We start from the raw sequence: 144,179 nt of genomic DNA on the forward strand, positions 1-144,179 counted from the left end.
AGGGCACATCTCATGTCAAGTGTCTGCTGTCCTTCAGTGCCTGTTTCAGTCACTGACCTGTCAATTCGTAGCAGAAGCAAGCCTGTCTCACAGCGCACTGTACCCTCCATCAGGAGACCAAGAAGTGGAAGGGCAAGGGCACAGAGCTTGGATGTCCCTGCCAAACCCAGAACCACCATAACTGCCGAAACAAGGTTGCTCTCCACAGGAACAAGGCAATCAGGAAAAGTCCATGAATTTAAATCAAAATTAGAGCTATTTCTCACAGTGACAGGACAACTGAAAAGGCAGATGGCTAAATACCAGCTCTTTCAACAGCTTTTGGGGACTGGCTTCTGTTTTGGGCAGTGGATGGTTAAACTCCTGCTGAATCTCCTGCAAAGAGTGACTCTGATGCTCAGTTGTAGTTTTCTGGTTAGAGCACCAATATTTCTCCAGGCTAGAGTATTAGAAAATGTGGAGAAACCGGTTTACCACAGCGAGTCAGAAGTGACTGAGGCTTCACATGCTTGAAGGAGCAGAGACTGCAGGTTTTCACAAAGCTCTTGGGCTGCTGTTCCCTTCTGCTCTGATTTGAGTACTCCCCCCAGTATAGCACAGAGAATAATCCCCCACTGGCTGGTGGTTTTGTCACCTCTGCAGCAGCTCAGGTGTCCCCCTGAAGTGACAGGTTCTTCATAGTCTCCCAGAAGAAGTGACAACAGCTGGAACCAGTCAAATTAGCTGCTCCTTCCATTGCGCTACTGGCCAGAAGCCCTGTGGAAAGAGCAAAGGCACAAGCTTGTCCCAAGAGTAGGACAATAGCCAGGATGCCCAGGGAGGGACACACTGAGAAATGGAAGTGGTGCCTCTGAAGGGCACTTTTTCTTCCTCCCCACCTTTCTGATGCCTGAAGGCCAGACCCTGTTGCTGGGACTCCCCTCCCTTTTAGCAGTGTAGGAGGCAGTAACATGCAGAAACATAAAGGAGACCTCCTCCATTCTTACACATGCAGCCAGCCCCTCACTAACTGTCCCAGTTCTTTTGCAACATCACCCACCAACAGGGAGAATCTAGCAGGAAGGTAGCTAATGGGAAAAAAAAAAAAAAAAAAAATCTTATCGCTCATAGCAGCGGGTGCAGAACTGAAGTTCCCATTGAGAAGTGGGCTCACAGCACTGACTTGTCACCTCTTGATGTCAGTAGGAAAGATGACTACATTGCTAGTTGAAAGCAAACTCCCACTTACTCCAGTGTTTGTCACACTGGCCAAGTTTTTAACCCCATGGGGCTGGGTGCTCTAAAATGCTTGTGTTAAGGACTTTCAAGAACTCCCCTATAGGAAAAGCACTGCAGTCCCCTTGAAACTTGCAGAGGGTAGTGGAGAATAATAGGCTGTTGTTATCTAAGCCTACTCACTACTTTGAAATCCCACATAGACACCTATATATTTCTTAAGTCTTTCCCAGCATATACTCAAAGGCAAGAGGGGACAATAGGAGAGGAAGAAAATAGACCCTTCAGTGTTCTCTAACATACAAAGCACACATCACCTCTCTGGGCTGGCAACTTACTTCATGAAGTTCAGCTATAGTATGTGGAAAGGAGCAAGTACTAGACTGAGATTTAAAACCTACCAGAGATTGGGGTTCTGCCTTCCTGGAAGACAGACAGTCCAGGCAGAGGATATAATTCTCTCTCAGACCTACCTGGGAAATTGCTTACCAGTCCAGTAAAAAGCCAAGCCTCCTCTCCCCCACAAAAAAACCCAACACACACATATTTTCCTCATAATGCAGGAAGAACAAGATGGATACTTTTCAAAATGTTTTTTAATTAAAACCAAAAAAAGGAGCACACACCAGAGCTTGACATGGGCTAGCCAAACTGCTGGTCATCAGGACGTTGAACTGGCGTGAGGAAGGCTGTGTTTCTGCATAACTCAGGAGCACTGTCACGGACACTGGGACTCCCGGCAAAGTATCTGCATGTCAGGCTACTCCTGCTTTGTGCTGAGCAGATCTCTTTCATGTGGTGATGAGAAACTTCATCCTGGAGCCCAGACTCTTTTTCCAACGGATAGAAGTCCTGGAGACTGGGGAAAAGACCATTTCAATGAATCTGCATTTTCCAAGCACCGCTGGAGAAGATTCCTGGTTGGTTCTCCTGCCTCCCTTGGCAGGTTACACAGATTTAAACAGAGACTCATCTTTGGCAACAGCCACGCTGGTAGGACCCAGTTCTGCTTCCACTGAAGTCAATACATGTCCTTCCCTGGACCATAACTGCAGCTGCACCGGGGCTCACGATCACTAGCCAATTGTGCTTTAATGTTAAATCCTCATCCACTCCATCTAGCCAGCAATTTCTGAGAGCTTCTTCAGGCTCATGTAAGTGTGTACCAGTAAATTCAGGTAAATGTGAACATCTTGGCTACAGCAATGTGGTGAAGTTTTCAAATATGGCCAAGAGATGGAGGAGCCAGTTTCATTTTAAGACATGACTTGGGCACTAGATCAGGTATTAAAAACCTCCCTGACATCTAATAAAGCAGTTTCCAAAGCTGCTGGTGTGTTGCTCCACCAGCCTGGTTTCTTTACCAGAAAGGCTGGGCTGAAAAAGTGACACATTTTTCATACACAATTTTTATCTGTTAGAATTTACTAGATATGTGCCTCATTTGTCTGTCAAATATTTAAAAAATACTTCAACCTGCTCTAATAATCACATTTTAAAACATGCATCAAGTTTGGATCAGAACAGCTTCTCTGGGATAATCAGTAAGCCCAAATTGCTGATTTAAGGCCTAAACGTCAGTCACTGGCCAGCCAGCCACAAAAAGCCACTCTATCCTTGAACTCTTGGAATTATTTTTGGCTCAGACTAACCCTTGTTACCATACATCTTATCCTACACACAAAAGGAAAGTGTATGTGTTTTTCAAGGCTACTGCTGCACCACAAGTTTACATACAAACACAACTTTTGCAAACATGAGACCAAAGTAAGATCTCATATGTCCCAGGGTAAGTCAGAAAGTCCACAGGAGTCAAGGGAATGGTAACTGCCATAAAGGATCAGGCCTAATACATGCATTACAGAAGCAAGGTAGCTCCTTTGCTCGAGATCTGGCTGATTCACTTTGCACATACCACTGCTTTAGCATTACATCCTTATCTAATGGTAAACCTGTTTCAACAACATGCAATACATATTAATGCAATATGCACTGCAACACACAATACGCATCCAAAGAAATATGCCAATGCAAAAATCTGACTTCTCACACAAAGCAGGGCTAACAAGGAAGAGCCTTTTACAAAAGACAATCAAGAAATCACCTGAAACCATGAGACCCAAGGGGCCTCAAGCAATCTGCAATACTAAGACCTAATAACAGATGCTAATTCATGAAAGAAACACAAACAGTGGGACTGAGGTAATGGCAGAGATTTCATTAGTGCAATTAACATTTATAATGGTATGTTCTTTAATAGAATTTAAATAAGGCTTTGAATAATTACACACACTAAAACTAACATTCCATAACCTTATTCCACATGGAAAAGCAGCAGAAACAACCCTCTGGACTGTACAAGGTCCAATTATGAACAATTACATTCAAAAAGTAGATCAAAACAGAAACAACTCTTTCCCCCAAAAGCTGCATCATCATCTTTAAAGTCAACTTTCTCCCCTAGTGTGAGAAGTATGAAGAACAGATGAACTGGGCTTCAGCCCAGTAGATTTGGCCTCGTCAAATTGCCAGTAGTGCTTTCCAACCCGGAGTCTCTCCTCAGTTCTTTAGGGTGATGGAAGCTCATGGAAAAAGAAGTGAATTTCCAAAGCAACGGAAGGTGAGTTGTCCCTTCCCCAGGCCAAACAATGTACATAAATTATGGAAGCTTGGGAAAAAAAAAAAAAAATCTACATTACACTGTGGCATGTGTGTTTACGGTGCATGTTCTCCTTTAGAAACTACTCACAGGCAATGGGGCTGGGTGGATGAAAAAAATCAAAGCAGCATATGCAATAGTATTGTACTGTTTCAAAATCTGCACCGTCCTGCAGAACCAGGAATTATAATTTATTCAGATTGTTCTCAACAGATCCAATCTACGCTGGATATGTAAAAAACAAGAGACTAAGTCATCAAGGAAAACCAAACAAAAAAACCCTGCACACTGCAAGAGTTTTTAAAAACAAAAGAAAAAAAAAATCCCAAGAAACATTGACGAAAGCTCAGAAAAATTTATCATCAATTCTGAAGTGGGGCCTTGTGACATCGTCTGGGTTAATGAAGACAGAGATGGACTTCCCGGGGTTCTCAGTCACTAGCTGTTGCAACTTTTTGGCTAACCGGTCATCAGGCTGGTTGGTGTCCCCTCCATCTGACTGCGGGGAGGGGATGCTGGTGGTGCTGCCCCGCCGCTGGAGCTCCAGTGTTAGTCGGTTGGCTGCTTTGACATGTTCGATGGCAGTTCGAAGGTGTTCCGCAGGGTCCGAGCGGACTGAGGACAGCTTCCGCGCGTGCAGCATGACGGTTTCTTCAGAGAGGTGCTCCAGCATATTGCACTGGGGGATGAAATAGTTAGGGCACATCTTATTAACCAAGCAGTGCTGGAGATCATCAATGAGACCCAGGAGAAAATGGGCTGCGTAATCCTCCTGTGCCAAGTAGTTGGCTGGTAGCCTGTCACAAGCCCACAGCATCATGCTCCGCAAGTGATATGGACTAATGGCTTTAGGGCGGGATAGCAATTTGATGATGATAGCTTTGCAGGCCTGATAGGCTTGCATGAGGCTGCTGGAGATACACTTTTTCAGCTGCACTTCACTTCTGGCAAATGACAGCCTCCATTCATTGTCCTTCTTCCCCTTATAGGAACATGCAGGCACTAAGTAAAACCCACTTATGACTTCCTCTTCTGTGATCTTCCCATCCCAGAAGTGGTTCTCCATCAGCCAGCTCTGGGCCACAGCTGGCCAACCTTTGAAGGACACCACAGGGACAATGTCGTACAGCATGCGGCTGCTGCCCACTCCCAAAATGATGGATATGATAGTTCCATTCTTTTCTACCTTCTCCACCTTTGGCATCCCTCGCTGAGGCTTTTTCTGGATCTCAGAGAGGACGATGCTAATGGAGTCATAGAACCAGTCTGCGACTTTTGTTGGAGAGAAGAAATAATTGGTAGCTCCATTGATATGGTCCACGATCGTGCAGCAGTCCTTCCATTTGCTGATAGTTCCTTCATCAAACAGACGGAGGCTCAGCCAGGAGTGGCACAAAGCCGAGTGGCGCATGTCCAGCGTGACTGGTTGGTTGCGGTCATGTAGCTTCAGTGCAGGCACAAGCAGGGTGAAGTCCATGTCATAGTCTGTGCCTCGTGCATAAACATTCAGCTCATCGAGATCAATGTCCACCACACCTTCCCGCACACCACCTGAAAGCAGCAGGTACTCGTTGGCTACGGGCAGCTTCTGGTCAAGTTTCTGAACCATGCCTGCAAAAGAGAGGAAGAGAAGTCCTTTCAAGAGAAGGCAAACGGATCTGGGATACAGGATTTAGCCAGAATAAAAACCCATCCCACACCCAGCAGGAAAAAAAAGCAGCCAGAGGTATCTATCAATGTTTGTGTCATCAGGCCCAGCACTCTGCCAACCTTTAGTCCCACCTGGCTCAGGGCAGGGCCTTCCCTGCATTCCTGGGAATGGGTGAAGTCCATCCTAAACATCATACTAACATCCTAAACATCCGGGGAGCAACGGAAAAAAGCAGAAGCCTCTGGTAAAACACAGCCAAGCTACTTTCAGGACTAAATTTAACTTCTTAAACACCTTCTAAACCAGTTTTTCACCATATTGTTGTGCATTTACTTGGTATTCAAATGCTTCCCCGACACGTCAAAGAGAAAATACAATATTAATTGACTCACTGGTCCTAGTTTCTCTCTGGTATAAGAAAAAAGCTGGGCTGGCATCAGGGGGTTGGTTTATGCATGAGTGAATGCATAACTACGAATGTTAGTTCAAGAAGGTCTGATTTTACAATTTGTTTTACATTTACCGATGAACAAGACAACATGAACGAAGGCAATACGTCCTCCTCTTATGGGGGAATGGAGACAGGTTAAACTATCAGGCAATTATAGAAGCCAACTCTGAAATTTGTTTTTCAAGCTGTAATGATGGTATCATGCCATTAAATATCTGATCAGCTCCCCAGAGCACAGAGATGAAAACACATTTCTATTTTCACTACCAAAATCAGACGCTTCCCTTCACCATGCACTGCCTGTACCAGTTGTGCAAAGACAGTTTTTCACTGTGTATTCTATCTATACCTCTATACTCTGTTCACAGAGAGTGAACAGTAGACCGAGAAGAGACTCCACACAGCAGCTGAGATATTAGCACCTCGTTCAGTGTTCAAATTAGGCTTAAAATTGAGCTCTGCGCTTCATCTGCTCTGTAGTCTACTTCTCCTATCTGGGCTGTTTCACTCCCGGTGTTCATCTTGCGGTTAAACGCTCTCGATTCCTTCCCAGCCTCAGTTCAGACAACACACCTAGGTCATGAGGGAACTAAGGCCAGGGACTCTGGATGGAGACGCTGAAACTCTTATAAGCACTGCAAAAGGGATATGTCATTATTTCTTACAAGCACAAACATACTAGGGTTTTTTGGCACACATTACTTTAGCTTTCAAAAGGCACTATAGTTTGTTTATGTCAAGAGTGGCCAAATGGAGACCTTCCATTACAAGGAAGCCAGTCTTAGAGAGAAATAAGTGGGAATAACTAGCCAGAGGCATGACGAGGTGAGCCAGAAAGCTGACAATCACACTGTCAGCCCAGGAACCACAGACAGACACATTAGGATGTTTTTTTTTACTGAAACACTAACTCAAATGATCAGCATTAGAGCCTTAGCACCCATCCTGGCATAGCCCCAGGTACTGCAGAACCTTTCCTGAGTTAATGCATCCCCATGGGTTCACAGATACTGCCTGAACTGAACGGGTGTCCCTAGCACAGCTCAGCAGCAGCAGACCAAGAGGCTGAGGGGCTCTGCAGTGCTTTCGGAGAGACTCACCTGTCCTTCCTGCATGCTAGGACAGGGGCTAGAAAACGCAATCTGCATGCACACAGGTAAGCCATGACTGGAGCAAAATCTAAAGCTATGCTGACACTGATTCCTTGGAATAGCCAAGGACACTGCAGAAGAGGCCTATGTATGAAGGGGAATGTGTCTTGGGGCAATCTTCAGGGTAACTGTGCAATGCCCCATATGAAATTCCTTGTTAAATACACTTTACCTGTTTCGTTCCTTCCAAGAGCAGTAGATCCAGCCTATTTTGCTGCACTGAACTGGGATGATTTTCCTGCCAGGCAGGCAAGGACATAACCCTTTTCATTTCATGCAGTTCCAGAGGCTGCAAGAGAAGGAATTAGCTCTGGAGGAGTGCTAAGAAACTCTTCCTGCTAAATCCTGAGCTAATCCCATTCTGCGATCTTGCCACATGCTGCCCTATTCATCCTTAAAGGGTAATAACCAAGAAAAGCTTCCATCAACCTCAGAAACATTGTCTGAGGCTTAGATACACAGTGATTTACGTTATCCTGATCTATGGCAAAACCACTGCACAGGCTTCTCTATCCCTGAGGCCAAGTAAGCGGCAGTCATTCCTCCATCTTACCCAGAAGAAGGGGATTTCTAACGGGTACCTAAACTGATGTGACTTCTGGAGACACTACTGAGACACTGCTCCCAAATCCTGTCCTTGAACCGGTGCAAGCAGCCTTGGTGCTTTACACCCCAGTTTTAAGTTGAGTTCAGGACCCATGAAGTAGGGTCTGGGTCAATCACATCATAGGGACAGGGACTAGTTGCTTTTTTCTGAGCATACAAGTCAGTACTGACCTTTACTGTGGGGTAGCACAGCTTTTCCGGATAGGTAGGATCCTGATGGCACATCTTTCCTCTATACTGACCCCAAATTTTCCACTCAGGACTGTGATCTGCAGCATCTGCCATGCAGACTTGCAGATGTGCCTGAGAGAGGCAAACAGAACGTAACTATCCTACAGAAGAAACTGCTTCAATCTATAGAATTCAATAAAGTCTGTATTTTTCTAAATATTTTTAAACTTGAAGGATGAAAAATGTCCTGTGAAGCTCTGCTGTGCACCCCTTGCACCAAAATGTCTATCCTATGGTACAGCCAGAGCCTTTGACTGAAAAAGAATATCATATGATTTTTCTAAAAGGCAGAGACACTCCACTATGGCATCTACTGTGGGATGAGTTGCTCTCCTTGGCCTGAAGAGGTCCTCTGTGCTTATGGGGGAGTAGACAGTCTGACCCTATTCAGTCAACAGCAAGTGAGACTAAAGCCCTGCTTTCTAAATGCCCCAAGGTCATCTGCCTGGAAGAAACAGTGAACATGTATGATCAAACTCCAAAGTCAGACGAGAGCAGGAGCCACTCCTGCAGTTAGTTCTATACCATCTTACAGCACTCTTGCCTTCTCTAACACAAAGCAAAACGTGCACTGGACAAAGCCAGCACAACCCGCTCTACTGCCAGAGGGGTTACAAAATGCCAGCTAGCAAAGAGGAGGCTTCTGCTCCTGGTGGGTAGGAAACATTTCAGGAAAACCCATCCTGTAGAGTCAGAGGCACAGCTCTTCAAGCACTGTCAGGTAGGTACTCCCACAAAAGAGATGCTTCCCTATAGCAGAGAAAGAAGATGACATCACCAATTCCAAGCATCCTTGCAACAAGAAATGCTTTCTGCCCACAGACCACTCTTTATGCTTATAAAAGGTTTTGTGTGCTCACCATTAAGCCTAATTTGCAAGGCTGACTCCTGAAAGAGAAAGGTGTCCTACACTGCCAGCGTCACCTGGCTTTCGCCCTCCAGAACTCTAGACCTACCAGCAGAGGAGGAATATTGAAAAAAATAATCAGGCAATGGCTACAAGAAATGATCCAATATATCATCAATATCTCTCTACCTGGCTGACTGCAGAGCTTAAATCCAAACCCTTGAGCTCTGCCTGGCCTAGAATTTCCCCTTCAAGGCCTGGACCAGCAACATCTGCAGCCCTGCCACAGAGCTAGAGGAGGAATTTTTGCTAACAGATCATAGCAGCATTGCTGATCCAATTTAAGCTGTGGAGCAGGGGGTAGAGATGAGGTCCCCCTGAGGAAAATATATTTAGAATAGGCATAGAGTGTTCTATAAATAGTTGAGATGGCCAAATTCAGGATTCACTAAGGCTTTAGGGCTTTGCAATGTGTTCAAACTGCCCCCCTTTTTCATAGATCTGTTTGAAATGTGAAGGGATTTCAAGGAATCCCATTAGCCAACATTGTATGGAACACACTACTCTGGCACAAGGCTTTCATCCCAAGTTTCAACAGCCCAAATGCAAGCTGAGAGAACCACGTGTATGTACAACAGAAGCAGGCACTCCAGCTCAGCAAGCATGTAAGTGCAAATACAAAGAAGAAAAATATCAAGATTGGTACTTGACCCAAGTACTTGAGATAGCATCAGTGGGCCATTTGAGTTCTTTTCTTTCCATCTCAGTACCAGGACCACCTGGGAGGAGCAGGGAATAGGGGTTACTGATAACCTCATGAAATTTGTAGAAGCCCTGTGGAGTTGTCTGTAAAGACTGAACCAAGAACTTGTAGGGTCAAACACACAAAAAAAACTTATTATAGCTGAAGAACCAGCTCTCATGGCATCAAAGTAGCTTCATTGATATTTAAGAAGTCTCTTGCTGCTACCAGGCAAAACACATAATTTGCAGTCATCTCATGAGTGACACGTTCTTTTGAAAGATTGCTTGGCAAAGCTGGTATTTTTCTAAGTAAGAGATTGGTGTTTGGTTACCACTTCTATCTAAAACACCTTAAAGGAGTTCTGTTTTCCTAGCTGTGTAACTAATTTAAGACCTTCACAAGCTGTGTTCAGAGTAACACAGGTGAGCAAATGTGTTCTACAGACAAAATTTCATTTCATTGTTATTCCTTCAGTGGCAGGAAAATAGGATTTATTTCTACTCCAAGCACTGTGATAAAAGGAGAATAAAGACAGAGAAAAGAGGGTTTACTTTTATATAACAGCTGCATTTGGGATACATCCTTGAATTAACTGGGACTCTGATGCACATGACACAAAGACTATTCTTCCCATTAAAAAAAAGCAATGCAAAAATGCTCTCCGCCCATTACAGAATTTCAGATGAACTGATTTCATGACCGTTGTGGTGTGTGCTGGGATCTGATATTATTTCATGACCAGCTTTGTGTATATAAGGAGGAACACACAGATTTGTCTAAAAAAAATGACCACAGGAAAAATTTACACAAAAACTTATTTCTAACATAGGTATTTCCTAATGTTGGGTTCCTCCTTGAAGCTTTCCTTCCCAATGCCTTAGATACATAACCATTGCCACCAAAAGGAAATGTAAGCAAGGAAAGATGATGTTCTATTAGTCTAACCTGACCTCATCAAACTGAATGGGGTGATGTTCAGGGCAGTCATTGAATAAAGGGACATTTCTGATGCACAGAGGTCAAAAGAGTGGTGGGGTGCTCAGAAAGGCTCCACAAAGGAGGATTTGCAGATCCTTGTACTCAGCAGAAGTATCATATCACGGGAGTTCTGGGAGTCAAGCCAGATTCAGGCACTAGCTCTGCACTACTCCTGTTCTCCAACTTAGACCCCAGTATCTGCAGTAGCCTTGCTCACGTTCCACATCAGCCTGCTGAGGAGACAGTCCACAGAGTGCACAGCCTTGATTTTCTTCCTTGACCCCTGTAAACTGCTGCAACCATGAGTTACTCTAACATCCCTGTCTTAGAAGTCTTTCTGTGCCAGAAGGGTTTGCAAGCTGGCTCAGAAAGCTAATGTGGTCCTTCATGGATCATCTTCAGCTTCTTAAGATCCCAAATGTATTCGATACATCACCTGCACAGGAGGGAACCGAGAGGCTACAAAACCATAAAGATACCATTGCCAGGCTGCCGAAGACCTTTAGGGGCATGATGATTCCTAGACACATATAAGTAATATACACAAGCTTATCTGTGGGGTATTCAGCCAGGAGCTTGCCCCTTTTCTCCAGAAGGAAAAGACGCCAGGCTAATGGCAAGGGGCTGTCTGTAGCCCGCAGGCAGCTGTGCAGTCCAATTCAGCAAGTGACAGTGAAGTTTGCTGTTCCTCATGACTGAGCTTCTCTGCTCACCTATTGACTTTGCCATTTAATCTGATTTGAGAAGAAGCACAAGTCTGTGTAACATCAGCTGTTAAAAATAGCTGCAGCACAGAATAAACATGCCTGGTACCTGCCATTCAGCCCCACACCGGAGTTCAGAAGATGCCAGAGGACCCTCTCCAACCCCGCTCAAAGACACAAACCACCATGGGTTCAGCCTAGGGACTGAGTGCTCTCTGCGAAGGATCAGAAGAACTGGGGCACTCAGATCTTTTACAGACTTCAACATGTGCACGTGGACAGAAGGGAGGGAAAGGAGAACTGGACAAAATTAGAAGTGTCCTTCTCACAGCTCCTCTCCCTCACATACCAGGAGAAAGCCTACAGAATTAAAATTGAGATTTTCCCTAGAGAAATCTAACACCTGAGCTGGCATTCTCATTGATATCTTCTTCCCCCTGTTCCTTCTTACTTTTCAGGTAACTTAATCTCCACAAAACAAGAGGTTTGGATGCTCATTTCCTCAATCAATAGCAATGATGTGGTGTTCTGGCACTGATCATCGGCTGACCTTGCATTTAAAGTGTGCCCTCTCCAAATCAAAGTCTCCTGTTACTTGCAGCCAGTCTTGCACAGACCTGTCTTAAACAACATTTTTTAGTAACCATATTGAAGGAAAGTGATCATCATGCTGCTGCCATAGCATCCCAGCACCTGGGAAGAAATATAGGAACATACCCCTCATAAAAGAAATCAGAAAGTCCCCACTGACATCAATAGGGCTGTATGTTTAATTCCTCCATAGACCCATCTGAGGCCTTGAGGCAAGTGAACTCCCACAGAGCTCTCCAGAGGGGTTCCAGGAAGCAATCACATCTCTGAGGAAACCAGAAATGCTGGGAATTGCTTTTGATACAACAGATCTGATTTGCCCTCATCAGTTCAGCACTTTCAGCAAGAAGCAGCACAGAGCCCTGGTCGGGAAGCTTGCCCTATGGTACTGCATGCCCCAGCTCCAAGCATGTGTTCTGGGATATGCAGGAATGCGTCACTGGGAAACAAACCCCACTTTGCAAGGATGCAGAGCCTGAACCCAGGACCTAAAACAAGCTGAGCCCATCCAGGTTTGCAGGGAGCTGGCACACCTGCTGTCCAAGGCAGGAATAGTGCCCATTCATCTCACCAGGGTGACCCAAACCCACTATGCTGGGTGTATGCGCCCCTCATGCTCCCTGGCAGCCTGGAAAGAAGACATATAAAAGGGATTTTCCTTACATAGGTGATCTGTTCTCCAGGGAATAGCTGAGATCACTCACATACACCACTGCTTTCCTCCTTTCTACTGCTTAATCCTTCCATAGGACTCAGCAGAGTCAGGGCTCTTGATTTTTCCTCCCAGGTCTACCCAGTTTGACGCATAACCTCAGGCATGCCTTTTTTTCTTTTGTATAACATCATTACCCTCCTGTAAGCCCCAAAAGCTAAGGAAGTTTGACCTCCTGCATGCTCAGAAAGTGCTTGGAATTGCTCAGATGGTACTAAGCACACACCAGATGTTACTAGCAGAGAATCAATTTGTAAACTCATGATAAATCTCAGGATCCTCCACTTTGGCCAGGCAATTCTTATCCTTGACTGCTGTAAGAAATATGTGAAAACCTAGGCTAGTCAAAAAAACAAAAAGTTTTTGTCATCTTTTGTAAAGACACTAAGCAGGCACTCTGCAGTTTCTTGATGGTTCTGCTGCAAACAGCAGATCCTGCAGAAGAGGAATGTTGTTCAAAGGAAAGATCCCTGCAGAGGTCTCCCAGCTATGCCCGAGTGACGTGTGTTGAATTTCAGGGGCTTCTTTAAGACAGGATGGGAGGCCAGCTCTGATGCAGCTGGGTTGCACTGATTCTTCTGTTTCCCTTGGTAATTGCAAATCTATTTATGAGCAGAACAAGTTTTTGTTACGCAGAAGAACTGAAAGAGTCAGCTCTTTAGGAGCGTCTTTAGTTACAAAGCACATTTTGAGAGGACTGTTGGCGGAAGCAGGCAGGGGGTGGGAAGGGAGTGGGGAGACTGAACTGATACCAGTTTAGTCAAATATGGGAGGCGAGTGAAGGAAGTTGCTCTTTGCAGACTGATACACCAGTGTCCTACTGATTCTGCTCTTTTTAGAAATCTTGTGACAGGGTGACAGAACACACTGCAGAGAGCCAGCACTCCCTCGTAAAAGAAATCATCTTCTTTCTCCAAAGGCTTCTTTAAAAACAATCTTAAAAGTAGTGTCCCAGTTTTTTTCCAGTTCTCATGTGCCCTGGTGGATGGCACCCAGCTAGCTGAAATCGTCTCTGCCAATGGAGAGGGGTATTTCATTGTGCAAGGGGAAAAAGCAAAAAAAAAGAAAAGAAAAAGCCCAGATTCAAAGGGTGTGCCTGTACAGAAAAGGGTGGTACTGTCACAAACACCCAAACCCACGCTGGCACCAAAACCAGCAGTGGTATTACTGTAGTGACCTGCTTGGCTAAAATACTCAGGTCTCAGAGACCACAACAGCAGGGCTAGACAGCTTCCAGACCTGGAACCAGCACTGTCAGAGGGAGCCCCTGCATTGCTGTGCACCTCTGCACTGGGTAGTGATGAGTTTAACAGTCACCCTCCAAACTGATGTTGGGTTTCTAGCCTGCCAGTCTGCTTATCCAATGGACTTACTCCAGAGTCATATTAGCCAAACTAAGATAAGAGTGTCTGAAAGCTTACAAATAATTTGAAGTGCAAGTCAGAGGGCAAATCAAAGACATGCTTTAGGGTCTGAAGAATATGGGTGATGAGGTCTGAGAGCAGCTGACAAGCAGAACAGAAGGAAGAAGGGACAGAAAGGTTACAGAAAGAACAACTTGCTGCTACACGCCATTTAACACTGTCCATGAGATGTCCATATTTTTAAGCATGCGTAACATACAAAATTCACTTTGGAAATGGCACAAGATGCCATTTATCCTGGAATTGCAATCCCATAGATAAAATCTGCCAGGGGACAGATTGCTCTATCAGTTCCACCCTCTGGGACTGAGAGTACAGGTTTGTCAAGGGCTACACAGGGTCTAGATGTGCCATCTCTGCTCACACCCTTACTGAGCACTGCTAAGTATTCAGAAAAATGTTACACTGGGGGATACTCACCAGGACTCCTCTCTTGAATTTGCTTACCAAGTGACAACAGTGGGCACAAACGAGGCTGAGCTTCTTAAGTGCAAACATGTAGCTCCTTCCAGGAGAGGCTGTTCTGCACTTGTTTTCCCAGTCCCTTCATGGTTACTGGGCTCTTTACAAGAGCATAACAACCTCAGTGAGGTACATAACATGTCCATCTATGCTAGCATCCAGCCTCAGGCAACTGCTGCTGAGTGCTTTCAGGGGAAGAGCATAACAGCAAAGAAAGTACAACATAATAACTTTCCCCTTTTCCCTTCAATCAGTCTCTGGCTTTGGGATTTCCCAAACCAGAGGCAGTATTTGCAGCTTTGTCTTTAACAGCACTAATGGACTTATCTGCTGGGAATGTCTCTCATTGCTTTATAAATCATTTATATTTTTGGTATAGTCAGTGCCTTGTAGCACTGTATTTCACAAAGTACATGTTATATCAAGAAATTTCCTTTTGCTAGCTTGCTAGGAAATGAAGAAACTCACTTAACCATGGCACCTTCCACAGATTACTCAAGATTTTACATGGCTTAGTCAGGCATCTTTCTTTCATGTTGAAAAGGACAACTTATTTAAACTTCATATACCAAACTGACCTTCTCAGCACTTGCATGGGCCCTAGTATTGCTATGTTCTGTGTGAAATGAGGTGGTAAACACTGCATGTCACGTGGAAAGGTGACTTAGGTGTGGACATCTTTTCACAGCCCTCTGGGAAATACCTCAGCAGCCCTGCTTCCTAAAGTACCCCCACGCTACTGCTGGTTTGTTCAATGTAATGGAGTCCTCCTCCCCAGAATTTAATTTCACCTTAAGGATATTCCCTTGAAGAAGCCAACACCAATCCCACCACTTAACAAATGGCATTGATGACACTGGAAAAGCTTAGTGGAAGTAGGATAGGGGAAGGTTTTGGAGGCTGCACAGGAGAAAAAACTCCCCATCCTCCCTCAAGCTTTCATCCCAATCTGACTAGTCAGCACCAGGTGTCGCTCGCAGAAGACACGTGGCAGCTCTCCAGCGATGAGCAAAGCCGTTCCCTTCCAGACCCAAGAACACATTCTCCTCTTGCTCCAAGTCAGCCAGAGGGGCATGTGTACATATCGGGCAGAACTCAACTCCAAGGTTTGGGCTCCTCTGGGGTGGTCTTCTGTCCTCAGTTACTGTCTGGTATCTGATTACGTTTCCTGAAATGACTAAGTTGCTACACCACTTTATGTTCAGGTGCCGGCCAGAGGGCTATGCCCAGAGGAATGCCACCACACCCTCACATCCTGTAAATAACCCAAGAGCCTCCACCATAAATGCACTTTGAGCTGTTCTGCCAAGTTTCCTGCTTGCATTTATCCAACGTGCTAGAAATTCTCTCCCCCAGCTGCTTAACTAACTTGTTTTCTACAAACGTAAGTCGCAGCCAGAGCAAAACACAGCACTATTCCTTATGAACTGGGCCTGAACCAACACTGCCCATTCTCAGTGCCTGCCCATTCTGTAATAACAGCTCTACCTCGCTGCAGAGCAGCAGGAGATTTGTCCTTGGCTTAAAAATTGTTCACTAAATCATCCAGCAAGGCTAAAACTCACATGTGCAGTATACATGGCAACAACCAGCCGAGGGCTGATGGATAACCACAGCTGTAATTCAAAGTAATATTCTTCATTTTCCCTTAAAATCTGTCAAACTTGGCTCCTGGGGTCAATGACATGATTAGAATGGCATCCCCTTCAACCTCTTAATCTACCAATGTCTACATCTATTTAGCTTTACACCATGGGACAGGACAGAAAAATGAGGAATGAAGGATGATTCTAGGAAGACAGCCAGGCCCCGGAAGAGCAACAGACACAGGGGAAATCCATTCTCTGAGTTCAGAAGGAAAGAAGGTGTCTTCAGAAACCTTTCTGAGGCATCTAGTGGAGGAGATGACACGAAGCAAACCCTCTCTTCAGCCCCCATAATTCACTGGACTCTATCCATACAGCCCTGGCCTGGCCCTTTTGACAGATCCTGTATCTAAACACTGGGGGAAGTCAAGACAGAAAGGCTAAATACAGTTAAGACACCCAATGCCAGAACCACAGTATCATTTTTCTCTGTCGTTGCAGATGAGCATGGATTGGACTAGCAAGATGGGGCAAGGAATGCAGATCCTTGGTCAAAAGGTGCAGAAACCAAAAAGGCTTAAATGGCACAACTGGGTCTGAGATCACGAAACTAAGAGCAGGCTTTCCTTCAGTACTAACCAATTCCCCACCTATCACCAAGAATACTGCCAAAGCCATGTGGAGCCAGATCTAGTCACCTACATGAAATACACTTGTTAAGGCCCCACATACATCAGCAGCTGTATGAAAAGTACCAGCTGGCTTTGACATTCATGCAGAATTCCTCTTCGTCCATATCACCAGAGGAAGATGTTACAGGCCAGATTTTCTGCTAGCAGAAAACAGAGCAGCTCCCCTGAAGTGAATGGGAACACTTGGCAGAAATTCAAGGCCATTCCTCATCCCTTTCCATGGGAGACCAACAGAGGAAAACCTAAGTCCTCCAAAGCTGTCTGTCCATGTCCCATTGCTCCTACCCTCCTGCCACAGCTTCATCTTGCAGAGGTCATATTTCACAATGCACAAAAGTCAGAAGAAGTTTCTAACAGGAACTGTCAGTCCCTAAATTCACAGATTTTATAGTCATTTATGTGCAGCTGAGCAGTGTCATCCGTTAAAGAGCATAGCAGGAAGCACTGTGCAGATTCGATCTCCATCGAGCGCCAAGCCCACAGCCCCAGCAGCTGGGAAGGATCTCTTATCCCTGCAGCACCGGCAGTGGCCAGGAAGAATAGGAGCTGGAACAGAGTAAAACAGAAAGGGAAAAGCAACTACTGCTACAGCATAGTAGAACCTGGGCCACCATGCGTGAAGGCACACAGTAAAATGCCACTGTCACTCTAGCACAGGACTCCAAAGGTGAAATGCACCGTGATCCTAAGAAAGCAACAGTAAGAATTCATGTAGCCAGGTGGCCCTGCAAGATTCAGGTACTGCAGCTGCCCTCCTTCCCATGTAAGGTGTGAATTGGCTGGTGGGAAGGAGCTGGTGGAGCTCTGAGGCAGGGGCTGGTGGTGTTCACAGCTAGCTGATGCCCTATAAGCATTTGCAGCAAGATGAGGGTTGTATTTTTGGAGCAGTTCTCTGTTAGCAGGAACGGGCCTTTGAAATGCTAGCAACAGTTCAGGAATGAAGCACTCATGGCCCTTTGCACAGGACACTCGTCCCATCTTGCCTGCTCTGCTCACTCAGGAGAAATTCCAGGAGACCAGCCCCACATCTGTTGCAAAGCCTTTTTGTGCTTACCTGGCATCAGAGCCTCACACACTCACTTATTTAAAGCAGGCCTGGTGATCTCTCAGCTCATCAGGATGATAGCTACGTTGTGAGGTGAAGAAGAGAAAGCAAAACTGTTGCTGATCAAATATAAAATTCACAAAGTATGTTCCAGGAAGCCATTATCTCAAACAGTCTAGTCCCAAAGTCCCTTCTCATCTAAAAATCTAGTGGGATATGGACATAAGCAAGACTTAGGTTCAGAGAACTGTCAGAAACTTATACAAAAGACCTCATGGAGTAGGATCTCAAAGTCCTCTTGTAACAGAAAGCTGATGACAATCTAAATACATTCCTCAAATCTCATCTCCTATCAGGGCTGCTTCATCCTGGTGACTCTGAAAAGCTCAGGGGAGCAGGATCCCATTCACCAATCCCCCCAAGTTTTAGGAGGCAATGTCCCCAACCCAAACATCCATGAAATAAGAGACAGGCCCTGAAATCATAGCAATATCTTCAAATTTCATTTTCTCTAAGCATTTTTGCAAGCAAGATAGAGGAAAGGCAACTACCTCTGAAAATTCAAACCCCAAAATATAGTAAATTCAGTCAGTTCACTCAGTTTTCCCCTGAATATGTGAGAACTGTAAATACTCTGTTTATACTCTGCTTTATTTAATAGAGAATCTGACATCACTCCAGTAATAAGCCTTAAGAAAAACCACAGTATACTGGTAGTTGTTGTCCTAGCAGGTCTGTTGCATTTTAAGTTTCTCTCAAAAATTAAACTACCTTCTTTATCGTCTTACACAGTGCATAATCTTTAATCCTACAAATTCCCTAATACATCTGTAGCAATAATGAAAAATGTTAAAAAGCTTTGTTCACAAGCGCTGATGAAGTTAGTCTTAGAAGAGGCAAGTAGATGGAGAACACAGACCCTTCAAATGCACTCAGTAATTAGAAATCTCACCTGTATTTTGTAGATGTTGCTGTGAAAACACTTTGTAAAATTTCGCTGTGGATGCTCAGCTCCTGCAGGGCTTGCTATCCCTTGCATGAAAACACTTCCCAGCACAACAGGAATGGATATTGTCTGAATGCAGCCCTGTCACACCGAAAACAACAACTAATATTGTCCTCATTAGTTTCCCACTGACAGCTGTCCCCCCACCCTGAGATTAATGGACAAACAAAGAAGATTACAGACCTCCTATATTTGCTAACACAGTCTATAGAATTAATTGCACAAAGTAGAAGTGGGAATATGAGGGTGCGAACTGGCCCTTTAACAAGGATGTTCATCCCTGAAGTCAAAGTTGATGTACAGCTCATGCCCAGAGGACATCTGAGCACAATCCTACTTATTTGTCCCTTACTGCACTTGGGGAAGGGGCTGGCAGAGGTAGAGATAGAGAAACACTGATTTGTAGCTGAAGCGAATCAGCAACAAAGCGTAAGTCGCATATGGAGCGGCACTGCTTTTCTGGCTGGGGTTGTTCTACTTGTGCCCACGTAGACCTTGTATGACTGGCTGGGCCCAGACCTGAGGCTTCAGCAAGCTCTTCTACCCGAATACATGCTGCTCTGCTCCCCCTGGGTCACAAAACAACCCACCAGGAGGACGGCTGCCATCAGGCAAAAAGATCTCTCAGATTTGTTTCCCCACTGGGGATGGAAGATGTCATGGTGAATGAGGTTTGGGGTGCTTCCAAGCTAAGATCAGGCATAAGGCAGCCCTTATGCACAGGCATAGCCCAGAGGAGGGCAAAAGTATGTCCATTCCCAAAGAGGCAACATTTGCTTGGGCTCTGATGTGTCACTGGCATTCTCTGCCTAGAGATAGGGGTACCGCTAGGAAGACCCTGTAAAATAAAATTTGTTGCTAAATCATAACTTCCTGCCCCAAACTATATTCTGAGTACTCAGAAATTAAGCAAGAAATATTACACAGAACTCTGAATTTGAGGAAAAAGCACCATTTTACCCCCTCCCAGAAATATGGCTTATGAAATTCATGATGCTACTAAAACATCTCTTTGCTTTCCTGAGTTTAGGATGTTCTACTTTGCTGCTGTTTCTTTTGATCACAATATTGAGCTTCAAATCTTATTTCAAACTTTACTGCCAGCTAGCTAGTCACTGTAACAAGAAGAGAGGAAACATTCTCCCTTGCTATGGGCATGGTCATCGTCCTTTCATATATGAGATCCCCACAGAAGTTGTGAAAAACTCCAGCAAAACCGGTACGTGCAATAATCTCTTCTGACAGCAGATGGCAGGAATGCATCAGTGTGTCTGGGCTGCAGAGCTCAGCAGGCCTATGGGATTCGGGAGCAAAAAGAAAAAGAACCGTTCAAAACAAAAGGCGATAAGAGTTTTCACACTGCGGTATGGGCAAGGGAAGAAGCCACACACAGGCGTACAAACATCCTTCCCCACCACCTGATGGGGTTTACAGTGAAGAGGAAGTCAGCTCTGACACAGTTATTGCTGTAAGAGGAAAGAGACTTCCAGTACCAGGCTATCTTCCATCAAATCAGATTTAGTACATAATTTTAATCCAGTGTATGTCAGAAGTCCTCTGATAGCATACAACATACAGGGTGGGAGCAAGATGCAAGTTTAAGAGGGGATAAGACAAAAGATAGACCCCAAACCTGTCTACAAATCCTATTTAATGCCAGATTTCCAGCTTGTGACAACTGAAGCGAAAGGCCAGCATTTTGTCCAAGCCATTTGTACAGGGCTCCTTTTGTGTAATTTCTCTTTGAGCATTTATGTCACTTTGCACAGCAGCATAACTGAGCAGTGTGTATCATGGCTTCAAAGCAGAACAATTGCTGTTTATAGAAGCACTGCTAAGAATTCATTGCTAATGCATTTTAATAAGTTATGAAAAGGGCAGTGTTATGAATGAATCATTGCAGGTAAATTTAGTTCAAAATCTAGATTTTCTATTTCTTCGTTAAAAAGCAAGCAAACTCACGGCAAGCACACACCTGCACGCAGGCAGAGGAGCAGCAATGGAAGCAGCTGCTTCCGTTTAAGGACAGAGCCCTCCAGTGATTCAAACTAAAAGTGAAGGTGAAATCAATGCCTAACTAATCAGTTTTCCTTATTTATTTACATCCTCAGAACAGAGTGAATACACTAAAAGTAATCTAGGAGCATTCAAAATTAAATGCAAAGGGGGCCATCTGGGAATGCACATACATTCATGCTATATATCTGAAGAGCAGGACTAGGATTTTGGAGCTGTTTCAGTGCAGTAGGTGGAGAGGCTACCTGGAGATGGGGGAGGGGAAGAAATCATTAAGAAAAAGAAAAAAAAACAGTGTTCCTATAAAGTGGTATTTGCATGTTTCTGAAAATTTCTGAAAAAAAAAAATATAAAATGGACCTAAATAGCAGAGACATTTGAAAGCCAAAACTAGCTTCTTACTGAAAGAAATTTTATTTCTGTTTTGTCAGTGTGACTCTTCAGAGATTCAAGATACAGACTCTGCTGTGAGCAATGTGTTGTAGAATAGGTAGGAGGTTACAGCATGACTCCACCGGTAGTACTGAGATCCATCAAACTGTCCACGTGTCAGGTGAGCTATGGGCAGGCGAAGGAACAAGTCCAGAGTGGTTAGTGGGTACACTTAGTGAGGCCTTAGATGTGTGTGTTCGAACACAGTCATGAACATCTGGCAATGCATAACACACCTGGGATGAGGGAGCTTCAAAGGAACAACACCAAGTTTTGTTTGAGTTCTGAGTTTACAGAAATAGCAAACTAGTTACCGCAAGCAATGTGTCAGTAACACTGCCACCGCACGCACTACAGCACTGTGCCAAGCAACAGCAATCAGCTCTCAGGTGACGCTGGGTATCTCCTACAAACACTTATGAAGCTGCATTTACATGGCTATTGTCACACCCACACCTTAGCTGTAAGCCAGCAGAAACCTTAATGGGTGACACAAACACATATTTCTCTTTAGCAGATGTACCCCAGAATACTCCCCACACTGGAAACATTGCTCAGAGGCTCTCATGGGAGATACTGCTGGGATACCTCTCTTGCTGGCTCAAGATAAACATATCCAGAAGCAACCCACCAGCAAGCCCATTTCAAGTTCCAGAACTGGTTTCCAGGTATTGGAACGTAATCCCTGGACAGCACTCCATATGGCATAGGCATGCTGATGCTCCAGGACAGGATGCAGGGTGTCCTGTCGCGTTCTTGATCATCCCAACCCATCCTCAGTCAGGAGTCTGGAAATCAAGGAGGTGGATGGGTAACTCTGAATCTCCATACCCATTTTCCCATTCCATCCCACTTAAAAGTAAAGGGGTGGTGTGTAGGGCTTGTCTACCCAGCCCCAGCAGTCAGACAGTGTGAGGGGCAAGGGAGGCTGGGTGGAGGGGTAGCTTGCAGACCACAGGAGGAAATCCTCTCCTTTGGGGAAGTAAGGGTAGCAGGGATGATAAAGGTCCTGAGGCCAGGCACTCTTCTGCAAAATCGAAGGGGAACCAAAAGAAGTAAAGTGGCAAACAGAGCCCTCACACGGCCACAAAGCTTGCAGATTCCCCAAGGAATATTAGCTGAATACAGTGGAGAATGGTGTGGGTTTAAGCAAATTTGTGGCAGTTCAGAAGACACATATGGGTTTTAAGAATTGAACAGCAACACTCGCTAGATCCCTGACTTTGTTGCTCACTCTACCAAGGGTAAGATGAACTGGGCACGCAGCAGAGAGGAGCCAGAGACTCTGCAATTCAGCGTCATGCTTTTGAAAGCCCAGAGTATTTCAGCTCAGAGGCCTGAGACCAAAGTTTGTGTAACAGAAGAAACAAATGCGGAAACAAGTGAAGCAAAGACTGCTTAAGGCAGGAGGCAATGCAGGAATTGGGCCTCAGAGGAGTCTGTGTTGCTAAAGAGCAATCAACTGATTGCATGAAGGACAAATGCTGGGAGATGGCTGACTCTCTCACCTGCTTGAGATGCTCAGCATGTAAACAGCCCTGGTTCAGTGAGCCCACAAACCACAGCTGCATTTCCCACACCAATGGCTTAAATGACAGCAGCCTCTCTCACTTCTCCTTCTGCTCAGCTGAGATGACCTGAATATGTGGCAATCACACAAACCTTGCATCCCTTGCAAGTCAAAGCACTCCTTCCTGCTTCTCCCAACATGCCAGCTAGATCAGAGGCTGCTCTGCCAACCCTTGTGTTAAAAACCTGTAACAGGAGTTCATGTATGGACTTGGCCCATGGAAACACAGAAGGAACATGGGGTTTGCTGCTACCTTTGCCCCCAGGCTACAAATTGCCACTGCCTTTCTAGACTTCCTTTCCCTGCTCAGAAACAAAGCTGGGATTCTCCCAGCGTCATCTACTGGCTCCAGAAGATGGAGCTTTAATGAGATCATAAAATTTAATATCACTCTTGATTAAAAACAGAAACAAAAAATTGCAATTATGAGCTGGCACCATTGTAAGGCACTCAACTGGTATTTTGCCCCCTGCACTGGAGAACAGGAGGGGCATGCCACAACTGCTAGAGACTTGCACCAGCTCAGGTGTAAACCACCCTGGCCCCCGACTGCTCAGGGCAGAGTTGGTGTGTGGTAGTGGAGAGCCAGCCCCTCTGCTGCTGTGGCAGTGGCATGGCATGCCAGCAGCCTCCAGGGTAACAGGGGAAGACATTTTTTACCTCTTCTCTGCTGTTCCAAATGTCAGCCTCCACACACCATCCCATTGACTGCCCTGTGGTCACTCATGAGCACCCTGCAAGGTCACACACACATGCCATCCAGGCAAGGGCTGGGACAGACACCCACACACTGTGGGCTGCATGCATGCTCCTCCTCTGTTACACTGTCTTTTAAAAGCTGTTAAATTGAAGGGGGGAGAAGAAGAATCAATTGATAGATGAGTTGCAATCGCTTGTGAGTCTCTTAAGAGCCTGGCTTTCAGCTATTTTCAGCAAATTAGCGTGGGGCTCTTACACACTTTCTTCTGCTCTCTGCGAGGTGAAAGCAGGACCACCGCCAGCTCCATGACTCACACAAACACAGGGAAGCAAACATAAAACAAGCCGCCTGCTTGCTCTTTCCCAGGGCTTATTCACACCCTTCGTAACTATTTGATCTGCCTGCTCCAGCGCATCCCAAGTTGCAGAATGAGAACAAACAGGGCTGGGGCTGGTCTTAGCTCTTGCATAGAATTGCTGGCAGAGTTTGAGCCAGATCTCAAACTTCCCAGTGAAGAGAGAGAGGAAAATGGAGACCTGTCTGCACTTTTGAGACAGTAGCTATCAATAGCCCCTGACAGCTGGGCAGTAATGACTGTTATGTTTTGTTACAAACCATTTTTGGCTATGACACAGAAGAAGATCCATTCTCATCCATCAATACCATGTATCAACCTAACAGACACCTACAGACCTGTGCCTCCCAAAGCCTCCAAATTCTGAGCCACGAACAAGTGTTTGTATTGCATTCAGGTCTTGGCACTAAGCAAAGATGTGCTGGAGGTGCCTGACAAGTGTTCGATACTCAGCATTTGGCCATACTGCCAATTCTTACTTGTCTTCGGTGTCCATCTTTTTGCTGTAGACCCCAGTTTCTGAAGTCCTAAAATGGGGCAAAAGTCTCAGCTTAAATTTTTTAAAAGAAATGAGCAATTCCTATCTATCACAGCTGCAAATAACCAAAAATACCCTGAAGAGATGAAGCTCAGAACGACTTAAAAAGCTGAAGAAAACAGAACAGAAATAAAAATACACCAAGAGTTTTTATTTTTAGAGTCCAGCTCATAGCTTCTGAGTGCCTAAAGGCTAGCAAACCAGCTCACTGATCTTCCCTCTGAGGTTCCCTTTGGATGGCTGCTTCAGATCTTTCTACAAATTTACCAGGTAAAACAATGGCCAAGTAAAATCCACTGGGCCTCATATAGGGAGGTGGAGAAGTGGCACTGCTAAGAAAAGGATAGAAGGATCTGATGTATTGTTCCCTGGAACAGTGATGTCTTGGGAAAACATTTCAGAAATGGATCTGTCTGCAAACCTAGGAATGGCAAGGGCAGGGCAGGTTCTTCCCAGGGCAGAGAGCTCCCTTCTCTGGAGGGCATGGATGCAGTCATCCCAACACCTAATGGTCCTAATCACTGTGATCTTCTGGGTGCCCACTTTCACACCAGAAACTCTGCTGGATTTTCTAATGTCCCTTCACACATCATCCACCCAGCCAAACTCTCTGCAGACTCAAAGTCAAATAGCAGCAATATACACCTGTACTAGAGGCATTAGAAATGCCACAGAGCAGGAGCGAAAGTCTGTATTACTGGGACCACTGTTTGCCTGTCAGGTCCTGCAGTGCAGCACAATTTGGATGCCTCTGCCAGGGACAATAGCAAGTGGTTTCCAGGATCCTGGAGAGCCCTCACTTGTTCACCAGCTTTACTGCTGGGCTTCTCACTTGCTTCCCTGCTCAGCATGAATTGACCATTCCTTCCAGAGTGCCCCTCTTGATTCACTGGGGCTTCTGGGAGGAAGCATTCAGACAGGGCAGAGTACTGTGAGTTGGTGCAAAGGGGGACAAAAATGTAAGTTGAGTTCAGCAGTTATTCTAAGGCAACACACACCAGCATGTCCAAATGCCAGCTTCAAAAGCACACTGCCTTCCCTTGCAGCTACTGTCATAGGTCTTACAAGCCCACTCCACATAGAACAAGGCTCTGTCCAGGGATTCTGCACCCCTCCAGGCTCCTCCACCTTCAGCTGAATGTCCCAGAACACCCTCTGGGACACTGACCAAAGCAATGAGACAAGTCCATCAGCACCCCACTTCACCGAGCTCTCAAGGCTGGCAGATTTCTGCTGATATCCACAGCACAGCAGCAGAAAACCTCTGCAATGCCATGCTCTAACACCAACAGCTGCAGCCTTCATTGCTGCTTGAGGATTATCCTCCTCTGACCTCCCTCCAGCTCCTCTCTGTGATCTGCCCACCCCACTCCACAGGCTGGCATAAAGCCAGGCTCCCCCGCCTCCAATCTCCGTTACTCCATCTGCCCAAGTCCCAGCCTTTTTCAGCACTCAGCTGATGCATCAGGGAGACAGTTGCTCAGCCCCAGAGCCCAGAGCCTTCCACCATTCAGACCCTCTCACAAAAGGCCCCCAGGGGCTCACAGCCTGTGGCTAAACAAAGTTTTGAAAAACAGTGTTCCTTGAGACCACTTATTTTTCTTTCCCCCCTATCTACGTGCACACAGGGAGCCTCACTGCCTCGCTATTTCTGGATGTGGGCAGACCCTCCTCTGCTTTTGCTATTGAAGATGTCTGACATAGCAGACAGGCCAGCTCCTGGCATTTGGTTACCTTCCAGGCTCTCTAGCTTCCATCCACTGATAACAGATCCCTGCCAAGAAACTTAGTTGTCAAGGAGACCTCTTTCAAACAACAGTTTGGTAGAAACTATGTTATCTAGGGTAGCACATCTCCAAGGTAGAGCACTCAGGTTAACTGCCTGCTAACTCCACTTCAGTTAAAATACAGACTCAGAGACAGAAGAGAAAGCCAAAAATGGAGTTGGCAGCACAACCAAGCCGCAGAGTCTGTAATTTCACATACATACAGGATGCTTTGGAGGCAATGCAGAGGTCACCAAGGAGGGCTGTGCTCCTCCTAGAGCCATGGCTCAGCCTCCCCCTCACTCTCCCACACTAACTTTACAATCTAAATTCAACCTAAAATGCAAAGAAACAGATCCTAACCTTTCACTAACACTGACTGTGTCTCCTCTGGGAACTGCATATTTCAGGTGGCAATATTTAACCTAGAAACAGATGAAAGCAAAAGCATCTACATGGAAGGAGCACAAGACCAGACACGTGGGTCTGGATCGGTGCTCAGCAGAGGGCTGGCAGGCGCTTCCTAATGAAAGATGTAGCTGAAGGGCATGTAAAGAGTTTCACTCTATCGATACAATTCTCTAGCTCCTGCTGCATGTTTCCTCCCAGTCCTAGTAGAGGACAGATCTCTAGGGCAATAAAAGCTGCTTTTTTATTTGCCCCTGTCTTCAGCAATAACAGCTTTTATTTTCTGTTTCCTTCTTCAGAGACTGGGTTAACTGGGAGGGAGAAATTTGCCACTTCCATCCTTCTTATGCTACAAATAAAACTACCTCACAGAAGCATTACTAGTTACCAGAAACCTCACCAACAGTGAAAAAGCAGCCAGAAAATAGCAGCCAGAAACAAAGAGTGCATGTGGATAATCAGGGAGAGTTACCCTGCATGTAATCTTCAAAACCAGCCAGAAATAAAGCAGTTGCAGGAAAGCAAGATATTTGCAAAACTACCAGGTGTCAGCTGATCTATTTCTAATTGCCAAAAATGACAGCTCCTGACAGCATAAAGCTAATGTTTCATCTCTTGAGAGGAGTTTTAAAGGTAGGAGACATTTCCTGGCATGGGAAAAAAGCTGAGCTGGGAATTCAGGTTATAAGGTACACAGCAGAGTGGGAGCCATTTTAAACTCTGCAAGCACTTACTACAACGCATAGCTTTATTTGGTGCAGCCTCTTCCATATAAAACACATAAAAATAGCAACTGGTGAGACATGAAAATCAGAGATAGTGAGCCTGTGCCAGAGACATTTAAAGGGAATGATGATCTGATGTTACAGCTTCAAGCAGTGATTTAAGACTCCATAACTAATTATTTGCTCTATACTAGCCATGAATGTGGGGGGAAGTACCAAGGTTTATAGATCCATCCTGAAGATAAAGCAAGCCTGAAAATTCTCTGGACGTAAAGGAACAAAATTCAGCAAAGAACGCAGAATGTGAAGTTGAGAGTGTCATTCTCATACCAACTTTTTGCTCAGTCTCATACGATCACAAAGATCTAGACTGTTAAGCTTCTTGCGGAGTTTGTCTTGTAGATTAAATTCAGCTCTTGTTTATCGCATGGCAAGGTCTTCTCTGAAGAACCTTCTACTAAAGGAGAAGAAAGTATTAGCAGGTAAATTGGTAAATCCTTTTTACTAGATATATTTACTGAAATCCGTGGGCTGAATTCAGCCTACAGAGTCAAACCAAAGACACGATTCCTTTTTCTCTTAGGAAAGACTGGTCACTACATCTTCACACTTTCCTTCCAGTAATGTGCGTTTAGGATTTCTGCCAAATTGTATAAACTCTACAAATTATCACACTGGGAGCCACTGTATGCCCTCAGCACTATGGTGAATGCATGGTGATTTCCTTAACCCAAGTGGAATGTTTGTATCCTGAGAAAATTGGTTTACAGCCCAGCACCAAAAGACCATTTGCTCCATTGGTGGGCCACTGGAGGCCCTGGAATTAGTGCTGAGTGGAGGCAAAAAGTAACCTTAGAGTGGAGAAAGCAATTCCAGAAACATGACTCCAGCAAAATGGTGGGTCTTAGAAAAAAATTCTAAACAAAAGGTAAGAATTGTCCCCCCTCTGTGTCTGTTAAATATCAAATAAATCCACAGAGCAGTACAGAAGACAGAAATCCATTATGACCAAGATTTAAACATTCTGAAATTTGACTTCCTTTTGATTTGAAAGAAAGGCCATAAAACCTCTGAAATTATTCACAAGAGGAAGAATCTAAAAATATTTCAGATCGCTAGGTACAGGAGCAGCAAATAGAAAATACGCAAAACATTTAAAAAAACTTCAACTACTCTGTTCCAGAAAAGAAACATCAAATCTTGTTATTTTTCCTTTACAAAGGAAAATTGAGGCAAAGAAGTTCTGTCAGTTACTCCCTTCAGCTGGAAAAGGGTCAAAGGTTTTTGCAACATCTCTGCTTATCAGGTGTTTTCATCAGCTCCACTTATAGCCTTTGCCTTCCAGAACAGGATGCTCTCTTGACTGAAAGGCCAAACTGTTGGCCATGAGTAGTAGAGGCAAGCTTTTCCCTCTAGTAAACCACTGGAAGACATATGTGTAGCTTCCTCTTCCCTCCCTTTTACACACTGGAGAGGTCGTGCCCGTGTAGATGGACAGGAGTGGGATCCCATCCAGCAATACCGGAAACCCACAGCCAGGCTTGGCTGCCCCAACACACACAGGACAAAGGCGAACAAGCTGGAACCCAGCCTGGAGCACTCTGCCAAATCTGTTTGCCAGGGGGAAATCCCAAAAGACTATGGCCTGGAGCCAAGGATGTGGGGAGAGAGAATTAAAGAAGTCCATCTGAAGTTGACCAAATTTCCTTTCCCTCCAATTGCTATGCAGTGTCCTCAGGACTGATAGGAAGTAGCTGCAGGTCGTTCTGGGAAACAGGTATCAGGACAAGGAGTGGATCCCCTTTGGAAAAAAAAAAAAAAAAAAACAAAACAGGAGAATGGAGCAGAAATATTTGTGAGGGTGTCTTTAACCTCAATACGAGCCATCCTTGCTTTCATGCTGGAATGACCACACAAACCACTGTTTCCACATGAACAAACACGTCAGTGTCTTGTGCACTTAAGTGACATATGAGCGACCGAATTTTCTACAGAGCACTAAAGGACCCAGGCAATCTGAGTAATTTTTAATCCTGGAAGGTGCAACAAAACCACAGAGTTTGGTATCCACAGCTCATACCAGGGCTCAAACCCTCTCTGCTCAAAAAAACCCCTAGAGATAGTCAAACAGAAATAAATGAGACAGGGAGACCAACTAAAACAAATTAGTAGACTCCAGCCAGAAGGCAGAATCATCCTAGCCATTACTGGTGTGCTGAGTTTCAGCTGAAGATGAAGGCTGCAGACTTTGACTGTAGGGGAAAATCAGCTTCAGGGCTTCCAACGAGCCAATCCCAAACCACATAGTTTGGTTTATTTAACAAACAAAACACACTACAACTAGCCTTTTCTATTAGCAGTCTTGACTGGGGATTTTCAGGGTTAGTTTTTTTTTTTTTACTATTTGTGGTTTCTTAAAAAATTCCAGGGGATGCACTGACTTTCTTAGTGAATTTATAGCCTCCAGTAAGCTTGTTTCTCCCAGCCACCTTTTATAAGCCCTGGAGGAGTTGAATAGTCTTCTTTCAAGTTAATTGAGCAAATTGGGCTGAATGAGTAAAATGACAATCAGCAAAACATCAGCATGTTCTCAGGGCTCAAAGATCCAGAAGGATGGGAGCAGAAATGAAGAGCTGAAAAGGATGAGGTGTATGCATTCTCAGCACTCAACAGATCACTTTCATGAGATACCCCTGGCCTTTCTTTACATGGTCCATGCTCATCTATGTGTGCAGGCAGATACCAATCCCCTTCCTCAGGATGCAGAGCAAGTTGTAATCCCAAAATAACTCCACTGACATCCAAGAGATTTCTCAAAGAGTAAAGTACAATTCAGTGAGAGCAAGGACACTGAACATAGCCTATAGCAAGCCTGTAGCTCTCCTTCCCTGGATCAATTTATTAATTTCGTCTGTGCTGGTGATTATAAAGAGGAGGAAGGGGATGGGGAGACAGAGACAAGGCCCTTGTGTGCAATGAAATTAAATGCACAGCAGCAGCCATCATTAATGATGCATTATGGAGTAACAAAGGGAGCCTGGTTGATTGACAGTCCCTAACAAGTTGTGTATAATAAACACTTCTCTCCAGACAGAACGTTTCTGATTATGGGATATGTTCCCCCTCATGTTACTGACGGTTCCATTGTGATAGACGCACCCCACTTGAAAGGGGAGAGACACCCAAAACAAAAGGAGGATTGACTGGGAGATGCTTGACTGAAGGAGCCACGAGGCCACCTTGCTGAGGTCTGTACAGAGCAAAACGCACAAGGCTGAGGAATCATCCAGGAAAATAAATGGCTGCAAAACAAGTGTGAGAATCGGGGGCAAATATCATCCAGCAATACCAAAATAAACCCTTCAAATGCCACTACATATGGTCTGGATTTAGCTTCCTCAGAACAGGATCTGAACCATATTTTTATGATCTTCTCTAAATGGAGGAGTATTAGTGCAGATCCTTGGTTCCTCACATCCTGCATCAGCTTCTATGTATAGCACAGAAGCTGCCTAGGACAGCCTGCTCAGGGATACAGGCAGCCCCTCATACCCACATGCTAAGAGGAACATCCCAACAGAGGAGACAGGCTCGCTTCCTTCTCTCAACACCAGCCTGGCTCAGGGGCTGACAGACCAGATCTGGAGCCTCAGCACTTAACCAGGACTGTCCACTCTGAAATGGTTATAAATCCATTCAGCTCATGGTGACATTCCTGACCACCAGGATCTCACTTGCCCTCAACAGCCTGAGTCCTCTTTCCTGACAACTCTTAGGGCAACCACTGTTACCTCCTTCCCACATCCCTCTAGCAGAACTCTCCTACCCTCCCCATTTGGCCCCTATGATTAGAGGCTGCATAGAGCTCATGAGGGTCCATGGGTGCCAGAGATGCCCCTGCTGTCTGGGTTCAAGCCACAGCCCCTGAAGCAAGGTTTCAGCTGCACAGACAGAGCCCCTTAGTGGCACAGTCCAAGCAGAAGGCTGTAGGGTCCTCGCAGAACTAGGATAGATACGAGGCCACTCGAGCTATGCAGGACTGCTCCAGTTCAGACTTCCTGAACTCTCTCCCACCAGCAGAGAGAATAACTCCAGCAGAAACAGGCTCATCTAGCAGTTCCTACGCAGGTTCCTCAGTTACTAGTATTAAGGCTATAGCTAAGCTTAGCGAGAGAAATTATATTTCCTAGAGGGGACAGAATTCCCTTATAGGGAGGGGTAACGTCCCTATGGGTTTTAAACATCTCTCACTCCTCAGGACTGAATCCAAAATGAAATGGAATCAAAGTACACAAGCTCAAGAGAAGCAGAAGGAGCATTCCTAACCCAGAGGTGTTCACATTCAGGAAGGTACCTGAGCAAGCACCCCAATCAAGCCTATTTCCAGGCACTGCTACAAGCCAGAGGTTAGGCCCTGTAGCATGTGATGAGGAAGTTTGCTGGCAGACATTAACAGAGGGTGTAAACTCTGAGTTTCCCAGAGAGCAATTAATATGGAAAGGCAGGAAATTTGCAGCTCTATAATTAATGCCAGCAAGAAGTCAGAACAGAGAGTGACATCACCACAGCTAATTACAACCAAGGGGAAGGGTAGGACTAATCGTTATCCTGACCTTGTGATCCATATCTGACTTACTCCAATTGTGCTCCTGGCCAGACTTCCCAGGAAGAGCATGTTTCTCATGCTCAGAGGCATGTTTCTGGCTCTGTTTATGCCAAGCACGTGTGAGGACAGACCCGCACATATTTCACATGGCTGTTAAAAAATGGTGAGTAGTTAGGAGTGAGTCTGGGGACAGATCACAGGGCTGCCCATGGGTGCTGCAGTAGGAGACCCAGCCCCTTAAGGCTTCTGCTATAAGATCCTGTAAGGCACTGAGAAGCAGCCAGGCCTGACCATCAGAGGCCTTGAAGCTGCTATTTCCGCATCCACACAGAGGTTGGATGGCAGGGCTCTACAGGTCATTGCCATTGCTGGGTACATGGGTCTCTCAGAGCAACAAAAGCCATAAAAAGCAGGGATTGCTTAAGGAAGATCTGCTCTCATCTGCCAGCAAGGCCTGGGAAGACACTATTGACACATCTTGTTCTGATCCCAGCATACTGGGATAAGGCCCTGAAAGAAGCTCTGCTTCACCATAGGAAAAAGTCAAAGGTGGGTCCCCGTCTGAAAAACAATTGTTATAGAGCTGCACAAGGTCGCTAAGACTTCAGGGTACCAAATTTTCAGCCAAGGGCTTCAGCTGCCTCACTCAGCCATTGGAGCTGATCCTCCCAATCTGTTCAACCCTCTGACTCAGTGGCATTTGGCTCTCCCACTGCCATACGAAAGGATACAGGAAGGTTGACAAGTCGTCTGCAGAAATGCAACACTACAGCAAAAAAATCCGTCTGAAACAGGAACCAAAACAAGGCTGCCAGCATGCTGTAGCTTGTGCCCTCCATCACCCTGAAGAGACATGCATCCACTCTGCCACATAAAGGAAATGATTTGCAAAGTTGTTTCAGAGAAATGGCAGATCAGTAGTGGGAGCTGTCAGTTCCAAGGAAAACTAAACAAGTTAAAAGTTAAATAGCATTTACAGACAAAAAAAGAAAAGCTATATCCAGAGCAAAGGAAAGGGGAAGTTGCATGGTCTTGGTTTTATTAAGAAGATTGTTCTTTACAGAAAAATGTGACATTAGTATCTGCAACCACTATTTTGGCACTGCACAAGAGCAACAGGCTCAATGTAGAAGCAGAGAAGACAGCCAGTTTCTGACCAACTCTTCAGGATGAATCCAGTGCAGCAAGTTAAACCTGACAGCATAAAGAAAGAAAACCCACTTTATAGGATTCTCAATATAGGAGGTGTTAGTAACGCCCAAGAATTATTTTTAAACTCTTTTCTAAATCTCTGTGTATATGCAGCACTCCTATCAAAAATATTTAAATATTATATTGAAACAATGTCAGAGACCCCACATAGCTGTAAGTCAGTGAAAACTTCTTAGTAGCATTTAGATATGCTTCAATAAAACTACAAAGATTAAAAACATGATGGAAATCTACAGAATGGCTTCAAAGTAAGACATCAATCACTTTATGCAGAAAACCACGCTAACAGACCCGTAATATCTAACAGTTTGCCTGCAAAGGTTCGTTACAAATTCCTTTTAAAACCTTTCTGACATCCTCCTCCCCTTTCCCTATCCTAGTTTTCAGAAAGACTGTAGGAATCCCCTGGATTAAGGGGGAACTCAAAGTCCAGTAGCATGCAATATTCAATCAGCCCTAAAGCTATTACAGCGCAGTGCTCCCATGCAGAGATAAGCGACGGTTTAGAAAAAATATCTGAGCAGTTCCAAACATCAAGATGATTTCACACCCCGATGGAAAGTATGCAGGCTAATATTGCAGCAGTCTTTATGGCATTCAGCATACAGTCATGCTAAAATCCACAGAAGAATACAGCTACATTCCTTCATAGGATTAGAAGACTGATCCATATACCACTGAAACCAATAAGATTTTTTCCATTAAGTGGGAACTGGATTGGAGCCTATAAAAGATTTACCCTGTGAGCTTTCATGAGACTTGAAGGTGCAGAGCAGCTATATAGTCAATGCTGATACACAAGCATGCTAGCCATTTGTAACACAAACTGCAGTATGTGCGTATTTTCTTTCCTACTAGACGGGAAGAACTGATTACAGAATGGGGTAAGCAATGAGGTTACATAGCTAGGCATTGCAAATAATAAATAAACATGAACAAATAAATGAACTCGTGACTAGCTAGGGAATAAAGCTAAGGTAAAACCAATAGCACCTCTTTTGCATATGCCAGAAAGGCTATGCATGCAGCTTTTGAGAACAGAATCACATTTGAATGTGATGTTTTGAGAAGGGAGTTCAGATGAAACATACAAGTAGTCCTAAAGGAATGCAACAGTTCTTCTTAATGAAAGAGCTTTAAATTGCAAATTTTTGTAGTGCATAGACTAGCATTGTATTATCTCTGAGCACACAGGCTCCCTAAAGTCACAGAAACAGAGTAAGGTAACCTAACACATATGTATGGCCTTAAAAATCAACCCAGCCATCTGTCTCTGTCTCACCTGCTCTTGGAGGTGAAGAGGCTGACCCAGCGTGAGCTTGAAAGTCCCACTCAAAGCCCCATGATGGGTGCTGAGGTGACAAGAGTAGAGCAAGGGCTAGGGAAAAGAGAGGTGCATGCCTCAAAGAAAACTGGAATAGAAACCCAGCAACATTAGTGTGCTGTGTGAAGGGTTTGGCAGGAGGAAAAAAGCCGGCACTGAACATTGTCAGGAGGCCTTTGCCTAGTGGTCCAGGCCAAAAGGTATCTAACCCCAGCAGGTAACAGGTCACAAACCAGCACTTCCAACATGTGAAGTCACTCCACCCTGAAGTTTTGCAGTGTGGATACCAAAGCCTGAACCCCCTGTTAAGAAGAAGCTATTTCGACAGAAATCCAAAGCATCTAGTGAATGGCTGATGATATTCCTATCTACTAAGAAATATCAGATAAACTTGATGAAAAGCAATTAGCAGAGGGGATACTGGGTAGAGGAGGGTAAGGTAGAAAAACATGTAAGCAATAGAACCCACAAACTAAGAGCTGTTCATGTTTGGTCATAACATTTATTCCAGCAAGAGAAGCTTTGTGAATTATATGTTTTGGATTAAAATCCTTAAGAAAGCCTGTGCTCCACAGTCTGCTACAGAGCACATCCCTGGCTGGTCCCAGAGAGAAGGACCTGTGGTGTACAAGCCACCCATTCAGACACTAGTCCAACACTAAGCAGGATCACCTTCCCAACAGGAAAACTCTTGAGTTTCATGTCCAGACCCCTTGAAAGAAAAGGGCTGAAAAAGGTCATAAATAATATACTTCGTATTCCACTGCTATGAGTGAGGGTAGTATAAGATGCCAGAAAACATGCATTTATCTCTTTAACATTTATGTCTTTAACATATTTTGAAATTCTTGTAGTCGAAGTGTCAGAGACAAGGGCTCAGCAAATGAAGGAGGAATGAGAAGGTATCAGGCTGCAAAATACAATGGCGGGCACATCAGAGATGCTCACACAGGTGAAAAAAGCAAAACAGCTGATCTGTCTGCACAACTGAACTGCTGTGCCATTTATTTTTAAACACCCTCATTGCTCATGATACTTGCGTCTGCCTTTCCTCTCTCACCCACACTGGAGCAGCTGCCCTACTTGTGTGAAAATGGAACTTCTGAGCTCCAGCACTCATTAGGACGATGCCTCACGCAAGCAGGCTCCAACTGGGATGCCAGCGTGACAAGCCTCTGTGCAAAAGGCAAAAATGACAGGGGTGGGAGAGACATTGTGACAAAGCAACAGTCAGTGTTCAACAACAGTAGAAAAACAATCCTGGGTCAGTTCATCTACCACAGACTGTCTGACAGTGACAAGGAGTGGAAACTTCAGGGAAAAGCGTAAAAAGGCTGAGTAGCCTACAGCAATACCTGCTCTGATATACCTTCCCTGGCTTCCAACAGTGTGTGGCTTAGAGGTTTCTGCATGAAGACCTGTAAATGCTAAATAGCCACTGACAGACAAGTTCTCTATGAATCTGCACAACTCCTTTTAAGCCCATTTGTATTTTGGCATTTATGTGTCATGGGGCCACAAGCTCCATGCTGTAGCTACGGGTTATGGGCAATGCTGGCATTTCAATGCCCACTTGTTAAGTTTACTGGTGCCTGTAATTCTTCTGCAGCATGGAAGATGACCATCACCCGTTCCACCTCACTCACTGCCATTCCCACTGGGGAAAAAGGAGGTTAGCACAAAGAGAAGACTCCTCTTAAAACACAGTATCAAATGCTATGGGTCAGGAGTTCATTATTTTAAGCTGCTTCTTCGGCTGCTCTATGACTCCTTTAGAAGGAAGAGAGAGATTATATTCTGGCCCAGGCCTAATGATCAAAAAACCCCATCTTCTCTACCAGCCAATGACAGGTCTGGGCAGAGTTCTTCTGTAAATAGTATCAGCATATCAGTCCAGACAAATCCCACTGCATAAGAGAGAATTAGGCAAAGAGAGGAAGGCACCAGGGCACACACATCCCTTCTAGCGCTGCTGACTAACAAATCCTGCTCCCAGTGAAAGAACTGACAAACTTAGTCTGAATGGTTTGTGCACTGCTAAATTAAAGCTGATATAGGGGAGATTAGTAAAAAGTTCTGTAATAGAAGAATGTTGTCAGGATGAAAGGGAAGATATGGGCATTTGTTAGCAAAACCCACTTTCTCTGTCCATCCCACCCTGCAGATAGCTATGCATCAGTCAGACTAGAGCTACAACCACCTCAGAACAGAAGTAACTGCCTACTGAGTCCACCCCACTGCCTGTAAAACCAGCTGTCTGGTTGTTTCAGAAGAAGATGAAAGACCCTGAGGGTTTTTCCTAACTGTACCATCCCAAAACACCAGAAAAGGATTATTCCTTGCAGGCTGCAGGGTCGCACTCACCAGAGCCTTCCTCCGTCCTGGATCCCCAGCAGTGTGACAGCAGCACTGAGCATCAACATCATACAAAGCAGAGCCTGACAGCTCTGTGGTTTCCTACACAGTGGCTGGGACCTTATGCTTTGTGGAAGACAGCAGCTGCTCACATTTCTGAGGAACCATCTGACATGGGTCTCACTGGGAATCTGGATGCAAGCTCCCAAAGGTGGGCTCTGCTCCTAACTAGAGAGAAATCTGTGAGCAATAGTCTGCACCCTAATAGGACATTCATAGCACTTCTATTTTTCTCCTTCTTTGTTGAAGCTGATTCATAGATTCAAGGTCCATTTTTCAGGGTCCATTTCCCTGGCTCCTGACTAAAGTCTACTTGCGCCGTAGCAATTTCCTTAAAACAGTTCAGGCCAAGCAGAGGGAAGCAATTCCAGAAACAAGTCTAGACTCAGCACAACTCTCAAGTTAGAAATAACTCATCCTCTGCACAGAGCTAGCCAAATAGCAAGCAGGGTGCTGAGATGACCCTCTGCCCATCGTACCCTGGTTAGTGTGAACAGAAAAATTCACATCTGAGAGCACAGTGAGCCTTAATGAATGGTTCCAGACCCCTACCTTCAACCTGCGGAACTACGGCAGGGCCGGGGAGTGGCTCCATGGACACTATTGCAACCCTCTCTTTGCTCTTCCTAACAGCGTTGCAGGGGTCTGCACCAAACTCTGTCTTGAAAGGCAGGGTGAAGAGAGAGCAGTGTTGCACAGAGATTTCATTTCCATGAAGCCTATACCATCATGGGTTATTACAAGCAATTTTTCCATCCAGGACATTTCAGACCCAAGGCTAGCACTTCAAGAAAAGGACAAAGGAGAACAATACTTCGCAGGTTCTGTTTTCCAGTCTTTCCTAAGTGTCCTCTAAGTCCCAGCACACAGTAGAGTCCATACTTACTAGTGTTGCATACAGATCTTAACCACTGACTCAGTACTGGCTAGGGATTGATAGGGAAAAGAAAGAATAAGGCTGGCTTGTTCCAAGACAAACACTCAGTACAGGTGGTACTTCTGGTGTTCCTGTCAAGTTAGAAGACTCCCACATGATCTGCTAACCAAATCCATGGTGGCTCTTCTTCTGCCTCTAGGATAGAATATAGTATGTTGTACAATCATGTTGCACAATGTTTTTGTTGCCAGAAAAGCTGCTTTCGTGAAGTAAATCAAAGAATTTATTCAAGCTGTCTTGCAGTGTAAAAACTTCTTTTTCATGAAGGTTATTGGACAGTATTATAACCTCTGCTAGGCAGTGTTGTAACCTCTTCTAAATACAGTTGTAAGGTCTATGCCTATCTAGTGCCCTGACAGATGAGTAAAATTGGCTAAGTTTTGCATTTTCGTGATCACATTTTCTCCAGAGAAGCAATGTGTTTCAAGGACAAGGAGAGCTCCTGATTTTAGCATATATAATTGAACTTTTCCCAGACACCCCATTAAAGTCTATCAGCCTGAACTCCTACCCACTGGGTAGACAGAGAGCATCCCTTTTTATCTAACCCATGTTCTTTGTTCTACTCTATTTTCTATCTCTGTTAAAACTAAAACTAACCCAGCTTAGGGAATGTGCTGCAACCTATTACTAAGAGATCTGCTACTCCCCTTTAACCACCTTAATGCATTTATTATAAAGGAACTTACTTTGACCTTCATATCCTTCCTTCCTGCTTGTCTCTGCTGATAGCTTTGCACTGAAACTAAGCAAACATACTGCTACAGTAGCCATCTGCATAATCAGATCAGCTTGTGGTACTATCACGTATTTAATGACAGACCAGCTCCATCCCCGACCTCACGAGGTTTCCTCGCAGCATCATTCTCTCACTCAGCTGCTCATTTCACCCACAAACTAGTACACACATGTCGTTTTTGAGGGCTGCCTCCCATCAGTGACATCCTTGGCTTTGTGTTCCTCTCCCTTGATGAGCTCTTGCACATATAACATACTTTTGTGCTGGCATCGAGCAGTCTTCTGTTGTTTAGAGGCACTTGTTGCCTCCTCTGGATCTTAGCGCTGTATGAGTGCTGGGGTTTCCCTCCTATTCCTCTTGCTAAGGGTGAATCTGCGGCCAAAGGCTCTTCCCAGCACCTCAAGACGCTCCATGCCATAAGAGAGAGAACGGGGATAAAAACATTGGGTTAAGAAACACAGGGTTCTTTCTGGTGATTTTTTTTCAATCCTGCACACAGACAGTCCCTGAGGTGTGGGACAATTGTGCTTACTAGGGACACTGCATTTAACACCTTAGCACTATTGCTTAATATTTCAAGTGATTAATTTTGGAACAAACGCCTATTTAGCTCATAGAATTAATTCAGTACGAGCCTCTACTCTTGCCTACTGCTTTACCAGCCTCACTTGCCTCTCTTCCATCAGCGTTTGGTGCTCACACTCTTTTTCCAGGCCTCTGCAGCAGCTTAGCCCTGCTAGCTTGCTCAACTTCATAGGTCACACTACACGTGCTGTTACATTGTGGTGCTATCTCTTCCCTTCACATTATGTCATCCACTACAGTTTTGGGAGGTGTCTGGGAGCTCCTGTACTCCTTTCTCATCTCTATAACATAATATATCTGTCCCTACGGATAACAGCCACAAAATAAAGAAGCCCATCACTTTAAATCACATCATCATGCTCCAGTGTCACCTACAATAACAAAGCCCCTATTTCTCCTCCACTGTGTAGGTTCATCAACCTTGCACCTTGGGACAGAAATTGAAAGGCCAGAGAGATTTTTGACTGTTTCTATAAGGATGTACGAGAATTTTTTCAGGGACTGTGTATTTGCAGCTCTCAGCTGTGCTGAGAGCCACAATTGCTAGGCAGGTATTCACAAAGAAAACATCAGCCATTTCAACTTCTCTCTCATCTTGAATGCCTCTACTCAGCTCAGCCTTGGTTTCCATCCCGCTCACTAATACAGAGATACCTCTGTGTCCATCACACCCCTAAGAGACTTCTCTTGTCCAACCCAGTCAGCTCTGCAAATACCAACCAGCAGGCTCCTGGCTCACAGTTTTCACATCATTGAACAAAGCCATCTTTCTCTCTAGCAGCTGCCTCCTTGTTACCTTTGGTTAAGGCAGAACCATTCCCACTCTGAACAAACATCCCTGGTTTATAGACTTTATACCACCTCCCAGATGGCCATTTCTCTGACAGCTCCTCCCTAGCTAAGGGAGAATGTAATGAAAGAATACACAGGAGACTTGAAATCCACAATTTAAGAATGGCCCCCATCAACCCTACCAGTGCCAGTGGGTGCCACAATCATTGGTTTATGCCTTATGACACTTCTAAGGGCCTGGGAAAACTCTTAAGGGACCATCTGACCCTGCATTCTGTGGCTGAGCTCATAAAAGGGTTGTTGGCCTCATTTTATTAGTTTGAGATCAATGTATCACCCCCTCGGCATTTTTTAACATGTTGGTTACTACACAGCTTTTGTTTCCAGATATGATACTTAGAGGGAAACCTAATATTCATGCATGCACCTGCTGAAACAACAGGAGGACTCTGAAGCAGTAGATGTGTGCAACCTGATCTCTTACTTACATCAACCATTCCAGGCTGAACATAGAGCACAACACACCCAGCCAGGAGCAGGGCCACTTAAACCCTTTAAAGCAGTCTTTGCTGTGACTAAGCAGCACAATGAGATTAGGCAGGAGGAGTGGGGGGATGGGGACGACCCCACAGCCCTGTGCTTATGGCCACAAGATTTTAAGCACTACACGTAACAAGAGCAAAGTGCGGATGAGAGGTGGGGCATGATCTGAGTCCAGGCGACAAGTTCATTTTGTTTTTTTTTTTTTGCGCAGGAATCCAGTTTAGTTTGCTGCAACCCAGATTGCAGTCATATACTGGCAGAGAAGGGCTCATCCAGGAGAGGAGAATGCAGCATCTAGGTCAGTACATCAGAGGCACCTACCCTGAGGCAGAGGGGAGATCGTGGCTACTACAGAGATTTGCCTCCTCTTTGAAAGGGGCACAAAGGGATTCTGAGTCTCCTGGATTTAAATCCTGGCAGAGGTCAGTGCCAGCTTCTTTTCAATATCCTCTAAGAAGGTCAACATGACAAAAGCTCACCCCCTCAGTACTCAACAATCAGTGATTAGCAACCACTTGAACAGCAGCATTAGGTTCTCCTCCTCTCCCTCAGTTTTATTACCCAGCAAGTCTGTGAGTGGGTTCAAAGGAACAGATGTCTTCATTGTGCCTTCCCCCTCCTTTTGCTCACAGGAAGAGGTGGAGCAGAGAGGAATTAATTTTCACCAAATTATGTTTTTAGCCTACTGTATCATCTCCACTATTCAATGGTCACAGAGCTAAGGAGGGAACTGCAAACTTCTGATACTGCAGCAACTTACTCAGAGTGCAAGTGACTAAAAAGTTTTACACTTTAAATACACAAAACAGCCTCTTTATCTGATTAGCACCCATGCTTCCATTTAAAATCTTCATGGTAAAAGTAAATAAAAGATTGGTAAATATATTTTACTTCACATTTGCATCCACCTGGGTTTGGGTTTGTGTTTACTGGGTGGTTTTTAACCTACCAAGGCACACCTCAGTCTGCAATATGCAGCATTTTACTGTTTAGAACCAAAGAATGCATGCAGTTCTGAGTGAAATTTAAGGGTCCACAAAGTACTCTATCATTAAAGAGAATTTGGTAGCAACACAAAAGCACCATTAACCCAGCCTATACTGCAAGCTCTTCTGTCAGCATCGCCAAAAAGTGCAAGAGATGCAATGCATGATTAGGAAAGTGTTTCCATTGAAACCCTGCAGTATGAGCCCAGTTCTGCCACCTTTTGCTCAGATACAGGCAAAGGTAGGAAAAAGCCTTCCTGGCAAAAACTACAAGCATTTTGACAAGGTTTTGCTGTCAGAGCCTGCCCTTACTAACCTGAAAGGACATCAACCCTCCTGCTTTGAAAGCACCAGCCCCTGTATATTGAGCTGCACAAAAATCTTCAGTGGCTGGGTACAGAACAGAAGACGCAACATCAAACACAAAAGAAACCAGAGAAGCATAGCTGAGATCCCAATTGTCTTATTTAATAGTTACATAGAAAAAAGCAAGCCAGACAGTGCAAACGGTTTCCTCTCCCCAAGCAGCTGGACTCTACAGGCACAGAGCATGGGGAGCACCACCCACTGTTTAAAAGACCACCATCTCCCATGGAACACCAAGGTTACATCCAATACCATGCAGTAGCCCAAGCATGCCACACTTGACCCCTCTCAAATTACCAGGAGATGTACCCAGGCACTGAGCAGAGACTGCTTTTTTTGGCTGCTCTGCTCACTGGCACAGGAGGTCTGGTTTATAGACTACGTTCCAGAAACAAGCAACAATAGAGAGGTATCCTGATATCTAAAGGAAGGCAGGTAGGGCTGCTGAACCATAGAGAGAGCTCCCAGAGGACAGATACTGAGAGGAACTATTGTGCCAAGGTGCGAACAGTTTTCCCATGGGAACAGAATGACAACCCTGGGTTTCTCATCTCCACCCCCTCCTGACTCAGCAGTCACAGAAACAAACCACAGCTTTTCCTATAGTTAGCTCTCTTTATTAAGGCAGAATGTAGTACAGATTTCAACAGAAGACTCTGACAGAGTTGAAGATTTCCTGGGAACGTGGAGGGGAGACAATCCCCAACACCATCACCACCTGCAGACACTTCTTCCCTTTGATGCATCCATGAGTGAGGCTACCAGCACCCTGGGTTCTGGCTGCTGGAGGCAGCTGGTACCCCGCAATCATTCTGCATTAATAGGATTTCTGGCAGTCAGAGATGCAACACTGTAGACACCACATTCTCCAGTGTCAAGACTTGCTACACTGTATCCACCATAAATGCCCTCTGTGAAGCAAAAACCATGTCTGGTTCAGCTTTTTTATCAATTGAGATTAACACTTCTCTAGCATGGGTTACAAAATAGCCAGTTTATGCTCTTTGGGCTGGATTCCCCACATGTCAACAGCAGCATACTTCACTTGGACTTCATCCATGTATAAAAGTTTAACCTGATTTTGGGTTAAAGTGTTGCGATTTACAACATCATCAGTAAAGTCCAAAGAGCCGTGCTGTTAAGACACGTTGACTGAATTTGATCAAGCACTAATGCTCATTCTCTGCACTTAGTCTACATATAAGCAAGTCTTAAACAAACAAAGGTGCATTTACAGTGCTAGACTTTCAGGCAGCTGCCCAGTCCCATCACTAGCATGAGTCTGTGTATACATCTAGCCTCAAAAAAAACTTATTCCAGTGGCCTTCTGGGAGATTGCCAAGTGTGACTGCAAAGAAAATAGGTGAGCTAATCACATTCCTATTTGTGAAAACAGAATTTCAGCAGAAGGCGGAAGGAAATACATTTGGCCAAGAAGACTCCAGTGATCTCTGTGCTGACAGTATTAGGCAATAAAGGAACACTTGGAGTGAGAGCAGTGGTGTGTAATTTGGGCACACACTGCATCTAAGTACCTCCACATGTTAACCAGCCCTATTGCAATTGCATTTCTGTATTCCTTTCATGGTCCTGGGCTGGCAGCACCCAGTTCTAGTCTCACATCTCCAGTGATGCCTGGTCTCATGGCACAAGACCTCTGTGTGCACCCCCCATCCCATCACTCTGTTAGATCTTTGCTAAATCAAAGGCAACGGTACCTGACATGGCTGCAGTTACAGACAGATGGCAGAACCAGCCCAGCATTTTTATCAGGTTATTCCTTTTCTTAACCAAACAGCCAGCTGAGAGTTCTGGAAGATGTTTTGGCATCAGTTTTAGCTGAATCATCTAGTAATATAAGCCACATCTGTTCCACACACATGATCCAGAAAGCACCTTTTCTTTAGCAGTTTCACAGGAGGAGAAGGTAAAATTGATAGCAGCTTGGCTTGAGGCCTTCAGTGCGCAGCAGACTAAGGGAATCAGCTTTTCTAGTCCAGACTGCAAATGGGAAATCAAGCCAATTTATTATCCATTACTCATTAAACCAGCTCAATTATTGCTAGGGCGAGTGAGCAAACCCCTACCAAGCTCCTCAAAAGGGGAACTTCCAGAAACAAGTAAGACAAATCCTGAAAGATGATCAGCAGGGATTTTTGCTGAAATGCATAGAGGAGCAAACAAAAAAACAAGTAACTGCAAACAGTCCAGTCAACGGTTAAAACAACCCAATGAAAACTAAAGTTAACAGAGTAGCACAAGGCACAGGACTACTTAAGATGCTTCTGCTACTTATATCCTAAAGACATCTTCAAAGCAAAGATCGCAGTTTTTCATTAATCTTTGCACAGACTTGAGTACTATAGGGCTCTGTCCCCAACCAAGAATTCCTAGAATTACTAGCAACAGAAACCAAAAGTCTCTGTCTTCACATGAAATGCTAGTTTAAGTATTACTGTCAACCATTAATCTGACATTTGTGGGATGGCTTTGCTGGATATGTATCAGGTGAAACAGGACTGCTGTTTCATTCCCTGCCAAGACCTTACCAGATAGTGTGGGTGCCTCTTCAGCTGCAGCACCAGGAGCCACATGAAGATGTCTGTCAGCAGAACATTCTTCTGGGGCAGAAATCTTGGGTAGTAAAGCCAGCTATCACGTTGCCTCTTTTTTGAAGCCTGACATTTGGTTATCTGTCATGTACAACCTCACCTGCAGTAATCATAAAGTGTAGGCATCTCCTGACATCCAGAAGAAAAGACTAAGAGATGGAGGAGCCCAAGCTCCTTGCAGAATGCTCAGTACCACCAGGCACAGTACACCATTTCAGATCAGTGACTGAGCTTTCAGTTCAAAAGGCAGATTAAAACTCCTTGCTGCATTAGGACAGAAAGAAAAACAAAGAAAAAAGAGAGAGATTTAATAGCTTTGCTCAGTCACACTCCTCCTTAAAGAAAAGCTGCAAAGAGTTAAGTAGAGACTGACCATAACTTAAGACTTGTCCTCATCAACTTTGGCTGCATGTTTTCAATACCAGTGAAGACAAGAGTTAGAAGAAAAAGAAAGTCAAAACAGATGGATAAGCAGATTTTACAATGATCCAAGCCAAGCACTGCAGTCTTATCCTGTCCTTGAAAAGGGAAGTGAGAGATCTTTTCACAGAGAACACTAGAAGTACAAAAGTGGTAAGTCTAGGAGCATTTTAGGTTGCAAAGGCCACATTATGACCTGAAAAAAATTACTCCTCCTTCCTTTTCTCTTGGGCACTAAAAACAACTAAGCAAAATTACAAAAAAGAGTCAAATCTTCCATTTGTTTATATGTTCCCTCCTCAACCACCATTTCAATACTTCCTAGATCTAGTCTTCCCTCATGGCAAGCTAGCACAAAGAAGGGGTTTTTTCTTAGTTATATAGTGCTAAGGCATAGAGAAAACTGAGCCAGTCTGGACAGGAAACAAAATGTGCTGTAAACTGTTGCGGACAGAGTGATCAAAATGACTTCAAGAATGGTCTTTAAAACAAAACGGAGGCAGGGAGGGAAAGAGCAAATACCTTTCTAGGAAATTAACAGGACATACCATAACTGGTTTCAGAGTTAAGCTGCAAATGAGAACCTATAGTATCATTTTCAAGCTCAGTTCAGGGCAGAAAAGTTTCACATTAAGAAGACCGTGGTGGCTTGGCCAGGCCCATCTGTCTTCTCAACTCTTCACTGTCATGTGCAGAGACTTCAGTTGGTCTCACTACATGGAAAAATGCACTTTACAAAAGTACAAACCTGTCAAGAAATGCAGGGACCATTGTTCCATTTAGTATGGATCTTGCCTAGGAAGAACCTTGTATAAATCAAGATGCTGGGGACAGAAAAAGGTTAATCAAATATTGAAGAAACACTGTACATTACACTGATTTATAAGAGGAAAAAGTCCAATCCCATCCTCAAAAGCTACAGTGGAAAGAACTGCATCAGAACATGTGTGAAAGGAGACAAACACTCTTCTGTTACAAATTGGAGCTAAACCTAAAGCACTGGAAAACCCTGAATTCACTCCTTGTTTCCAAAAAAATCTTCCTCTTTTGAATGTCTACTCTTGTTAGTTCAAGATTCTTTATATCATGGGAGGGGCTAGAAACTAATTTTATTTTTTCTTGAAAAAGTAAAAATAAAAATAAACATCCCCAAAAGCCTCCAAGCTTACCCTCTCTCCAGGAATTAGAAATTTGTACAAAGCATCCTTGACCTGACAAAATCACAGTTTAGAAGTATGCTACACAGCAGCAAATAAAGATGGACAAAAAAGAGTCTATATGTGCATTATATGCCTTATGATACAGCACCACGTACATACCATGAATCACAATCAGCCAAATGTTTTCATAACTTGGCTTGTATATTTGTATCCAACCAGTACACACCAATTAGCCATCCTTTTCAAATAGCTAAATACAATAGTTATTTATGGCTAGAGACATTTTGTTTCAAAATAGCTCAACGCAAAATTTGCAACATTGAAGCAAATCAAGAAGAGACTAGCATGCAAGTAATCCTGCTGGCCTAGGAGGTCAGCATTCCTGAATTATTATCATTTTATTATTGGAAATAAAACAGCTTTGCTTTTACAGAAAACAGTCATCATGCAGTTTGGACAGAGAACTATCACACCTCCAGATGGATGGAAAAAAAGAGGGATGGAGGATGGGAGAGAGGGTGAAGCTGGAGCCCAAACCCAACCCCGCCTATGAAATGGGAACAACTGGTGCGTTTTCACCCCAGGCTGAGGCTGGCAGGGTAAATACGCATCTCCTTGGTCTGTGCAGACAGATGCCACCAGGGAAGATGAAGCTCTCCCTGTGTGGCAGAACATGATTGCGGTGTGTCAGTGTGCTGGATCTTTCAAGTATAAATGTACTTCAGGTATTCACAGCACTTCACTACCAAAACAGACTAGTCTGGATTAGCACTGTGTGTATAGGAGCATTTAGGTGTGCTTCTGGCAATTTACAGGTAAGGAAAGTATGGGTGCTGGGAAAAATAGGTCATAAAAACACAAGACTATTTAAATATAAAATAAAATGCAGCAAAGTGCACTCTGTGGCCACACTATGTCCCTTTTGGAATCATGAGATACTTCCTGACAGATCGCTGGTAAGCACAGCCTATTTCTCCCTCCCTTAGACAGCTAACAGGATTCAGCCCTTCCCACGACTTAAAATTCAATACTGTAAGAGACTGTCGACTCCTCTGTACATCGGAAGCAATGGGGGAAGCGAACAAAGCTGCTTTACTTTCCTCTAATCTTTCTCCCTTGTGTGCCTGTGCCAGATGGCGCCGAGCTGCAGGTTGGGGGGAGATAATAAACCCAGAGGAAAAAATTATAATATTAGGTTATAAAACAGCTGATCTTCAAATATGACGTCAGCTCCTGTTTAATTGATGGGACAGGTCCAGACAGACAGACGCATGCACACTGGGATGTCCATACTCAGCACCTTCATTTCTAATACGGGAAGAAGCCATACGGCAGCACTATTAAAATGGTCTGTTCAAACTTTACAGGTGTGAGAATAAGCAGAGAAAAAGCCAGTCTCCATTTGTCTTGAGACAGACAGACCCACCTGCGGAAAGCATTCTTGCTGAAAGTGGTTTTGCTTAAACCCCTGGTCCAGTATCACCAGTCTCTACTGATGATAGCCTGTCTCCCCCACTGTAAGTGAAGTGAAATAACCCAAGTTAGAGAGCACAGATCTTCCAGAAGAGGAAAAATAGCAAATGCAAGACAGTTTTAAGCATCTGACTACTCTGGTCCAGAGCTTTGCTTCTAGCTGTCATCATTGCAAACACTGCTATGAACAGTAGTTTTAAACACTATGTTGAGGACTGGGGTTATGCTTTTTCCATAAAGCACAAGCTCTGGTAAACTGCCACAGCATCCTGTAAAATTTTGCAGCCTTTTTTTGATCTGCTGATCTCAAACATTTCTCACCAGCTTAGTGCTGGATGACTATTTTTTATGATGTCCAGCTTTGGGATAAAGAAAGCAAAACACACTGAATAGTACTCCTGTTGATGAAAAGGAAGGCTTTGTGCTAGGCTACTGTGGGGAAGATGGAGCAGTGTGAAATGCATTGGCCTGAGAGTGGGAAGCCCTGGGTGGCTCTCTGCCTCCCCTGCAAACACATGCAACACAGAAGTAGGCATCTCTCTCATTGGCAAGGAAGTCATCCCCTGCCCACCTGCCACAGCTGTCCTTGCAAGGAGCTGAAAAGGGCTTTAAGACTATTAAGCGGTTTGAGAAACATTAGATTCTGTTTTAGCACTTCTAGTGCTCTCCAGGCAAAGGTGACAGACAGCCTCAGCTAGAAGCGTGCACATCTCCTGTCATACCCAAGGAAGCAGGCCGCATTGTACACTGAGTCACAGGACTTTATGGCTGTTTTGCCAGTCTCGAGGGAAATCTATACAGAGGCTCCCAGCAGCAAGGGACAAAGCCACACTGAGTGACAACACCGAACAGCTCAGTATTTATTAGACATGTACAAGAGTAAAATAGCTTGCTGTAAGCAGCTCAGTGCTGAAACACTGAATTTCAGTTTTCTTGCTGCTTCAAAGATGCTTCAATCGGGGAGCAACAAAGCCAAGAGCAGAGCCACTCAATCACTGTGTCCCAGTGGAGTCTCTGCACCCAGACACCAACAAAAACATCTCTCATTCACATCACAGCCGTACCAGGTCTGCCTGGCTCTGCTCTTTAGAGCTGGACAGATGCCTGGACATTAGCCAGCATACAGGTCCCTCACCAAACTACTGCTTCCTTGTCCTGTGAACAGCACTGTAACTTCTTGTTGTCCTTCTCAGAAAACCAGAGGTTGCTGTCAGAGGAAATGCCTTCCTAAGAACTCAGAAATTTTGCACAGAGCTTGGAACTGGGACAGCAGTGATTTAACATCTACCATTAAAAGCAGTTTAAAATGTAATGGTCAAAACATAATAAATCCTATCCAGACATTTTCAGCTTGCAAGCCAGGCCATCAGCAGGGCAGAAATAGATTTGCTGCAAGGCGACCAGGAACGATTTTAAGTGTATTTTGTATGGAACACAAACCCTGGGTTGTCTCAAATCACAGCTTTGTGCAGCACCTAGATGAGAAGACCCAGGGTCAGGAAATGAGATACTCAGGCAACCAGTATTAGCCAGTTAAAATAGATGGGACCAAGAAATGAGGAATAAGGCAGAACAATGCTGAACTGTAGTGCAGAACTGGAGCATTATCCTCCTTGGTGCAGAACAGAATAGCAACAGCCCTAAAAATAACCTTGCAGTTTCCTCCAGAATCATACTGGGTTCTCGTTTGAGTCCAGGTTGCTTCTTATGCTGCACTTAGCATCTCAAATAGCTTGAATCACTGCCTAGTTATCAAGTACGGCACTGAACGCCTGCATGTGTAGGAGCTCTGTGCTAACAGAGTTTGGATGGGACTCCAAGATGCACTGTTGGGATCTTTCAGAGATGCCAGTCACATGGTTGTTCTGTCACGCTGAGGACACAAATTGCTTTGCCTTCCTTTGTCAGCAGGTTTTCAAAGCAAATAGGAGGACCTTTTACTATCCACCAGAAGCAAAGATGGGACTGAGGAGTGCATTCCTTCACCCTTTGTTACCATACCTGCTACAAAAGAAACCCACAGACTCAAGCTGCTTTGCTGTGTGAGACATACACACAGCAAATACACACAGGAGACAGAGCTGTGGACAAAGCCAAGCAGGTGGTGGGTTCTGTATGACCAGCTTAGTTCCTATCTTCCTCCCATGTAGGTTCAACAGCAGACCTTCCACATCCTCCAACAGGAACAATTCAAGTAGCTGGAGGCTAAAGATGGGGTTGCTTCAGCATGGAGGGGACATCAAAAGAGAGAGGTTTGCATCAGTGATACCAGCTCCATCCTCCCACAGACTTTCTCTTCTTATCTCCCTATATAAATTGCCCCTGTAAATTGGGGCAATACACCACTAACTACAGCCTCTTCGATATCCCAGTCACTAAAGTTTTAATGCCCTAAAAACAAATGGATTGGGAGAGGGAAAGGTGAAGGGAGAGGGGTGAAGCTGTGTTGTGCCAGGGAAGGGAAGAGGCCTCTCTCCAGCTCTTTGATGTTGGCTCCTGCTGTTCGAATGGAACCTTACCCAGGAAAATAAATCTTTTGTTAAAGAATGCACAAACAACCACAATGAGGCTTTATCGTGGCAATACCAACCCCTCTGAAACTTCTAAAGCTCTTGATTGAACAGAGGGTGAGCAGCAGCAACCCCACACCGTGCTGAAGTCTGCATTCCTAAAATTCCCCAGCACATGCAGGCATGCTCAGAGAAGGCAGCTTAGTGGCTCAGGGGTTATTAGCTGAGAGTTCAGGTTCAGATGTGCCACAGGACGGAGGTCAGGGCATGGATACAACTCCTTGTCTCTCCTGGACTTTCATTTGAAAATCTTCAAGTGTTCTCAGCATAGCACTCTCAGTGTCCTCTCTCTGCCCACTACTGCACAAAGCAGTTTTTGCTTGTGTTACTTCAGTCATTACAGTCTGAGTAAGTGCTGTAAGGTCTCTGGGGCCGGAGTGCAGGAGATCCACACTGCAGCAGTCTCCTGGGAGGTCTCATAAAAACAGGACCAAGCAGCTTCCACCCTACCCCCCTGATAACCACTACATCAGCGTGAGGGAGGAGGATAGTGTTAATACAGCAGGAATCAACAAGCCTGCTTGTTTCTTATTCCAATGCGAAAACAAAGGTGGGGTTTCTTCAGCTAGACAGTACAGTCAAGCCTTGCAAGGAAGGCAGGAAAAAAACATGGGTATTTTTGATTTTGGTTTGGACTGAGTCCCTTGAAACAGGATGGGCATAGGTGTATTTTATAAAGAAAAGTGAAAAATTGGAAATGCAGAAGAAAAATACTTACAAGTGATCTGCACCTGTCTGGTAACACTGCTCCTCTGGAGACAAAGGGAACTGGGAGGAGGGGACAAAAGAGGGGGGAAAAAATCTAATGCTTTAAGCTTATTTTATCCTAATTTCAGAACAGGAAGGAGTCACTAAACCTTTCCAAGTTTTAGATCAGAAGAGAAATGGAAGCAAACAATTGATTTTTGAGTATATTTAGAAAAAATATGGCACATTAACACTAAAAAAGCTGAGTTGAAAGGTAGCAGGGAAGTCTGGACATAAACCAACAAAATATAAAAATGAAAGAAGGTCCCTAAATTCCCTATGCTTCTAGCATAAGAACTTATATAGCAATTGGAGAAAATGAACTGCGAAGGTAGAGATTTAATTCCTATTATTTGGTTGAAGTTCTCTGACAAATCAGTTTGCTAGTCAAACACACAATCCTTTCTTTTAAGCTATGCATTTGCAGTGTTTAATGGGAACATTTTCAGCCTTAGAATCTGAGCTGTATTTGGCAGCTACAGTGCTAATAACAAACTGTTAAAATATCTTGCTCCTTCAACTGACCAGATCCCTTAAAATGTCTTGTGGCAGAAGCTGATGTGCTGTTTGACCAGGAAATTAGTTGTCTTGGAGACATCTTCACATACAACGGCAGCTCAGTCAGTCACTTTGAGTGACACTACCTAGCAATCTGCACATTAACTTCAAACAGCAAATGAGGATATCAAAGCCACAGAAAGAGAAATCATCACCTGCAAGAAATATGCTTCTCTTCTGCCATGCGCTGTTAGCTGAAGGGAAGGCCATAGCAAGATGAGAGTTTTGATCTCAAAATGCGCTACTATCCACTTGTGTAATTAGGTCATTAAGAAGCTAATGGTGTTCCTGTCCACACAACCATTTATATGAAAATTATAATCTATGCTGTTCTTTCACAATCAGTTTCGGGTCAAACCTGCAGGTATCACTTCTAAAAAAGAAAGTTACCATGAAGTTAGACAATGAGGCAATCGAGAAGTGCCACCACCTAGTTATAATTAACCCTCACTGATTAGAAAGAGGTTTATAACTACAAAGCACGTGGGCAGTTCTACAGCACCAGGCATGAGTTTACAAAGCACGTGGGCAGTTCTACAGCACCAGGCATGAGTTTACAAAGACTACCAAACAGTTATTTCCAAGGTAAATTGCTAAACCCAGGTTATGTGACCTGACAGAAAAAAAAGATGCTTATCTTCTAGTTACCTTAGTAGAATGCTAAAAAGGGATGTTATTCTCACAAATAAAAAGTAGAACCAATCCCACCCAGCTCAAAGGTACAGAGATATATCAAACTCCCTCTCACCAGCTCTATAAGCATACACAAAATGCCAAGGCAGAAAGTGAGTCAAATACCAGACAAACTAGACTCATGCCAATGCATGCATTACTCCATGTTTGGGATTCAGGATTATGAACAACTGGACATAATGTCTTTAACTGCCCTCAAAACACATATCTGACCTGGCAATTGGCCTTCTGTTGGGCTTTCACCTGCCGCAGAAGCTATACTGGTGCTCTAGCAGGTGCTGGATCTAGTGAAACAAGGACCAAAGCCATCCACCAAGCATCCTCAGTTCTCTTCAGTACATGGTCTGGTGATCCAGCATAGTCAGAACAGACAGATGTTTATTCCGCTCCTGAGCCTTGAGGTCCACTGGAGATGGTATTCTCTCAAGGCCTCATGCAAGCATAGAAAGATGCACTTAATGCATCAACATATTTGTTAATAACTTCGGAAATTACAAATCTGTTAACTGTGGGTCTGCATATTTGTGGCACAGAACGTATAGGCGAACCTCCTGCATAATTTTCTTAGTATTACCACATGTAACTTGGGAGTAGCCCAATTCCTGTGTGAACAAGGGTACGTACATGCAAAGATGTAAAAACTTCAGGAAGAAAGACACTGTCTCTGTATAGAACATTCATGCCAACAGCTCCAGTTAAGGGGAAAAAGAAAAGCCTTGTCCCAGATGTAATGAAAGGTTCCCCTGGGCAGCAAGAAGAGTAGCTTTGCTCACAGAATATTTGCATCTCAGCTGAATTAGTTAATGTGTGTTGAACACACTGAAAATTGTGAAGTGGTATATAAACGCTAAGGACTGTTATTTATTATTGTCTTGGTGCACAACAGCGGAAACTAGTGCCATTTACAGGCACGAATTAAGAACAACAGGAGGTCTATCGACATGCTGTGGGTCTGGGGATTTTGTTCATTTGTCTCTCCCACTCCTGTCTCCCTCAGACAGGAATCTCTTCCTACAATACTTGTCGAGCAGGACTGCCCACTTGGCCCAGTGAAGCCTGTCACAGTGGAAGAGTTCTGTCAGGAAGGCATGAGACCTCCACCTGCAACCCTAGGTTATATCACTTCTCAACCGCACTCTCCTACACTCTAAAGCACTGTCATCATTGCCTCTGAACAGCAAGTGTTTTCCACCTAGATTATTTAGGGCAAAGAAAGACAGAAAATATAATAAAATAAAGGCACATGCACGTTTCACGGTAAAGAAAGGGTTAGTTTAAAAAAGCTGAGAACTCAGAGTGACATACACTAGCACAATAGTGATTTATATACACAAGTGATGTCTTACAAGACTGGTCTCAGCATAAGAGCAGATTTTTAGACACCAGTTTCTTTACCTGCATTATTAAGAAGCAGCTTAGATAAAAAAATTATTCTAAACCTCCTGTCTGCAGCTTGGGTGAAGGACTGAGAGGGACTGTCTAGTTTTTAAAGTAACTTGGGAGTGCCCTATGTTTCCACAATTTAGGTTTAAGATCAAAATAAGTGTTTTTTGACTTTGATTTTCCAGCCTAACTTGTAACTTAATTCTGCAGCTCTGATAATGTGCAAATAGTTTTGCTAAGTGCTTACATAGCACATATGAATCCCTCCCCAAGATAACTAACTACACAGCCATAGTAATTATTTGCTATTACAAGCCTGTGTCAAAGGGGTTATTTTCAGTATAACATTGCTGTCTCAACTGCATGCTTGGCACACTCACAAAATTCACAGGATATTGGGTAAAAACTGGGGTGATAGGGTGAAGCTTTTACAGACAACTTAACACATAAACCAAGCCTCTGACAGATGCTCAGTCAAATTGTAATAGCTCCTTTTTCTCAGTAATGCACTTAGATGTGCACTACAGCTTGCACACTGGAAAAAAAAAAAAAAAAAACAAAAAAAAAACAACAGGCATTTAATTCAGAAGGTGCAGTTTGGTCAGAGACATGCTGCACTTGCAGAGAGACTTGCATTCCTCTTATTTTCCTCAAGTTACTGATTGCTTAGCATATAGTTGCCCTACTGTCCATGAAATACAGACATTTCAGCAACTCAAGCTTTGAGGGCCTAATATCAAGGGGCCAATATCAGCACCTGATCTGCCATTCAGCACACTACACAACTTTCAAAAGGCAAATTTCAGAGACAGAAGGCAACAGAGCCCCTGAAGTGTTGTTACAGTGACATTCCCTCCTCTATTTGCAGAGCTGCAAATTGTTTTATGAATACCATTCAACCAAAAGTTTAAAGTAAACAGCAATTCACTGTCCATGATGGAACAGAAGCAAGCTCTGCTGGTCATATTGCAAGGACTAAACACTGGGGAGTAGTTGTATGGTGTTCCTGTGTACAGGTCTGCATCCACATCCAGGCTTCAGAATCATATATAACAAAGAGCAGTGGGTTTAGGCACCTCTGAATCAATATAACTACACCACTGTGAATGCTGGCAAAGGAAGAAGTGTGTTTAGAAGGAGATTAGGGTATTTCCCCCTTCCTCCCGAAACAAGCATTATTCCATTTGAATGTAGTCAGTTAGCTCCTTTGTGCTCAACCCCAGATTCCTCAGTGTACCAGGCAACCCTGTACAATCACATTCAAGAGTAGCAAGGTACAAAACAAGTTTACATGAATTGGTCACAAAGTACCTACAAGAGCTTGCAAGCTCCTGTAAAATGCCCTCTAGAACAGGTTCCTGTCGCACTGAGCTAGGGACAGAGATTAGAGTTATCAGCTTTGACACTCAGCGGGAATGTGTCACAAAGGATTAAATCATTATATCATGAAGTGTCAGCAAATGCAGCTTTCCTGCTGTTCTATCACTAAGTTATACATTAATTAGTGAGGTACAAAACAAACATGAAATATCTCCAAGCATCTGCCTATGGATCAGGCCCAGCCAGAGCTATTAGCACAGGATTCATTTCCAAGAGGAGTCACCCAAAGCACCAGCAGCTCTTCAAGAGATCTATTAAAATGCAGAGAGCAGAAGTGCTGAAGGGAAAAGCACAGAAGCTAATTGCAATGTTTGTCTTAGCATTTTTGATAGCTCTTTAATACAACTCCTTCCTTACAACCTCAGCACCTGATTTTCTAAACAAGGTCATACATGCACCACTGAATAAAAACATCCTTACTTGAGAGAGGTGTGGAGCAGTGTCAAAAGATCCTACAAGAACAAGAGAGTTGAGAGAAGACATTTTAGAACAGAAAAAGCACACTGCCTTACAGACTACGCAGTAAAGCAAGAACTGACTTTGTTATTTCTAGATGCAACTGCAAGTGTTCCCTAGCTGCTCAGCAGTTCTGGACCAAATCATTTATGAACTCTCACTCTGTCAGTGGGTGGAAGAAATTTCGCATGGTCTGACTGCAAGTCACAGTAGAAAAGATCTAAACAGACCAATGACAACCCACACATAAACCTCTACTTTTCATGTAAATCATGACCTTAGAAAGGTGTCATCAGACAAAATAAAATTATTCTCTGACAATTCCTTAAGGTTATCACAGCAGGATTTCTAGCTTTGGCCATGTCTTACATTTTTCCCTTGCTTTCTGTCCCGAACTGCTGCCTTCTACTGCTTGGCATTGCCTGACACTGCCAAATTAGATCAGCATGCAGACTGTGGCCAGGATGCATTCTTTAAACTAATTTGTCCCAATTTTGCCTTGGGATCCCTTCAGTATAAAATAAGATTACTTGCTAGAACTGCCTAACTGGGTCAGGTTGTAATCTCTCTCTCAGAGGCTGAGCTGTACTTGATCTCGAAGCCACTAGATCAACACCCAATAACAGAGCAACTATTTGCCTTCACTGTTTAAATACATTTTGAGGTTAGACTCTCAAAAACAGACTTCCTTTTCCAGCTTCAGTCTCAGAAGATTGCATGGTTAAGCCATCCTATCATGAAGAACAGCAACACCACGACGTTTCAGTATTCCAGTACCACCCCACCTTTCACAGATTGCTGAAGCACAGATGAGGAAGGCTTCTGGTAGTGCCAAGGTCCCACTACATCGCATTATATTCAGAAACTTGCACAGGTCTGTGTAAATTTGGGGGCAGCTCAGAATGGAACATAGGTCTAGGGTATCCTGACTCAGTGTTTTACCTAGAGAGTGGTTTTCTTAGGGTGAAATGGATGCCACCCACCTCCCGTTCTACAAGCTGAAGACACCCAGTGCTGTGCAAACTTCTGCCAACAGCCCTAAACACGTGTGGGTGGAAGTACCTACCACTGCTGTTTCAAAGACATGGATATTATGAACCTTAAAGTAATTAATCACCCCCCACTCAGTGGTATGCAAATTGTACTTTCGACACCAGCATGCTCATAACAAAATGCATTAACAATCTTCTAATTAAATGCTTTAAATTAGATTAGAATCATACTGTCTGACAGGCGAAATATAATGCATTAACAGGATTGTTGTAACTTCCTTAGCATCAAGTGTTTATTAAAAGCTCAGAAGTCAAATATGTTGGGGAGAAGGGAATCTGTCTTCCTCAAACTGAATACTACTGCACAGGTTGATTCTCTTACAACCAGAAAGTCACTGAAATGGTGCTTTGAAAGGACTGCAGAAAGTTTATTTAATGCAGAAGTACATGATTCAGGGACCTATCGGGTTGGCTGAAGTACTTAGGGTGCAAATTAATCCACTCAGTCTGGGACAGTTGCTATTTGCAGTAAAAGGGAATGCAACGGAATGGTAGAAATGAAAGCAAACAGTGGAGTTCTCTTTAGTAAAGAGAGCAAAATCCATAGAGCATCTGTCAATTGGAACATCAGCTGCTGCTGAAAGGCTTGTTTTGAATGTCTCATCAGCTGCCTTCCAGTTGCATTAGCAAAAAAGGAAGACAACTCTCATATTTTTGTTAGTCAGACAGTAAGACAGGTTCGTGCTAACAGAAATCATAAACCTTCACTGGACATAAAATCCATAGTTGGGGTGGGAAATCTATGAAGTATGGCTGCAAGTTCCAATAAAGCTACAGTTCAGTCTCCTGAATTCACATCACAATACTAGTGATGAGAACAAGACTTGGGCAAATAACTTGAGGCATACACCTAAAGGTCATTTTTCAGCTCTCTCACCCTTGCTCCCACACAGGCACGCTCCTCTTTTCTCAATAAGGGATGTTCTGTGAGTATAACATCCAAAGCTGCCTTCTGCTTTAGATCCCATGACAGCTCTTCTGCTTTTCCAAGTCAAAAAGCAGGGCAGATACCCTTCTTTGCTTCCCCAGAACTCCATCTACTCTACTGCTTGTTTCATACCCCAAAGACAGGCAAATTAAAGAAAGTCTAAACGTAATATAAGAAGTTGTACAAATGACTGAACTGTTACTTTCAGGGAATTTTATCTCCTTGTTCAGAGGACAGAAGGCAAAACTACCGATGAGCAGAATTAATGGTTTTCTTTTAGGATACGAAACTTAACCCATCCCTGATGTAATTTGCTAAGGGAAAAACTGGCTCAGGAAGTATGTCACCCTACATAATGCATTCAATTCTTAAGCCTTTATTTTCATAGGAAATAAGCTACAGCTCTTGCTTCTCAAGCTAGTTTAATACACTAGCATCACCCAGCCATAGGTAATGGACTCAAGGGCGGGTTGTTTTTCTTAAACTCAGAGTAGAGAGGTCTATGCCAGAGCCTCCACCTGGAGCTGCCAGCACAGAGTCTCACAGAGACACATGCCTGGAGGTGCAGTTGTCATCTGAATCACTGTTCAGTGTCATGCTGAAGCAGCCCTCTCAACTGAAGTCCCCTTGACTGGAAGTGAGAGCTAATCTCTTGGCCTTAACCACATTTCTTCCTGGCACTTTCTCACCTTACTGATCTTGCAGACGACAAACAGCTAGGATCTGACCTGGACAGAGAAGGGAACACAGGGAAGGGTTTCAGAAATGTGCCTGCAAAAATCATCTTTGCAACAAAAGGACTGAGACATGCACAGGGGCAAGAGTGTACATGTCAAGGCCCAATAAAAGATTCAAATTTTTAGCTGTACAGGGGATGGTTAAAGCCAGCAGGAACCTGGAATTTTTCAAACAAAAATTAAGAAAAGCAATCCCAACTATTCAAAAAACCTGCACAGCTTGGAGATTCCCTTTGAGAAGCACAAGCAGGACTATTACACCCTGAGTCTCCTCTAGACTAGACTCTACCCGTGGGCTGCTCTGGGTCTCTGAGTACACATTCGTCTTATAAATTACCAAAGCTGTAATAAAACAAGTCCTCCAGGCTTCCTGAGCAATGTTGTATTTGTCTTTAATTTAGTTTCACCTATAAAAATAGCCAGCTGCCTAAAAGAAAGTTGAACAACTGGTTTCTGACTAGAATTGCTCCAAATGTTTTAGCATTCATGCAACGTCATGTGGAAAAAAAAAAAGGAAAAGTCAAAACCCCAAAAATTCACGTATCCTGGTTACCATCCTCCACTATAATTATAAAATTGCCTTTAAAACATAATTGCATAATTGGGCTTGGCAAGTATTCACCCAAATCTTTTACAAATATTTCCACAGACTGAAGGAACAGGCGGTGGGCAGTCTGACAAGCCTGCCATGAGAATTTGTGCCCTTAGGACATGTTCCTAGCTATTACACTAAATACTTTGCATCACAGCCTAATGTTTCAAAACAGTAGTTGAGCAAGTGAAGTACCAGCATCTCAAACAGAGAGAAAGATTTTCAAGCTATTTTCACTGCACACATAGATGGAGCAGCAATCCATTTGAACAAAGAGACAGAGAAGGCTACCATTCCTTTTTAACGAGTTACACAGAAAGAATCCCCAGTTAGATGAAATTGTTTGACTTCTGGTAGCTATAACCAAATAGAAGCTATCAATGCCTTGCTAGGGTTGCTTCACCTGCCTAGCACCCTGTCCCTTAAGAAAAAAACAACACAAAACCCCCCACAGCCTCAAAGGCAAATACAGAAACATGTGGCCTGCAGGGAGAGAAGACCCAACAGAAACCAGAAATGAAATCTGCAATACAGTAAGGTTGTTTTTAACAGCTGTGCATTATGCATTCAGCAGCACAGGGAATGCCAGCAGGGAGCCTTTATTAACATAGGCCTCAGAGTACAGTGTGCTCCTATCATGATTGGCCTCTCTTGAGAAAAGGCGAACACACACAAAAGACTTAACCCTAGAGAGATCACTCCAATCCTGTTGCTATTTCATCAGCTCAGCACCATAACAGAAACCAGAGAATCTCCATGATGTATCACAGACAAACAGGTAACACTTCCAACTATGCCCAAAATCTAATCTACAATAGATGGTTTCATCAGCAAGTTATTCCAGGTAGGGAAAGGGAGAAAAAATGCTGCACAAACCCACACAACAGTCACACTACCAATGTTGTTCTGCTACATAGACCTCAGATACTGGCATATTCTCTTGTAGAAGATGCTAATAAAAGCAAGCTGTTGTCAGGACACCTGTGTTCTCAGCACAGCAATCTGCACCTCCACTGCACGTATTTTAGGGGTCCATCAGTTCAAGAAACAGCTGGAAGCCTTGCTACAGATGTAGGGGCCCAGCAGGGTAACTCACTCCATTTGGGAAGCTGGTATTGGCAGCAGAAATGTTTTGCTGATGCCAGCTCTGCCCCCACTATGAGCCTTACCTCTATCACAAATACTTGCTAGCACACCCAGCTCAACACCAGGCAGGCACCAGAGAAAAGGGAAATGCTCTCAGAATAGGCTCACCGCCTCTCCTGTATCAGGTGCTGATACAAGCTCTCTAGAGATCTTGTCAACAGTTCTAAGTTGCGGCTGGCCACAGATCCTCAAAGAGTGGCCCGTCCTGGTGGGCAGCTCCTGCAGAAGTGAGATGCAACCACTGAAGTGACAAAAAGATACACTAGAGGCCTTAAAACAAACAAACAAAAAAGGCCAGTAGCACCAATTCAAGTCAGTCCTTCCCTTGATTTGGGGTGGGGAGAGGGCAATGAGAGGAAAGAAAATGGCATAAAATGTCCTGTGCATCCCTATTCTGACTGCACAGAGAAGAAAAAGTCTTATGATAGCAAAGGGAAACAAAATACCAACCTGAAGAGCTTGAAAACTGCTCTAGATGACTGAATGCCAATGTGTGCCTGGAGTGGAGGATACAGCTCTGTATAGTCTGTATTTATTCATACCTCCTTGATCTTTTCTCTTCTCTCGTTAAGAAGTAAAACACAAGAGTCAGTATCCCTAATAACATGAGCTGGTTTGAAGCAGCAATAGCACTAGAAATTTCAAGGGGTTATTTAATATGCAATGTTCTAGTTCCCAAGAGCATAATATATGGCTTTTTTAAGCCTAGCACATCTGTGCATTGCAACACTTTTTTACTTAGGTGCTGAACAGAAAGAGACAGGTAGTGTTTATTAAAGAGGCTTCCTGAAAGTACTTGTACTGCAGGAACAATACTCTCTAGGTCAGGTACCCCTAAAACATTTTTAATATGAGTGCTATGCAGCCCTCATCACAATAGCGGCAAGTGCTTTAAAAATAAAAATATCATTGACTATAATATCAGCACTTGATAAAAATACTCCTTTATCACTCTTTAAGCACAAAAATACCCCAAAATCGAGTCACAGGGAGAGTAATTAGCTCCTTTCCCGGCCGGCAGTCAGATTTGGTCTCTCAGTCACTCCCAGCCAGCCCACTGCCCAGAACACAAGACCGTCTTTTCTCCACTCTTTTTCTTGATTAATCCAGCCTTCCCCTCCTTTGAGGCTCTGTTACACCCATGTCAAAGAGACAAGGAATTATCAGGCACAGCTCAGTGTGAGTACAGGAAGCTACCCAGGAAAGGCACCAAAAGACACCTGTTGTTTCAGTGTAGGGTGTTAGCAAGACTATATGGTCTTGGTGACTAGGAATGGGATGCCCATGAATTGCCCACAATCAAAAAATACTCACTTCCCTCAGCAGATAGGTAGGTGATTTGCAGTCCTGTTTTAATGCTTGGGGCACAGGTTTTGGACAAAGGCATGCCGAGCAGTACCTCCCCCTAATTTTATCATAGCCCAACTCTTGGGATCTCCCATAGTTCAGTCGCTAATAGCCAGGGCAAGACAACACAGATGAAGAAGAGTTAATATAAATAGAAAGCAAAGATCTGACCTAGAGGGCAAGCCATGCAGAGTACAAACATCTGAGAATCTGCACAAAGTCTCCTCGCCTATCATTCATCCACCAATTACACACCGATGTAATTAAATCAGGAAAGCTACGTTTAATTTTCCTATCATCACCCGATGAGATAAGAGCAGTACGTATGGGAGGGATCAGGCACAGTGGAAAGAGCTATTTATTAATAAGTTAAATCCTTTTAGATTTAAGAGCCTCTCTGGCTAAGAAGGATCTGATCCACAAACACAACTTCTAGGTCTAATGCAGACAAATCAGAGACTCCATCTCCATTTCTGTCCTGAGCTTGATCCTTAAGTATCTTTTATTCAGAAACAAGTCTCACTGAAAATTGCCAGATATAACTTAAACAGAAATATAGCTTTTGTTTAAACCCCTTCTTTAGTCTCTACATTTAAAACTGAAGAACACCTATCTCCCAACCATTATATTAACAAAGACAACCACATTAATTTACATTATTTCTAAACAGCCTAAGGCTCCCTGTTTTCATGCACAGCAAGGCATTAGGGTGCATTTGCAGAAATACAAGGCATGCTCCAGCCTGCTCTTCTGTCTTTCTTCTATTGCCTTCTCCTGCATGAGGCAGGAAGAAATGCCGTGGTCCCTGTCCCCTGCAAAGGCTCCTAATGCTTAAACAGGATCATATAAAGCTTTTTCTACTTGCTACCCACACATCCAGAACTGCTGCTCTGGCTGTTTTCTCTCTACTCTTCTTTGCTTCATCCCATTCAGCCCTGCTTCCTCAGCCAGTTATTTAAAGCCCTGATTGAAAAATGTATCAGATCATAATAGAGGATGGCTTCCACAGGATCAGATTTTCAGTAACAAAAATCCTACAGGCTCTGATGCAACCATGGCCTCACCACATCTTGTTTTTTTAAACAGGAAGGGAAAAATATTTTTAACAGCAACTATAAATATACATGCTACTGACTTTTCAACTTGTTGTCCTTGTTCTGAAGCTAAATTTAGTCTGCTATATCCTGTCTAGCCCTTGGTGAAAAAGCAATACACATACAAAATTGTGCAAATACCACAACAGGCAATAACACTTATCCAGGTACCTTACAAGATAACCAGCTGGACAGGTAGAGTCTCATTTAGTGAGTGAATGGCTATAGAGCAAGTGGTCCATTATAGTGATTAACCCCCTGATACAGAAAATAATTATTATTGCGACAGGATAGGTCTGTGCTTCTGAATGAGAAAAGTAATGGAGGTTATTCACAGTGTACATGTAGACCATACACCTGGTTTATGCCAAATATGCTTCGAGGGTGTATGTGCACCTCTGAGCTACAAAGAGCCATTCGCTGGCCAAACCTGCTGTTCACTCATGTTCTTATTTTACATGCAAAAATGTAAATCAATATGATTCAAACTTAGATGACTGATTTCAAGGTCCAACCTGCATGCTCAGAAGCATCCTTTCATATCCTGAAGGCTCTCATTCGTGTGAGTGATTTCTTAGTCAAAACAAGGTAAATATTTATCAGGAACTGACTACCTAGAGAATCGGAGTTGTTAGTCATTCCACTGTTAATCTTAAGAAGCCTTAGTCATGCCAGAGCCCAGGTGATTTCCGCAAGGGCCAACACATGTTTCTCCCCGGTTTAAGGATCCCTGCCCGCGATTCAAAGTTTCACGCAGATGAGGACTCCCCCACCACAATCTGACTTGCTCCACTCGCAGCAAGTTTTGCAACCTAAGCGAGAAACGCGGTTCAGAGGATGCTCCTGTACAAGCATCAACCGGTCTAAAAACCAGAATAAGCGGTCCAGAAAAAAATATCTGTGTTTCCTACAGCCTTGATAGTTGGGGGGGGAAAAAACAATAAAGGGTCGGGCTCGCCTCGCCTCCAGTCCTGCTGGCTCGGCGTGTTTCTCGGGCACCGGCCAGCCTGCGACCCAGCCTTTCCTCTGTGCTTATAAACACATCGCTGCTAAAGGCTAGGTGGATAGGTCAGGAAAAATTAGTTTCCTGGGGGTGAGACCCGCCCTACGGCCGAGGAACCCCCGGCTCGGCGCGCCCGTGGAGCGGGGAAAGGGTCCACGGGTGCCGCCCCGTCGGGGAGCCCTGCCCCAGGGTCCCCGGCCGGCATCGCCCCCGCCCCGCGCGGTCCCTGCCCTACCCAGCATGGAGAAGATGAAGTCCTTCGCCGTGTGGATCTCCAGGGCTCGCTGGTCGTCGTACTCCCTCTGGTCGTGTTTGGTGAATTCCTGGATGAGTTTATTCAATTCCTCCACCCTGGCTCCCGATCGGAAATCCAGCTCCGGGAAGGGAGGCTTGCTGTTGGTGCCGGTGGACCCTGCCTTGCTGGCGAGAGGCGCCGCCATCTTCATGCAAAAAAAAAAAAAAAAAAAAAAAAAAAAAGGAAAGAAAGGGAGGGTGGGTGGGGGTGGGTGGGGGGAAAAGGAGGGGTTTGTTTGCAATGTTGCAATGGAAGAATGCAAGCGGCTCCGCAGCGCGGCGGCGAGCCCGGGCGCGGGGGCTGCCTGCGCGGCGCGGAGCGGCGCGGGGCCCGGCAGGCGCGGAGCGGCGCCCGGCGCCGCGATCAACAAGCGGCCGCGCTGGCTGAGCCCCCGCCCGCGCCCGCCCGGCCGCGGCACCGCGGAGCCGCCCGCCCGCCGCCGCGCTGGGGGGGGCCGGGCCGGAGCGGCGCGGAGCGGCGCGGAGCGGAGCGGGGGCCGCCTGCTGCCGGGGCCGGGGGCCGCGGCGGGGGCCGCTCCTCGGGCGGCGTCACGGCGGGCGGGTGCCGAGGCTGGAGCCAGACCTCTGGCTCGGGATAACATTCTCTTTTGTTTTGGTGGTGGTTTTTTTTTTGTTTTGTTTTGTTTTTGTTTTTTTTCTTTTAATTTATTTTTAAACTTCAGCAAAAGCCTTGTCCTGCAAGTGGATTAATAACTGGCTGGGAACTCTGCTCCTCCCACACGTTCCCGAGGCATTCTGCATTTATGCCTTTTTTGCTCCACAAGGCATCCTGAAGATTGTTTTATATATATATATATGTATATATATGAAGTAATTTTATCGTATGTCTTAGAAGCAATGACCAAAATAAAGTATCGTCACTGCTTCACTCGAGACCAACCCTGTCTAGAACCTCCTGGGAGCTACATAGACAAAGGGTAGGAGGGGAAATGGGATCTCAGAAGACTTGCCTGAGATCAAGGAGCTGGTGGCAAGGAGCCCTGGCCTCTGATCTCCATCCATTTCCCCATCTCAACACCGTGTGCTTTTCTTCTGTATGTATTTTTAATGCCTGCTAACTTTTCAACCCAAAGTGGTTTTTTCCCTTTAGCTCGATCTTCTGAGCCTTGTCTCATCAATGAACATATATACAACAATCTTTTAACTTACTGCATCAACTGGAAGAACCGTCTGTCTTACTGCCCAAGGAGCGTACAAATATATTGTGTTAGCCTTCTACAGGGCATTTCAGATGCTATGGCACTGATGCAAACTGCTTGGATATGTATTATCCTCTCAAGATTCTTGGCAGGAAACAAAGCTTTCAGCTCAGTCCCAGACTATGGTAAAATGTGTCTACCAAAATTAGGCATGAGGCATTCGGAGAAAAAACAGGAAGGTGAAACCAAACGCAGTGTGAAGAGATGCATACTGAACACAGATGCTAGTGTTTAGACCTCAGGGATGTGGCTTGGTTCCTCTGGACCACTAATCTTGATCAGAAATGGGAGTCCAGCACCTCTTGCAGTGGGACCTTATCTGAAACAAGAATGAAAATCAAGGGTAGGTTTGGACCCTGTAACAGAAACCACAGCCTATTCAAAGGAGAAAGGCTGATGCCTCTGGCTTTGTCCTGTAACTACTTACACAGCTTTTGAGGGCACTGATATGCTCATTATCTAAGAAATGATGTCCCAAAGGTAAAGGTAAGAGTGTGTGTGTGTGCATGCACATGCCCTCTGCTGGGTACACAGGCCCTATTGTGTTCAGATACTGCTCACAGCCCATGGACACACATTGACTTCATTCACCGTTTGAGCCTCGGTGATCAGCTGCATTGTCACATGAACCTCTGACTAGCACCATGTTGGACTTTGACCAAGCACCTTTCCTTCATCTCCCTCCCCAGCAAAGCCTACAAATAAAACCAATTAACTGGTAGTATTACCATAATGCAAGACCTGACTTGCAGAAGAGCAATTAGCAATGTTCAGTGTTGGTGCCTGCCCTGCAGGGTGAGTTCTGCTAACCCGGCTCAGCCCAGGCCCTCCCATCCTAGCCTGCTGTGGTCGCTGCTTCTCTGAGCATCAGGACCTCTTGCCTCCTGTCCCTCTCAGGGTTTGAGAGCCCTGTTGCTATTTCTTTGCAGCGTGTTTTTGTCTGGGGTGACAATCTCACACAGGCAGACAGCTCCCTCTTGTGATAACACCGCTCCCACAGAAGTCACAATAACTCCTGAACCCTAAACCACTTCAAGACATTCTATTTTGCCCTGTCCATGTCTGAACGTCTCTAAGTCCCCTGTGTGCCTGCCAAAACCATTTCTAGTTGTGTGGGTACCCTTGTTTCACCTTTGCATGACGCAAACTGCTAGCAGCTGTGAGGTGTGCATCACTGGCACCACTTGGCGAAGCAGCTGGACCTTCTGGTACCAGCTACAGTTTTCATCCCCAACCCTCTTGCCTCATCTTTTCCAAGCTGGTGTTCTCCACAGTCTTCATGGACTGGGTAGCTTTCTTTCCTAACCACATCTTATTGGCTGCATCATATTTCAATACTGGGACTTCCAGTAGTTTCTTCATGAGCATTTTGTCTCAGATTCTGTCTTTCAGTGGGTCTCTTAATGGTCACACTGACTCTCCACCCACATCAATCACAGACTTATAATTTTTCCCCCCTCTTCATTTAAAATGTTTCAATTCATTCAGTAACAGCTTCATAGCTAGCTTTGATTGCCCAGATTCACTAAACACCTATTGGAAACAGCTAATGCCAGAGGCAAAGGAGATTTCGGTTTAATGGCATCTCTGCTTGAAGCTATAGCCACCTTCATATTTGCAGAAAGTTTCCACTAGATCGGGGTGTTAGCTGCTCCATGCTTCTTGTTCATCTGTAGCTTGTTTTATTCCTGGTACCATGCATTATTCGGAAATTGCTCAGAAGCAAAGAACGTGCCTCATTTAGTGTCTGAGCTCAAACCAACATTGTTCACAAAGAGCAGCATCAAGCAAGCTGTTTTAATTTTCTTCAAGAATCTCTGAGAGGTACCACACCTCTCTGCCCCACCTCAGTGCTAAGAAAAATTCTCCTTCATGAAAAGCAGTTGTATTTGCAAAAGGAGCCTTTTTACCACCTTCTCTGGAAATGTTTGAATGATCTTGGGTCCCTCAGTGGCAAGTGGGATCTGCCGCACTGTCATACGCTTGCTAATACCCTTAAAACTGCATCAGCTTGCGATTTTACCTCATCACATCAGTGCAATTTAAGATCTCTGAATAAACACACAGTTAATTCAAGTCTTACATAAATCAAGCACTGGGGATTACTTGAGCAAATAAACGAGAATGAGATTGCAAGTACGGTTGGTCAGGAGTTTTTCTACCAAATCTTTTTTTCTTTCTGAAATGGAACTCTCTGTGGAAGCATTGCAGCATCCTCAAAGTTCCTCCTGTGAGCATTATTTGGGGCCTAGGAGGAATCTATGGCCTCTGCCAGAGTGGGCCCAACATTTACCAATGAGGACATTCACTTCAATTGGGATAGGGATTGAACACCCTGAATACTAAACTGTTTCTCGCCTGCACTGGAATCTGCTCCCCCCTCTCACATGCACTCTTCCTTTCTCCCACGTCTCTTCTATTTCCTTTAAAGTGTCTTCCTCTTTTTCTCCTGCAAAAAAGACTTCCTCTTCTTTTTCTCCTGCAGAACAGATATCCTCTTTTCTGCTCAGCACCACTTCTAGCACTTAGAAATAGAACAGGATAAAGAGAAATTAAGCGAAAGAGAGAAATAACTGTTCTCACTCTGCAGCATGACCTGAGACCTCAAAATGCTTTTCACACTTGAATAGCCTGTCTCAAAAAACTGCTGGATAGCAAGTGAGTATTAATACCACCATTCTAAGACTGGTGAAACAGTTTTGCTGTGGCTATGAAGAGCAATTGGCCTGGGATACCAAGGCAGAAAGACCAGGCAACCCAGGACCTGATGCTCAGTGCATCTGATTTAGGTCCTGAAAACTGGTAGGGGAAATTAATTGCAACAAGATCCAGAAATAAGATGGAGTCTCAGATATACCGTCTTAAGATATTTCACTGCAGCTGGTAATTAGACTGTGACACAGAATGAGCTAGATTAATCCCTCATTTCATAGAAATTGTACCCAGATTTTCTGACGCTAAAAGTAGACTCAGGAAACCTCTTCCTTTTCTACACTTATGACTGAAGCAGCTGTAGCTCAAAGTTTCATGTGGCAAAGGGCTTCACCAGGAACAAAGTTACTGACTGGAAGTGCTCTACTTTTCCAACCTGGTGGCTGCAATTTCTGCTTCATATTATTGCAGTACTGTCTAAGCTGTTCAAGGGTCCTTTGTGCCTTGTGTTGCAGACACCTGGATCTGGCCTATGGAACAGGCTGTCTGTGCAGATAAGAAGAGTCACACAGAGCAGGGAAGTGAGCTGTGCACAGGGAGGGAGTTGCTCAGCCGCAGACCAAGGATCCTGCTGTGCCATCCTCCTCCCTCTCCTTCACTGGCTCTGCACCCAGATCTGGTCTTCCCACTAATAGCTGAACCCTGGCCAAGATTTCCCTCCTTTCCCTTTCCTCCTCCCTGCACTCTTTCTCTGTGTGGCCTTAATTCCCAGATCTGTGACAATCCCAGGTCGAAAGAGCCGAGAGTAGCACCAAACCCCATTTCACATTTATCAGAACCTCACTTTCCTTATGTTGTCCTGGTGATATCCTTATGCACTTCAGCTGCTTCGCTGCTCTTCAGGTCTTTCTTTTCACTAGCAGTCCCTAGTCCAGTTGTGGAGTGAGGCATTTTGGGACTCCCAGGCAGGATTGGAATGTCACAGCATGACGTCACCAAAGCACTCCTTGTGCTTCTCTGCATCAGGACTTCCTCTCATTCTGGTGCCAGAAACTTTTCCTGTATTTCAAATACCCCAAAAGTGTCTTCAAAACAGCAGTTAGAGGTAGCGGTCTTCAGGCTTCACAAGGCTGGGATCAACAAAGTCCGAGTTCAGTGCAGACTCAGGGCAAAGAGAGTCTTTCAGTCGAAGTTTGGACTCATGATTTCTCCCTGGCTCTGCTATTCAAGTTGCATGCCTCAAATGGGCAAGACTTGAAGGAACTGTAGTGACCATAAAGTCACACAGCCCCACCAGAGCACTCCCAGACTCTGAAGATCTGGAGCTGGAAAGGAATTGGGCTCCTGCTCTGTACCCAGGGCTCCTCTTTGCCTTCCCCCATCTATAGAGGAAGGCCGGTCCCATTCTGGCCCATGGACACCATTAATTTCAGCCCCTGGAGCTGTCTCCACATAGGGGCATTTGTGATACCAGCTGTGCAATTTTCCAGCCAAAGCAGCATGGGCTATACTCAATTCCGTCCCTCTCCAAACACCTAGTGTGTCCCCAGATGTTTGCCAGAGACCATAAGAAGCTCTGCCTGCCTTTGTTCCCTTCCAGTCACCACAGACTTTGTCTAAGTTAGTGTCTGTAAATAAAAATCTGGGTTATTTACAAGCACAATTTCTGTATACAAAGGATTATGACAGATCAATAGCACCCAGCACACACCACAATCTTAAGAGAGTTTTAACAAGGGGATTGTTGCCTCCTTGACAGACTTAAACTTTTCCTCCTGATTACAAAAAAATAAATGCCTCCCCCTGTGAAGAGTTGTGATCTCCCACATCCTGTCATCAGAACACAGTGTCGAGCCGTCCACATGGCAGTGGAGCTGTGTTCATTAAAATCTTTAGAAACAATGGCATTGAATCTGTCATAGCCAGCCTCAAAGTACCCATATTCAGGATGCTTAAAACGTTTTCTAAAAGAATAGCAGATGTTTAGTGCATATCCCAAGCTAGAAATATACCTAGCTCATATATCCACCAAGGCTTTTGAAGTAAAGTTCTAAGAAGCAGAATCCTGATTCTTAACCAGCTTCAGACACTGACTGTTAAAAGAGCCCAACCAGATTATTTACTATTCTTGCCTCAATGTCCTTTTTTTGTGGTGAAAATATACTGATGATCTGTTTATCTCATTGTTAAGTGTAATTAGATTGTACACAGACACCTTTGAAGTTGATCTGATGAACTTCATAGTCTGTAAGTGGGTTGGCTCAGGTCCTTTGTAAGCAATGTTTGGAAATATTTCTGTTGCTCATTTCCTGGGTTTATGTCAATTTTCTGTCATTAGTTTTATTTTAAAATTGGGATTATCTCAAGTAGTATATTTTGGATTCAGATCTGAGCAGTTGTTCAGTGTTGTAGTGCTGCACTAGAGCTCTGGTACGGGGATATGGCTAGAACATGAAATCCCTGATCTATATGCAAATTCCCCTACATGGAGAGGATACAGCTTTGGGGTTTGGATTTGGTTCCATATATAATAAATAAATTCTGGTGGGGCAGACTGGAGAATACAAACAGTAAGACACTCTCCCTTACACATCTACATACATTATGTATGGCTTGACTACACTCATTGCTGTTGTTCATTTGTAGCTAATTACTTATATTACAGTAATATCAAAAGCCGCAAATGAGAATCAGGGCCCTATTGTACTGGAAACCAGATATAAACATAATGAAGAACTGGTCATTAGCACTTCTATTTCATTTCACTGTATGCTCAGAGACCTCATTCAGCAACTCTCTTCCTACCCAGGAGCTCAGAAGAGTAACCAGTGGGTCTGTGCCTGCAGTTATGTATAGATCTAGGGTTAGAAGAAGCAATTACACCATTTCTCCTCTGCCAATCCTCTGCTCACAAGGTGGCTACCAGCAGCAGTTTAATCCCTGCATCGTATTCTGCAGCTCTTGAGCAGAATTCAACATAGCAGTTTTCATGCAAACCGTAAAATAGCAACTGTCCTTGTGACACGGACATACCTGCTACTTCTTTGGAGACTCATAATGTACTAATCCCAGCATCATTTGTTTTTTAAAGCCCCATATTGAGTTCACAGATGACAGTTCTCCAGATGATTGGGTAGTGGTTGTAGCTGTAAAAGGTGGATATTTTTTCAAGTTTGAAAACAAGAAAGGCTCCAGCCCGCAGACTCTTTCCTATGTCCCAGGAGAACACACTTCTTACAAGTTGTCATAAAGCAGTGGGGAAAAGGAGGTTTGCAGGAAATGCTACAATTCCCTGCGGCAGCATCCACACAAAGAGAAAATATAGTCCCTTGGTCATGTGTTGAAAGCCTCTAGTCCCTTTCCTCTGCCTTTCCCCACATTGTGCTTCATGTTAGAATATCCCAGTCTGTAACTGACTGTCAAACTACTGCCTTCTATATAAATTTCCCTTTCATTAGCATGACGATCTAAGAGCTTTCTTAGTGTCTTTCTACAAAAATACATTAACATAAAATTACATCCAGGAGGCCTGGGCTCTGTACTGTATTTAACTGCCCTACTTTTCTAAAAACCTTTCTTCATCTGGCCACTGCAAAGAGATTTTTAAGAGCTTGGTTTTTGTGTTGCTGAGAAGCAGCATTCAGTGCAGTTCTGGCTGGTAGATGGGTCCATATCTAAGGAAGGGAAGACCTGAGATGGATAAACAAAAGGCAGCAGCAATCTATAATGAAAAAATCTCCTGTAATGCTTGTGACAGACTGCAAAAGTGTCAGATAAAACATTTTAGTGGTCTATAATAAGGAGTAGGAGTTTGTGTTCTAACAATTGCAAATGAAAAATAATGAAAAAATGGAAGGCAGGGGCGGGGGGGAAGGAAAGTTATGGAAAATCAAGGCAATTGTGCTTCTCACAAAAGAAAGATATCAGTGAGCCAGGACTTGGCCATAACTGCAACACGCATGAATGTGTTTTTCTAGCTTTAGTTCAACTTATAAACCTAATAACTAAAATAATTTCTTTTCTACTTCCAGTATTGGGCATGCTGTTTTCTGCTTGCTGGAATATTCTGTATTTACTGTTAAGTGTTTTGGGCTAGCAGCTGGCATACAAATGCCTGAAATGTAAATGGGTCTCTGGGAAATGAAAAACATTCTTTAGTCTGAGATTATCAAACACTTTTTGTTATGTGGACTTTCAATGCATGGGTATGCTATGTTGGGATACATGCCACAGAAGGACCTTTGTAACATTTTCCTAATTTATTTTTTCTCACAAAAAGCCACAATATCTTTTGGTGCTAGAATCCCCCTGTGACTCCTGCTCTGAAAGCTTGGCATGTTGACATCTGGGAAGAAAGTCACATAAAGTCACCATGTTTCCTCTTCCCTCAGCTCTTTTGCAGACATAGGTAAATTCTGACATTTCTGATGTCATCTTTTTTCCATTTACCCTGCTGTGAACTTGTAAGAGGTGAATGAGGATAGATGCTTACACATTTGTTATGACTTCTGTTGTTCTCTGCAAACACTTACATCTGGCAGCCTTAGGTGTACTGCGTAAACTCAGGGGAACTCTGGCAGAGTGTGCTAGTGCCAGGCACCATTTAGCACGTCCCCCATTAGGTGGTGGAATAACAAATCTGTTGAAAAGCACACAACTACACTCAACAAGGTCTTTTCCTTCAACATTCTATAACAGCAGAGTAAAAGCAGTTAGCATAAGCAGAAAAAGGAACAGAAACGCCCATCAGAAATTCAAAAGTCCCAAAGTAGATGTTGAATAGCCAAGCAATCCTGTTGACCAGGGAGTTTGAAAGAGGAGCTTAGCATCACCCCTAAATACACAAAGTACATGACAGCACCCCACCATACTCTGAAATCAAGAATTCCTCAGAAGCTTAAGCGTGTTAACTGTGAGACTGGATCTGTAGCAAATGACTGCACAACTAAGACTCAGTTCTCCTCGTAGCAGTGTGACAGCGTTGATGTCTGTGAGGTGGGAGTAAGGGTGCAGAGCAAGGTTTGAGGAGTCCTATTCTGATAGTGTGACAAGTACTAGGGGAGAAAGCAACAGGCTGTGTACAACACAGTCTGCTCAGGAGGAATCTGTAATTGCTATTGAAAGACCAGGCTGCTCAGCTAAATGAATTAAACAAGGAATTGATCAGTTATTGCTGCATTACACATGCAGTCATGGTTTCTTGCATTCAAGCTTCCAGGGTATCATCAAACTCCATTATCAATTTACAGTGTTAGTCTGTGAAGTTGTAATTCAAAGTAAAGCTCTTTGCACATCCCCAAAGCTGCAGAGTTTAGGTGGGAACAAGGATCTGCCGGCAGAAACTCCATGCAGGATCAAAACCTTAGCTTTTTTCTGCCTTTCTTGTCTATGTGATGCTTTTTCATGGGGTTATGAGGATGGTCTCCTGTGATTTCACACTGTCCTTTTTCACAGAAACCAGATCACTGGTCTCTGTTGTCTATTTTTGCTTTTCTTACTCTAATGAGTATGCATTATAAACAGAGGTGTAGAGCATAATAGAACCCCCAGGCAGTATTTGTAAATAAAAGGCTTTTAGAAACCTTTTACAGGGAAGCCCTATAGACATTAATAGATTGTGAACACTTTTCTATAGGCATTGTTTTTCCGCTAGTCTATACAATTCAATAGCGAATTATATTCCTGCTATCAAATCCCAAAGGATGATTCAGAAAACCATTAGAAAGGATCTAATTCTCTGTAATTTTCTGCAGTAATTAAGATAAAAGCCTTTCAGGGTCTCCTCTATTACAGTTCATGCGACTTTTCCACAGGAAAATAAATGATCAGTTTAAATTCTCCTTGGTTACTTAAGCAAAGTAAAGCCAATAAATTCTGGAGGTTTATTCAGATAAAATTTTCTTTAATTTCTGTGAGAATTTTACTTAATTTCAGGAGACAGTGAGGGCCAAGGATTAGGCTTCTTGTTTGTGAATTCTGTAACAGAACATCAAACTCCACGTTCTGCTAGAGCCAAAAACTTTCAGTGATTTTGCTGCTTCTTCCCTCTGGGCTGTCAGGGAACGTGTGCTTTGTGGCGTCATTGAACACAGCAGCCAGTCCCACTCCATTAACACATGGAGGTTCAGTGTTGCAGTGAACTTGGAGCTCTGAGAACTGTGGCATGTCTGGAGAGTTGCAGAGTGCTAATTGAAACACCACTAGTGTTTTTTCCCATCACATGCTCGGAAAGCCATCTGAGGAACAGCTCAGCTCTGTGCCTACCTATATCCAGGAAGGTCCAGGAAGCGGAGATGATGGTTCTAGAAAGTTGTGCTGAGCTCCTGGGAAACACAAAAGTTTCTTTGTCCCTTGCCTTCACATTTGCTGCCCCAAGAGAGAGACTAATGACCTCTGTAGGGAACTCATTGCAGAGCCTTGGGAAGAGGTCACACATACGAAAGAAGAATTGCTCATAAAAGCCATGGTGACATATTGAAGAGCTTAATGGCAAAAATTGCTCCTGTACTATGCTTTGTTGGAGCTCCCCTTGTGCTTGAGGCTGTGACCTATAATGTGGCATATATAAAGCTAAGGGTCAGACCTCTGTGAAATCCTGACCTTGCTGATAACAGTAAGAGCTTTTTCACAGACTTCCCTGGGTTTCTTGTATGAGAGATATGTCCATAGTGCTATCATAAGTCCAGTCCAGGTAGTGTCCTCTGACCACCCTAATGGTTTTTCCATCAGCATCTTCCCTTCCACCCTTCTCCTCCACCACTCTTTGAGGCTGATAGTGAACTGCCCACAATAAAATGACAACAGTAATAGCTTCTACGGTGAGGCATTTGTCATTCTCAGATCCCTTCAGAGTAAAGTGTTTTAATATCACTGGCCTTTTACATGCAGCTTATAGCTAGTACTTCCCTGGAGAAGCCAGAGCTAAAGCTGGATACAGAAGATAGCACTTTGGATTTGTCTTTACTGATTCTTGTACCTGTATCTTTATCTATCTCATTATCTGCCTCCCAGACAAAGTGTTTCTATTTCCAGGAGTTGTAGATGACAGACCCCAGATGATGGTATAAGAAGGTCATTAGGGGCTAGGAGGGCTGTGAGAAGACATCCCTTGCCTTAGGAAAAAATGGAAGCCCACAGAAAATGGCTTATCAAAGATGTTCATTACCTCTGCTTCCCAGGTGGGTTTTGGAGGTGTGAGATAGACTCATCAGTAACACTTGCTGCTGGAATTACTGCATCAATTAGCCACATGAAAAATATCATCCTACCCTCTCCACTTCAAACAGATCCTTCCTCTCAATGAGTGGTGCCCTATTCACCTTTATTCCAGAGTGATTTACTTCATCTGGTGGTGCACTGCAAAATTACTGGCCTAGCATTGATACCAATGACCTATTTTGCCTCCATGTACCAAAGTATGACTTTGATTACATCACTGTCCCAGCCACTCTAAATCCCAGCCACTTAGCAGCAAACTTAAAGTAGGTCACAATGAATTCAGAAACAATGGCTTACAAAGCTAAATCTTCACTCCAACACGTCAGTGCCAGTACTGTACAAGCAAATAAACTGTAAATCCTCACAGCACCACTACAGAATGTCATTGTAATTCTCCAGAGACCAAAGAAGAATAGAGCACTCTCGGAATTAGCTAGTTCTGCTTTTATTAATTTTAATGGTTTTGCTTGATGCTTTATGAAATTACCATAACTCATGAATGGTACTCCTTCTTTGTTTGACACTGGGAGGGTGGAGGAAAGGACATAACTTAAGAGTTTTTCATTTTACTCCAGACTAAATTGTTCTGTGACCTTAGGCAGGACACCACACTGTGTGTGCCTGTTTCCCCACTTGCAAAGCAGAAGCATTGTTTGCTCTGCAGGTGAGTTGAGTGCTGCTGACCCTAATTCATCAAGTCCTTTAGAAGTCTGCCTACCTTTGAGCTCTTGTGGAAATCCTTTGGGGAACTTTGCTGTGGCCGTTGACCACAGTGGTCTTCATGATGGTCTGAACCCCCTGCTAAACTGGAGGATTCAGAACATCAGAAAGTCTTCTGTGGCTGACAAACACCGCTAGTAATTGCTTCTCTATAGTGCTTTTGACTAGGAGTTTGCACATGGCTACAAAGTCCTCATTTCACAATGAATATTTTTCCATGTTCAGAGTGACAGAAGTCAGATTGAACCAGTGTGTTTTTTCCAGAGTTTCCAGGGGGCTTGTTTTAGCTAGCTGTAGAAATATCCATTCAGCTGTAGTCAAATCATCATAAATCATTTCCTGCTATTTTTACAGACAGGTATTTTGTTCCTATGTGACAGTGAGCCCCTACATTTTCAAAAGCCTTCTGCCCAAAGGTGATGTTTGCCTTAGTGCACATTGTAAGTATACAAGAGCTCTCACAGTACCTTTTGGTGAGATTTTTTGCTGCACACAAGTCTTTCAGCAGCCCCTTTACATGAATGCATTTCATCCACAAAAAAAAAAATGTTTCAAGATTTTGAGCTGAAAAGCACTGTGTAAGTGCCTGGGGTTATTTTCAATTAGCAATATCTAATTCCAAGCACACCATGAATCACAATTTTTTTCTCTCTTTAGAGCCAACATATTAATCCTTTGAAACAAAAATGGCTGCATTTTAATGAGAGTTTAAAAGGGTGAAAGTTCTGCTCTAGTACACTGAGCATAATAGATTATTTTTGTGATGTATATCTTCCATCCACTCACTTTAATTTTCAGAATAATATCTGGAGAACAGCCTGTTTTATCTCTGGTCTCTCCTCATTCACTCCACTTAGCTTTCAGTGTGTGTATCACAGTTAATTTGAAGTTGATATTTATTATTCCTTATGGGCAATACATTACAATAACACCAAAAAGATTACAGTGTTGTCCTCTCCAGGATGGCTTGCACAACATATCTCAGAGAAGTATTCATTTTAATTGTGGTTTTCCACATTACTTCCTGCCACTAGAACATAAAGAATCCCTTGTTAGATTAAGTCCTCAGCTGCTGATGACATGGGGCATTAGCATGGGAAAGCATTCCATTGCCTGGCACAGACCCCATCCAGGTCTGATGTGCGTTGGCCCATGTCTGCCCTCCTTCAATGGCAGCTCAAGCCACATGATGTGGTTTGGAGAGGAAGGGGTAACCTTGTCCACCAGTGAAACACAGTAAGGCAGCAGGCAGTGCTAGCAGTAAGGGTAGGGGAGAAGTTGCAAACCAAGAAAGAAATTTCCTATCCCATTCATGCAAGGCAGCATGCCTGATACCTTGTCCATGAGCCTTGCCTGCATACACACCTCCTCTCCAGTGTGATTTTGTCCCTCTCCTAGCCTGGTTCTCTGTTGCTTTAGCCGGCATGCAGACCAGGAGTGTGGGGAAGAACGAGGTGTCTAACAATACCTCTGTGTGCCATTTTTTCCCCATTGTGCTCTGCTCTAGAGCTGAGAAGCCCAGGTAGGTTTTTATGTTGCAGATGGGGACGGTTGGAGGTGCCTATGGAGGAGATATTTCCAAAGACTTGTTTTGGCATACATGGTCAAAGTAGGAGAAAGCCACAAGAAACAGGTCCACTGTGCTGTCTGTGTTGTGCACACAGATGACAGAAAATAAACATGAATAAATGGATACAGAACATCACAAAACTCTCTGGTACAGGAGAATGAACACTGGAGGCTGGGAGCTGTTGACCGAGAAATAGCAAATAATTTAACGTCGGTCCTAGCTGCTAGCTCCTAGAGATGTAGCTAAGTGCCAGGATTTCAATCCTGATTCAGGTCAGCATCCTAGCCCACTCACCAGCCTGAATTTCATAAATTTTGGGATCCATAGGACCTTCCTATAGCATTCATTTATTCTCCTGCATTGCTTCACTATGTGCAGCTTAGAGGAAATTCGAAGTGGGACAGGAGTCCTGAAAGTGCATCAGGAGTAATTAGAGAGCAATGGCTAGCTGATATATTCCAGAATGCATCACAGAGCTGAAAAATTGCTTCCTTTCACCTGAGAAAACGATGAGGAAAGATGTCTACAGGATTCCTTCCCAATCTATTTGCCAAGGAAGAATGCTACTGCATACAGAGGACCTTGGAAGATCCCCATGGTTTCATCTTGGCCCACTTGTGACTGAAACAATAGTATGCATGAACATTTGATTAAACATGATAGGATTTCTTGCTTATCTCTGTTATGAAACTAAATGTGCACAATGGCATGTCCTAAATGTGGGTGCTATATTGTGTGGCCAGATGCCGTCAACATGTTCCTTCCTTTCACCACGTACTGTTCAAGTGTCTGTACTCTGAAACAAGGGCATGGCAGAGAAACTCAGACTTGGAACTGTCTTTGTCATAGTGCAGAGATGCTTTTGTACAGCTACAACAAAAGATCTGCTAAAGCGTCAGGAAATCCACTGGAACAGGTTTAGATACATCAGCAACTTAGCTGTAAATTGTACTGTGTATTTATGGTTTGTATTAGATTAATGTATGGCATCTAGACCCTATGTATGCAGGAAATAAAAGGAGTTCCTCATCAACAGAGCTCTGTACTGAAGTAGATGAAGCAGGTAGGTAAAACTAGACAGTATCTGTGAGCCCAGTGTGATAGCAATTCAGTGCAGATGTTTGCATTTTCCACTGACATATAGACAGATACAGTCTGACTTCAAACAGCGTCTTGAGCTGGGCAAAACTGACTTCTTCATTTTGTGGGAAAAGGGAGATTTGAGGAAGCCTGTATAACCTTGCTCCAAGGTTTAAAGAAAGAGCCTAGCTTTATGCAGAAAAACAAACTGAATGAACCAGACATCTCTCAAGTTCCTTCGATTATGCCAATCAGGGCATGTAAACAACATGCTTCTAGAAAAGAATAAAATGAAGATTTTAAGTATTTAGGAAAAAGACTCTAACAGCTTCTCATGGAAGAGTAAAACAGAGACACAAGAACAGTTTCCAAAATGTTATAGATAAAACTACAATAAATCATGCCTTCAGCCAGACCAGCCCAGGTATATTATAAGCAAAATTTACTGAGTCATTGACATTCACCATATTGTGTGTAACAGGCAAGCAGAGACGGGTAGATCCATAATGCAGAGGTGTTATGGAGATGGATAGATGGCTAGCTGACCAACATTTTGGCTGTAATACACAGTGGCTGGTGACTATGGATCTGTGTATCCCTATCTATCTATGCTCTCCGCAGGTAATTTAGCTCCTGACTCCTTGAGCTATCCTGTTCTTCCTTTCTCAGTTCTGCTCAGTTATTGTTAATCGCCTGTGACTTTTTAGTTTGCTTTGTTTTAAGTATATTTACTCAATTGCCAGCAGGAAAGCTCTAATAGAAACTGTGCCTTGCAGCATGTTGGGGAGTTGACATTGATGACTGTGTATTAAAGCCAAAAGTTTGGTCAGCCAGTCAGTCATCTGCCCATCTCCATAACACCAGCACAATTTACTGTAAAATTTGAGTAGCTGTCACCAGTTGTCCCCATATAGTTCCTTGCAATGAAGATGACAGGGGTAAGTTAAATCTTAATTTCTTGCTGGCAGGTTTCTCTAACTACATCAACTTGCCTTTTCTAACCAGTTTACATTGTGTTGGGACATTCCACTGTAGTTCTGCTTCCTCGAGCAGATCTGTGTGAGCCTGCCAGTGTAAAGAATTTTCAAAGTTGTTTATCTGTCTTCTTAAGTGTTCCCCACCCCAGAAGAGAACATAACAACTATGCACTCTCCAGTGAAAGCAGAGGGTGAAGAGAGGTGTCCAAATTTAAAATACAATTTTGTGTGTGCAAATCCTTGCAGATGCAAGAATTTGTACCTGCTCAGTTAACAAAGCTAAGGATGGGATGGAATGGAAGTGTAGCTATAATGGTGAGGCAGACAATGACAACTAACAGAAGAGCACCTGCCAATTTTATTTATACCCAGGAGCCATCAGATGTTCTGTAGTTATGTGTGAGGTAAGAGCATGAGGTAAGTGGACACATCCTGTCAAGAGCCTGCTGAAATTTTTAGCCAACTTTGGATTATAGTTGAATTTACAGTCTCTTGCATTACAAGTGATGCCATAAAATCACATCCTTTCTTCCATTAGATTTACAGATGTTCACAGTCATCTCCTGGACTGATTCGTGGCAGTGCCTCCCTGTTTCTCTGCTGTGTCAGGTCCTCTTGCAATTTCCTTTCTCTGCCACATCCACTTACCCTGGCTGCAATTGCTCCAGAAATAACTGATGTCACTTGTGTCCAAATCAACTCAGGACAGGAGAGAAGCAGTAGACAGGAAAGGAGAGTGCTACCAGTACTAGTACACTTATTTGTAATGATGGCTGTATTCTCATGGCTCATTTAGACAGAAGCAAATGTAAATTAATTTGCTAATGGAAATTAACCCTATAGACACAACAGAGAGCTTGCAAGACCTGATCCTGTTATCACTCTGAGAGATTTCAGATGCAATTTTCACTGAGTCCAATAAAATTTCTCTGGATTTAGCAAGGAAGATCAGTCTTTGCTTTCAGCTGTTTAAAATATACATGAGAATTCTCCTTTCCATTGTTGCAGAACAAAAGCCATTCTCACAGCTCTAGCCGGAGAGGTTTTGGGGCAAACTGCATGTCAGCATCTTACCTCAACCAACTGATTTCTTTGATGCCCAGATGAACAAAGTAGGAGTCATCAACTTCAGCTCATCACAGGTATCAGACCACCTGTCCCCTTACACTCTGTGCTCTGCATGAGATGAAAGAAAAAACAAGTAGATCAGTGCTTGTGAAGCAGAGCAGCTAAGTGTAGCACTGAAGCACTCTTGCAATACCCATGGCCTGGCCTGACCTGACTTGTCCCTGTAGACCCAGATTTGCACCCCTGCCAATTCAGGTAATGAGCATCAGTTCAGTGCTCCTACTGTCTCCTAACCAACATCTCCCTTAAGAGTGGAGATGGCTGGCTCTTAATAAGTGGGTAGGAGGTTTTATTACTTTAATGGGGTGAAAGATAAACTGGAAGGAAGACAAGTCTTCAGAGCATCACTTCCAGACCACGTTTCAGCATATCAAGTGTTTAGCAGTGATATTTGTTCTCACACTCAACCCAGTACTACTATTGGTTCCCATTCACTTCCTGCAATGAACTCCCTTGGTTGTACAAGGGTCTGAGACTTTGCTTAGTGAGCCAGCAGTGACTATACAGCTTCATTCTTCAGACATTTTCTTCCTCATGAAGCTAGATCAGTTCCTTATTCTGGTTATTAACATGGGCTTCAGAAACAGTCACACTTGTAAAACCAGGTGGGTAGGTGGGATGAGATTTAGGGCATGAGAATTCCCTAAATTATTGCCTTTGTGACATCTTCAGAGTATGAAGCCCTGCCCCATAATGAGATCCCAAAGGATGGAGTTTACCTGTACACAGAAGCCTAGTGCAAGACCAACATGAAGTTTAAAAAGTCTGATTTGTTCTTAAATAGTGCTCGTGTCAGAAATATTTTATGCTAGCACACGAGCTGGTTATGAATTCAAACCTTACCATGTCAGATACTGTGCCAAAAAAAAAAAAAAAAAAAAAAGGGATCTCTGCCTCGGAGAGCTCTCACACAAGCATAAGTCTGTGAAGAAACACAGAAACAAGGCAATGTGGGCCAGCACGACAGATGGAGAGTCCTGCACCCACATTCACCCAGCATCACATTCCAGTTGGTGTTGCAGGAAAGGAGACTTTCAAAGAAGTGAAAATCACAAGTTTATTTTATTTTTCTCCCTTCATGTGTAAGGCCTGTAGAAATTTCAGATTTGTATTATCTGTCACAGGCTGATTGGCATGGTTTCAGTGGACCCTTCAACCTGTCTAAACATTTTGTTGTGAGACTCAAGGCATCAGGGACAGGTAGGCATTGTCCTGCAGTATCACCATATTTAAGTCTGATTACCCTTGACCAGGCTGGATAACTCTGCAGACATTTTTCTCATCTCTTCTAATGTTGAAGAAGATACTGAAAAAAATATTGAAAGCTACAGAAACAGAGCCAGGCTTTGGCCACAGCCAGTGAAAACACACACATACACACAGAGTGAAAGACCAAGGAAGTTTTCCAGAATCTCAAAAGGATGATATTTGCCTTGCTGTATTTCTAACTGTCATGAAATGTTTCACTTTTATTGTAGAGCAGAAGTGTATGTTGGGATTATGGGCACTAATGATGTATTTATTCACAGGTCTATCACCCATAAATAAAATATAACCTTTCCTTGTACTACAAACAAACTTCATAGCAAAACTCTGATCCGGCTGCAAACAAATTCAGCCCAACTGTTTCCTGTGCCAAACAAAATATGTATTTTGACATCTTGGAGACATGGCTGCAGAGTCACTGATGTCAGTGAGCTACAACTCTCAAAAGGCTCTGGCACTTCAGCCAGGTGATGAAAGGAGGGTTTAAAAGACTAGCTTTAAGCAGAGACACTTGGAAATGTTGCCTGGCAAAGTTAAGACACATGTTATTTAGGAAGAGCCACCAGTACACTCTGGAGCTGATATGATGCTGATTGAAGACCTCAGGGTCTGAATCCATTTATTGACTGCACTCTTCCATGGGTAGGTTTTCATGTGGCAGAAACCAGGACAAAGTAAGAGACTGTTGTTATGATTGAGAGAGCACAACAGAAGGGGATACATGGGGGTCCTGGAAAATCACTGCAGGCAGGATGTAGATGAGACTGGAGTTTCATGGAGATGAAAATTGGGCTCTAACCAATAGCTTTGAGCAAAGTAGCAGCCATTCCCTACAGCCTTATGGTCAAGCAGTTTCACAGGACTCTTCCCCTGGTCTGGGTCTTTGTCCTTGTTCTGGTAACGATGTAGCATATGACCTCAGGGACTGGTAGTCAGTGAGATTTTGAAAGGCAGTTTGCAAGATGATAAATTGCAGAGTGAAAGTGGAAAATCCATTCTTGATTCACTCCAGGTGGAAGTGCTGGTAACCCAAAAGCAGAGTGTCTCCCTCTGGGCAACCCTGAACCATTTTATTAAGCCAAATCATAGGAAGTTCATACTTGCATACCTACTCAAATCACTTGAATTTCAAGAGGTGCTGCTCTCATGGACACCCAAAGAGTAACAGATTTAAGAAGGTAAATGTCAGTACAACTTGGGTGAGCTGAAATGCCTAGGCTATGGTGAAGCATGAATTCAGCACAGAAACATCGATATTTCAGTCCCTCAGCCATCAAGAAGGCTCCTGCTTCTCCTTCCAACTAATTAGGCAATGAGGTGAAATACTGAGCTCAAGGGTAGCTGTTATTCACAGCTATATCTTGTGTATCTTTGCATTCAGAAGCAATTTTATTCATCTGTCAAGAGAAACAGGTCCAGATAAATTTCAAAGCGTGTGGGAGGATGCAGCCATGAAGCACACAGCAACAAGACCCCCAGTGCAGCAGCCTGGGCGCTGGCCTAAGAAGATGGCAAATGAGGTGTTGAGTACTCAGGACTGGCTGGACTCCACTTTGTTCCCTGCACCAGCACCCATATCAATCATACTGTGACACTGGCTGTAGAGATTTAATTTTAGAAATTTCCCCCCCCAAGTCCGACCTAATGAAATATAGCAATGTCTATGTGCTGCTTCTGCAGCTGCTTCATTATTCGAGGTACTAATTTCCCAGGTGGGCATGTGATTTCCCATTTCCCTGGGTTAGAAAAACAATGTAATTATACACTGAATTCAAACCCGCCCTGTTTTAGGAAAAGGTAGTGTCTGATACAAATAATTTGTAAATGAACGTCACATTGCCATTATGTAGGCAACACTATCAATTTCTCCTCTGTATGAATTTTTTCTTCAGCATTTCAAGAGTCACCTCCACTTTTTTTTTTTTTTTTTATACTGAAAGCCCCAAATGAATCAGTGCTAGCATGAACTTTGCAAAAAAAGTATCCCCAGTAGAAATGAAGAGACAAGTGATCATCTAATTTACTGACTTCTATCCATGGAGACAAACTAGTTGCACTGGTGACCACAGGAACATAACTGTAATCTGTCAATAGATTTTCACTTTCATGCAGGTATTTTTTTAATTTAATTTTAATTTTTTCACTTTTTCATTTACTTACCTTGTACTTGACTGTGACTTTGCACAGTGGATATCTCATATTTAAAACATAAATCCGTGATTTTACTGTAAAACCATGCAGAACTCTCTTCTTTCTACAGCTCACCCATTAAAATTTCACAGATGGGAAATTCAAGTACTAGACTCATGCAGACCTGAGCTATAAACAAACTCTCTGGATTGGAAAGGCCCTGATTTTCACAGACACTTTACTCAGAAAGGCTGTGGGCTTAAAATGCCCATAGTTGTGAAATGGAAATTAGGTTGTAAGTTGCTGACTGGACATATGCTAGCTCTGCTCTGCTCTGCTTCCATTTTGCTGGGCTAGATGATAACTGACCCAGGGTAGCCTTGAATTGGGATTGAGAACTCTCTTCGGCACTTCACTGCAGCCTGTTGCTCATGTGAAAGGGTATTGTGTTTTAGGGATGCACAGTAGTCCAAACCTTAGGCAAACAATAAAGAGTACACCCTTTTTGGCTACCAGGTCCCATTCCAGATGTCAGGGTAAACTCCACAACTCACACTCCTCTCTTCAAATTCTGCTTACATCCCAGGCAAGCTCTTTTCCTTCCCTACTCCCTCAGCTCAGCCCTCACTGCTTCTCCCACCTCCAGAAAGCAGAGTACGTTCTCTTCCCAGCACTCCACACTCCTGCCCCATATGCATGTGCAAGGATGTTCTGATTGCCTCCTTCATTAAGAAACAGTGGCGGTCTCCTCCCTGTGCCCTAGAAACAGCGAGTCCCTGCTGGCCTTACAGGCTGCCATGATATTGAGTAACATCAGCCCTGCGGGCTCTGTGGGTGACAGAGCTCTGCAGACATTCCCTAAGTCCTTTCCTGCTGTCCCTTCTATGCTAATATGATATCTGGACTCCTCTAGCTCTAAGTGGATCATTTCCTCTCTCATCTGTCTCATCTCACAGAACCCCGGAGGTCTGCTCACATTCATTTTAGGCTCTGGTGGAGCCAATTTCCCTGTTTCAGTTTGATTTACCTTCATACCTAGACAATTATGTTTCCACTTCTTAGAGAGGCCAGTTCTTGGATTAAATAAACCCAACCTGTTCTTACTGGTATTATTTTTGTTATTAGCATTTTGCTCCTTATTAACTGGGATGCTGGATAGCCTGGCTCCATCAGTAAACTGACAACCAACTGAAAGGGTACTGTAACTAGCAGACATACATGCTGTGAGGACAACTCCCTGTGCAGCTAAGGTCTGGATCATAGGTTCCTACAGAGCTTGAGCTGGAGGATGGATTTAAAACATCAACAAAGCCCACAGCTCTGCCTTCAAGCAGGGAGCAGACAGTGTGGCCAAGGGATGTTTGCCCTCGCATGCAAGGAGAGCCTGGAAAGCCACTGAGGGTGGTTCCCCTGGGAGTGCAGCGTGGTACTGAGACACACTCCACACAGCACAGTTTGAGGCCCCCTGCGTGACAAAACCCCCTGTCTCCTGCCTGATCTGGTTCCTTTGACAACCCAACATAGCAACAAGTTTAGTGAATTTCCAGACCACTCCCATAGCTCCACAGGAGCAGAAACCCATAGGGTTTCTCCTTTGGAGAGCTCAGCTTCTAGCCTTTTGTCCTAAAGGCCTGTCATTCCCTGCGTGGCACTGGAAGTGCTTTGCTGCTGGTAACAACTGGGTAATGGGAATTGCATACTGCTGCAAAGCCTTGGAGAAGGGCATGTGCTTGTGAGGGTGGAACTGTCTAGGGGTAGGCATTCAGCACAGACCAGCACAACCTTCTCTCCCAGCTCTCCACGTGTGGTCCTTGCCCTTTGGACAGAAGTTCACTGGATGTGGTTGCAAGGAATGGTAGATCAAATGGGAGACACAAATGTGCTTCTAGAGCTAATACACAGTGCCATTAGAGTATGCATCTTCAGTCCTTATGCCGTTTTCACTGAAGTCAATGCAACTTGGACAGACACAGACATTATCCCTCACCCTCTAAGATGTATCTCTAGGATCCATGGACTGGGCTGACAAGGACATTATAAGGCTTATTTACTGGTGGAGGGCAACACACTTCGCTCCCACAGGTGAAAGGCAAAGCTCAGGCCCTGCAGACAGAAATACTGAGCAGAATATTATTCCCTACATCCAGCTGTAATTGAAAGAGCAACAGAGCTGCTCCCTCCCCCACCCCATGCTTCAAGACAGGGATTATGGTGTCTAAGGAACCATGAAGGAGAAACTCTCTCGACAGTATTTCTAGTCTTCTCTGCAGCCTATTCTTGCTACTTCCCTGACAAGTGTAAATCATGTTTTGGTGTAAATCTGGACCCAGTACATCTGTCATGTCTGGGTGGCAATGTTGGCTATGCTGTTTGTAAATCCACTGAGAATAATGCATTTGTGCTGTGGGATGACATCCTATAATGAGATTTTGATATTTCATAGCCCAAGATTTGCTATTTGTGACAAAGACAGATTTCATGAACAAGGCTGCTGGGAGACCTGCTGGACTTAGGGGACCTTCATAAGCTGGGGATCCTTCTAACCTACCCAGCCATAACTCAGATACAGGGGAGACAGTTTCTAGTACCTTTTTAGACCAGTCACTAAATACCATTAGCTACATATCTGGCCATATATTTGCATTCAAAATACTACACAGCACAAAATAGCTAAATGTAGAAAAGCACAGTCAAGAACTGCATATATTTACAAGCCAGCCTATCACATTGATCCAACTACACTTAATATAGCAAGTACAATAGTAAAAAAATTCATTTACATGTCTAGAACAACTCTATTTATTCTCCTCAGAGATTTAGAAAATTAATCCTTTTTATAATGAAATTCTGCTTTTTTCTTTGCTCCCAGTTGTAGTTTATTTATGGAATGCTTAAAAAAATGTCTTCATCCTTATTTGTGGAAATACACATATGCCACATCCTTCCCTTCTGTGCTGTGAGAAGAAGTTGTATATATGTGTATTTATGTGTATGTACAAATCTGCATGTAAATTCATGCTACTCTAACCATTTTAGCTAGTAAACCAACTTAAACTTAACTTGTTTCCTCTATCTCATTGGGAATTCATCAGTCTGGACTTAGTAAAGTAGGTGAATTAATACATTTATTTCAATTTATAAAAGCAGCCTCAGAAATTTTGTCTTGTTCAAGGCCAGACAATAGGAGGAAAATTGTTAAAACACAGCCTCACTATTGATCCCAGCAGAATTAGGAACTTAGCCTAAGCCTCTTGAGTCTCAGTCTTGTTTCTCTGGAACTGAGACCAGCTGTCTTGTCTTTATTTAAATGCACAGACCTTTGAAATTACTATTTTATCCTACTTTTTGTTCTTCACTTATATCAACATATATACAAACATGGGAAAGAGTGTCATGTAAGTTAATAAAATGAAAGAGAAGCCAGGCTATAATGCAGACTCCAAACCTCCTATCCATGCACAGCCCAGGGCAAGGGAAGTGTATGGAGCGATGGCAAGGTTACTGGAAGCTGAAAGCCATCTTACTTGTTTGAACTGGAAGTTGAGTTAAAGTCAGTATGAAGCTAATGCTGCCTGCTCTACCGAGGAGTTGTACACAGTGACTCAGGGCATGCGCTTAACCCCAATTTCCCACAACTGGATCACAGACATCCCATTTTACAGGTGGGTAAAAATATGAAAAATCTAAGTGAAGCAATCTGTCTGTGGTCATACTAGATGTCTGTGACAATGCAAGACAGGTCTCAGTGTCTCTCAAGCCTGTCCTGTCAGTCCCTGGAAGCCAAGCTGCATACATTCCACCTATGCCAGGTACTGTATGTTCACATGTATAAACAAATGTATTTCTGTCATTTATTTACTCTACTGTCCACCTCCATATGTCTCCCAGCATAACAGCTGACCAGGGCTGCAGGTGGGTAAGAGAGATGCTTACACATGAATCAGTACCTCTTTGAAAGCTGCCACCTCCCAGGACTGTCCTACAGATGTGGACATCCAGGGCCAAATCCTGCTCTGAGAGGAGCGGACAGGGTTTCTCTGATATCAGCAGTGTTGTGTCTCCTAAGTCACAGTGCATGCTTGGCTCACTCTCTCTGGCCTCAATCGGGCAAAGGGCTTGTAAAGTGGTATAAAAGAATCATTGACGGGGTTTAACATAAAAGGTAGAATCAGGCCACTAAGGCTGGCCATTTAAATCCAGCAGATCACGGATTCTTTTGTGTTGATCTGATCTGGCATAATCAAAACCTGGCTGGGTTCCACTTGCAGTCTCTCCATCACACGTTACTTACCATCTGAATTTCCCTGCATTCAGTGAACACTCCCACCCCCTCCTGCCCTGCTCTCTGAAGGAACAGTTAGTTTGAATAAGATGATCCCTTTTTAACAACATTCTCTCAGAAATCCCAAATGCCAGAGACTGCACATCAGCATGTACAATTTCAGCCATTCACATGCAGACATGGGTTATTTTTCCCATCTCTGATCTGTCAATGCTGCTTACAAATTAATACTTACATATATTTCTGCCCTTTAAAAAAATGTAGCATAGTGTGACTGCAATGACAGCCCTGCGTAACTGCAAAGGTTCTATTTCAGAGATACTATTACCAAGGGGTGGGCTTGCCTGTAAACAAGAGGCTTGTACGGGCCATGGGCATGGTTTCTAGCCAGTAGTTGCATGAGAAGGCCCTTAATTTTGTAAGTCAGGTAACAGAAGGACATTTTTGTGTGTTTTGTGACCCATATTTCAGGTTTATTACCAAAGGACAGAAGCATCCCTTAGCACTACTAATCTTCAGCAAAATGTCATGGCCACTGCCACTGAAAACATGAATACCAAATTTATTGCTAGAGTCCAGAAAAATGACATTCCAGTGGTATCTCCATTTCTACCATGCCTGTCCAGACATTTGCTAGAGCTGGTTTCTGCTGTCTCAGTGGAGGTAGTGCAGCTGTGCTAGGTGACACAGATCCTGCAGTGAGGTTGGTTGTTTTGAACATTTGACCTCAGCCAGTGTTTTGCAAAAGAGAAGAAAATCAGGGAAAAATCTTAGAAAATAATCCTGGAAGAAAATCACCAAAAACCTGGGACACTGATGAGGACCTCATGGAGCACTTTGAGCATCTGTTTTGCAGCTGGGCCCTCAGATTTCTATATCTGATCAATGCAGCAGCCTGAAAACTCAGTAGAGATATGTTTGAAAACTGGACGTTTCTCCTCTATAAATGGTTACCACAAATGATGCAATGTTTGGAGAAGTGTCTGTGCTGGTTTTGGGGTTTTTAAATTTATTTAAAATCAGACTAGACTCTACCCCACATATTCAGCATCACATGTTCTGATCTCCACGCTGATAGCCCAGCATGGGGCTGCAGAAGCTGTCCCAGTTGGAGGCTGAGGGAAGAGTGGGAAGGGAAGGCAGTGAGTGCTAGCCAGACAATCACAGAGGCAATTTGGGACGATAAATTAGCTGAATGCTTCTGTAATTTGATCAGTGGCAAAACAGAACTGACAAATGCACTGCTACAGTAGTAACAGTAGTAACTTGGTTGTGATAACTGCACATGGCTGTCTCAAAACTAGTTTCCCGCACTGTTTGCAGTACCAGGAAAATAGTATTTTATCAGTGACATATATTCCTCTCAGATTTCTGAAGTTTTCTCCACTGCTATAAGCACTTGTGATACCTGTCCTTGATATCTCCCCCTGCAGATGAATGTCATGTGGCAAGAGGCACCAAACAATTGGCTGGTCGTAGAACAGGGCAGCACAGAATAGGCAGGCCTGAGTCTCTTAAAAGACTCCTGCCAACCGCAGTGGGACCTGCGCCTGCTTGCATCAGCACTTAATTCACTCCGAAAAAAAGCCTAATGATGGGCTGGATTTGTTCTTAGTTCAACTCTCTTGACTTCAGTGCAGTTTCCCTTGCAGTGAACTTGTCCTGACATACTCATATTGTGCAGCCAAGCAGAGCAGCAGAGGCTCTGGCTAGCAAGCCATAGTCAAATCCCACTTCAAGTAACCAGGCAGCCTGCTGCCAGGGGTTTGGATCAAGGAGAGAGACAGCACACCAAAGCCATCTCCTGCAGAACTGTATTCTTCCTTATTATTTGGTTATACTGAAGCTGACAAATATATTTTGAATCTTTTATTTCTACTGTTTGGGGCTACCTCACCAGTGTTTAAAGCTCAGGGTGGTTTCTGATTAAACAGCCAAATCACCATCCATGGAGCTCAACATTCAGTCTCCTGCAGTGTTTGCTGTGCTCACAACCAGCATCAGGACAGCTGTGAAGGGGTTTGTGCTGGCTCCTCTCTGGATGCCATTTGCACCAGTGGCTTTGGGAGGCACTGCTGCTCTCTGCATGGCAAGTCTATGTTCCTGGTCCCAAGTGTGGCAGTTCCTGCCTTAACAACACGAAGAAGGACAAGCAGAGTATGTTCCAGTTTGTTGTTTGTCGAGCACATACTGAGTAAGAGATGTAAAGTCATTTAGCTGTCCAGAAAAATCCAGCATGAGGAAGAAAAATTAACATAAGCCCTTCTGGGATGAGCACACATTTCCCAGAGCAATGACTAGAATCATGAGCCATTTATACCTCAAATTCCTGTAGGATATTACTGGGAAGAAATAAATGTCTACTGCATGATGTCATGCCTTGTGACAGGAGATTCTGTGTAGAAACTTGGGGATAGACAGGCACAAATCTATATTTGGTATTAATTCCCCTATTTCATGTATAATGCTGGAAGAAATCACCTCACTGTGATTTGTTAGAGCTGAGGAATAAGACCACATCCCTTTACCTTCCCACAGAAATTCCTTTCAAAATTTCTCATGAATAAGGTGGTTCTTCTCCTCTGAAAAACTGTGACCAGTTTTCTCCTTAAGCTTAAGAAAGGGAAGCTGGCTATTGCCAAAGTATGAAATGATGGACTTCGCTTGTGGAATTTGATGAAAAAAATAAGTAGTTTTTCACCATAGCATAAGCACTTCCATACACTGAAGATACTTGTGGGAGCTTTTACCTCCCTCCTGCCAAGGAAAAAGTTCTCCCCTGTTGTTTTTCCCACCCCGCTCCCAACTAGTACCAATGGCAAAAATTAGCAACAAAGTACCATGGCATTCTCTTAACAGACCAGCTGGTGCCCATGTCAGAGGAGACAGACCTGGTCAAGTGAGATTTATCTTTGATGAAAGAGTGATTCCTTGTCTTCTCTGTTTCCTAACAGAGATGGTCTGAGAGACTCTGCATCTGAATGGATGCCTAGTTGCTGTGACTGCAGAGGGCCTGGATTTGGTCACTTTGGGGCTCCCCTCAGGTCTGTGTTCCTTATTCTGCTGCTGAGAAATAACAAGATTTGAGAAACTGAACCTAGACTTCCTAAATTGTAGCAGTGGGTGTCTAAAACCTACTCCTGAATTCTTGACAGCATTCTACAAATACTCTACCTTGCATAAACCACAAGTCTTTACTGAGACACCATTCAATCTGCTCTGCTATGTCTGATTTGCATTCAGATTTTCTGTGCTCTGTTTGTTTCTCATGAATGCATTAGAGTAGTCAGTGTGCATCCCAGGGTGGTGTACTGGAAGCTGTATCTTGGAGCCTGTGATTTAGAAAAAGCCAGTAAAATATTTTTTGATCACTGGACTGAGCTCAGATGTGTTTTGCTCTAATAAAGGGTCCTTATTTTTTTTTGTGCATTTTCATTTTTTATTATTTAAAATTAAATTTAGCTGTGGTTGAATAGTCTGACTTTATAGTTGGTAGAAACGTCACTTTCCCTTATTGCAGGTACAAAGATGAAACTACATAGTAGCTTAGTAATAGCTCTGTGCTTCTAGATAAACACAATTGTGATTTACAAGTTTGTAAAGCTTGGAAGTTCTCAACATACCAAGCTAACTGTGAAATGTTAGAGATAAGGGCCAGTGAAAGAGGGCAAGAAGAAAAAAGCGTGCTCCACTGAGCTCCACTCTGTCTCCAGCCGTTGGTCTGACCCTGGCATTTCCAGATAAGTCCCAAATGATCACAAGCCACATCAAAGGCTAGTCTCTTTTACAACATAAATGTTGAACTGTGGCAGGAAACAGTAACAGTAACACCTGACACAAAGCAGGTGTTATTTCACTATGGCACTGTGGTACTAAGAACTGATCAGAGAAGTAAAATAATGAGTCTGGAAATGTGTGGAGGAACTGAGAACTAAACAGACCAGTAGAATCACAAATCTGGAAATTTGTGAAGGCAGAAGTGATCTTACAGATGGGGTCTTAGCCTGAATAGAAATGTGCAGCATTCTGAACAGACAACAACCAGAAAACCTGCCTAGCAAACACCACTGGCACCCCTGCAGCAAGGGCACCGGCTGAGAGGAGAGCTACTGAATGATACAAGTAGCAAAACCCGGAGACACAGCAAAGCCTTCTGCCTGGAGGAGACAAAATTTTTTCTGTTTTCATCTTATGGAACAGAAATAATGGAGATATATTAAAATCCAAAATATATTGTTTGTAGTTTTGCTGTTGTTGTTCTGGGGGTGGCCTTTCGGTGGATATGAACTCCATGTCTGGCTACTGCTCATGGCAGTCCCATAGCCCCTAACGATTGCCACCCGGCTAGTCCCAGCCCAGTTAGCAGGCATTACACACCGCCACCTCCCGGTGCAACTGGGAAAGATCAGCGGTTTGCTACTGGAAGTCCTGGGGGAAAGACTTCACCAGTCCTTCTTAAATTAAAATCACAGATAGTGGAGGAAAACAAGTCTGCACCAGAACATTAAAAGCAGCTTGGCTAAATGAGTCCCAGTGAAAAGGAAAAATCTTTTATTTGTCTAAAATTACAATGAAAAGTAGAAATGGCAACAGGCTTTTCAGGATAATGAATGTGCTTTGTTGCAGTCTGAGGTGATTAGAAATGATGGCTACATCTATCTGGTGAATGGTCTCCCACAAGTGGTACCTGAGCATTCATGCAGGTTTGAACTGTTGGAAAATATGCTGGCTTGCTACAGACTGGCAACAGTCTGGACTTCTTTCCTTTACCATCAGCATTTTCAAGAGAAATTCCCATTGGGCCAGCGAGGAGACCACAGCCTAGTTGGAACTGGGCTGAGTTCATGAATCCCTTTCACATCGCTGTTACCATAAGACTTCATCTACTAATGCAGAGGAGATTGCTAGTTCAGTGCATCCCCATTTCTCTGCTGTGAGTGAACGAATCCCTCTGGCCTTTTCTCCTCCACAGTGATACAGAGGAAGCTATCCACCAGCACACATCTGTATTGCAGCAGCAGCCCTGGCTGAGGTTGGGATGTTCACACACCATATTTAAATAGTGGCTTGCTTTTGCTATTTCATTATTACATAACAGTCATTAATTGGAAGGCTGTAGAACAGAGTTTATTTGAAAGAGCTAGACATCTCCCACTAGGGATTCAAGAGATGGAAGATTTCCTGACTATACATGTGCATCCCCTGCCAAAGGCTTATACAGCCAGCACTTTCTTATGATTACAACTTCCTTTGAGAGAAAAATATATTCTAACAAGCAGCCCTTAATCCTTCAACTACTGCTACAAAGAAGCCTTAGAATGAGAGTTCCTGCAGTATAACACTTTTGAAATATATGCACCAGGAGTGATAAAAAACTCTTTTATACTCGGAAAACAAATCTGTTTCAGTTGGGTGCACTCAGACATTCCTTCTGATTTGTTTAAGATGCATATTCTGTCCAGTCTGTCTGAACAGAGACCAATTTAATGAAGCCCAAAGATGTAAAACTTTTAGATCTTTTTATGGTGTTGTGGATGAAGCAAAAGCAAAACTGTTGTGGGGTGGTACGCATCAGACAACAGAAATAACATTGATATGTGCCTTGATTTACTGTATAGCAGCCATATGGCAAGGTTTTTAGTTTCTGAATAGTAGCAGAATTCCCTCAGAAGTTGCCACCCAGGAAATCCATGAGGAATCCTTACAGCAAAGACACAGGTGGCCACAAGCTGCCCCACCACACATGCTGCTGTCCGAACAGAAATACACCCATACCAGAGCTGCAGCTCTTTGCCCCATAGTAGCGACCAGTTCCTGCCTGCCTCCTCCGGCATCACCTCCTTTAGCAAAGAGCTGCTCCTTCCGCTGTGCATGCCTGCTCTCTGGTTTGGGTCATCTCCAGGGCAGAGAGGGATTTGTGGAAGCTGGCAGCACCTTCAGCTGCAAGAACTGTGTAACTTCCTCATCCTTAAGCAATGAGTTTTTTCATCTCCTCCTTCCTTGTTGGCATCATTTCTTGATAGGCAGTGAAACTTTGTTTATTGGGTCATCTTCTGAGTTGAACAGTTTCACGTTCATGGAACAAGATGAACCCAACTTATATATTGACATTTATTTAGCTTCAAAGATAAGCTCTTCACACTCAGTGACCTGTGCTCTTGCCCGCCCTCAGATGGAAGCCTCACACAAAATGTAATTCATGTTCATTATCCTGCCAATCTATACAGTCTAGTTGGACCGAGGGAAGATTTGATGGTCAAAGGCAGGGCTTTCATTAATTCTTTTGGTTCACCAATGGGCAGGTCTAGTGAAAACACTCTGCTGATCTTTGCTGTGATGACACCTGGGCAGAGAGAGGCTCTGTAAGGTAGCATGGGTCAGGTTCTAATGGTGTCTTTGGTCAAAGTCAGTGAGTAAACCACTAGAAAACTGGAAAGCAGTGCATTTTATCGAGTCATGACAGGCAGCAGCAAAATTGCATTCGTCAGACAAGGCTTTATTGCCACCAGCAGACTGTGTGTCTCTGCTGAGATCAGGCTTCACATCAGAAAAGGTGTAGTACAGAAGTACTCTGACAGATGGGGAGTGCCCAAAAGACCTTGCAGTCCTAACAGAAGAAAATGAGAGAAGGAAAGGATTTTTGTCTCTATGCTATAGACAGACAATGGAGTAGGTATACCTTCAAACTGTACACTGCTGCCTGAAACAGCTGATAATGCTTGGTGTTGCTAAAAATCACCATTTGGGCAGGCAAGGGCAGCACCCTACGACATTGCCTTGAGCTAGCACACCTCTCACTCTGATTTACCAGATCTGTGCTCTGTGAGTATTGTTAGATTGCTCCCAGAATGAGATTGGCAGTTACACAGCCACTCTGGCTCTCCACACACCCAGTTTCTTTGAATTTATTTGCATCACAGTTAGCATGGCCAAGTCAACATCTGGATGTACACTAGAACATCCACCCATCACTATGTGAATAGGCTGTAAGAACAAGGATTCAACCCTGGGTCTTCTGTCTGATATCTAATGGAAGGTAAACTTTCAAGCTGGTCTCCAGTAAAAGGGGCATGTATTTCAAAGTTGAAGAGTTGACAGAGGGGAATATCCAGTTGCAGTCATTTCACCATCAACTTGTTTTAGTCTGAGGGAAATTAAAGTTTCCTGCTGGCAATAGCTGGGCAATAAAACTGTGATGCTTCTTTAGCAATCACTGCAATAATATTAGATAAACAGATTTCATTGTTCAGCATCATCCATAACCACATAAGTCACTCAAAGAATCCTGATATAAAGAGATGAAGAAACAACCTTGGAGAAAAAGTTTATTTCCCTCCAAGTTTCAAACCATTTCAGAAATTTGAGGGAATTTCCTAGATGGTCTTTTATAGATTCCTTTTACATTCCTAAATAATCTTTTATACACCATCTTTCACCCATGTTTACCTCAGAGTATGCCTCTTCCATATTGAGACTAGTTTTTACCCAGAGGTTTCAGGTAGGGCTAATGATTTGGGATGCTCCCATGCCAAAGACCCTATCTTGACACACCTGGAAATGTTGAAAAATATTTAAGATGCCTAAACTGCACCATCCATCACTTTCAAATTTGAATGACTACAGGACCACTGTTCAGCCCTTACTCTGCTCCATTAATCTGAAGACCAGACAACTCCTAAGCTTTCATTTACACTATGCTCTCAGTTAAGCAATGTCAAAGGGCACCATTTAAGATAGTCATACTACTGTAGAGGATTCCTTTCATCTTTGTACTTTCTACAGCTGCAATCTGAGGCAATTAAAGAACATGACTCAGGACATGTCTACACAATGCAGTACAATCAAATTTTCAGCTACCACTGGTTCATCCTATAGTGGAATTTGCCCTGACTCACAGGAGTCATTACAAAAAATGAGATTATGTACAGCTTCCAGAACTGAGAATTCTGTTACAATAGTTTGGATCTTTCAGTGCCTTCAAAGTACCAGAGATTATGTTAACTAACTGGGAAGAGTTAAAATACTTTTATGCAAGGCCAAACATTTAAAAGGCACCCTTTTGTAGTTCTTAGTCAAAGAAGCCTGGTTTTCAGAGGCCATCAGGATCTCAGCACTTGAATGTCTTGAAATGGAGGCAGTCAGAATGACTACTTACTTTTGAGAATTTGAACAATTAAAAGTAGAACTCTGCTGCTGTCTTCCGTTACTAATGATATAGCCAAATTGAACAGTTTGGAACAACATTTTCCATAGAATTATGAGCCTCAGGTTTGGTTTTCCTGGTGTAGTCCAAGCAGAACAGTGGTCATTTAAAAGAAACTCCCAGAAAACGAGACAAAAATTCTATTTGGTCTGTATTTTAAAATTCTAGTGATCGTTTTCTCATTAGAGGCTAGAACTCTCACACCTTTATACAATTTATAGAGTCCAAGACTCAGTAATCTCATAATGGCAGAGTTTAAAACTATCTTTTCTACTCCCTTCACTTTGACCTCATTCTCTGTGAGCATTGTGACATTTAAGTGCATTTTGCATATTATTTATCCAACAATACAGTGTTTTTCAATATCCTAAGCTTCTTCTAGCTGTTCTCTTCCATGTCATTTTTATATTTTCAGTAAGATTTTTGAACTTTTCACTCAAGACTAAAATAACATACTCCAAATGAACAAAAATGCTTAGTTGACTATAGCTCCCATAGCTGACTCAGCATTCCCACCTCAAATCAGATCAGCCCTTCTGTTTATGATATTGAATTCTATTGATTGTACACTGTGAACACCCAATGTTTTGAAAAACTTCTTTTGCCATGTCACCTTCCTTTATGTATAGCCTGTATTTTGGTAACAGAAGTGCAACTGTGTATTTGCCTTAAGTGAATATGTGTGCATGTTACAAATGCTACCATTTGTAATACAAATGCTCCATACTATTGTTCTGTAGACTTCCTTATCTAAAACATCCATAAATCTGTGTCACCTGCACACCTCATCAGCCATGATTTTATGGTTTCTTCCACATCATTTCTCAGAATATTAAATAGCATACGCCCAAAATCTGAGTTTAAGCTACACACCCAGAGTGTGATAATCTCTTGTTTATAGTTACCCTCTGGGATTCAGCAAATAATAGAGGTGGAAAAGGAACTCCTCAAGAATTAAAACTTGTTCTCACAGAAACATTTTGCATAGCACATAGAATGTGGTTTTGTTAGAGGATTGCATTTACTTCAATCTCTACTGGTTGACAGGTAGGGACCATGTATAAGTATCTATACTTACAATGTTTATTCAGGTATTCACAGCATGTGAATGATCATGCAAAGAAATATTAGATGTCAGACCTACACAAGCAGGGCGTCTCTGAATACATCCTTAGACATCTCTTCTACAGCCTAGGGCATCAGCAATTTTTTAATTAAAGGACCACAGCACAGTTCAACAGTGGCCGTCATCTGCAGCACTGGGATTATCCAGGCATTAGTGCAGAGTGGCCCTAATGGATGCCCCCTCCCCATGCTCTTACCCTTGTTTCATTTTAAGCAGCCTCCTCAGTGTCTGTTGGTCTCCAGAGAAAGCAAAAATGAGCAGGACAAAAATGAGCAGGAATAACATCAAACAAGTAGAGGAGAGAAATTGTTGTCTTTCCTTCATTACTGTCCACAGATTTGATGTCATGGTGTTTGACTCCAGGGATTTTGCTTCAGTCTATTAAAAAGAGAAAGTTGTTTGTGAAATTCAGCTCTAAAGTTTGGAGGAAGAAGAATAGAGGACTCTGCACAAGTGCAGAAACAAAAATGTTTGCCAAACATTAAGGAGTTTTATCCTCAGCTTCATGGCATTCTAGGGCTGGAGTCTGCAAGATTTCCAAGAAAGCTCAAAAGAACTTGAGACTTTGCCCAGTCTCTCTGAGAGCAACAGGGCAAAACACAGGCCCTCCAGATGTTCTTAAATGTGTCTTTGGACTGGGTCTGAAAGGAAAAAAGATTGGATCTGATCTATTCCAATCTCAGGAAATTAAAGGCAAAGGTCACGATAACTGGATGTTTGGCTTAACCTTTGAAAACTACGCAAGCTTTTCAGGCCTATGCAAATCTAATACCAACATTAAAATCTAGAGGGATAACTTTTCTTTTCTCGTTTTACTCATTTTGTCTGCAGATAGCAAAGCAGTTGACAGCTTTGCACAAACATCAAAATGAGGTGGCTTGAGATGAAGAGCTAATTCAGCAGGTCCATAAAGCAGAGCAGATACCAGCCTCCAGTCAGCTATGTCCTGGGCGGTGCTGTCACGGTGTATATCAAAGCTCACTCTTTTAAACACCAGGTGTGGTGCAGATGGAGTTTCAACTCAAGGAAGAAATCATTGTCCTAGTGTTTGCTCAACAACCGACTTCCCTACAGATCAAAATGAGACCAGACACCAGAAATGAAACTAAAGAGTGACTCTAACACAAATGGAAAATTGCTGTGTTGTTACTGTGCACTCACCTGATCACACAAGCCCCATAGGGGACTGTGTAATGGGTCGAACAATCTCAACCTGGAGAATCTCCTCCTGTGAGGAGACAGGCAGTGTGAGACATTGGGGTCCTGCCCACCACGGCTTCCAACCATGTACCATTCTTCCCTGTCAGCAGGGCACCACACCGCCAGCCCCCTGACCGGCTGCAGCATGGGCCCCGCATGTGCCAGCTCCTGAGCCAGCTCTGACCAGCCCAGGTCAAGGTGTGAGCCTACATGTGGGGGTCAGGAGGAGGCCCAGTAAAGGGAACCGGGGTCAGACACAACCTGGGATTGTTGGGGCTATGGGGGCAAGCCAGGACATCAGCCGGCAGGGCCTGCAGCCAGGCAAGGCAGGGCTGGGGAGGCCAGAGAGGGGCCCTGGGCTGGGCTGGAATGACTCTGCTGGGCCCACGGGCCCGGTCTGTGGGTGGAGGCCCCAGGTGAGGCTGGTCAGAGCCAGTGACATCTCCTCATGCACTTAGTGCCCTCACATTACGCTCAACACAGATTGTCTTGCTTTTTACTTCAGGTTTTAAGTACCAAAACTTAACTCCCTAGCGACCTGTTTGCCCCCCCTCTCCGGCACACATCTCAGCCCACTGAGAGGCGTCGGGGAGTGTCCTTAACAAGGCCAGCTGTCCGAGTGATTTACCATCATCTCACCAAAAGCACATTTGCATTTACGAAAGACAGGGGAAGCTTGGCAGTGTCTCAGCTACTTGCCTTCCAGGGAGAAAGCGAAAGCCTCAGCCTCACCCTTCACTGCACTTTCCAATGCATAGTTTTTTCTTTCCTACATGATTGACACAATGTAGTTTGACTGCCACCATGTCTTAAGGGTGGTTCATCTGCTGGTGTACCTGTAGCCTCCATTACTGCCACTGTTTCACTTCGGTGAAACTTTGGTGTTTTACAAATCAGGTGAGTGCTCTAGTCCCTGAACCAACCAGGTAACTTCACTCACATTTTTCTTCCTTGGACCTATTCATTTTCTGTGAAAAATTAAATACACTCTGGGCCAGAAAGACAGGCTGACTCATGTGAGAGACCAAGGTACAAAAGCTCACTCCACAAAACAGATATTTGAGATAAAGGGAAGGCCAGGTTTACTTTTCACTCTGTGACCTCTGGTAAGTCTTGTCATCTCATGCTGTTCCACTGTGGGAAACGGAAACAAACTAGCAGCTCTGAAACTTGAGCCTGGGGAAAAATTTTCAGAAACAAGGAGTAAACCCATGTGGTTTCACTGAGTGAATGCAACTAGAGTAATTTATTGCACCTGGTTCTTTGAGCACAGCAGTCTGAAAACCTGTTTCTAGCTGTCTGCATGCAAAGAAAGCTTACAGCAATGTTTCGCAGCCTGTAGTTGCTTAAAGGATTTTCTAAGTATATTATCATATTATTTTCTTCATTTTACTCCTTTTCTGGATTTGCTTGTTAACACAAAGCAATAGAAGAACTGTGGGATAAAATGAAAGCCATCTTCCATAGTAAAATCTTAACTGATTAGTATACTTACTTTTATTTAGGGTTTTTTCATAAAGCTTTTCTCACAGATTATCCTCTGCTGTATTCTTTGTATGGCAGGCCTAGAATAAAGAGAATTTGCCAGGACTTGAGGGTGTTATATGCTCCGTCTCTGAAAGGTTTATTCAGAACTACAGGAAAGGTTTATGGGTTTGTCTCTCTTGGAAGCCCTGTACTTACAACATTAACAGTGTAAAAGGAATTGCTTCTGCTTCCGTTTCCCAGCTTTACTCAGATGTTTCTCTATCATTGCTAATTCTGCCATTTTGATCCTAGTCTTAAGAAATCTTTTTCCTAAACCTAAACTTGTGGAATTAAGTAGATATTTTTGAGTCACAGATCGTGTTTTGCCTAAAAACAAACAAGGGAGAGAAGCATTTTACTTCTTTGAATATTTGAAAATGTAACCTGATGGTGACCTGGAGGCTCGGAGCTCTTAAGGCAGTGAAGAAAAAGCAAAGATGTGAACTTTGTGGTTATTAAGCGATCACAAGATTATTTCTGAACCCTAACATGAATTTTTGATATATAAGTTTTAAGTCCTGCTCATGGCACAGATGCCCTATGTACTATCCAGGTAAATCTTATCTGGTTTGTCTGTCAAAGAAAGGTCTGCCTGCACTGTATTGTGTTATTCTTGGTTAGAGCACATTTACAGGCACTTTTGCATACATTCCTGAGTATGGGTATGAAGAGAAGCTCATCCCGTGATGGATAGATATTACTAATTATATTTAAAAGTCTTCACAGTGGAAGTGGTCAAACACAGGAATCAGAGAGGGACCCAGACAGGTCATGGTATTTTCACCATGATTGGACAAGGCCCAGAACAACTTAATATAATTTTTAAGTTACTTAGGCTTTAAGCAGGGTGTGAACCAGGTGATTTTCAGAGTTCCCTTCCTTCTTCAATTTTTTTATGATTCTGCAATTTGTAAGGATTGTCATGGGGCTGTCCAGGTGAGAAATTATGGCTGATAAAATACCAGATGAATCAAAACATTGCCATAGTTTTACTGATACAATTATACATGTGGGCATACTATTCTGAAATATTAATAGAATATTCTATTATTATTGATCTGCTTTGGAAACTATAGTGTTGTTGTTCTATTTCCCTATGCACAAGAATAGAGGAAAGAAGGAAGATTGTATATGGCAAGTATATCTGTTCTCCACAAGGCATCACTGCAGGGGTCTAGTGAAACTGTTTTCCAGCTCTGCATTAAGTATGCAAAGATTGCCTATTTCTATAGAAGCTTCTAGATTTCTAGGGTCATACTCATTTCCTTACTCTTATCAGTATACCACAAATCAGTGATGCTCAGCAAGAACTGGATGTCTAATAAATCACTGACTTGGCTGATAACAGGTTTGGCATTCACGTTTCCAAGACCCATTTGCTTCCTAGGTTTGGTGTTCATTTCCAAGGTTACATCCTGCACTCAGGCTCACCTTTACAGCAGTGAGAGGCTACATACCACACCCTTCTGCCTACTAAACTCTAAAATAACATATCCAGAGACTTTCTTCCTGGGTTCATATCCACTGCTGTGGCTACTCTTTCTCAACAGATTATATGATGTTTAAAGGTTGAAAGATCACTTCTTAATTTAGATCATAAAAGCAATTTATATACATGTGTTCTTTTTAACAATCAACATTTCACTTTATAGCAGCATGGTAGTTGGTATTCTTCATCTTTTATCTATATATGCTTGATATTGATTATCCATGATTTTAAGATTCAGTGGCAAAACGGGAATCTTGGGTGTCTGAAATGTATAAAGTTTGAATTTTGACCTGAAGAACCCAAATTGAAGCATTTTATTTTGATAAAAGTACAATTATGATTTCTAGAATGTCACACTTTGAGCAGACTCAATCTAACAGAAAATGCTACTCATCTGTCTTTGGTTTCTTGAGAAGAAAATCACAGTCATATGCTAAAAAAAAGTAATCTCTTGTGGTCAGCTGCATTTCCTAAACTTTGTTGACACAAATTTTTATGTGTGTATATATAAGTATGCAAACACACCCAGATGTCATCTAGAGTCCTAAATGCTTTGCTGATAAGGAACCCTGCTTACCTCCTGAGACATAAGCCTTGTTTTCCTGCGTAGCTCAAAACTCAAGTACTCTCATAAACACAGTTCCCTCCAAAGCAAACAGCAGAATGCTGATCACTCACTATGAACTGATCAATGACACGAGTGATCTCTGTTTCAGTTTAGTTCATTTCAGATGTAGAGCTTGTGGAACAAAGTACAAATAGCAATGTATTTCACAAGCTTCATACTTTGCTAGGGTCCAGAGTGGGTGTAGTTTGTGATCTGGGGACAGACAGAGCAACAAGTTAACTTTTCTGTCTCTCTCCACTTGTAAAAGGGGCAGAAGCTGACAGACTGAGGCTTTTTTTAGCTCAACTCAGTCACCTCTCAGTGGGTTTTCTGGTAGAATGGGCAGGGAGGTGTCTGTGATCTAGGTAAGTGAGAGCAGTACATAGCTCCAGTAGTCATGGGAGGTGTAGGATTTAGATCAGAAAAGGCCATATGAATAATGTTGACACATTTCTTCATATCTGTGTAATTTATAATTGTACATCTCTATATATTTACATAAAAAGGAAATTCTACTAGGTGTTTTTATGAAGCAACTGTAATAACAAGGTTTAATAGCTTAATTGCAGGAACCATTGGATATCCAGAGGGTTCTCTTGCTGTAAGAAGTGACTGTACCTTAGGACCATACCTTGAGAGGAAGCAGCCTTATCCAGGAGGTGACAGATGGGAGAAGTCACCCTTCCTGAAACAGCCAGGAAGAGGTAAGAGGTTTGCAGGATTGCTAAGGGCAAGAGGATTGGGTTGGAAGGCAGAGAACTGCACCAATTCATTTGGGATCTGTAGAAAAAATCAATCAGGCGTAAACAGCTGTTCAAAATGTGGCTCAAGTAAGTGGAAGGTTTGCTAATGTTAGAGTGCTCTGCATGGGAGGGACAATACAGGCTTCATCAGTATCAAAGGAGCACACAATGGTGAGCTGAAAATTCAAACTTCAGCATTCATTAAGCCAAGCCTGAGGTTTTTAATTTTAGACACAGCTACATATGTAAGACCAGTTACCTTATAAAGAATGAACCAGGAGTCCCTTTTGTTTACCCTAGAATTAACTAGGACCAGCACCACCAACTTCGCAATAGAATATTGGAACTGAAACAGTGCAAGAGAAGAACCAGACCTTTGCAGTAGTCTAAATTCTTTATCTAAGTATGTAACTTGGTTTTACAAACCCCTTTGTGGAAATAAAACCCACCACTCTGCCTCTGAAAGAAACTACTTTGCACACCACAGGTTTGTTGTGTATTGTAGATCCAAGCTAATAAACGTAAAATACATCAACGTGCAGATATGAGATTGCTCAACTTCAGCGAGCCATAAGCAGTTGATTAGATTATCACTGTATAAAAAAACCAACCCTACATAAAGGAGGCAGTTAAAGAGATAAATATCAGCAGTTTCCTCCTGCCAGAGATCTGCTTCCAAAATACATATTCGAAGTTGTCTTTTATTTATCATCTATTATTGACAGACTTGGAAAAATTTCTGGGCTTTTATTAACTGATTTACTAACCTCATGATTGCAAGTGTAGCACCCCAAAATTAAGAAGAAAGTAGTTTTGCCTATGATTTTTTTTTTTTTTTATTCATATTTCCATTGGGATGCCAGATTAGTCACGAGGAATGTTATTTTCTTTACCTTGTTATGCTGGAAATGAAATACATTGTGATGTGTTTCAACTCAAAGATAAGAAAGGCCTTAAGAGTTACAATTTCAGTAATACATTATCCATGTAGTACACATTTGTAAACACCTAATAAACTCATGAATGTTACCTTGAAAATGCTTTTCTTTTAGGTCACAGTATAAAGGTACTATCTATATGCAGGAATTTTGTCCATATGCAATGAACAACTGAGAATACCGACCAAAAAACCTCTATCTTTTTATTTCTGTTAGCTCTTCACTGTTCAAAACATAAGAAGGAGAATGAAATTTTAATTTGGCACCTGCACTCTAATAAGAATGCTATATTCCATTTTCAAAATCATTACAGCTCTCAGACCAGGAAAAAGACAGCTTGAATTTCAAATTGAAGCTTCAATTTGGAGAGCCAGCAGTTAGAAAAACAACCTCAGCTTGTGCTCAACTGAACACAAGTACACTTTAGTCATCAAAGAAACATCCATTTATTTTCTACCAACAGAGATTTTTTTGTGTACTTCCTCCTCAGACTATCAAAGCATGTTACTCAACAGAGCAAAGGTGGGATTAGTTGCAATTCTATATAATCTAAATGTATCTGGTTATGGATTTATGGGTGCTGATTGTTTGTTTCCTAACTCCTTAGAAAAGTTTTACCAGAGCAGCGACTTGGGGGCAGCTCCAACAAGAGTCCAGCATAGACAGATTTCTGAAGGAACGAGAGATCCAGCAGTGCCTTCATACACAAAGTCAGTAAAGCAGAGTGGAGCCCAGAAGGCACTGGGAGTTCCAGAAACAGTGGTAGAGGTATTACATGATGCAAAAGATCACTCAGTCATTTGTTGGGACAGAGGAAGAACTTAATTATTATCTGAATAGAAATAACAGAGTTCCTTTTACTCAAAAAATTGTACCAATTTAACTAAAATTGATGCAAAACCCCGATGTGGTTAAATCTGTGCAAAGCCCAATGAGATACATTCATATTGCCTGAAAATCAGATAAAGAAGTTTGGTTTTTATGTGGAAATTTACTGAACCTGATGTATTCCAAATTAAAAGAATCTGCATAGAATTCTGCCGTTTAGTTAATCCAATTAAAATTTCTTTTAGATGTAGCCTCAGACAGAATAGACCCTGGGATATTCATGTGCTGGAAGTGCATCCCAACAAGACATCAGCATTTCATATCAGCCAGTGACCTCTCTGCTTTGTGCTAGGTAGCAGCATAGCAGTCTCCCATACTGTCAATATGAGGATCAACTAGCCCCAAACCCATGGTTTAAGAGAAAGAGGTTTTGTACAATTTTCCCCATTCTTTAAGCTTAACAAGCTCTGTGGTTTTCTACTGATTACACCACCACAGACTGAGCATTAGCAGCACAGTGAAGTGCAATTGCTATTCAGCAGAGAACATTTGTATTCAAGAAAATGGAGTAACCAAATTTAGATACTTGAGGACAATTACATATGCTAGAATAAATGTGCGACAAAAGCTGCATTAGACAGCACTCTCTAGAATGAATGAACTGCTGAGTTTGCTTCTTTTACTGTTTAATTTCTCTTGCTTGGGACAAATTTTTTTTTGGTTGTGTCTTCATTGTACTGTCCCTTTGAGGGGGTATCAGGCTGATTCTGTCTCCTGGGAAAAATAACTTCATTCTGCAAAAATTCTGAGAATCTCTTTAAGAACCCCTTTCTGACCACCAGCCAGAAATGAAGTTGTATGCAGTATCATCTCTGGCCTTTTGAGGATGTTGCATGTCACACTGTTTAACCCTACTACCAGTAGCCCTACTATTGGTATATTCTTCTGCAGATTTTATGTGGGAAGTCTATCTGTGTAACCTAAAGGCAATTAGTTTCCATGAACTGCCTCAAGTGTGCCTTGTCAACAGGCAGCAGGTGAGGAGAATTTCTAATGCCGGCTGCAGATGTGGGGAAATCTGGTTTCTGGTTTCAAGTAGAAACACAACAATACAGAGCACTAGGAAGCCATAGGGATTAGCTTCCAGGTGTGCATTACTTGCGTCCTTGGTTTAAGGCAGAGTGAAACAGAATTTGTTTGCAAGATTGTCGGCAAATGCCCTTCCTTGGAAGGAATTTTAGCTTTGTTGTATTAGAAATTAAGAACTCTTCTTCTTCTTCCTTAGGTTGCTGTGCAGTACAAATGGCAATGTCTCCCAGGCATTTTTCAGAGATACAAAGCATGCAGATGGAGAAGATAAATAGTAGGCCTGCAAGGTGATCAGTTTGACTGTCAGGAATGCAGGATACTGTCACATCCCACTGGAATCAAATGGCAAGTCATTTCCTTGTCATCCTTCCCATATGTAAAAGAGATTATTAATATTTGTCCCTTGCTGAGAAGCCCTAATCAGTACTCCAGTTCACCTTTCACAGAGTACCTGATCTGTCATTAAACAGGAGTGACAAAGTGACAGAAAAGGTCACACTGCATGGCTGGAGAGCATGCCGTGTTCTACTGACAGGAGTGTTCATGGTGCTGCAGTGCCTCATATTTGCCATGAGTGAAGAAGGGTCAAAGACAGGGCATCATCTGGATGGACAGATTTACCAGAGGGTTGCTTTCTCTCCAAGATGGACTCACATCTTCATGACAGAATCATACAGAGCAACATCAGATTCATGAGAAGTCCCTAAATTGTCTGCAGAAGAAAAGGATGTGTGTACATGGAGGGCCCCTTGCAACCCACTACAGTGCTGAGGACAGCCGTTGCCCAGATTACCACTTGCTGGACTGGCACCTGCTAAAAATGCCGTGTGCTCAATGCAATTTTTGTCTGAATGCCACTTGTATTCTCCCCCTCACAGTGAACTCTCCTCAACTGAATTGGAAAAGTGTGGTCAATGGTTTTGTGCAGGGAATGAGTCTCTCTTGTCTGTAAATCATAGAAATCCTCTTCCCTGTTTACTGATTGGCAAAAATACACACATTTTCCTAGGAAAGTATCTTCACTGGAGAGGGATGATTACTAGTCAAGTGAACATCCACTTGGAGGGGCTTGTGTTGGGCATGAGCTTATGTCAGACTGCAGCCCCAGGACGATTGTCAACACATCAGTTAACATCTAACTTGAAATATGTTTGTGTTTCTGCTTAGCCTCCCTTGATCCATCCTTATTTCTCTTGTTTCTGTAAGCAGCCTCCTCAGTTACTTGTTAATGGCAAGTGAAAATATTTTGTGCTGAGCAGGGGGAAAGGGATTTGAAGAAATTCCAGACTTAAATTAGGAAGCCTTAATGACCGTAATGATTGTAATATTCATAAAAGGAAAGTGGTTTTAACTAAGAGACCACTTTTCCAGAAAGCTCCACTCCCAGTGACATCTTCTTTTTAGACAAAAAAAGAGCCATGGTCTGGGATTTCCAGGCAATGCAAGGAAACACTGCACAATTTCTGATACTCCTTTGATTCTCATGGTTCTCATCACTCATGAAATCCAGGTGAAGGAAATTTGGCTGCCTTTGAGCCATTTCTTTGCAGATCCCATTGCAAGGAATGCTGCAAAAGAACAGAACAACAAAGGCCCAAGTGGCAGTGGAAATGATCCACCTGATTTTTCTGTGCCAGCAACCAACAGAGACTTAATTGCAGCCCAGAAAATGATCCTTTTATTTTTAAGCAGGGGCAATATGGTAGCAATAATATTTCAGCAAGTTCCTGAATTGTGCCCACAACATGTTGTGAGTAAATTGAAAGCTTGTCATCTGCTCTGCTGAATGCTAGCTTCAGAAAGGCAGAAAATTCAGTCAATATGAGAAATCTCACTTATACTAGCTGTGAAAGATGGTCAGGTGTTTTAAAATTAAGAAAGGTGTCTTGCTATCAGTGTCAGAAAGCAGCCCTTTAAAATTGCGGACTTTTAAAATATACAACATAAACAACAAAAATTGCCAAAATCAAATCAATTTCTCCAGCAAAGAGCTAAGGGTGTCAAAGAAAGTGACACAGAATATGATCTTGTGGTTCATACGTGCTTTTCTTGAGGTAGATAACCCAGGTAACATAACTGATACATGATTGGGCAGATTTTTATAATCACCTCCACCCTCTGGTCAATATATTCTTCTGTTTCACTGTAGGTCATCCTCATTTCCTCCTTGTTGAGTACAGCTGGTGAATTACTATGCAAACTGTACCACACAGAAGACTTAACTCTGTCTTCTAGCATGGAGACCCTCTGGCACTTACAATACACGTTAATTTTACTCTGTATTTCAGTGCTGAATACCACAGGGTAAGTAGTACAGTACTGAATGTAGTCTAATTCAGAAAGCTTAGCTGTTAATGATAAATATCCTTTCTTCACTTTTAAAATGTGGAATGTTTCTTCACTTTTTAAATGTGGAATGTTGTACAATTGAACCATGTCATTTTAAAAAAGAAAAAATAATTGAATTTTTTTGTTGCCTAATTCTGCACTGGCTCCTGTCTGTGAGAGAAACCTGTAACACATGGATTTTTGTTGGCACATCTGAAGAGATCTTGAGAAAATAACCACAGTAGTTATAAAACACTTTTGACTCTGTTATATACCTACAGTAACCTTTGCCTTGGGACTTGCCTGATGTGTAACAGTTTAAAGATAGCACTGAATAGAGACTAAGTGGAAACTTGTCACAGATTTCCCTTTCTCATGAAAGAAATCCAGGATGGAATAACAAAGAAAATTTTCTTACTTTATCTGTCTTCACATATTCTCTTTCCTCCTCAGCCTTAGCTTAGTCTGTTTTCCAGTTGCTTGCTGCATTTCATTGATGAATTGATTGTGTGACATTTGCTCCTAATCTACCTAGTTTCTCTGAATGTCATTGCTTAGATTTTGAGGGGCAGTGGGGACATTCACTGTGATGCATTCGCTTAAGGACAGATTCTCTATACTGTGTCAAGTACAATAAGGATAATTAAGGAGGGGGCACTGCAGATGCTGGAACTGAACCCTGAGTCCTGATACTTTGGACCACTGTCAGAGTATGTCAAGAACTATTACTGTAGTCTTGTGGTCCTGGAAATCCCTTCCCTCTGCAAAACACCCAAAGAGCAGAGCCATTTATGCTGTGATCTGTGGTGGGATTTTGGTCTTTTGTCAACTCATCCCTGCAGGACTTTTTAGTACCACAAGGACTATGTATTTGTAACTGCTTTTGGTCTGCAGCATTTTCAGGGTAAATTAGAATTGCTGAATGATATGACAGCTGTGTGTAATGAGAGATTTCTAGGGGTTAAAGGAAATATATAGTTTTCCAAGAAATAGTTACACCTTACACTAGTTTACTGGCATTTACACACTTTGCTTTGCAACAGTGGGGATGACAATGCCATGAGCAAGTTAATAGCAAGTCTTTGCTATTATCCTGCTATTATCTGAGCCGAGCTGCATCCATCCAGCCCTTTCCTAGCTCCCTGTACCTAAGAAAGCTGGTCTCCTTTCAGTTCAGTGCGATACAGAGCAGAGGATCCTTCCACACTGTGAAGTGAACATATCCCACCTTTGACTCACTCTCAGAGCTTTATCATGAAGGAGTAAGACCATATGGGAAGAGAAGGAGTCAGACATGGATGAAACACTATTCAGTTATTCAGTGAAACACCCAAAGATGTATGCTGAGGTCCCAACATCCTTAAATAGTTTTTGAGTCACTAATTCCACAACGGCTTCACTATGTTGTTTTTCTTGGCAGGATCAAGCAAAGACCAGCTGGTGGCTTGAGAACATGGAATCCTGAAACAGGTAACAGCATGTCATTAGTGCTGTTAACAGCCAAGGCAGATTTTGAACATAAAAGCTCCTCTTCCTTACTTTAATGTGTTGTATTGCAGCTTACCTCACCAGATGTGATTTTAACAACAACTCAAGACCATTTTGTGACTGGACCCAACCTTGCAATGTCAACCAGGGAATGTGGATACGAACCAAGCATGACACTCCGACTGATGGAACGGGTCCTGATGGAGACTATCCTGATGGAAGTAAGTGTTCGGTTGTGGCATTGTTGATTTCCTTTTGAAGACAGCTTGATGTCCTTTAATCTTCTTTCTTTGAAAGAGAAAAGAGATTCATGAAGCCCTTTGAAATGTGTAGGTTTTGTTTCATGCTGACACCTGTCTGACTTCTCACCATGTCAGTTATGATTAAATGAAACTGGCTTGCCCCATCATGGGGTGGAAATCCTTATCAGTGCATGAAGTAGAAGAAAGTTAATTATGTCATGCAGTGACATCCAACAGATCATTATTCGAGAGAGGTCTTGTGGCCAAATTACATTGGCATCAGTTAATGGCAATAAATGTAATGATCTCTGTACTGGCACTAGATAATGTTCACGCTAGCAAAGTGTTACAAAATCAAGTCTGAAACTAAGGAATATCTTTAAAACCTTATTCTCAGCTACATGTGATTAAAAAACTGGGGTCTAATGTGGTCTTGTCATCAAATCAGTGCTTAGTATGGTTCCCTCTCTGTTTGAACCGCTATCCTTGCACTAGGAGATCCGTTTATAGGGGATCAGTCTGCAGTCATACTGCTTTCTGTAATTATCCCAGGACTGAAAGGTCAGCTACTGTCAGACTCAGTAAGCGGATTAGAACAGTATTAGTTAGGATTTTTGCTAAATAATTTTTGCATTTTTAGTATTTTGATAATAACAATTAAAATTGCCTGTTGAAAGAAGAAATGAAATATTTTTAATTTGGATTCCCATAAAAAAAGAATGTTTTGCTTTTTGAATTGACACAGACTGTATAACTTTAAATGTGACTTACATTTTCTTGTCAACTAAAACATACAGCTGAATGTTAGATGTTATGTGTGGAGCCATAATTTACCATATAGAAATGGTCATTAATTTCTTTTTGATTCCTTTCCATAGTCAGATGGAAGAGACTTGAATTTAACTGCACTGGGGAAATGTAGCTTTGGTCTTAACCCATGGGAAGCAAAAACTTCAGCCCTACTAAAGCAAAATATGATCTTGTATAGAACCAACTCAGACTAAAGTATTTCAAATCCTAAAAGAATACTGTGAGTTTCTTTTGAAAAGTTTTCTTCTTTTTCATAAAGTCAAACCTAAATATTCTGATGGAAATATCTGCATTGCTTTCTGTCCCTTCAATTTTGAGACAAAAAACAAATGCTGATGGATTGGAATTTTCCTTGTGCTAGGGATTTGCTCATTTTAAGACCAAAATCTTTAGGAAAAAATATATCCCATAAGAGAAAGTGTATAGCAGATTACATTATTTTACTTTGAAGAAAGAGAAAATTGAGCATGGATCAGTGGGGTAGTGTGTCTGGAGATGCTGTCTCTTAAAAGAGGCCTACATCTTTATTTGTGATCCCAAAATAACTCTTCATGTGTGATGGAATATATTTGCTTTGCTCTCCAGCCCACATTCTGGTTTGCATAACTACGTGGTGCTAACCATTGCAATGTAAACTCCAAACGCCGTCTACTTTGTTTCTTTGCACTGGTAATGGTGCCCTAGATTTCTTCCAGAGTTGGGTTGTACTTCAGTTTTAAATGACACCTAACAGGTTGCAAAGATTCAACCATATTTTAATTTTTTTCACTCTGCAGAAGGCTATTTCATCTACCAAGAAGCAAGTAATCTGATCCCATTCGACACCAACAGACTCGAGAGCCCAAATACTGTTGTTTCTGAAAAAATATGCATAGACTTCTGGTACTACATGTTTGGGTCAGAAGACATGAATGAGCTGAGAGTGCTTATCCAAGACAGCACAGGGGAGTCTGTGGTGTGGAGTCGGAAGGGAAACCAGAGTTCCTTGTGGTTCTATGGTGCCATCACTCATACTTTTCCAACACAGAGAAAGATAAAGGTAATGTATTTTCAGAACAAATCTATTTGTACAGTGGCAGTATTTGTTCTCCCCTTGCAGGTTGCAAAAGGTTCTGCATGTAAGCTAGAAATATAACTAAGATTTGCTTTGTTTATATTTTGTAAATATAATGGCCACATATTCTGTGCCAGTGAACTAAGAGAAGAAAAAAAACAACCTCCCTGGGTTATACTGGTGCTTTTATGTAGGGGATAAAATATATTTAGTTTTCTCTCTTTTTCGTTCCTTCTGTCCTTCATTTTACCATGAAGTCAAGAACTTTAGGTACCTTAATTAAATGCAGATTTGTCTGCTGTGAGTTAAGGTTTGAACTTTGGGATGCTGCCTACATTGGACTCTTCTGTAGAATCCAGACAATTAATTCTCATAAATCATTTATCATTCAGAAAAATTTAGGAAAATGTATCTTGAAGTCCTTACCTTATTACAGAAGATATATTTTAGGCTTTTGAGGGAAGCTAGGTAACCTGTTATAGCCCCACCTTACTTGATGTCTTTAGAGACAGACCAGAAAGAATATTTTGAAAACATGCTAAGGGAAATGGTCTCATATTTGCCTGAACAACTCTGATGCAATGATTCACTTTGCGTCCTGCCTAGGTAATTTTTGAGGCTGTCCGAGGACTGACAGAGTATGGGGATACAGCACTGGACAATGTGAGAGTAAGGGAAGGATCCTGTGGTAAGTCTGTGTTTGCACCTTAGTGTATCCTCCTTCCTCATCTCTGTTTAAACTGTTGACCATTACTCAATTACATATACAGTATAAAAACTCCTCATAACATCAGACCGCAAAAGAGAAATGGCAAAAACTACAACTCATTTCATTTGAATGTTGTCTGGTTTGTTGTAGTTTCTTCCTAAATCTTTCCTCACCACCTCAGATGTTCAGAATAAATTATCTCCTTCTCTTCAGATGTGACCATTTTCACAAGGTCCAGCAAACTTTACTTTCACTTTAAGTCTGAAGTGCATCTCTAAAGCTGGCCCGATCTATGTACATTGGTCTTAGATTCCAGATTAAATGCTCTAATCAGCATTTTGAAGCAAATCTTAGTTTGTACGAGCTCAGCAAATACACAGCACTGCCATATGTCACAAAAAGAAATAACTGAGTCAGTAAGGCTGAGTTGCATTATCAGTTCTGACTATGAATCAGAAATTTGAGCTTGATACCTGACCATACAACGAATCAGTCAAAACTGTCATAAGATGTGGATGACTAGGGTCTGGAAGTGAATTACAGTTTCATCCTATCTTTACTGACAAGCTTGCAATACTTACACAATGTGAATTGAACAGAAACTTGCTGAAAACCATATAGAAAGTGTTATTAGGTCTTAATAGGCCTTGCCCTCTGTGAAATGCTACTCATATAATGACAGTAAAGTTTTTCCAATTTACATTAGCCAGGACAAAGATTTCCATTCAGGTCCACACCCTTAGAACATATTTTTCGTTAAAATTCTCTGAGAAGTAGTCAGGGCCCTTTTTTTTTGAGGGTTAGGGAAAGCCAGTTCTTAATTTTCCCAGGCGTATTAGCACATGATTCAGCCGCTGGATGATGCACTAATGTAACTCCAAGAGATAAGAGAAAAGTGCTCCTCCCTCTGTTCAACTGTATGGCTACTAATACAGTGAATGTTAAATGAATTATTAAGGCTGGCAAAAGTCAAAGTCCTCCCAACCTTTTTTGTTTCTACAAGAATGATTGAATAGACATTTTAATCAAACTCATTACACACTAAATATATGTCCATTTGTCACATGAAAAATTAGCTTCCAAGGCAACTTTAGCAAGCAGTCTTTAGGTTATGATGTGTGATATTCATGTTGTCATTTGCAGAACTTATCAACCTTAGATCTCAAAGGACAATAATCTTAGGAAGAGGTTTTATTCTGTTTTTTATCTCAGCTCTACAACAAAGTTAACGTAAAGCTTGTTGGGAAGTATCCATTGTGGGAATACAGCCATTATCAGGATTCCTGTAATTTTTCATCAGTGTTGAGGAGGAAAAAAAGAGCTATTCTGGGCTAGATATGCAAAATCTGCTTTTACACTGGAGTAGGGAGATGGATATGGAGAAATGGGCATATAAGAAACAGATGTAGAAGAAACCAATGCATGCAAATGAGCTGATCCCATTTTGCAGACAGGTTATTATAAAATATCTTCAGTTCTGAAGTTAGACCTCATTAAGTGAATGGGATCAATTTGTACAGAGGTTTATCAGTATACACTAGACTTCAAGTTATGTAGTCTATTGTTATGTGAAGTCTACTGGCTTCTTCTAAATGATAATCATAAGTATCCTGCAAAACCCCCACATCCGAGTTGGAATCACATGGTTAGCACAAAAGCAGTACCATCATAGTATGTAGTTACTGCATCATTATTCAAAAACCTCTAACTTGTTCTCATATGACTTGTTTTCTATATTACAACTTAAACCCTACAAATAATGTTGTTTGCAGTGTCAGTAATGCAGAAGACCAACTGCTTCACTTGTGGATTCATTTGAATGATTATATACCTGTACTGCATCTATAAATAGGTTGGAAGGCATTGTTCTCTACAAATCCATTCACCACTTGGTTACCTCCTTGTACACTGACTGATATCGCACACTCAGTGCACAGTGGAGGGCTCACAAGGGTGCAATAGGAGGGTGCCTGAATGAGGAGAGTTGTTCTTTGTTCTGCAAAGGGACATGAGTGAATGTGTGTGTGCTCTGAAGGTTCTAGTCAGTCTGTTGGATCTGAATCTCTGGAATTACATCACTCATTCACATGTCACCAAGTGAATGAATATGACATCAAGAGAATACTCACCCTGGTGTTGCTAGCTCACACATACAAGTACACCAAGAAGACCACTTCTTTGAGAATATATCTTTGTGATGGATAAAGAATAGATGGAGGAGATGCTAATATTTGTTAGCAATCAGAAGCAGGCAGGAGGGAAGGCTCTGCAACATGACTGTTTGTTGTGTCTGTCAGTAGAAAGCTCTTAACAGCTGTCGCATTCCTAAGAAATAAATATAATTTTGAAGAAACAACAAAACTCTCTTATTAGAAACCACCAGTGCCCTGAGAGTTATTTGTTTCTGCTATACAGCATCTGCTGGCAGGCTATTCACTTCCAGACCTGCCAACGCTTGCACACAGTATGACTTACATGCCTTAACATACACACCAGAGGGAGTCACAAATCCAATTGTAAATACACTGCCAGCTCCAGAGAAGGATGCCAGCATAAGGTCAGTCACTGTCACCAAGCTAACAATCAGTTGAACTTTCCTAGGTGCTCAAAAGACCCACACATCCTCATTTTTAAATATAGGCAGTTCCACTTGCTTCAGTAGAAAACTTCTAACTTTATGTTGGTGAAGATTAAGTGGAAATTCATGTATGTTGGTGTGTAAGTAGCATTCACCTTGTAATGTTATAACTCACTGTATTGCCTTTTCTTCTACTAACAGAAGCTGTCCCTACCCCTTTACCACCAACACCTACACCAACAGAATCTACACCACCTCCGGTGACAGGTAATTTTAGCAAATAACATATGCTAGTCAATGGGCTGTAGAAGGGCACCTATATTTTTTACTACCAGTGCTACTTGCTTGCTTCAGTTAATTTCTTTGGGTATCTCTCTATGGCATTGCCTTATGCCATAGAAATCTGCCTTGTCTGTTTCAATTTTTCCATATGTAACCTATAAAATGGGGATGATTGTGTTTTCCCACCTCACAATGAGGTGACTTTTCTGGATGTATCCATATGTTAATGAGAATATATTCCTTTTTCCTGTCTCCAGAAGCAATTTGCAGTATGCATGGGGATCCTCACTATTACACATTTGACAAGCAGCGTCATGACTTCATGGGCACCTGCACCTACACCCTCTCCAAGCTGTGTGAGAGCAACAGCTCGCTGCCCTACTTCAACGTGGAAGCGGCCAATGAGCACAGGGGAGGCAACACTCGCGTGTCCTACGTCCGACACGTGGATGTCGATGTGTCTGGTTACAGGATCAATCTGGGTAAAAACAGAGTTGTTAAGGTAAGATTAGAGCCCACTATCTATCATCAGTAACTCATAGTGTGAATAAAGAAATTGTTGAGCAATGACTACAAATTTCCAGCTTACGTACAGTAATATTTAGAGGGAATTCAGATATTTAGGAGTAGGAGTAGTGTGGAGTTCTTTAACATTGGAATTTCAGGACTGAAAACATAGGCTGAAATTTTGTGCTGTGTTGCTAAAAGGTGGGATTAGAGCTGACACTTCAGATGGGGTTCGTGGGCTAGCCTATCTTTCTAGCTTGTCCCCCATGCACAAGTTTGGTCTGCATCAGGGAATAAAAAGGCCTTGCATTAACTAACTCCATGCTGGTGGTTATTTCACGATCTTGTGTGGTAGCCTGTAAAGCTGTGTGCTCATCCCTGATTTCTTTTTACTCCACATTACTGTTAATTTCACTTAACACCTGGCAGTTGCCATAAAGCAGGGCCATATGAGAGAGTCCTAGAGTGACAATGTGATGTCTCTCCTCACACTGATTGTGTCACTTGGCCAGCTATTGTATTTTAAGGCTGATTTATGGCTTCTTTCCATAAAGGGACAAGACAGCAGACATATTTGATTCCATCCTCCAATAAAGGAATAGGTCACCTTACTTTGTTATGACAGTTCTTATAAGAAAAGATAAAGGTTTAAATGTTCACCAAGACCTTTCCCATCTGATCTTAGAAACATAGTGAACTCATATATCCACATTTGTCCAACAGCTTCTCCTTTATACCTTTCCCCTGTATTTACTGGTTTTATTATATTTATGTTTCTAAGTAAGCCAAACTTTCTTATATATATAATAAGAACAAATGTTCAACGTATATACTAATTTAAGTAAATTTTAAATAAATTGAAAATTTTACTTTGACACTTACTTTCTATTGTCTGGCATTTCAAATGTGAAAATCAAGAGAGAAAGAGAAAGAAATAAAGAGAAGCTTTTCAAGATTTGTCCTATCCTGAAAATTTTCTGAGAATTCATTCTAACTACATTTTTAAAATTTTATTTGATCCAAAATAAAAGATAGGTCTGTAAGCAGTTACTGCCGAACAGACCATTCTAAGTCTTGAACTTCTGCCAGCTGCATCTGGTTCACCAAGCTCACTTTGACCACACTTGGAAGCTACATAGCTATGTTATTATGCCCTCAAGGCCGATGGGTATGTGCCCATATAAAACATTAATGCTAAATAATACTTAACACAACATGAGTTCTTATTGCTCATTATGCAAGTCCTATGCTCAATGGAGGAATGTGATGGAAGAGGGTCACTATTAAAAATACTCTTTTAAAATGATTATAATGATTGTCCTTCTCTGTGCCTGCAGGTTGATGGAGTCAGCCAGGTGCTCCCTCTGACCTTGGCACCGGGTGTCAGTGTTTCCTTCAGTGGGCAGTATGTTGTGGTAGCTACTGACTTTGGGCTGAATGTCAAGTTTGATGGAAATCACAGAGCAGAAATTGCTCTTCCCAGTACCTATATGTCTAAAGTCTGCGGAATATGTGGAAACTACAATGGGCACAAAGCAGATGACTTTCTTAACCCCGATGGAGAGATGGAAATGAACTCGGCCAGCCTTGGCAACAGTTGGCAGGTTTATAATGACTCCAGGTAGGACTCCAACCAGGATGTTAGGCCATAGATGTTGGTTATGCAATGACCAGTATTTTAAACAACTTTTGTATATGGGCCAAAAATGATAGGCACATGGGATAAAATATATTCTTGTCAGTGTCCTTACTTTATCTATCTATCTGGGTAAAGTTTCACAGCAAATTTAACTGTGCTTAAAAAGAGAAAATTTGAATAAAACACTGTGGATGCCCACTAAGATTTCAGTTATTATTATAGTATATTAATGCTAATACTTGAAGATCTTGTTTGAACTCTTCTGAGATACTTTACTATTTCTTTCATAGTTTCACAATATATTATTTAATGATTGTAGAGATTTAACTTCAAATGCTTTTACTTTTTGTTTGCCCTTCCTAGATATCTTCCATATAGAAAGCTTGACTTAAAGGAAAGCTAAAATATACATTTGGGTTTCTTCCAGGCCCCCCCAAGGTTGTAAGGCTGAGATCATATTAAAAGCTGAATTTCTATCCTAAATATTTGAAATGTAGAGTTTTAAAATATGTCATGCTTAACCTGGGGCCAGCCCTATAGTTTTGTTAGATGTAATTTGAAAAGCATCTTAGATGCATCCAAAGTTCATCGGTGAATTTTTCCACATCTTTTTTTTTCCACACTAGGTGCTTGCCAGATGATGGCCATACTCCAAATTGCACTGCTGATGAAAAACATATGATCCAAAGCAATGAATACTGTGGTCTGATCACAGATCCCAATGGTCCATTCCAGAACTGCCACTCAGTAGTTGATCCACAAAGTTATACTGAATCCTGCCAGTATGATCTCTGTGAACTTCATCTGAACAATGCAGCCCTCTGTCAAAACCTGCAGGCTTATGCAGACGTGTGCCAAGCTGCAGGAGTCCAGCTGACATCATGGAGAAATACTACCTTCTGCCGTATGTATCAAAGATTACTGGAAATTACCACTTGTCAGGAGGATATAATTAGGACTTCCCAAAGACAGAGCATTTCAAGACACTGTTTTGAATTCATACAACAATCTGAATCTTGCCTGATCAGGCTAAAGATTTCAGGGTTACACTTCTCCTACACTCCCAGACTCTCTACCCTGCAGGGTGGCCAGGCACACAGTTATCAGAAGTGAAGCTGTGTCTTCTCCTCCTGCATCAACCTCAGCAAAAACACATCAAGGTGGATACCTTATATGAACATAGAAGAGATAATGAGCCAGAGCAGATGAAAGGCAGAGCAGTAGATGGGATAAGGAATACAGGCAGTCTGGGACACTGAGAAAGGAGCTTTGACTAGGGGCTGGAGAGGACTAATGAATAGGCTAAATGGAAGACCCTCTATTTAGAGTAAGCAAGTAGGATCTAGAAAGAAAATGAGAATTTGCTTAGTAGTCTATGGAAATGAGGAAGGACAGGTTGAAACTCACTGGGCAGAGAGCTAAGGAAAAGGAAACAGATGAGGTGGCTGGTCCAGGGGTTTGATCTTGTTGCTTTCACAGTAATAATGAAATCAGAACTGATGGGAGGAATAAACCTGAGATCAAACACAAAAGATGTCTGAAACTCACAATTTTGTAACAGTACAAAAAGAGCAGGATAAAGGAGGAGCACATCTGACAAGCTGAGCAGGAGATCTGGGATAAAGGGAGAAGGAGAGTGTTAGAAACATTATCCGTGGCACAAGCGCCCATATGTATAAGAGAGGAGGGAGTGCCAGGCATTCATCCCTATGGATGTGGAGGAAAGCATCAGTGTCCTATGCAGGCATAGTGATTCGTGGTTTCAGATGGGAGAGGAGGCAACACAAGTAGGTAGCCTGGAACAAAAGGCCAGGACTGAAGTAAGAAGCCTGTGTAATGGCAACTGTAACCATGCTCATGGAAGTGGTGAAGGTAGTGAGAGTGGGGAAGAGACAGAAACACACATAGGCAGAAGACAAAAGGTGTCAAGTACTGAAGGAAAAGACAGAAATCGGTGTTGGAGGTTAAATGGGAATAATGACCTTTCTTCTGTGAATGTTGATAAAGATTAAATAGAGAACATTTCTCAAGCATTCAGGCATACATTATAGAAAAAATGACAAACCAAACCAAAACAAACCATGTCATCTTTAGAAGAGTATTTAAATAATGTCTGAAAGTCCTGAACAGATCTGCTCCCACCAGAAGCAATGCAAGGGACATGAAATAGTGATTGAGTGCCCAATGTGTCTTCTGCACTGAAAGAGGTGGGGAGACTAAGGAGACTTGTCTGTAAACATTGAAATGACTGAAGCCTGATTTCTTTCTGACTTTGGTTTCACATTTGACTGCAGTCTCTAGCTGGAGCATTTTCTCTGGGGACATTACTGAGGTTTTATCTCATAGATTCTGTGTTTTCTAAGCAGGAGTGAGCCCTTTCTGTGGCTGTTCTTTCTGCTGAAGGAGCTTGCATGATCTCTCCTCTTTGCCTTGTACCGATTTCATTTAATGGACCTGAGAATGTTTTTGTCCTCTACCACACTCACCAACTTATTTTCAAAAGTCAGCTGGGTTAAATTTTGTAAACGGGAGTATGAGCAGAGCAATGTACAAAGTAATCATGTGATCTCTGTCTCCTTTGGAAAGCAGGCTAAAAATAGAGTGAGAAAATATGTAACTGAAAAATGAACTACATTGCATAAACATACAGAAGCTGAAAAAGGATTGTTCAGGAAACTTCAATTTTGGCATCTTCTCACCTGAAAACGTCAGTGTTTAAAACCTCTAATTAGCTTGGGTATCTACATATAGTGTATGAAACAAGATCTAAAAATGGAATAGAGCACTTGTACATCCTGATTCACAAACAGTAAAGACTTGGTGAAATGAAACATTATGATTTAAGAAGCTACAATATCATTATAATTAAATATAAGGACTGTAATCTAAATATGACATACGTCTAGGACAAATAACTAACATGACACAGTTAGCCTCAGCCCAATGCAAGAATTCAAAGCAATCATCTTCAGGAATAAGTGATCTCCTAGGAAATTTTTCCCCATAAGTGAAACTTTAAATAGCCAAAACCTCAAAAGAAATTAAAGGGTGGTAAGACAGCAAAGGCATGTATCAAACTCCCTCAGAACTCCAAGATGTCTCCAAATATTTCAAAACAAAACAGAATATGATATTCAACAAAACCCAACACTTAAGTATTTTAAAAAGATTAATAAATAGTTTTTTCATTTATTACACAGCACTAGTCTGCTCTGCCAACAGTCACTACGAGCCCTGTGCTGCAGCCTGCCCTGCCACCTGTGTTGACCCAAGAGCACCCTATGACTGCAGCCTGCCGTGCGTGGAGGGCTGCGTGTGCGACAGCGGGTACCTGCTCTACCACGACCGATGCGTGCCCAGCCAGCAGTGCGGGTGCTGGCACAACGGGCAGCACCACCCCGTGGGCTCGGAGTTCTGGACGGACAACACCTGCTCCACAAAGTGCACGTGTCCCGCGCGGGGAAGCAAAGTCCAGTGCTCCAGCGCCTCATGCCCTGCGGGCCAGTACTGCGGGGTGCAGGATGGGAAGCCCGTGTGCCTCGAGCAATCCTACGGCACCTGCCACGTCCACGGCGACCCTCACTACAACAGCTTTGACAAGGTGACGCACAGCTTCATGGGCAACTGCACCTACACCCTGGCCAAAGTGTGCTCCAACACCACCTCCCTGCCCTACTTCAACGTGGAGGCCAAGAACGAGCATCGTGGGAACACCAGAGTGTCGTATGTGCGCGAAGTCCTGGTTGAGGTGTACGGAGAGCGCATCGCCATCGTCAAGAAGGAGAAGAGCCAAGTGCTGGTAGGCACCGGGTGGGGCTGGCACGAGCGTGGCGCGGCTGCGGGGCAGGGCTGGCTTTTCTGGGCCAGGGCCTGGCACGTACCGGGCCTCTCCGTTGTGCCGGGCCCGCGGGGGTTCTCCTGAAGCCACTGGGTCGCTTTCTTCTTCCTTTCTGGAGGGGTTGAAGGAGGAAGAGGCAAACGGGGAATGAATGCGGCCCGTGTTGAACAGAGGCCCCTGCAGAGCGCCGAACAGAGACACGGCTCTGCAGGCGCCCGGGGTTGTCAGGCTGTGAGGGCACCCTGGGCAGCGGTCTGCCGTGCCCGGCCTGGCAGCTGATTTCCCAGGGGCAGGAGACCCCAGGGAGGCCAGGGGCAAGCCCAGGGCCCATTGCGGTGTGTCTGTCCTAGGTGAACAGTGTGCGCCAGACCTTGCCGGTGAGCGCAGCGGGAGGTGCCATCACGGTCAGCAGGAGCGGCCGCTACATCGTCCTGGAGACAGACTTCAACCTGAGAGTGTCCTACGACACTGACCACTCGGTGGAGGTGAAGGTGCCCACCACCTACTTCAACCTGACCTGTGGCATGTGCGGGAACTTCAACAACCGGAGAGAGGACGACTACATGATGCCCGACGGGCAGCAGGCCGCAGACTCCAATGCGCTGGGGCAGAGCTGGCAGGTCCCGGACGGTGACGACTCTTGCGGTGTCCCCGTCCCGTCCCCACCCTGCAGCGCAGAAGAGGAGAAGCTCTACCGATCGGAGCAGTTCTGTGGCATGCTGACTGCCAGGCCTGGCTCCTTTGAGAAGTGCCACGCCGTGATCAACCCCCAGAGCTACTTTGACACCTGCTTCTATGACCTTTGTGCTCTGAGTGGTGGCCAGGAGTTGCTGTGTGCTGCTCTGGAGGCCTACGCTGACGCATGCCAGGCGGCCGGCGTGACTCTTCTTCCCTGGAGGAACGCCACCTTCTGCCGTGAGTTTCTATAGAGAACTGAATCATTGAATAAGGTCCCTTGTTTTCTTAAGAGGCTGATTTTAGCCACTAAGTAACATAGCTTAGAGATCTTAAATTCTTCACATAATTACTTACAAAATATTGAGAAATAAAAATCTGTAAATGTCACCTCAGTATTGTTTTCTGCCAGAGAACAGATCAGAATTTTGTTCGTTGTCTCAAGAACCTGTATCAAACCAGTGGTAGTATTTCCACAATAATGTGGAATCATCTATGAGTTTTGTATGATATTTTGCCATTAATAAGCTTGTTCCTTTCCAGACTACATTTAATGACTTTACCAATCTGTATACTTCTGGAAATGTACCAGCTAAGTACTATATCTAGTGTAGAAACCATAGTTTTTACTTGGATTTGGAGATGTTTAACATTCAGGATATATGTGTTTAAACATTCATGCTTTTTTCTTGTAGAATATTTTCTTTTTTGCTTCCTGATATCAAAATAGCAAAGGAATTTGAGGCTTCAGAAAAAGTACCCACCGTCACTAGTTCAGAATAGTCACATTTTTTGGATTGTGCTTTCATGTGAGTTGTGATTGTCAATTTAGTGCGTTTTATTGTTTTTCAGCTGTTGCATGCCCTCCCAATAGTCACTACAACCCATGCACCAGTGCTTGTCCGGCAACCTGCCTTGACCCTCTTGCATCAAAGAACTGCAGCAGGCCCTGTGTGGAAGGATGTGAATGCAACAATGGTTTTGTCATCAGTGGGGGACATTGTGTGTCCCTGAGCAACTGTGGCTGCCTTCAGAATGGCAAATATTATGAGGTGTGTTCTGGCACATAGTTCAGGGGCTTATTTTACCATTACCATTAGCTCTTAATTTATTTTTATTTTGTTGTCTCTAACAGAAAGGAGAATCTTTTTGGCGAACAAACTGTGCAGGCAAGTGTATATGTGCTGGAAATGGGACTGTAATTTGCAATTCAGACACATGTGAAGCAAACAAAGTTTGCAAGGTGCAGAATGGACTGCTGGGATGTTATCCATTGAATCCCAGCACCTGCCACATTTTTGGGGATCCACATTACATAACTTTTGATGGGAAACTGTACCATTTCCAAGGAGACTGCAGTTATACTGTCGTTGAGACATGCACAAATTCTTCTGAAAGGTTTTCAGTGACAACCAGAAATGAACATAGAGGAAATCCGAACTGGACAGCCTTGAGCTCAGTTGTTGTGACACTGAAAGATCTTCACATTGTTCTGAACAAAAATAAAGAGACATATGTAAGTGTTCTATTTTTAAGGATAAAAAATACATCACATCTATTCACTTTAAATTTCTGTCCAAAAGAACTGAATCAGGCTTCTCTGCTTTATTCACCTCCTAGACTGCACATGCTAAAAGTCACAGATATGGCAGGTTGTTTGCTTATTTATTCAAAAAAGGCAGAAATCGTCATCGCTTCCTTCTTTCCATTCAAATATTTTCTAAATGAGGTTGTAGGAAAAAAACAGCTTTGCCCATAGCTTCATATATAATAGAAAGCTTCTGATGAACTAAATCTCAGTCTGAATTTTATAGATCTGGTCTTTAATATACAAATAATATTTTTGCTACATGCTCTCAGACTCATACATACCAGATCTAGCTTTAAACTAGCTATTCTTAGTATTGTTATGTTTGTAGTTGTGACAGCACAGAGCTCAACTTGTGCTACAAAGAACTATTCAAGATGTGGGATAAGTATACAGCCCACTAGCTCCTGCTAAGTTTCAAACTTCTGTGTCTACACTGTTCATTAGAATAAGACTGCCTTGGTGAAGAAGGCCTTGTTTCCTTGTGAGCTTTATTGACTTACCTGGTTGTGTGGGTTTTGTTTTCTTTAGGTGAATGGAATTCAGGTTTATTATCCTGTGGATTTGAACCATGGAGCCAGAGTAGCTATAAAAGGACATTATGTGGTCATTCATACCTCTCTAGGGATCCAGGTTAAGTTTGATGGTGACCAGGATCTTTTTATTCTGGTTGATGAAAGTCTCAAAGGACAGCTCTGTGGTCTGTGTGGGACATTCAATGACAACCAACTGGATGATTTTCTAAAACCGGATAAAGTCCTAGAACAAGATCCAAATAAATTTGGTGACAGCTGGCTAGTGAAGGATGACAACAGGCCGTAAGTACTTTAGGAAACAGCAAAATGCCTGAAACATATATCATCTAGTTATAGGTTTAACATACATTGCTTACATTCCATAATAGCCCTTCTTTGATATTGTTTGCTAGCATTTTTACCTCTGAATAACTCCACTTTTCAATAGAAAGCATTGAAATTTTAAAACCACCCTTCAGAGTTTTTCCACATGAACTTCATAGATTTTATTTGAAATTTGTCTCCTTTTTTGCCTATAACTTGATTTTTTTTCTTCTCTATTCTAAAATGTCATCTTTATTTTATCTTACTATAAGAAGTCTAAATACATCTCTCAGATTCAGCTCCTAAGATAACTCCCCATTGATTGACATAAGCATGGGGCATTTATCTGTCTATTAATGCTTTCACATACAAATTACTGCTTTTACTATATGCAATAATGAATTGAAATTATCTTGCTTGTGTTAGATAGCTATTTGTTGTTTTCTTCTGGACTTCATCCTATGGATAGACAGTCATACATCAACAATTCACAACTGTATTCTTAATGGGAAATTATGAGTAAAATTGTAATATTTCTCACTTTTGGGTTTGACACACTGAAGATGACTACACACAGCAAATCCACAGAATTTGACGTAGGGTTCTAGTACTGTTGAGGTATGCTTTGCAGAATAGAACAAAATATTAAGATTTATTACACATATATGCTGCTGTTTATTTTTGATGCAGGTGTAATCCGGTTTCAGTTGTACCACCCACTTGTGACACAGCAAAAGAAAAAGAATATGAAGAACTCTGCAAAATTATTTTGAAAAACAGTGGGCCTTTTCAGGTCTGCCATTGGCACATTCCCCCGCAGCTGTATTTCGAGAGCTGTGTCTATGACCTCTGTGCCACAGAGGGGAATTCTGATCAGTTTTGCAAGGTTTTAGAGGCATATGCTGCTGCCTGTGAACTTGGAGGTGTAAATCTGGGTGAATGGAGGAAAGATACCATCTGTGGTGAGTCACTAGGTCATTTAGCACATACCCATCCTATTAAATCCTCATGATACAAATATAATATCAAATTACTAAGAAGTTGAGCAGAATTTCAGAAAAGGGGATTCAAGGAGACACAAGAAGATTTCAAGTGCTTAATATCTCTGGAAATTGGGCTTCTAATCTAAGCTTCTAATGGGCTTCCAGTGTTCACTTTAGAATGTGATGTTTGAACACTTTTAACCTAAGATAATTGTTCAGAGTTGGGTCATGAAAGACAACATACACTGTCAGTTAACAGCTCAGACAACGACAACTGAGCACTTGTCTAAAAAAACACTTTGGCATATTTTATGTTTTTGACACGTGTAAATGCATCACTTACCAACCTGTCTACAGCTCCAGGTTTTCACCAAGCATGTGAAATAAATTCAGAAATATGTAAACCAGGGCTTTAAAATTGATAAAGGACAGCCCTGCAGCTTGAGGTCCATTCAGCCTTCGAATCATAACACTATTTGGCCCTTATTATCTAGGTAGACCAGTTAACATAGAGATAAGGCTAGAGGCAAGACATTGCTGCTTCTAGAACTACCAGAAGTGATTACCAAAGCCAGAAGAAATGGCAGCCTAAGTATGAGGCTATGACATGAAAGAGCATTCCATAACCTCTTTCCAATTCTGAGAAGATACTTCTCATCCCAGTTTATAAGCAGTAAAAAGAATTGTCAGACTATTCTCATTATGATGTCTAGATTTCAATCTAAGCAGGACTTTGAAAGCTAGCTGAATACTACTGTGCCAAATAGGACAGCTCTGAGCAATTTGCAATGACCAAGCATTATGACTGCGGCACAGTGTAAAAATATAGGATATTAGTGCATTATGATGACAATCGAAGAAGGGACGTGTAAAATAATACATATTGTCAGGCACTTAAATTTCATATTTTATAGTAAATTTTTCAATACTGGTCACTTCTAATCATTCTATTATAACATCTTCAAATTTTCCATGAACACGGGTGCATGAGACCTAGAAGAGCTCTGTCAGAACAGGGAGATGATTCTGAACCTCATTGTGGAAACTGTTTTTCTTTCTGCACCATGTACAGCTGCACCAACAGCCTGCAATATGTCCTGCACATTTGACGTTGACTTCTGTGAGTGGGAACAGTCAACAAGTGACAACTTTGACTGGATAAGGCACAAGGGGCCAACACCCACACCAAATACTGGCCCTTCCTATGACCACACAACTGGAGGTAGGAACAGCAAAGAACACCTGGCTGTGCTTCTCTTGGAAGAGGGCAAGGAGCCTCTTTTAATAGCAAATTCAGGCCACATGTTTCCTAGACTCAATCCAGAACCTTCACAGCAGTCAGGAATTTATTGTGGGGTGGAATAACGGTACCGGACATTGATGAGCATGTCTCCTCTTAGCATAAGTTCCTGTAAAGAGGCTTCAGCAAAGGTATATCCAGGCTTATAGTGTATCCCTGTGACAGTCAGCTTTTCCTTTAGAAGGCTTTACTTTCCCTAAGTAGGAGACCAGTGTAATCTGCTGGAAAACCATTTGGGGACTGAAAATTTAATGCAGGTGCTGGGTGAAGGATTGTTGTACTGTATGCAATCTATAAATTGATTTTGCCTTCTCCTGGGACAATAATGTGAAAAATTGAACTTTGCTGTTTCCAGAGGGCTTTTATATCTACCTGCAAGGAAGTAAGCACCAGCAAAGCGAGGTAGCCCACTTGGTCAGTCCAGTGTGCAGTTCAGAAGGACCGCACTGTTTCCGCTTCTGGTATCACATGTATGGAGTGGCTGAAGCAATGGCCCTGCGCGTGTATGTAGTTCATAAGGAAACATCAACACTGGAATGGAAAGATGCTGGAAACAAAGGGGACAGATGGAGATTGGGAGAGATCACAGTGCACAGCACAGGAAACATGCAGGTAAGGGCAGAGGCTCTCAGTACCACCTGAGGTAAACTATTCTTTCTAATGGCACTTCACTTAAGTGGCTGGAGCTAATGCTGATAATATCCCTACCCTTAGATTGTCCTGGAGGGCATGATAGGTGAAGATTTCCGGAGCGACGTAGCATTGGATGATCTGTCCATTGAAAAGGGATCCTGCACAGGTACAAGACTCAGCGTGGAGAAGGGCAGCTTCAGGAACATTATGCTTCTTGTGGCAGTCAATGTAGTTTCTGTCTACAAGAAGAACTTGTCAAATAGGATTGATTTGCTTACACCACTGACACTTTCACAGGTGATGTGACTCCAACACCAGGAACAATCATCACCACAACTTCAGAACAGGAAACCACAACAGCACCCATGCCAGGCCCAGGTGAGCAGACTAGACCAGTCATGGGGTCTCAGCCCTATGTGCAGGGTAAGGTGGGGAGCAGAGGCGGCAGGAGGTGCTTAACTGAACGTTTCCTTTGCTCTTTCCACTGTCAGGGACCTGTGTGGTGGAAGGAGACCCTCACTACCACACATTCGACGGGCAGCTACACCACTTCATGGGCACCTGCACCTACACCCTCTCCAAGCTGTGTGAGAGCAACAGCTCGCTGCCCTACTTCAACGTGGAAGCGGCCAATGAGCACAGGGGAGGCAACACTCGCGTGTCCTACGTCCGACACGTGGATGTCGATGTGTCTGGCCAGCGGATAAGGCTGGGAAAGGGTGGCGTGGTGACGGTAAGCACAAGGGGGAGAGGCGGTGGGGCTGCGTGAGGGGGAGAGCTGTGCCAAACGGGTGGCTGCAACTCTGTCTTGGTTTCTGTCCCTCCAGGTCAACGGAGTGGCAGAGATCCTGCCCTGCACCCCTTCCGCAGGCGTGCAGGTCTCATCCAGCGGCTTCTATACCGTGGTCACGACAGACTTTGGCTTGAGAGTGAAGTTTGATGGGAGCCATCGGGTGGAGGTGATGGTCCCGAGCACCTTTGGCCAGAAGGTTTGCGGCATGTGTGGGAACTACAACGGGATGGCAGCAGATGACTTCCTGAACCCGGAAGGGGTGCTGGAGCCAGACTCCACCAGCCTGGGCAACAGCTGGCAGGTGTCCAATGACAGCAGGTATGCGTGCCCCCCCCGGCAGGGCTGGGGACGTGTCGGGCAAAGGGAGGGCGAGGCACCAGGAGAAGCCCAGAGATGACCCAAGGGCCCTTCTCCCCGTCCTTCCACAGCTGCTCAGCCGGACCGCTCCCCACCCCAGCCTGCAATGAGACAGACAAGCAAGTCATTGCCAGCAGCCGCTTCTGCGGGCTCCTCAATGACACCAGCGGCCTGTTTGAGACGTGCCACGCCGTGCTGAGCCCCGGCAGTTACTTTGACACCTGCCTTTATGACCTGTGCGAGCTGGGGCTGGACCGCGAGGCCCTGTGCAAGAGCTTGCAGTCCTACGCGGATGCCTGCCAGTCACTTGGTGTCAAGATTCCTGCGTGGAGGAACGCCACCTTCTGCCGTAAGTCCACCCACGGTACCGCGGACCGTTAGTCTCGGGAAAACAGAGAATAGGAATGAAAGAGTGGGGTGGGGAACAAGAAAGCTTTTTATCCTGTGCCGTGGGGATCTACAGGGAGTTGTCAGCACGAGAGGCACCATTTTCGGTTTCATTGGATGGGGTCTGACTTAGAATACCCATGGAGCCAAGCAGCCCACCAGAGAGAAAACAGAGACTCTTAATTTCTCAAGGGGGGAAATACAGCACAAAGAAGTGTTCTGTTCTCCGAGTAAAGGCCGTGTGTTCTGTCTCGGCAGCCGTCACCTGTCCGGCCAACAGTCACTACGAGCCCTGTGCTGCAGCCTGCCCTGCCACCTGTGTTGACCCGATGGCTCCTGCTACCTGCGGCCTGCCGTGCGTGGAGGGCTGCGTGTGCGACAGCGGGTACCTGCTCTACCACGACCGATGCGTGCCCAGCCAGCAGTGCGGGTGCTGGCACAACGGGCAGCACCACCCCGTGGGCTCGGAGTTCTGGACGGACAACACCTGCTCCACAAAGTGCACGTGTCCCGCGCGGGGAAGCAAAGTCCAGTGCTCCAGCGCCTCATGCCCTGCGGGCCAGTACTGCGGGGTGCAGGATGGGAAGCCCGTGTGCCTCGAGCAATCCTACGGCACCTGCCACGTCCACAGCGACCCTCACTACAACAGCTTTGACAAGGTGACGCACAGCTTCATGGGCAACTGCACCTACACCCTGGCCAAAGTGTGCTCCAACACCACCTCCCTGCCCTACTTCAACGTGGAGGCCAAGAACGAGCATCGTGGGAACACCAGAGTGTCGTATGTGCGCGAAGTCCTGGTTGAGGTGTACGGAGAGCGCATCGCCATCGTCAAGAAGGAGAAGAGCCAAGTGCTGGTAGGCACCGGGTGGGGCTGGCACGAGCGTGGCGCGGCTGCGGGGCAGGGCTGGCTTTTCTGGGCCAGGGCCTGGCACGTACCGGGCCTCTCCGTTGTGCCGGGCCCGCGGGGGTTCTCCTGAAGCCACTGGGTCGCTTTCTTCTTCCTTTCTGGAGGGGTTGAAGGAGGAAGAGGCAAACGGGGAATGAATGCGGCCCGTGTTGAACAGAGGCCCCTGCAGAGCGCCGAACAGAGACACGGCTCTGCAGGCGCCCGGGGTTGTCAGGCTGTGAGGGCACCCTGGGCAGCGGTCTGCCGTGCCCGGCCTGGCAGCTGATTTCCCAGGGGCAGGAGACCCCAGGGAGGCCAGGGGCAAGTCCAGGGCCCATTGCGGTGTGTCTGTCCTAGGTGAACAGTGTGCGCCAGACCTTGCCGGTGAGCGCAGCGGGAGGTGCCATCACGGTCAGCAGGAGCGGCCGCTACATCGTCCTGGAGACAGACTTCAACCTGAGAGTGTCCTACGACACTGACCACTCGGTGGAGGTGAAGGTGCCCACCACCTACTTCAACCTGACCTGTGGCATGTGCGGGAACTTCAACAACCGGAGAGAGGACGACTACATGATGCCCGACGGGCAGCAGGCCGCAGACTCCAATGCGCTGGGGCAGAGCTGGCAGGTCCCGGACGGTGACGACTCTTGCGGTGTCCCCGTCCCGTCCCCACCCTGCAGCGCAGAAGAGGAGAAGCTCTACCGATCGGAGCAGTTCTGTGGCATGCTGACTGCCAGGCCTGGCTCCTTTGAGAAGTGCCACGCCGTGATCAACCCCCAGAGCTACTTTGACACCTGCTTCTATGACCTTTGTGCTCTGAGTGGTGGCCAGGAGTTGCTGTGTGCTGCTCTGGAGGCCTACGCTGACGCATGCCAGGCGGCCGGCGTGACTCTTCTTCCCTGGAGGAACGCCACCTTCTGCCGTGAGTACCTGCCTTGCAGTTGCCAGAAGGGAAATGTGCCGCTCCCCGTGCCCCGAAACTCTGGCCAAATCCTGTTCCCAGGAGGCCATCCTTCCTTGAAGGCTTGCTGGTCCTATCTGTCCCCTTGCCATTGCAGCCCTGCTGTGCCCGGCCAACAGCTACTATGACCCTTGCATGACCGGCTGTCCTGCCACCTGTGTTGACCGAGAAGCCCCGCAGAACTGCTCCAAGCCCTGCATGGAGGGCTGTGCGTGTACCTCTGGCTTCCTCCTCAGCGGAGACACCTGTGTGCCCGAGGCCCGCTGTGGCTGCCTCTTTGAGGGCAACTACTACAGCGTGAGTGAAAACCCTGCCCTGGCTTGCAGCCCTCCCAGGGTGCTCCCTTGCCACTACTTTCCTGCCTGATACACTGAGGCTCGTTGTTTCTCTGCCCGCAGGAAGGCGAGCACTCTGTGAACGAGAACTGCACTCGCCAGTGCCGGTGTGAAGCCAACGGCCAGATGGTTTGCTCTGCGCTGTCCTGTGGTGAGGACGAGGTCTGCAAGATCCAGAATGGCCAGAGGGGCTGTTACCCAGCCAGCACTGCTCTCTGCCACATCTACGGCGACCCGCATTACAGCACCTTCGATGGGAAGCTTCACCACTTCCAGGGCTCCTGCAACTACACGGTGGTGACGGGCTGTGGCAACTCCTCCGTTGGGTTCAGCGTCACCAGCCGCAACGAGCATCGCGGCAGCCGCAGCTGGACGGCTCTGAACTCTGTGGCGCTGTCCATGGAAGGCCTCCACATCGCACTGCGCAAGAGGAAGGCGGTCTACGTAAGCCCCTCCTTTTATCACCTGGCAAAAACAGATGCCCTGGGCACCGTTCAGTACCACTCTGTCCTCAAGAAGAGCTTGATATTCCCTGAGCCTGCTGGCGTGCTCACAGAAGAGCACGGCGAGGCTCGGCGCGGGGCAGATGCGGCTGCTCGCACAGCAACAGCTTCTCAGCTTGTTTTTCCGAGCTTTTGCTGTGCCGTATGTAGAGTCGCTGCTCTTCTCGTAGGGTTTCTCATAGGGCCGGGTTTCTCATGCCATCAGTGCTTCTGATTGACTGGGACCTGTCACCATCACGGTGAGGAACAGTGACCTCTCAGAGCAGGGCATGTCTTTATGCTTCTGTCTCCCTCTCTCTCCCCTACGCAGATCAATGGTGCTCTGGCCTCCCTGCCTGCTTCTCCTGTCCCCGGTGTGACCATTTCCCTGAGCAGCTCCTACGTGCGGGTTTCTACCAAGCTGGGCTTGCAGCTGCAGTTCAGTGGGGACCATGAGCTCCTAGTGAAGGTGTCTGAGAAGCACAAGGGCAAGCTGTGTGGTCTGTGTGGGACGTACACTGGGAGCCAGCAGGACGACTTCATGCAACCCGATGGGGTTGTCGTGCCCGACTTCAACGACTTTGGAGCCAGCTGGATGGTGCCGGACGATGAGTGGCCGTGAGTCCTTGTTCCGTCACGTAGATGACAGACAAAAGGGAGCGTGGGAGAGGGGAGCTGCGAGGGGCACAAGGAGAGAGGGTTGGTAATGGCAGGCCCAGGACAAGGGAGAGGAGGCGGGCAGTTGTGGGAACGCTTGTGAAGAGCACGTAGAGGCTCCACAGCAGCAGACGGATCGTCCTTGAGTCTCACCTCTCTGCTCCGTCCACCAGTGGGAAGTGCTGCCTGCAGCTGGGTGCCGGGTGTGTGCCAGATCCCCTTTCCCTTCAAGACTGGCTTGCTTGTGGCAGCGTCGGGGCCCCTCCATGCGGTCAGGGCGCACGGTGCTCTCTTCCCATAGGCGCTCTGCTCCGGGGTCCTCGGTGACCTCTGTGCAGGGCCCTGCCGTTCCTCTCCACACACTGCATCTCCCCGTTGCTGACCCCAGAGAGAGTGGGCTGGGGCCTTGGCATGATGCTTCTCCCGAGCTGTTGCGATGGCAACAGCCTCGGCATTTGTTTCTGTCCATCTGATGCCACGGAGGGTAATGATGACTGTGGGCCATGTTGTCCTCCCCTGCAAGTGATAGCCGTGGGTGCTTTTTCTTAGCGAGGGATCTGGACTGCAGAGGCTGAGGTTTTGTCTGGGGAGGACATTGGGACACGGTGCGTCTGGGCTCCACAGGCTGCTGTGAGCTCAGGGCTGTCTGTTTGCTTGGTAGGTGTGAGCCAGCTCTTGGCCCGCCCGCGTCCTGCTCCCCCTCCGAGGAGGAGGCAGCTAACAAGAAGTGTGCCATCCTCACGCAACTCGGTGGCCAGTTCCAGCCATGCCATGCGGTTGTGCCGCCCCAGACGTACTTTGAGAGCTGTGTGTATGACCAGTGTGCCACGGGTGGCAGCACGGAGCAGTTCTGCAATGACCTGGGGGCCTACGCTGCAGCCTGTGCCGAGGCAGGCATTGCTCTGGGAGACTGGAGTGCTGGCACTGTCTGTGGTAAGTGTTCTGTTGCTCTCCTTTGTGGCCCAGATTCAAGGAATGGGGCAGCTGTGGTGGAGGTTTCTCCACGTGCCACCTAACTGCTCTGGTGGGCCAGCCCTTGGGTGAAGAGGCTCTTTGTGACGGGGATACCGCGGAATCCCTGTGCTGCGCTCCTTTTGCCATGGTGTGGGGGTGTTTGGGAGGGTGCAACAGCCCCATTTGGGAACGAATCCTCGTTACGTAACTAACACATCTTCTCCACCTCTGTTTCACTGCACATCCAGCAGCTCCTACAGCCACGACCCCCTTGCCAGACAGCTCAACGCAGCCTCCGCATACAACACCAAGCGCACCTGGGACAAGCACAGGTACGGTTGTCAGCCAGCCATGTTTTCTACTGGCTGTGCTGGGCCCTCGGCTCGTGCACTTGCACTGGGTTGGCCATCCTCACCTGGCTATGAGCATGCCAGGGATGTGGGACCCGGGCGGAAGGTGGCCCCACCCTCAATCTAGAAACTCTGCTTTTCTTTCTGCACCCTATCCAGCTCCCCCAACAGACTGCAACTTTGCCTGCACGTTCGACAACGACTTCTGTGAGTGGGTCCAGGCAGATTACAGCAGCATTGACTGGATAAGGAACAAGGGTCCAACGCCCACGCAACATACGGGCCCCTCCTCTGACCACACGACGGGAGGTAGGAACAGCAATCAGTGCTGTGCTTGGGCTGTCCCTGGCTGCTCTGTCTAGATGTGGTACACGTGCGACCGCGTGGCTCGTGCTTTGTTTCAGACGGCTACTACATCTACCTGCAAGGGAGCAATGCCCTCCCCGGCTTTGTGGCTCATCTGGTCAGTCCAGTGTGCAGTTTGGAAGGACCGCACTGCTTCCGCTTCTGGTATCACATGTACGGAGCGGCTGAAGCAATGGCCCTGCGGGTGTACGAGGTAGAGGGCGAAGACCCAGTGCTGGTCTGGAGCAGTGTTGGGAACCACGGGGACAGATGGAACTTGGGAGAGGTCACGGTGCACGGCACAGGAAACGTGCAGGTAAGGGCACAGGCTCCCACTGCCCTCTGAGATGAACCGTGCTTTCTAACGGCGTTTCACACGTGCGGCCAGAGCTAATGCTGGGAACCGTCCCTTACCTTAGATTGTCCTGGAGGGAGAATGGGGTGAAGATGTCCGGAGCGACGTAGCACTGGACGATCTGTCCATCGGAAAGGGATCCTGTGCAGGTACAAGGCTTGGCTTGGGGAAGGGCAACTTGAGAGATGTCACCGACCGAGGTGGCAGGCTGTGCTAGAGGCAGGAGCACAGGTTGTCTTTGCAGTGCCCGGCAGGCCAGCGATGCAGCCTGTGCCCAAGCAGGCCTCCTCAGGGAGGCTGGAGCGCTGCCACTGCCTGCGGTCACTGTTCAGTTCAAGTATTCCAAGGCTCAGAGCCAAGGCACTGAGCACAGGTACTGAAGTGCCTGACTGGCTTTTGTCACCCAGCTACGCTGGTGGCAGAGCCTTTGAGAGGCAGGGCTCTTTCTGCGAAACCTGTCCCGGGCCTCTCTGGTCACGCTGCTGGGGTGCTTGGGAAGGGTGGGCCAGCTGCCTGCGACAAAACTGCCACGTTGGTGCAGATCTCCTCTAAGTCTCTCTTGTGCTAGGTCCCTCGACACCAAAACCCACAATGCCCTCGCCAGGCACTACAACGCAGCCTCCACTCACGTCGTCACCACCAAGACCCACACCGAGCTCAGGTATTCTCGTGCTCCCTCCCCATCTTCTACTGCTTCTTGAAACTGTTCCTTTTGCTTCCTCCAGGGCCCGCGACCAGGGGGTGGAGTGTCTGTAGTGAAATGGCTGCACAGGGCTTTCTATCTCCCAGCTATGCTGGTCAGAGAACACCTGAGTGCTGGACTTTTTGCTGAGGAGTCACTGTGCGATCGCAGCCCTCAGCCTCTCTGTTCTTGGTGTTGGGCTGTTTGGGAAGGGTGGGCCAGCTACTTGCAACACAATCCCCATGCTGACACTGACCACTGCTACCTCTGTCTCTACATAGGCCCACTTCCTTCTACACCCTCAGCCACATTGCCAGACACCTCGACACTGCCTCCACACACAACACCAACACAAACACCTGGGACGACCTCAGGTACTACTATTTTTGGTAGCATTTTGAGTCATTTTCAAAACCCATAGTGGATACATGATGCATGTGCATTGGAAGGGTGTTACGTGTTTTGTACCACTCTCCCACTGTGTTGAGATACAAGCTGAGTGCTGTTCCCTTCCTAAGGTTTGGGTTGGGCACCTGTGCTTCTGGCACTTCGGTGTTTGAGGAGATTTCAACCAGCTCCCTGGGAAAAATAGTCCTGTCTTGACATAGGACTCCACTAAGTCTGTCTCTTGGTAAAAGCAGTAGACCAGTCATGGGGTCTCAGCCCTATGTGCAGGGTAAGGTGGGGAGCAGAGGCGGCAGGAGGTGCTTAACTGAACGTTTCCTTTGCTCTTTCCACTGTCAGGGACCTGTGTGGTGGAAGGAGACCCTCACTACCACACATTCGACGGGCAGCTACACCACTTCATGGGCACCTGCACCTACACCCTCTCCAAGCTGTGTGAGAGCAACAGCTCGCTGCCCTACTTCAACGTGGAAGCGGCCAATGAGCACAGGGGAGGCAACACTCGCGTGTCCTACGTCCGACACGTGGATGTCGATGTGTCTGGCCAGCGGATAAGGCTGGGAAAGGGTGGCGTGGTGACGGTAAGCACAAGGGGGAGAGGCGGTGGGGCTGCGTGAGGGGGAGAGCTGTGCCAAACGGGTGGCTGCAACTCTGTCTTGGTTTCTGTCCCTCCAGGTCAACGGAGTGGCAGAGATCCTGCCCTGCACCCCTTCCGCAGGCGTGCAGGTCTCATCCAGCGGCTTCTATACCGTGGTCACGACAGACTTTGGCTTGAGAGTGAAGTTTGATGGGAGCCATCGGGTGGAGGTGATGGTCCCGAGCACCTTTGGCCAGAAGGTTTGCGGCATGTGTGGGAACTACAACGGGATGGCAGCAGATGACTTCCTGAACCCGGAAGGGGTGCTGGAGCCAGACTCCACCAGCCTGGGCAACAGCTGGCAGGTGTCCAATGACAGCAGGTATGCGTGCCCCCCCCAGCAGGGCTGGGGACGTGTCGGGCAAAGGGAGGGCGAGGCACCAGGAGAAGCCCAGAGATGACCCAAGGGCCCTTCTCCCCGTCCTTCCACAGCTGCTCAGCCGGACCGCTCCCCACCCCAGCCTGCAATGAGACAGACAAGCAAGTCATTGCCAGCAGCCGCTTCTGCGGGCTCCTCAATGACACCAGCGGCCTGTTTGAGACGTGCCACGCCGTGCTGAGCCCCGGCAGTTACTTTGACACCTGCCTTTATGACCTGTGCGAGCTGGGGCTGGACCGCGAGGCCCTGTGCAAGAGCTTGCAGTCCTACGCGGATGCCTGCCAGTCACTTGGTGTCAAGATTCCTGCGTGGAGGAACGCCACCTTCTGCCGTAAGTCCACCCACGGTACCGCGGACCGTTAGTCTCGGGAAAACAGAGAATAGGAATGAAAGAGTGGGGTGGGGAACAAGAAAGCTTTTTATCCTGTGCCGTGGGGATTTACAGGGAGTTGTCAGCACGAGAGGCACCATTTTCGGTTTCATTGGATGGGGTATGACTTAGAATACCCATGGAGCCAAGCAGCCCACCAGAGAGAAAACAGAGACTCTTAATTTCTCAAGGGGGGAAATACAGCACAAAGAAGTATTCTGTTCTCCGAGTAAAGGCCGTGTGTTCTGTCTTGGCAGCCGTCACCTGTCCGGCCAACAGTCACTACGAGCCCTGTGCTGCAGCCTGCCCTGCCACCTGTGTTGACCCGATGGCTCCTGCTACCTGTGGCCTGCCGTGCGTGGAGGGCTGCGTGTGCGACAGCGGGTACCTGCTCTACCACGACCGATGCGTGCCCAGCCAGCAGTGCGGGTGCTGGCACAACGGGCAGCACCACCCCGTGGGCTCGGAGTTCTGGACGGACAACACCTGCTCCACAAAGTGCACGTGTCCCGCGCGGGGAAGCAAAGTCCAGTGCTCCAGCGCCTCATGCCCTGCGGGCCAGTACTGCGGGGTGCAGGATGGGAAGCCCGTGTGCCTCGAGCAATCCTACGGCACCTGCCACGTCCACAGCGACCCTCACTACAACAGCTTTGACAAGGTGACGCACAGCTTCATGGGCAACTGCACCTACACCCTGGCCAAAGTGTGCTCCAACACCACCTCCCTGCCCTACTTCAACGTGGAGGCCAAGAACGAGCATCGTGGGAACACCAGAGTGTCGTATGTGCGCGAAGTCCTGGTTGAGGTGTACGGAGAGCGCATCGCCATCGTCAAGAAGGAGAAGAGCCAAGTGCTGGTAGGCACCGGGTGGGGCTGGCACGAGCGTGGCGCGGCTGCGGGGCAGGGCTGGCTTTTCTGGGCCAGGGCCTGGCACGTACCGGGCCTCTCCGTTGTGCCGGGCCCGCGGGGGTTCTCCTGAAGCCACTGGGTCTGTTTCTTCTTCCTTTCTGGAGGGGTTGAAGGAGGAAGAGGCAAACGGGGAATGAATGCGGCCCGTGTTGAACAGAGGCCCCTGCAGAGCGCCGAACAGAGACACGGCTCTGCAGGCGCCCGGGGTTGTCAGGCTGTGAGGGCACCCTGGGCAGCGGTCTGCCGTGCCCGGCCTGGCAGCTGATTTCCCAGGGGCAGGAGACCCCAGGGAGGCCAGGGGCAAGTCCAGGGCCCATTGCGGTGTGTCTGTCCTAGGTGAACAGTGTGCGCCAGACCTTGCCGGTGAGCGCAGCGGGAGGTGCCATCACGGTCAGCAGGAGCGGCCGCTACATCGTCCTGGAGACAGACTTCAACCTGAGAGTGTCCTACGACACTGACCACTCGGTGGAGGTGAAGGTGCCCACCACCTACTTCAACCTGACCTGTGGCATGTGCGGGAACTTCAACAACCGGAGAGAGGACGACTACATGATGCCCGACGGGCAGCAGGCCGCAGACTCCAATGCGCTGGGGCAGAGCTGGCAGGTCCCGGACGGTGACGACTCTTGCGGTGTCCCCGTCCCGTCCCCACCCTGCAGCGCAGAAGAGGAGAAGCTCTACCGATCGGAGCAGTTCTGTGGCATGCTGACTGCCAGGCCTGGCTCCTTTGAGAAGTGCCACGCCGTGATCAACCCCCAGAGCTACTTTGACACCTGCTTCTATGACCTTTGTGCTCTGAGTGGTGGCCAGGAGTTGCTGTGTGCTGCTCTGGAGGCCTACGCTGACGCATGCCAGGCGGCCGGCGTGACTCTTCTTCCCTGGAGGAACGCCACCTTCTGCCGTGAGTACCTGCCTTGCAGTTGCCAGAAGGGAAATGTGCCGCTCCCCGTGCCCCGAAACTCTGGCCAAATCCTGTTCCCAGGAGGCCATCCTTCCTTGAAGGCTTGCTGGTCCTATCTGTCCCCTTGCCATTGCAGCCCTGCTGTGCCCGGCCAACAGCTACTATGACCCTTGCATGACCGGCTGTCCTGCCACCTGTGTTGACCGAGAAGCCCCGCAGAACTGCTCCAAGCCCTGCATGGAGGGCTGTGCGTGTACCTCTGGCTTCCTCCTCAGCGGAGACACCTGTGTGCCCGAGGCCCGCTGTGGCTGCCTCTTTGAGGGCAACTACTACAGCGTGAGTGAAAACCCTGCCCTGGCTTGCAGCCCTCCCAGGGTGCTCCCTTGCCACTACTTTCCTGCCTGATACACTGAGGCTCGTTGTTTCTCTGCCCGCAGGAAGGCGAGCACTCTGTGAACGAGAACTGCACTCGCCAGTGCCGGTGTGAAGCCAACGGCCAGATGGTTTGCTCTGCGCTGTCCTGTGGTGAGGACGAGGTCTGCAAGATCCAGAATGGCCAGAGGGGCTGTTACCCAGCCAGCACTGCTCTCTGCCACATCTACGGCGACCCGCATTACAGCACCTTCGATGGGAAGCTTCACCACTTCCAGGGCTCCTGCAACTACACGGTGGTGACGGGCTGTGGCAACTCCTCCGTTGGGTTCAGCGTCACCAGCCGCAACGAGCATCGCGGCAGCCGCAGCTGGACGGCTCTGAACTCTGTGGCGCTGTCCATGGAAGGCCTCCACATCGCACTGCGCAAGAGGAAGGCGGTCTACGTAAGCCCCTCCTTTTATCACCTGGCAAAAACAGATGCCCTGGGCACCGTTCAGTACCACTCTGTCCTCAAGAAGAGCTTGATATTCCCTGAGCCTGCTGGCGTGCTCACAGAAGAGCACGGCGAGGCTCGGCGCGGGGCAGATGCGGCTGCTCGCACAGCAACAGCTTCTCAGCTTGTTTTTCCGAGCTTTTGCTGTGCCGTATGTAGAGTCGCTGCTCTTCTCGTAGGGTTTCTCATAGGGCCGGGTTTCTCATGCCATCAGTGCTTCTGATTGACTGGGACCTGTCACCATCACGGTGAGGAACAGTGACCTCTCAGAGCAGGGCATGTCTTTATGCTTCTGTCTCCCTCTCTCTCCCCTACGCAGATCAATGGTGCTCTGGCCTCCCTGCCTGCTTCTCCTGTCCCCGGTGTGACCATTTCCCTGAGCAGCTCCTACGTGCGGGTTTCTACCAAGCTGGGCTTGCAGCTGCAGTTCAGTGGGGACCATGAGCTCCTAGTGAAGGTGTCTGAGAAGCACAAGGGCAAGCTGTGTGGTCTGTGTGGGACGTACACTGGGAGCCAGCAGGACGACTTCATGCAACCCGATGGGGTTGTCGTGCCCGACTTCAACGACTTTGGAGCCAGCTGGATGGTGCCGGACGATGAGTGGCCGTGAGTCCTTGTTCCGTCACGTAGATGACAGACAAAAGGGAGCGTGGGAGAGGGGAGCTGCGAGGGGCACAAGGAGAGAGGGTTGGTAATGGCAGGCCCAGGACAAGGGAGAGGAGGCGGGCAGTTGTGGGAACGCTTGTGAAGAGCACGTAGAGGCTCCACAGCAGCAGACGGATCGTCCTTGAGTCTCACCTCTCTGCTCCGTCCACCAGTGGGAAGTGCTGCCTGCAGCTGGGTGCCGGGTGTGTGCCAGATCCCCTTTCCCTTCAAGACTGGCTTGCTTGTGGCAGCGTCGGGGCCCCTCCATGCGGTCAGGGCGCACGGTGCTCTCTTCCCATAGGCGCTCTGCTCCGGGGTCCTCGGTGACCTCTGTGCAGGGCCCTGCCGTTCCTCTCCACACACTGCATCTCCCCGTTGCTGACCCCAGAGAGAGTGGGCTGGGGCCTTGGCATGATGCTTCTCCCGAGCTGTTGCGATGGCAACAGCCTCGGCATTTGTTTCTGTCCATCTGATGCCACGGAGGGTAATGATGACTGTGGGCCATGTTGTCCTCCCCTGCAAGTGATAGCCGTGGGTGCTTTTTCTTAGCGAGGGATCTGGACTGCAGAGGCTGAGGTTTTGTCTGGGGAGGACATTGGGACACGGTGCGTCTGGGCTCCACAGGCTGCTGTGAGCTCAGGGCTGTCTGTTTGCTTGGTAGGTGTGAGCCAGCTCTTGGCCCGCCCGCGTCCTGCTCCCCCTCCGAGGAGGAGGCAGCTAACAAGAAGTGTGCCATCCTCACGCAACTCGGTGGCCAGTTCCAGCCATGCCATGCGGTTGTGCCGCCCCAGACGTACTTTGAGAGCTGTGTGTATGACCAGTGTGCCACGGGTGGCAGCACGGAGCAGTTCTGCAATGACCTGGGGGCCTACGCTGCAGCCTGTGCCGAGGCAGGCATTGCTCTGGGAGACTGGAGTGCTGGCACTGTCTGTGGTAAGTGTTCTGTTGCTCTCCTTTGTGGCCCAGATTCAAGGAATGGGGCAGCTGTGGTGGAGGTTTCTCCACGTGCCACCTAACTGCTCTGGTGGGCCAGCCCTTGGGTGAAGAGGCTCTTTGTGACGGGGATACCGCGGAATCCCTGTGCTGCGCTCCTTTTGCCATGGTGTGGGGGTGTTTGGGAGGGTGCAACAGCCCCATTTGGGAACGAATCCTCGTTACGTAACTAACACATCTTCTCCACCTCTGTTTCACTGCACATCCAGCAGCTCCTACAGCCACGACCCCCTTGCCAGACAGCTCAACGCAGCCTCCGCATACAACACCAAGCGCACCTGGGACAAGCACAGGTACGGTTGTCAGCCAGCCATGTTTTCTACTGGCTGTGCTGGGCCCTCGGCTCGTGCACTTGCACTGGGTTGGCCATCCTCACCTGGCTATGAGCATGCCAGGGATGTGGGACCCGGGCGGAAGGTGGCCCCACCCTCAATCTAGAAACTCTGCTTTTCTTTCTGCACCCTATCCAGCTCCCCCAACAGACTGCAACTTTGCCTGCACGTTCGACAACGACTTCTGTGAGTGGGTCCAGGCAGATTACAGCAGCATTGACTGGATAAGGAACAAGGGTCCAACGCCCACGCAACATACGGGCCCCTCCTCTGACCACACGACGGGAGGTAGGAACAGCAATCAGTGCTGTGCTTGGGCTGTCCCTGGCTGCTCTGTCTAGATGTGGTACACGTGCGACCGCGTGGCTCGTGCTTTGTTTCAGACGGCTACTACATCTACCTGCAAGGGAGCAATGCCCTCCCCGGCTTTGTGGCTCATCTGGTCAGTCCAGTGTGCAGTTTGGAAGGACCGCACTGCTTCCGCTTCTGGTATCACATGTACGGAGCGGCTGAAGCAATGGCCCTGCGGGTGTACGAGGTAGAGGGCGAAGACCCAGTGCTGGTCTGGAGCAGTGTTGGGAACCACGGGGACAGATGGAACTTGGGAGAGGTCACGGTGCACGGCACAGGAAACGTGCAGGTAAGGGCACAGGCTCCCACTGCCCTCTGAGATGAACCGTGCTTTCTAACGGCGTTTCACACGTGCGGCCAGAGCTAATGCTGGGAACCGTCCCTTACCTTAGATTGTCCTGGAGGGAGAATGGGGTGAAGATGTCCGGAGCGACGTAGCACTGGACGATCTGTCCATCGGAAAGGGATCCTGTGCAGGTACAAGGCTTGGCTTGGGGAAGGGCAACTTGAGAGATGTCACCGACCGAGGTGGCAGGCTGTGCTAGAGGCAGGAGCACAGGTTGTCTTTGCAGTGCCCGGCAGGCCAGCGATGCAGCCTGTGCCCAAGCAGGCCTCCTCAGGGAGGCTGGAGCGCTGCCACTGCCTGCGGTCACTGTTCAGTTCAAGTATTCCAAGGCTCAGAGCCAAGGCATTGAGCACAGGTACTGAAGTGCCTGACTGGCTTTTGTCACCCAGCTACGCTGGTGGCAGAGCCTTTGAGAGGCAGGGCTCTTTCTGCGAAACCTGTCCCGGGCCTCTCTGGTCACGCTGCTGGGGTGCTTGGGAAGGGTGGGCCAGCTGCCTGCGACAAAACTGCCACGTTGGTGCAGATCTCCTCTAAGTCTCTCTTGTGCTAGGTCCCTCGACACCAAAACCCACAATGCCCTCGCCAGGCACTACAACGCAGCCTCCACTCACGTCGTCACCACCAAGACCCACACCGAGCTCAGGTATTCTCGTGCTCCCTCCCCATCTTCTACTGCTTCTTGAAACTGTTCCTTTTGCTTCCTCCAGGGCCCGCGACCAGGGGGTGGAGTGTCTGTAGTGAAATGGCTGCACAGGGCTTTCTATCTCCCAGCTATGCTGGTCAGAGAACACCTGAGTGCTGGACTTTTTGCTGAGGAGTCACTGTGCGATCGCAGCCCTCAGCCTCTCTGTTCTTGGTGTTGGGCTGTTTGGGAAGGGTGGGCCAGCTACTTGCAACACAATCCCCATGCTGACACTGACCACTGCTACCTCTGTCTCTACATAGGCCCACTTCCTTCTACACCCTCAGCCACATTGCCAGACACCTCGACACTGCCTCCACACACAACACCAACACAAACACCTGGGACGACCTCAGGTACTACTATTTTTGGTAGCATTTTGAGTCATTTTCAAAACCCATAGTGGATACATGATGCATGTGCATTGGAAGGGTGTTACGTGTTTTGTACCACTCTCCCACTGTGTTGAGATACAAGCTGAGTGCTGTTCCCTTCCTAAGGTTTGGGTTGGGCACCTGTGCTTCTGGCACTTCGGTGTTTGAGGAGATTTCAACCAGCTCCCTGGGAAAAATAGTCCTGTCTTGACATAGGACTCCACTAAGTCTGTCTCTTGGTAAAAGCAGTAGACCAGTCATGGGGTCTCAGCCCTATGTGCAGGGTAAGGTGGGGAGCAGAGGCGGCAGGAGGTGCTTAACTGAACGTTTCCTTTGCTCTTTCCACTGTCAGGGACCTGTGTGGTGGAAGGAGACCCTCACTACCACACATTCGACGGGCAGCTACACCACTTCATGGGCACCTGCACCTACACCCTCTCCAAGCTGTGTGAGAGCAACAGCTCGCTGCCCTACTTCAACGTGGAAGCGGCCAATGAGCACAGGGGAGGCAACACTCGCGTGTCCTACGTCCGACACGTGGATGTCGATGTGTCTGGCCAGCGGATAAGGCTGGGAAAGGGTGGCGTGGTGACGGTAAGCACAAGGGGGAGAGGCGGTGGGGCTGCGTGAGGGGGAGAGCTGTGCCAAACGGGTGGCTGCAACTCTGTCTTGGTTTCTGTCCCTCCAGGTCAACGGAGTGGCAGAGATCCTGCCCTGCACCCCTTCCGCAGGCGTGCAGGTCTCATCCAGCGGCTTCTATACCGTGGTCACGACAGACTTTGGCTTGAGAGTGAAGTTTGATGGGAGCCATCGGGTGGAGGTGATGGTCCCGAGCACCTTTGGCCAGAAGGTTTGCGGCATGTGTGGGAACTACAACGGGATGGCAGCAGATGACTTCCTGAACCCGGAAGGGGTGCTGGAGCCAGACTCCACCAGCCTGGGCAACAGCTGGCAGGTGTCCAATGACAGCAGGTATGCGTGCCCCCCCCAGCAGGGCTGGGGACGTGTCGGGCAAAGGGAGGGCGAGGCACCAGGAGAAGCCCAGAGATGACCCAAGGGCCCTTCTCCCCGTCCTTCCACAGCTGCTCAGCCGGACCGCTCCCCACCCCAGCCTGCAATGAGACAGACAAGCAAGTCATTGCCAGCAGCCGCTTCTGCGGGCTCCTCAATGACACCAGCGGCCTGTTTGAGACGTGCCACGCCGTGCTGAGCCCCGGCAGTTACTTTGACACCTGCCTTTATGACCTGTGCGAGCTGGGGCTGGACCGCGAGGCCCTGTGCAAGAGCTTGCAGTCCTACGCGGATGCCTGCCAGTCACTTGGTGTCAAGATTCCTGCGTGGAGGAACGCCACCTTCTGCCGTAAGTCCACCCACGGTACCGCGGACCGTTAGTCTCGGGAAAACAGAGAATAGGAATGAAAGAGTGGGGTGGGGAACAAGAAAGCTTTTTATCCTGTGCCGTGGGGATTTACAGGGAGTTGTCAGCACGAGAGGCACCATTTTCGGTTTCATTGGATGGGGTATGACTTAGAATACCC

The 144,179-nt window shown here is 44.9% G+C and overlaps 1 protein-coding gene across 6 annotated transcripts; it reads right to left on the reverse strand.

Moving 5' to 3' along the window:
- Positions 1-1,793: 1,793 nt before the first annotated feature.
- Positions 1,794-63,746, reverse strand: MB21D2 (Mab-21 domain containing 2). 6 transcript variants are annotated; one of them, XM_032986874.2, is made up of 3 exons: positions 63,358-63,397; positions 47,390-47,478; positions 1,794-5,485 (listed from the first exon to the last, which is right to left on the reverse strand). In XM_032986874.2, exons 2-3 carry the CDS (start codon positions 47,400-47,402, stop codon positions 4,221-4,223), a joined length of 1,278 nt encoding a protein of 425 aa, XP_032842765.1. In that variant the 5' UTR covers positions 47,403-47,478; positions 63,358-63,397; the 3' UTR covers positions 1,794-4,220. The 6 variants fall into 6 exon arrangements, with proteins under 6 accessions (XP_032842765.1, XP_032842764.1, XP_032842767.1 ...); XM_032986873.2 differs by lacking the exon at positions 47,390-47,478 and having other exon boundaries at positions 63,358-63,746; XM_032986876.2 differs by lacking the exons at positions 47,390-47,478; positions 63,358-63,397 and adding an exon at positions 59,787-59,840.
- Positions 63,747-144,179: the final 80,433 nt, after the last annotated feature.

Source organism: Tyto alba, unplaced genomic scaffold (assembly GCF_018691265.1).
Source record: "Tyto alba isolate M040663 unplaced genomic scaffold, T.alba_DEE_v4.0 Super-Scaffold_10, whole genome shotgun sequence".
Classification (NCBI taxonomy): Eukaryota; Metazoa; Chordata; class Aves; order Strigiformes; family Tytonidae; genus Tyto; species Tyto alba.

Bases quoted from the DNA above. Each gene is read 5' to 3' on its own strand.
- MB21D2 (XM_032986873.2), bottom strand. From the start codon at position 63,568: ATGAAGATGGCGGCGCCTCTCGCCAGCAAGGCAGGGTCCACCGGCACC. The intron at 5,486-63,357 runs GTAGGGCAGGGA...TCTCTTTTGCAG, and splicing joins CTTCATCTTCTCCATGCTGG to GCATGGTTCAGAAACTTGAC.